The 114,795-nt window shown below is 43.8% G+C and overlaps 2 protein-coding genes across 2 annotated transcripts; one reads left to right on the top strand and one right to left on the bottom strand.

Moving 5' to 3' along the window:
• Positions 1 to 19,669: 19,669 nt before the first annotated feature.
• Positions 19,670 to 40,354, top strand: LOC106560414 (calcium-activated chloride channel regulator 1). The gene is made up of 6 exons (XM_082956604.1): positions 19,670 to 19,819; positions 24,740 to 25,007; positions 25,522 to 25,695; positions 25,856 to 26,089; positions 32,353 to 32,531; positions 40,343 to 40,354. Exons 1-6 carry the CDS (start codon positions 19,670 to 19,672, stop codon positions 40,352 to 40,354), a joined length of 1,017 nt encoding a protein of 338 aa, XP_082812730.1.
• Positions 40,355 to 56,561: 16,207 nt separating this feature from the next.
• On the bottom strand, positions 56,562 to 104,351 carry LOC106560455 (uncharacterized). The gene is made up of 2 exons (XM_014123378.3): positions 103,248 to 104,351; positions 56,562 to 59,044 (listed from the first exon to the last, which is right to left on the bottom strand). The coding sequence occupies exons 1-2, from the start codon at positions 103,461 to 103,463 to the stop codon at positions 58,187 to 58,189; spliced, it is 1,074 nt and encodes a 357-aa protein (XP_013978853.1). The 5' UTR covers positions 103,464 to 104,351; the 3' UTR covers positions 56,562 to 58,186.
• Positions 104,352 to 114,795: the final 10,444 nt, after the last annotated feature.

The following is a 114,795-nucleotide window of genomic DNA, read 5'->3' on the forward strand; positions in this document are numbered from 1 at the left end:
TTTTTCTTTTGGGTATTGTTTGGGGTTATTTTTTTTTTGTTAAGGTGCTTCCGGGGTAGCACCTTTAAGGGGGGGGGTACTGTCACGTCCTGGCCAGTATATAAAGTTAATTGTTTTGTAGTTTGGTCAGGGCGTGGCAGAGGGTATTTGTTTTATGTGGTTCGGGGTGGTGTGTTTGTTAAAAGGGTGTTTGGTTTAGTATTTCCGGGTTTTGGTTTATGTCTAGGTAGTTCTATGTGGAGTCTAGTGAGTGTATGTCTATGTTTGGTTAATTGGGGTTGGGACTCTCAGTTGAAGGCAGGTGTTGTCTATCTGCCTTTGATTGAGAGTCCCATATATTAGGGTGTGTTTGTGTTTGTGATTTGTGGGTGATTGTTCTGTGTGTAAGCCGTATGCTTTACCAGACTGTTTGTAGTTGTTCTTTCGTTTTGTTATTTGTATGTTCATTTTTGTAGTTAATAAAAATCAAGATGAGCATACACGTACCTGCTGCGTATTGGTCCTCCTTCACCGACAACAACCGTGACAGTCACGGCTGTCAGAATGATCGGACCAACGCGCAGCGTGTTTGTAGTTCCACATCTTTATTTATTCGTGAAACGTAATGTAATACATTAAATACTTTAACTAACAAAAAACAACAAACCGTCACGCAGAGCAAAAACACACTACTCAAAATATAATCACCCACAAACACAGGTGGGACAAACATCAAAATAAATATGAGGTAACGAGGATCAGCTGCCTCCAATTGGAGATCAACCCAAACAACACCAACATAGAAATACAAAACTAGAAACTGAACATAGAAATACAAAAACAGACAAACACCCCTTGTCACGCCATGATCTACTCTACCATAGAAAATAACAACTTACTATGGTCAGGACGTGACACCGTGACACACTTCTAAACAAAAATCCTTTTTGAGGGGATTCTAACAAGGCTACAATGTTGTTTGGTTTATTGTTTGAACAATTGCTGAGATTATATTTGGTTATCAATGTAAAATAGGCTACACTGATGGCTGACCTATATAGCTAGGAACCAAGTGAGTTGGTTGTAAAATATAGATTTATTGCTTACACAACACCCCCCTCCCCATTTTGGAGCATTCCCATTTTCAAATTACACAGGAGTAGGTTGAATGTCAGAGCGTAGTACAAGAAGCCGCCATTTTTGTGAAGAAAAACAACATTGCAACAGTGCTCTACGCTCCAAATCTTGCGTCTCTGTAGGGTCAAACCCATTCACTTACGAAGACATTCCCTTACGAACGCTTTCCAGGTTATATTAGCAGATTCACCTTAATGGCTTCTAAAGCAGTGACTGTGTTGCAGCTGGTATTCTTGTCAGGAGCTACCTTTGGGATAAAGCTGGAAAGAAATGGATACACAGACAATTGAGACATGGATTGTGAATGGACAAGACAAAAGATGTTGCGATAAAATCATACTTTATCTCAGCAGGTTTTTTATTTGATAAAAACGGTGGTGTAGTTGACCCTGGTCAGTCATTCGACTGCTCTTCCCTCTGCCAGCCTCTTGCTGACTCGACAATTAAACGGTCAACTTCTAGTGAATCTTTGTTTTCATTTCAACAATTTACTATCTGCGATGTGCTAGATGCCTTGCTTGATGTAAAAATAAATCCACTGGAGCTGATATGCTTGATCCATTTTTGCTGCAGCTCTCTGCCCCCCTGATTGCAGAATCTTTAATGCACATTTTTTACCTGACAATTATATCTGGTACTGTCTCCAAGAATTGGAAGACGGCCCATGTATTCCCCCTTCACAAAGGTGGTGACCCCCTAAATAATTATCTAACTATTTCTAAACTTTTCTGCCTAGCTAAAATGTTACAATTCCTGATTAATTCTCAGCTAAGATCTATCATATCTTTGAAATGTATTCTAAATGTACAGTACCAGTCAAAATTTTGGACACACCTACTCATTCAAGGGATTTTCTTTATTTTCACAATTTTCTACATTGTAGATTAATAGTGAAGAAATCAAAACTATGAAATAACACATATGGAATTATGTAGTAACCAAAAAACTGTTAAACAAATCAAAATATATTTTATATTTGAGGTTCTTCAAAGTAGCCACCCTTTGCCTTGATGACAGCATTGCCCACTCTTGGCATTCTCTCAACCAGCTTCATGAGGTGTAACGGCTGTCTGGAAGAGGGGACCAAGGTGCAGCAAAGGATGTGTTCATCATTAGAATTTTAATTTAAAAAAACAAGAGAACACTACAAAAATGAACAAAAACAACAGCAAACAGTCCTGTTAGGAAAATACTCAAAACAGAAACAATTACCCACAAAACCCAAAGGAAAAACATGCTCCTTATGTGTGACTCCCAATCAGCAACAACGAGCTTCAGCTGTGCCTGATTGGGAGCCACACACACGGCCCAAAACAAAGAAATACCAAAACATAGAAAAAGGAACATAGAACGCCCACCCAATGTAACACCCTGGCCTAACCAAAATAAAGAACAAAAAACCCCTCTCTATGGCCAGGGCGTTACATGAGGAATGCTTTCTAACAGTCTTGAAGGAGTTCCCTCTATCTGAACTACAGTCTGCCTTCATTGTATTACAGAAAAACTTGATTGACCTGAAATTAGTAATGAATGCATGTAAAACTTACTATGTATTGTTCTCTACAGTGCATAAAAACAAGTCTGATGATTTAAGCATATGTACTTTGAATGGTGTCCATATTGATCGGGACCGAGCATACAAATATCTGGGCATCTGGATAGATGAAAAGCTGTCTTTTAAAAAGCATATTGATGAGTTAGTTAAGAAGCTGAGAATAAAGATGGGCTTCTTCTATTGAAATAGGTCCTGCCTCTCGCTAAACAGTAGAAAGCTGATTACTACACCCAGTCTCAGGGATGGCTAAGTCTGGAAATTCCTTTGGTCTCTACTGAGATAGGTAAATCAGCTTTTAGTTTTCTTACACCTTATCTGTGGAACAATCTTAACATTTTCTTAGATTTGATGTGCTGGTACCTCTGGGGGAATTCAGAAAGCTGATTGAGGACCGTATTACTGATGAATGTGTTTGTTTTTTATGACCGTGTCTTTCTTTCTGCTTGCATTTTGTATTTATATTTTGATGTGTGTATTTTCTATAATTTATGTAATTCAGGGCTCATCTGTAAAAGAGACATTGGTCTCAGTATGAATCCCTGATAAAAAATAAAGCTTAAAAATAAGTGCCTTTGAAGGGGGTATATACCCCCCTCCCCTAAAATTATTATTATTATTAATAATACACATAACAATAACAAAATAACACAATCTTTAATTGTCAGTGTTTATTATGATTTTAGTGGCAAAGCAGAATAAAAAAATCTAAATATGAGGTAAACCCCCAGCAGAGCCCCAGGTCCAATGGATATATCCTCTGGCGTGTTGATGTTAATGTCTTGATGTTCTCCGTATCCATAGCCAGAATGATTTTACAGTGCAAGGTGTTCAAACAGGTTTCCTGTTATATTCATCAGAGCTGAAGGGAGGGTGAAGTCTGTGAATCCCAAAAATAGTAATTATACAGATGATTAACAAAACATGCACACAACAGTATTTATACCTTGGTTTTTGTGTTAAATGTGAATGAAAAAAAACTGTTTTGATAATGGTTTTCAGACACATACCTTGTCCATAATGTAGAGGCCTATTCATTGAAGAGGTAAGGGAGGAGGATGGTAAATGTGATCTGCATAGCATACCAATACTAATTCACATACCTTTTGTATGCCTCCTCGTCTGTATACCTGCAGACACAGACACAAAAGTGAGCAGTTCAGTCATCTGCACCCAATACAGCTATCCTTCAACATATTCTTATAGCCCAACATATTCTTACCTCTTTGTTGATTGATATCCATTGAATTGTGTCCATTTTCTGTTTCAGAAAGATTTGCACAAATATGAAAAGATAGATGGCATCATCATAAAACAACATCAATTTAGATCATACAAGGGACAAGTTGAGGAGATCTTTCAATATTTCATTTAAGTGCCTGCGCCTGCTGTCCTTTCAAATTCAAATACAAATGTTTCAGTTGGGCTGTTACGTTCCCTTCTATTGATTTTCAGTGCCAAGAAACCTATGGTTCTTTGAAGAACTTTGGTGATCTTAGAAGAACCCTTTCTGAACCCCTACTTTTTAGAGTGCACTTTCATTTTGTCTTTGTTGTTCATTCAGTTTAGTCCTCCACTGAACATCCAATACAACCCCTTCACACATAATCCCCCCTAGACTATCTCTCTCTAACACACACACACACACACACACACACACACACACACACACACACACACACACACACACACACACACACACACACACACACACACACACACACACACACACACACACACACACACACACACACACACACACACACACACACCCCTCTCTTTCCCTCCAATGTACTGTGTTGACCCGATACAGGACCAGTGACATCCCTACAGCCCTATACTGGTAACTTTGGTCAACTCTGAGTTCAACTCGGGATAACCAGTAACACGAAAGTAGCTAATCTTTTAGCCAGGAACATTTCTATGGGAACAAATCCTGCAGAACTAACCTGTCTGATTAATATAATTCACACCCACATCGCCACACACACCCCTCCTCCCAGACCCACACACACCCACACCTGAGCCAGCCAGTGCTTTGTATCATATCGTCAGTAATGGCACTGACCGAATCTTCTACCGGACTGAAAGTTTAAATGTGTTTTAGGCTAAATGTCCATGCCAAATTTTGGTTCCAACGGGTAATTGCTGTAGCCTACAGAACTTCAACCCTGGTCTGCTGTCGAGTCTGTTTTACGAGGCGTTCCTGGAAGTATTAGCCTGTTGGGCCTCTGTGCTTGTACAGAAAACTCTGTGCTTGTGCAGAAAACTCTGTGCTTGTACAGACATGTATGCTGGAACATTTGTAACATTGTAGGAGGCAACCCGTCTGTCTACTCTAGGGACTAGTTTTTTTCCCCTGATTTTTTCTGGTCGGGGCTGGGCCGCTCTGGTCTGCTAATTGAACCCGCAGAGACTGTAGAGAAAGGAGGGGGGATGCCCCAGAGACTGTAGAGAAAGGAGGGGGGCATGCCCCAGAGACTGTAGAGAAAGGAGGGGGGGATGCCCCAGAGACTGTAGAGAAAGGAGGGGGGAATTCCCCAGAGACTGTAGAGAAAGGAGGGGGGATGCCTCAGAGACTGTAGAGAAAGGAGGGGGGATGCCTCAGAGACTGTAGAGAAAGGAGGGGGGATGCCTCAGAGACTGTAGAGAAAGGATGGGGGGGATGCCCCAGAGACTGTGGGGGAAGGAGTGGGGAATGCCCCAGAGACTGTAGAGAAAGGAGGGGGGATGCCTCAGAGACTGTAGAGAACGGAGGGGGGGTGCCCCAGAGACTGTAGAGAAAGGAGGGGGGGGGGGATGCCCCAGAGACTGTAGAGAAAGGAGGGGGGATGCCCCAGAGACTGTAGAGAAAGGAGGGGGGGATGCCCCAGAGACTGTAGAGAAAGGAGGGGGGATGCTTCAGAGACTGTAGAGAAAGGAGGGGGGATGCCCCAGAGACTGTAGAGAAAGGAGGGGGGATGCCTCAGAGACTGTAGAGAAAGGAGGGGGGGATGCCCCAGAGACTGTAGAGAAAGGAGGGGGGATGCCCCAGAGACTGTAGAGAAAGGAGGGGGGATGCCTCAGAGACTGTAGAGAAAGGAGGGGGGGTGCCCCAGAGACTGTAGAGAAAGGAGGGGGGATGCCCCAGAGACTGTAGAGAAAGGAGGGGGGATGCCTCAGAGACTGTAGAGAAAGGAGGGGGGGAATTCCCCAGAGACTGTAGAGAAAGGAGGGGGAATTCCCCAGAGACTGTAGAGAAAGGAGGGGGGATGCCTCAGAGACTGTAGAGAAAGGAGGGGGGGATGCCTCAGAGACTGTAGAGAAAGGATGGGGGATGCCCCAGAGACTGTAGAGAAAGGATGGGGGATGCCCCAGAGACTGTAGAGAAAGGAGGGGGGATGCCCCAGAGACTGTAGAGAAAGGAGGGGGGATGCCTCAGAGACTGTAGAGAAAGGAGGGGGGATGCCCCAGAGACTGTAGAGAAAGGAGGGGGGATGCCCCAGAGACTGTAGAGAAAGGAGGGGGGATGCCTCAGAGACTGTAGAGAACGGAGGGGGATGCCCCAGAGACTGTAGAGAAAGGATGGGGGATGCCCCAGAGACTGTAGAGAAAGGAGGGGGGATGCCCCAGAGACTGTAGAGAAAGGAGGGGGGATGCCTCAGAGACTGTAGAGAAAGGAGGGGGGATGCCTCAGAGACTGTAGAGAAAGGATGGGGGATGCCCCAGAGACTGTAGAGAAAGGATGGGGGATGCCCCAGAGACTGTAGAGAAAGGAGGGGGGATGCCCCAGAGACTGTAGAGAAAGGAGGGGGGATGCCCCAGAGACTGTAGAGAAAGGAGGGGGGGAATGCCCCAGAGACTGTAGAGAAAGGAGGGGGGGAATTCCCCAGAGACTGTAGAGAAAGGAGGGGGGGAATTCCCCAGAGACTGTAGAGAAAGGAGGGGGGATGCCCCAGAGACTGTAGAGAAAGGAGGGGGGGTGCCCCAGAGACTGTAGAGAAAGGAGGGGGGAATGCCCCAGAGACTGTAGAGTAAGGAGGGGGGGAATGCCCCAGAGACTGTAGAGAAAGGAGGGGGGAATGCCTCAGAGCCTGTAGAGAAAGGAGGGGGGATGCCCCAGAGACTGTAGAGAAAGGAGGGGGGGATGCCTCAGAGACTGTAGAGAAAGGAGGGGGAATACCCCAGAGACTGTAGAGAAAGGAGGGGGGATGCCTCAGAGACTGTAGAGAAAGGAGGGGGGATGCCCCAGAGACTGTAGAGAAAGGAGGGGGGGATGCCTCAGAGACTGTAGAGAAAGGAGGGGGGGGTGCTCAGAGACTGTAGAGAAAGGAGGGGGGATGCCCCAGAGACTGTAGAGAAAGGAGGGGGGATGCCCCAGAGACTGTAGAGAAAGGAGGGGGGGATGCCCCAGAGACTGTAGAGAAAGGAGGGGGGATGCCCCAGAGACTGTAGAGAAAGAAGTCATCTCACATGGGGTACTGTACTTTGTGTCCTTCTCCAACACAGCGGTTAGGGGCATATTTGGGGACTCTCCAGAGTTCCCACAAAACAAAAACCTCCATAGTTTTCTGGCTCTTTGTGACACTTACTGTAAGCATAAAAAATAAGAAAATAAATTAATGATTGGCATAATGTGGGCATGCAGGACACGAAAGAACAGTAACGAACAGTAAAATATCTTTAACAGTCAGAATCTACAAAACGTGGTAGCAAAGGCATAATTGCTCCTCTGTCATTTCATATTGAAGTGGGACATTTAATTAATTTGTCATCAATCTGAACTATTTTAAGAAAGAGGATTATCAAAATTAGACAGTATTTGGATAATGAACATTTTTAAATCTTCTCTAAATTGTAAAATATTTTGCCTAATGTTGTATTATTCAAGCAACTTTTTATGAATACACATCCCCATAATCCTGAAGACATTGTCCCTGACAGAGACTCCCCCATTTAAGGTTCTGCTTTTCTTTTCTTAGTCAACCTTGTGGTCTTTTTCTTTATGTTCTTGAACGTAGCCCTGTTTCTTTGTGTTCTTGAACGTAGCCCTGTTTCTTTGTGTTCTTGAACGTAGCCCTGTTTCTTTGTGTTCTTGAACGTAGCCCTGTTTCTTTGTGTTCTTGAACGTAGCCCTGTTTCTTTGTGTTCTTGAACGTAGCCCTGTTTCTTTGTGTTCTTGAACGTAGCCCTGTTTCTTTGTGTTCTTGAACGTAGCCCTGTTTCTTTGTGTTCTTGAACGTAGCCCTGTTTCTTTGTGTTCTGGAACGTAGCCCTGTTTCTTTGTGTTCTTGAACGTAGCCCTGTTTCTTTGTGTTCTTGAACGTAGCCCTGTTTCTTTGTGTTCTTGAACGTAGCCCTGTTTCTTTGTGTTCTGGAAAGTAGCCCTGTTTTTCATTTTTGTTCATTGATTTCTCACCTGGTCTCATCAGCTCCCTATTTAGTTCAGTTCTTTCTGTTTGTATGGTTGTGAGGTATTGTTTGTTTTTGACTGCCTACCTGTGTTTGAACGTTGCCTGCCTGTGACCATTGCCTGCCTGTGACCACGATTCCTGCCTTCTGTGAAGGCTTAATAAACTTCTGCGAAGGCTTAATAAACTTCTGCTGCTCTACACCTTTTTCTACCTGAGTATTCATTACACCCCAATTGAGGACAGGTGGTAATCATAAAAAATAGAAATCTAAATGCAAATATTAAAGTATGGGTTTTGAGGCAATAAAGAGACAACAAAATATTATCTTGTTCAAAAGTTATGTCTGTCATATCATTCCTGCAACAAACAGTGTTAGAAACAGGTGTAATTGGCAAATCTCTTCCTCTTTTCTGCAACTGCACACGAGTTTGAGTGAGCGACAGGGAGAATGTACAAGAGAGAAAGGGGAGAAACATTTCATGACTCACCAAGGGAGGTGTCTGTTGAATCAGAACAAAAGGAGAGTTCAAATGGATTTGATTTGCTTTACAAACATATTATTAGACTGGTGCTATTTCAATTGGATGTGCTTACACTACACTCTTAGAAAAAAGGGTTCTTTGGCTGTCTCTATAGGAGAACAATTTTTGGTTCCAGGTAGAACTCTTTTGGGTTCCATGTAGAAACCTTTCTGTTGAAGGGAACCAAACGGTTCTACCAGGATGCAAAAATGGTTATTCAAAAGGTTATGCTATGGGGACAGCTGATTAACCCTTTAATTTCTAGATACCACCTTTTTTTCAAAGAGTGTAAGATCAGGCAATCATGAGCTTGGAGAATCGTCTCAGTGAGACCTGATGCAGAGAAAAAATTAGAGTAGTTCAAACCTAGCTCTTAGAAAGCTGGTTAGTAAGAATCAATACACATTGGAGATTAGAGTATAAAAAATATAAAAGAAATGTTGCACACACTACCGTCAATGAATATGGATTTAAGGAGGGGGGGGGGGGGGGGGTTCTGCTCTCTCCTTTCCGTGGGATGTGGCAGAATAGGTCACTGGTAACTGAGTGTGTGGCCAAGCACTGCTGTAGAGGTCATGTGTATGTGACCAATACAATTTGATTTGATTTGAGCGGATGGTCGGGTTGCCGGAACAAAATGACAAATAATTTGTAAATTGACTGCAAGAAGCCCAAACAGATGCAATATTTGACAAAAAAAATATTAAAATCACTCGGAGCTGATTTCCTGCCCCATTGTCCAACAATGAAAACGTTAAAAATCAAATAAAAATACATATTTATTTTGCTCAGAGAAGATGGGGGGCCAAATAAAGCCACCCACGGGCAGCTAGTTGGGGAAACCAGACCTTAGGTCTTCACTAATTTACTAAGCCTAGCAAGTACATTGACTATGTTTCCCACCAGAAATCTGGCAGTCAAGCAGACAGACAGAGAGATATACACAGCAAAACATAGGCTATTTACATTTCTTAGTTGGGTCATTGCTGTAGCCTACAGAATACGTAATCTTGGTTGTCCAAAAGTTATAAGATAAAAGATTCACACATGGGTATAAATTACTACTTAAGGACAATAGGACACAAGCGAGTATAAATGAGTCAACAGTTGAGTCATCTACTTTACGCAATTACAGCTTGATGTGCTCTCAAGGTGAATTCAACTTTATTTGCGTTGCTTGCGTGTGTCCCTTTTACAGCGTCCCCTTTGGGGACAAACCGAAGAACCCTGTATGGTTCTACTTAGCACCTTTTTTTCTAAGAGTGTACTCTCACTCTCTCTCTCTCTCTCTCTCTCACACACACACACACACACACACACACACACACACACACACACACACACACACACACACACACACACACACACACACACGCACAGCTAGCATGACAACATTGACATGACAATGTTTTCTATAGTTATTGTGATCAGTGTCTCTCTCTCTCACACACACGCAGAGAACAACACACATACACACACTTACTATCATCAGTGGTGACCCGTATAAGGTAAAAAAAAAAAAAAAAACAGAATAAGAATAATTTGCCTGTTTTGCATGTTATTCTGGCACTAATTCATGTCACATGTCAGTTTGCAAGTAATCATTTTTAAAGGATATTCAGTTAATAAAGTCGCATACAAACATGGTCTCTTTCTTTTGTAAGACGGCACAAAATGCAGGTGTTTCAGGTGGAGGGGCAGCCAGCGAAAGAACAGAGCGTAGGCTTTGGTAATCTTCTCTAGTTGTGCTGTGACTGGCTTAGTGTTCTGTCCCCCAAAGGTTGTGAGTTCAAATGTCATAACAGACAACTTTAGCATTTTAGCTAATTAGCAACTTTTCAACTACTTACTACTTTTTAGCTAACCCTTCCCGTAACCCTAACCTTAACCATTTTAGCTAACCCTTCCCCTAACCATAACAATAACCCATTTAGCTAACCCTTCCACTAACCCTAACCCTTAAACCTTACTCCTAAAATTAACCCTAACCCTAACATTAGCTAAGAATTCGTAACATATCATAGATTTTGCTAATTATTAACATATAGTACCTTTAGCAAATTCTGAATATATTGTATGTTTTGCAAATGTGTAACATATAATAAGAATTGTAATTTATAACATATCATATGAAATGGGTGATGGACACCCACAAATGAATTCATACCATAGGAAACTTAACATATCATAATAAATGGAGTGTCTCGACTTTACGAAATGCTCTGACAACAGGTTGGTTTTAGAGAAATTTCATCGTTGAATATTGTAAGGCCTTTCATTGTCTGCTTATGACCCCGTTATTTATCCAACGGTTCTGACTTGGTGTACAGGGAGAATGCTCTAAGAGCGGCCCATGTTCTGAATTCTGTCGCTGTCCATTTCAAAAGTGACGATCAAATACGCCCCCCCAAAAAGTTCAGTAACATAACCATGTAATTCCAGTTGAAATTGTGAGGGTAGTTTTTATTTGCTCAATGCGTTGTCTGTGCCATGGTATATTTTCTATAAAAGTGGATCCTCGTGATTGTATTTTCCCTCCTTTTTAGACCATATAGGACTAATAAAACACTTCAAATGGTAGGCTAATCACATCTCTCTCATCTCTCTCCCTCTCTGTGGTGACTTAAAGGGGAGTAAAGTTAAGGCCTCAACATCTTGCTGAATTCATCTGAACTGACAATTATTGTAATTTCTGTCACGGTCAATTTTGAAAGTGCTGATCAAATAAGCCTACCTAGCCATGTATATTCCCCCTCAAGCCGATACGACGATGGCCCTCAAGGAACTACACTGGACTTTGTGCAAACTGGAAACCACATATCCTGAGGCCACATTTATTGTAGCTGGGGATTTTAACAAAGCAAATTTGAGGAAAACGCTACCGAAGTTCTATCAACACATTGACTGTAGTACTCGCACTGCTAAAACGCTCAACCACAGCTACTCCCTCTCCCCCGCCCTTCCTTCGGCAAATCAGATCATGACTTCATTTTGCTCCTCCCTTCTTATAGGCAGAAACGCAAACAGGAAGTACCCGTGCTAAGGTCTATTCAATGCTGGTCTGACCAAACGGAATCCATGCTTCAAGATTGTTTTGATTACGTGGACTGGGATATGTCCCGGTAGCCTCTGAGAATAACATTGACATAAACATGGAAACAGTGACTGAGTTCATCAGGAAGTGTATAGGGGATGTTGTTCCCACTGTAGCTATTAAAATCTACCCAAACCAGAAACTGTGGATTGATGGCAGCATTCGCACAAATTAAAAGTGTGAATCACCACATTTAACCATTGTAAGGTGACAGGGAATATGGTCGATTACAAACAGTGTAGTTATTCCTTCCATAAGGTAATATAACAAGCAAAACGTCAGTACAGAGACAAAGTGGAGTCGCAATTTAACTGCTCAGACACGAGACATATGTGGCAGGGTCAACGGACAATCACGGATTAGAAAGGGAAAACCAGCCACATCGCAGACACCGACGTCTTGCTCCTGGACAAGCTAAACACCTTATTCGACCAGTTTGAGGACAACACGGCCCGCTCCCAAGGACTGTGGGCTCTCTTTCTCTGTGGCCAACGTGTGTAAGACATTTAAGCGTGTTAACCATCGCAAGGCTGATGGTCCAGACGGTATCCCTAGCCGCATCCTCAGAGCATGCGCATACCAGCTGGTTGGAGTTTTTATGGACATATTCAATCTCTCCCTATCCCAGTCTGCTGTCCCCACTTGCTTCAAGATGTCCACCATTGTTCCTGTACCCAAGAAACAAAGGTTACTGAACAAAATGACTATCGCCCCGTAGCACTCACTTCTGTCGTCATGAAGTGCTTTGAGAGGCTAGTTTTAAGGACCATATCACCTCTACCTTACCTGACACCCTAGACGCACCTCAATTTGTATACCACCCCAAAAGATCCACATACAATGCAATCGCACACTGCCCTTTCCCATCCCGACAAGAGGAATACCTACAGTTGAAGTCAAAAGTTTACATACACCTTAGCCAAATTCATTTGAACTCAGTTTTCACAATTCCTGACATTTAATCCAAGTAAAAATTCCAGGTCGTAGGTCAGTAAGGATCACCACTTTATTTTAAGAATGTGAAATGTCAGCATAATAGTACAGAGAATGATTTATTTCAGCTTTTATTTCTTTCATCACATTCCCAGTGGGTCAGAAGTTTACATACACTCAATTAGTATTTGGTAGCATTGTCTTTAACTTGGATCAAACATTTCAGGTAGCCTTCCACAAGCTTCCCACAATATGTTTGGTGAATTTTGGACCATTCCTCCTGACAGAGCTGGTGTAACTGAGTCAGGTTTGTAGGCCTCCTTGCTCGCGCGCACACTTTTTCAGTTCTACCCACAAATGTTCTATAGGATTGAGGTCAGGGCACGGTGATGGCCACTCCAATACCTTGACTTTGTTGTCCTTAACTGTGGCCATTTTGCCACACCTTTGGAAGTATGCTTGGGGTCATTGTCCATTTGGAAGACCCATTTGCGACTAAGCTTTAACTTCCTGACTGATGTCTTGGGAGTGAAGCTTCAATATATCCACATAATTTTCTAGCCTCATGATGCCATGTATTTTGTGAAGTGCACCAGTCCCTCCTGCAGCAAAGCACCCCCACAACATGATGCTGCCACCCCTGTGCTTCATGATTAGGATGGTGTTCTTAGGCTTGCAAGCCTCCCCCCTTTTCCTCCAAACATAACGATGGTCATTATGGCCAAACAGTTCTATTTTTGTTTCATCAGACCAGAGGACATTTCTCCAAAAAGTCTGATCTTTGTCCGCATGTGCAGTTGCAAACCGTAGTCTGGCTTTTTTATAGTCAAACCGTAGTCTGGCCTTTCAGGTTAAGTCAATATAGGACTCGTTTTACTGTAGATATAGATACTTTTGTAACTGTTTCCTCCAGCATCTTCACAAGGTCTTTTGCTGTTGTTCTGGGATTGATTTGCACTTTTCGCACCAAAGTACATTCATCTCCAGGAGACAGAACGCGTCTCCTTCCTGAGCGGTATGACGGCTACGTGGTCCCATGGTGTTTATACTTGCGTACTATTGTTTGTACAGATGAACGTGGTACCTTCAGGCATTTGGAAATTGCTCCCAATGATGAACCTGTCTTGTGGAGGTCTTTTTTTCTGAGGTCTTGACTGATTTCTTTTGATTTTCCCATGATGTCAAGCTAAGAGGCACTGAGTTTGAAGGTCAGCCTTGAAATACATCCACAGGTACACCTCCAATTGACTCAAATGATGTCAATTTGCCTATCAGAAGCTTCTAAAGCCATGACATCATTTTCTGGAACTTTCCAAGCTGTTTAAAGGCACTGTCAACTTAGTGTATGTAAACTTCTGACCCACTGGAATTGTGATAGAGTGAATTGTAAGTGAAATAATCTGTCTGCAAACAATTGTTGGAAAAATTACTTGTGTCATGCACAAAGTAATGTCCTAACCGACTGCCAAAACTATAGTTTGTTAACAAGAAATTTGTGGAGTGGTTGAAAAACAAGTTTTAATGACTCCAACCTCCGACTTCAACTGTATATAAGAATGCTGTTTATTGACTATAGCTCAGCTTTCAACTCCATAGTACCCTCCAGGCTCATCATTAAGCATGGGGCACTGGGTCTGAACCCTGCCCTGTGTAACTAGGTCCTGGACTTCCTGACAGGCCGCCTCAAGTTGGTGAAGGTAGGAAACAACACCTCCACTTTGCTGATCCTCAACACAGGGGCTCCACAAGGGTGTGTGCTCAGCCCCCTCCTGTACTCCTTGTTCACCCATGACTGCACGGCCATGCACGTCTCCAACTCAATCATCAAGTTTGCAGACGACACAACAGTAGTAGGCCTGATTACCAACAATGACGAGACAGCCTACAAGGAGGAGGTGAGGGCCCTGACTGAGTGGTGCCAGGAAAATAACCCTCAGTCAATGTCAAGAAAATGAAGGAACTAATCGTGGACTTCAGGAAACAGCAGAGGGGGCATACCCCTATCCACATCAACGAGACCGCGGTGGAGAAAGTGAAAAGCTTCAAGTTCCTCTGCGTACACATGACTGACAATCTGAAATGGTCCACACAGACAGTGTGGTGAAGAAGGTGCAACAGTGCCTCTTCAACCTCAGGAGGCTGAAGAAATTTGGCTTGGACCCTAAGACCCTCACAAACTTTTACATCAGCACAGTTGAGAGCATCCTGTTGTGCTGTATTACCGCCTGGTATGGGCAACTGCACTGTCCACAACCGCAAGGCTCTCCAGAGGCTGGTGCGGTCTGCCCAATGCATCATCGGAGGCACACTGCCTACACTCCAGGACACCTACAGCACCCGATGTCACAGGAAGGCCAAAAAGATCATAAAGGACCTCAACCACCCGAGCCACGGCCTGTTCACCCTGCTACCATCCAGAAGGCAAGGTTAGTACAGGTGCATCAAAGCTGGGACCGAGAGTCTGAAAAACATCTTCTATCTCAAGGCCATCAGACTGTTAAAAATGAAATAGCCATCACCAGCTGGCTACCACCCGGTTACTCACCCTGCACCTTAGACATGGAATCACTGGTCACTCTAATAATTGAACACTTGTCACTTTAATAATGTTTACATACTTCTTTACTTATTTCATATGTATATACTGTATAGTATTCTACTGTATTTTAGTCAATGCCACTCTGACAATGCTTGTCCTAATATTTATTTGTTTCTTAATTCCCTTCCATTCTTTTACTTTTAGATTTGTTTGTATTGTTGTGAATTGTTAGATACAACTGCACTGTTGAAGCTACGGACACAAGCATTTCTCTACACCCACAATAACATCTCCTAAATATGTGTATGTGACCAATAACGTGATTTGATTTGAATTGTTAATGATATAAGAACAAACATGAATTTACTGAACATAAATGTAATAATGTTTGGTATGGTTCAAAAGTCACAACGCATGTCGACATTCGTTATTATTGAAGGAGAATGCAGTTCTTATCAAGTTACACAAATCCACAAGGAGTGAGTAGAAACCATATTTACTTCAGCAAGTCAGATGTATCGTCTATGGTTTTTAAAAAGGCAGTAAATGAGGCTGAATTAACTGTTTTGCTGCCAGATGAGGCGTCGCCAGGTGTAGCGGTAGTAAGGATTCACTCCATGGTGCTGAAAAGAAAGCTCCGCTGTCGGGACAGCTTTATGTTGGCCCCAACAGTTTGTAGGCAGTGTTTGTCACCGTTATAGCGCAATTAATATATTGTTTAGTGTTGTGTTGTATAGTGGCTTTACTGGCATGCATCTAAAAAAATTGTTGCGTTTGCCCCACCAAGATTTACATGCTAAAGTCCCCACTGACTGTCATTAACTAAACAGATATCAGAATGTCATAATATTTGCTAGCTAGCTACAACCATGTCCATGGAGGATTATCCAGAGCCCTAACGTTAGCTAGCTAGCTAAAATTTGCCAGAGCATTAGCTAGCTAGCAAATATTTCCTTGATGTTCTTCTCCTGAAAAAAACACCACTTTACTTTCAAAAGTAAAACAAGAATTCAAGATAACAGAGCATTATCCCTTAGCATTAATTTGTTTCTTTTTTTGTTGTCAAAATTAGAGAACCTGCCGTTGTTTTCCAGCTGTGTTGCTGTGTAGCCTACCGGGCGCTCTGTCCCAACTGATGTATGGAATGTTGACCAATGCACTGCATGTGAAACACATATTCCAATACAAGTTTTTGCAGGAACAGATATGCCTACCTCCTTATTTAGCTACTGAAATCCAAATACAATTACTGCACACATTATGTTAATTGCTTAAACGCTTTAACTAAACATTTAATAGTAATATTTTCAGGGTCAAATTCAGGTGCAATAATTCAACTATTTATTGATGGAAATAAACGCTATAAAAATAAGGTTTAGTAGATCCTGGTGGAATAAAGTTGGGTATTGAAATAAAAGACATAGGCCTACATGTTATTTGTTAAATTCTGAAGACATATTTAGTGTAGTCATAGTACAACATCAAAACAGGATTCAGTGGAACAGAAGAAATGTGCAGGACAATAAAACAGTGTAATTAGCTAATATCGACAAAATATTACCATTAGAAGCCAGCACACACAGCAAGCTACCAAAAATAATTTATTAAACAACCATTATTTCACTGTACTGCAGTTTACTGCATTTTGACGGCAGTGTCATTTTGTAAGGGTATCTTGCACTCTTAGAACAAAAGGTGCTATCTGGAACCTATTGGGTTCCATATAGAACCCTTTCCCCATAGGGTTCTACATGGAACTCAAAAGAGTTCAACCTGGAACCAAAAAGGGTTCTCCTTTGGGGACAGCTGTCACGTCCTGACCATAGTAAGAGATTATTTTCTATGGTGGAGTAGGTCAGGGCGTGACAAGGTGTGTTTTGTGTTTTTCTATGTTTTCTATTTCTAGGTTTGTGTTCTAGGTTTTCTATTTCTATGTTTGGGGGGGGGGGGGGGGTTGATCTCCAATTGGAGGCAGCTGGTCCTCGTTGCCTCTGATTGGAGGTCATATTTAAGTAGGGGTTTTTCTTCCTGGGTTTTTGTGGGTAGTTGTTTTCCATTTTGTGAGTATCACCTGACGGAACTGTTGGCTGTCATTTTGTTGTTTTTGTTTAAATGTTATCATTAAAGTAAATATGAGCACTCTACACGCCGCGCCTTGGTCCCCTTTATACGACCCTCATTACAACAGCTGAAGAACCCTTTTGAAACCTTTTGTTCTAAGAATGTGTATTTATGTGCAGTTTAGCTTTCATGCTGGTAGCCTAGAACAAATGTTATGGAAGTGAATGTGCACTTTTCAGTTGGGTGGACTGCAACTACGAAAAACACTGCCATAGCCTGTAGTAAAGCAAAAGCATTTATATCTTCAGACATTCTCTAATGTGTGCTTTTAATAACCTAGCAAATCCAATGACTTGGAGGTGAAATACAGTCTATCACATTCCATTTTTCTTATTTTTTTATCGGTATTTCATCACCTGCCTAATAAAAACCTCAAATGGCCCTGCTCCTGCAAAAGTTAATTGGGCCGGATAAGCTGAAGTGGACTCGGCCCATGTACCATTAGTCGGAGCTCATAGTAATGTCATGACGTTGCCCTCTTTGGGTTTTCTATGCACCATCCCCCTACCTCTGTCTCCCCCACACAGGCTCTGAGAGAGCGGTCGTAAATTCCTAAGAAAATGTCCCGCCTCATGGCCACAGTATAAAGAGAGAGTGGGTTTCATAGAAAGAACCCAGGAATTCTTCCACCTCACAGGACTGGAGAACCGAACGACATTTATGTTCTGGAGAATGTATAAAAGATCGGTGAAGAATCCAGCTACGAACTGGTCCGTTTGGTACAATTTTGTGAAGCTCATGAGAGACAATACGGCCACATTACCATGGCTCTGTTTATATAATAGCCTCAGTTGTGAGACGTACATCTAATGGTTGTATAAAATGAATGAATAAGGATAAAGCTATTTGGAATATGTTGGGATGCTTGTAAGATGTTAATGTGAGAGAATTGTATTTCTGTTTAAAGTTTCACCAAGTTATCGGCACGCCCCCGTGACCAGACGGGACCTGGCGTCATGAGACAGCCTTTTCTATGTTCCGAATATAACCCCCACCCAGATTTTCTATCACCAGACCGAGCTTACCTCCATTACGAGTGGCTAAAGGTTGGAGACCAGCTTACCTCGATAACGAGAGGGCCAAGGTTTGACCATGCATTCCTCGTTCTGAACTTTAACCATACCACGTGGTTAAACTCTTAGACTATCGATACCGGCAGAATAATAACAAGTCTTTGATATTAATTACCAGTCTGCAGCTAGGAATTCGGTATCATTGAACGCGAAGACCGACGAAACATCTGTCCTATAACGACATTAATAAATGTCACTTTGAAATATCCATTCTAACCAAGAGAGAGAGAGAGAGAGAGAGAGAGAGAGAGAGAGAGAGAGAGAGAGAGAGAGAGAGAGAGAGAGAGAGAGAGAGAGAGCAAAACTCTCCAACTGAAAATAACTTTTCAACAAAGATCCTGACGACACACTGAGCGTAAATATATATATATATTGATTGCAATTGTTCCCGAATGAGTGGGCGTTCATGTGCAAAGGATTAGCATTTCAATTGTTATAATTATGAACTCTTATCAACCTTTTGTCTAACAAACCGCCATGCCGGTTTAGCCCACTAGGGCACATTCCTTTATCATTTCTTTGTAATGATATCTACTGTTTGTATGCATTTCTGTGAATTACTTAGTTAGTAAATAAATGATTTTAAGACAATTGATGTATGGATGACTCATAGTGAAGACTGGGTTTGTGCAGATAACCAACAATTTACGACGTTTGGAATGAGACTGACGAGGTAAACGAATATATCATTCATCCGAAGACTAATAGATCAGATATTATGATATCTGAAAGTTATATTAGGAAAATTATAACTTCGTAATCGGAATATTTTCCTTGGTGCCCCGACTTCCTAATTAATTACCATTACAAAATTAATCAGTTTAATCGCGTAATAACAATTACAGAGAGTTATTTGATAAATAAATCTTCAGTTTAATGATGCCAAAGACACGACAGTAATATGAGCATACATATTGGCAAAAAATAGAACGTCATCATGGAGAAAAAGCACATGACTCGCAGCTGTTTTTACCAAAAATGTTACAAAAAAAAATAGCATGTAATCACTAACTATTACTTCTAAACAAGACACCTTTTAGGGGGATTCTAAGAAGGCTACAATATTGTTTGGTTTATATCTTTAATAGTCGCTGAGATTGTATTTGGTTATCAATGCAAAATAGGCTACTTTGATGCATAACCTATATAGATGAGATCAAGGAACCATGCGAGTTGGTGGTAAAATACAGCTTCATTGTCCCTTGCAAGAATCCGCCCTTTTGTGAAGAAAAACAACATTGTGCTACGCCCCAAGTGTTGTGTCTCAGTAGAGTCAAATCCTTTCACTTATGAACGCTTTCCCGGTTATATCAGCAGATCTATCACCATGGCTTCTGAAGCAGTGGTTGTGTTGCTGCTGGTCTTCTTGTCAGGATCTACCTTTGGGATAAAGCTGGAAGGAAATGGATACACAGATGTTCTTATTGCTATTAACCCAGTGGTGCCTGAGAACCCACTGCTCATCAAGAGAATCAAGGTAAAGATTATAAACCAACAGTTAGAGACAATTTGCTTCCATGTTACGTATTTTAGGTATACATATACAGCAGGGATCCCCAACTGGTGGTTTTATTTGGCCTCACAAATCTTTCTGATCAAAAAATACAATAAAATAATTATAAAATAAATAAATCATTGTTGGACATAAGACTGCGAAAAAAAAAGATGAAAAGGATATCAGCTCCAAATGATTTTAATTGAAGAAATCTGTTCCCAAGTATTCCCACTCATAATATAGAAACAATTGCGATCGTATACAAATGTAAGCAAGGTTTGAAATGATTATGTTTTAGCCAAACATTATATCTGTTTGGGCTTCTTGTGGTCAATTTGCAGTCTACAAATTATTTGTAATTATGTTGCGGCCCCCCCAACCATCCGCTCAAGAAAGAAATTGGCCCCCGGCTGAATCTAGTTAATGATTCCTGGTATACAGCATTCACGTTTACCTCGCAAGTGCTTCAGTATGTTTGGATAAGTGATTTAAAGGGTATAGATAAACCAAGAAGAAACACATTTGTTGTCAAATATTGTTCAATATACGTATATAATTTGTGTTTCAGGAAATGGTGAGCAATGCGTCATCCGTACTCTTTACAGCCACTGAGGACAAATTCTACTTTGAAGAGATAACAATACTAGTGCCACCAAACTGGACTCAAGGAGACTATGGAAGAACAAAGACTGAAACCTATGAAAAAGTATGAATATTATTGTTATAACTGCAACAGATGAAGCTTCCTGGCAATATTTTTCAGACAGCATAGCATTTCATTGCTAAAAGGCTTTGTTCTCTATTTTAGGCCAACATAGTCATTAATGAGGAAAATCGTGCATATGGAGATCAACCTTACACCCTGCAGTATGGTCAATGTGGATCTGAGAGCCGGTACACTCATTTGACCCCTAAATTCATGTTAGATGATGAACTCATTAAACTGTATGGACCCAGAGGTAAGAGGTACCACCATAAACAGAAGTCTAAGTAATTTAAACACATAACAATTATGATTCTTTAAAATCATAAATAAATAAATCCTGAATAAATTAACAAGACTGAGTTTACAGTAGGCTCACAAGCTTATGAAATTAAGGAAATGAATTACTTGTCTCTTAGGTAAAGTTCTTGTGCATGAATGGGCTCACCTGAGATGGGGAGTTTATGATGAATATGATGACGGGCAGCCATTCTACAAGGGTGCACACGGTGATATTCAGGCAACTAGGTAACCTTGTCTCTTAAACTCTTTCCCACTGTCCAGTCCTACACAGTAACAGTATAACTAATATCAGATCATGTACGACATTTGAAGATACTGTACATTTTGCAGTTTTATCTTTACTTTTGTTTGAACCAGTTTCACATTCATTGTGCATTCTCAACATTCTCTTACTAATTTCACAGATGTTCCCTAGAGCTTTATGGTCAAATTGTCAACAGAATTAACCACACAAATTGCACACACATTGACCCGAACACCAAGATATATACACAGGACTGTGTGTTCGTAGCAGACAGCGAATTGTGGAAGAAAACTGCATCTTTAATGTCCTATCCAAGTTTAGATAAGGTAAGTTATGATTATAAAGACACTCTTAGAAAAAAAGGTGCTATCTAAGAACCTAAAAGGGTTTTTCGACTGTCCTACGTGGAACCCTATTGGGTTCCGTGTAGAACCCTTCCCCAGAGGATTCTACATGGAACCCAAAATAGTTATACCTGGTGTCAAAAAGGGTTATACCTGGAACCAAAAAGGGTTCTCCTATGGGGACAGCCGAAGAACCTTTTTGGAACCCTTTTTTCTAAGAGTGTATGCTGTCTTTCTCAACTGCATCATTCTCAGTTTTGACAAACTTTTATTTATGTACACACTCAAGGTTACGAGATTCTGCTCCAAGAAAACACACAACAGGGAGGCCCCTAATGCACAGAACAGGATGTGTGACAACAGAGATGTGATGGACGTTATTTTCACAAGCTCAGTGGATGCCAAAGCCAATGTCCAGCCTCTGAAAGGACCACATCCAGCACCTAGGTTCACTGTGATGCAGAGGGGACAGAGAGTTGTCTGTCTGGTCCTTGATGTTTCAGGAAGCATGCATGTACGTTACTGCAATATCAGTATAATTGTCTAGGGTAGCACAACTTAAAGCATTTATTATGGATTAGTAAATTGTTCATTCATCATTTATGAATCATTAATCAGTTCATAACTTATTTAATATAGGTCCTTATAAACCATTTACTAATCATTAAGTAAGTATTTTTATGTGGCCTCATCTAAAATGTGGGCTATTTATACTTTATAAATATTTTAAATGTTTTGAGTGACCAGCGTCATTTATCACAAAAAGAAGGACATGCCATTGGTAGACATTCCAGCAGTACCTGATGAAATATATACTGTATATTACACACGTCACTCAAAACATTTGTAAAGTATAAATAGCCCACACTTTAGATAAGGTCACGCAAAAAGACATCTAATGATTAGTAAATGGTTTATAAGGACCTATATCAAACATCTTATTAAATCATTATTAAATACTTTGAAGGTTGTTTATAAATGTGTGAATAACTAGGTTACTAACATTTACAAATGTGTGAGTAATGATTACTAAATGATGAATAATCTATGTAATAATCCATTATAAATGCTTTATTATGTGGAGTTGTTATAAATTGTTACCGTGTCTAGTTTTCATTTCAATATTACAAATATTTTTTCTAGTAGTTACTGTTATTAAGGGTATGTACCCAGCCCTTCAGCATTTGTCTGTGTTATCAATACATTAAAGTTTGTCTAACATCAGACTGTTCTAATGTTTACTTTTAAGGGCTCAAGAATATTGCAACAGCAACAAGCAGCATCTCTGTTCCTGACAACTATAGTGGAAGATAATTCATATGTTGGGATTGTAACATTCACAAATGATGCCACAACTTTAAAACCTTTAACTGTAATCCATCGTGAAGAATCAAGAACGCAACTTGTGAACTATTTACCAGTTGAAGCTATTGGAGGCACTGACATTTGTAAAGGACTTAAAAAAGGTTTTGAGGTAAATATACTACCACATATTTTTTTAACCCCCCATGCAGTCTTTGTAATTGTATTTTTAAATCATCACTGTGTGTGTTAATTTAATGAAAATAACTCCAAAATATATTTGTAATTATTGACTTTTCTTTGGCCTCTGATCAAGTGAGTGTTAGAAAACAAATGTGAAGATATTTACATAAACAGCACTGATTGGCTGATAGGGTGGTCCAGACCCCACCTTACCCAGTTAAACATTCATTGGTCTATTATAATCAGATCACATTGTGACGTCCTGATGTGGGGCAAAAGTTCCACCTCGCCTGAACTGGCTGAAATTCCAGCAATTTTTTTTTTCAAACAGCATTTACACAAAAAGGGCATTATTATAATTTTATTTCGACCTCATAGTGTGGAAATGACATTAAAAAAAATACAGGAAATCACCTTTTAAACTGCACTGCCCCTTGAAGATGTAATGCAAGTGTAGCCTACATGGGTCAGTTTTTTATGTTTTTTTACACCTTTTTATGTTTTCCCCAAAAAATCTATGTTGATTTTCAGGAGTTACGCAAAGACAATGGCAATACAATGGGAGATGAAATCATCCTTTTAACTGATGGGGAATCAGAATTAGATTGTGTGTCTGAGGTTAAAGAAAGTGGTGCCATTGTAAATACAATTGCTCTTGGACCAAGTGCAAACAAAGAGTTGAAAAGGATGTCAGAAATATCAGGTAAGATTTAATCAAAGGACCATCATAGGAAGAATATTTAACTCACGGACGTTACATTGTATTAGCCTTTAAAGGTACTATCCACTCAAAAACGATATTTTGGATTTTTCATTATTCCACTGTTAATACTGTACAGTACCAAAATATTTTGCTTGTCAGCGGTCAAGTTTTCAAGATTTTTGACTTTGAAGAAGCAAAGTGTCACAGGCAACATCAACACGAGGAAGCAAAATGCATATTTTGGGACTGTATCAGCAGTGGATTTTCCCTTTAAGGCAGATGAGAAAGTCACATTTTGTATGCATACTCTTTTCAATTTATTGTCAATTATCTTCATTCTACTTGTTCTTATTTATGTTTCAGGTGGGAAATATTTCTATGCATCTGATAATCTGGATCAAACTGAACTTGTGAATGTATTTGCTTCACTTACCACAACCAACGGCGATTTCACACATCAGACAATCTTGGTGAGATAGAAGTCATTGTAAATGCTTATGAATGTTTATAAATGCTTTATAAATTATTGTATTTGTTATAAATTATAATTAATTGTATTGCTTATAAAACGTATAGATGATTATAAATGCTTACAAATAATTAAAAACGTTATTAGCTTATAGATGTTAAGTATTACCAAACATTCTAACAATATATTTTTAAATGACATGTTTTCCTTAACAGCTTGATAGTTCTGGAATGAGAAGAAAAGGAATTCTCAATGGAACTGTGTCTGTTGATCACACAGTTGGGAATAAAACCACCTTTTTGGTGCTCCATGAAAGTCAATCACCAGAGGATATTGAAATAAAAAGCCCTTCTGGACAAATCTACGATTTTATTGATTTTCAACCTTCTTCTATTTCAAAAACACACTCCTTAGTTATTCAAGGGACAGCAGAGGTATTGTTTTCCATGTCCTGTTGGTGAACATGTAAAGTGTTTTTGTTACTTTAATTGTATCATACTATCAATAATGATAAAGCTCCATATGCAGAGCCTGATACAAACATGAGTTGTTTAAACCCTATGCATTAATCTTGTGAATGTGATTAAGAACTACTGAACTACTCAACCCTTTCTGACTCATTTGAACAATTTCCTTATTGTTTATTTCTAGACTGGAGATTGGACATATACCATAAAAAATACACTGTCAGATCAGTCTATAACAATAACAATAACAAGTCGTGCTGTCAGTGAAGCCATACCTCCAGTTACGGTCAAGGCTTACATGAGCCAACAGTCCATTGATGGCAGCAAACCCATGTTGGTGTATGCAGAGGTCAACCAGAAAGGTGTTCCAGTGATTCTGGCAGATGTGATGGCCACACTGGAGTCTGATGCTGGGGACCAATATCAGCTAGAACTGCTGGATAATGGAGCAGGTCAGTTAGAACCATAATGGAGCAGGTCAGCAAGAGCCATGATGGAGCAGGTCAGTTAGATACATAATGGAGCAGGTTAGTTAGAGCCATAATGGAGCAGGTCAGCTAGAGACATAATGGAGCAGGTCATATAGAGCCATAATGGAGCAGGTCAGTTAGAGACATAACAGAGCAGGTCAGTTAGAGCAATAATGGAGCAGCTCAGTTAGAGCAATAACGGAGCAGGTCAGTTAGAACAATAATGGAGCAGGTCAGTTAGAGCAATAATGGAGCAGCTCAGTTAGAGCCATAATGGAGCAGCTCAGTTAGAGCCATAATGGAGCAGCTCAGTTTGAGACATAATGGAGCAGCTCAGTTTGAGACATAATGGAGCAGCTCAGTTAGAGCCATAATGGAGAAGTAGCAGAATGGTAAAATACATGCATAACATTACATTTTGGATTGTTATCCATTCCATCACTGTCTGAGAGAAATATATAGATATTCTGATTATACACATCTGTATTCTTTCCAGGTGCTGATGCTTTTAGAAATGATGGGATCTATTCCAGATTTTTTACCACTTCTAAAAAAGGAAGGTACAACTTGAAAGTGAAAGTGCAAAGAAAAGACAAAGGCAAAAATAATGGGCAAGTTAGATTGAAGAGACACAGTGTTGCCCCATATGTACCAGGATATGTCATCAAAGGTAAGTCTCCCAGTCTGCTGTTGTTCATCGGTGACAAGTTGAATGTTTTCACATTTTGAGTCTGTTGCAACGTGATATCTAATGTTTTCATATTTCAAGTCTGTGGGTGCCGATATAACATGAATGCATGTAACTTATGGCCCCATTCCCTCTCTTCCAGGAAAAGTAGTGATGAACCCCCCAAAGCCCCCAGTCAGTGAGGATGACCTAGAGGCTGATGTGGGCAGCTTCACCAGAACAGCCATAGGAGAGAGCTTCTCAGTCAGTCTCCCACCTGGTGTCCCCCCTCCAAATTTCCCCCCTAACAAAATCACAGACCTGAATGCAGAGATAGAGGAGGACAAAGTGATGCTCACCTGGACTGCACCTGGGGAAGACATGGATCAAGGCACAGGTACAGTACCTAATTTATTTTTAAGTCTATTTACATAACGTCTAGGGATGGGCAGGTTTAATCGAATATCCGGATATCCGAACGGACGTTAGTATTTGATTACTTTAGTGAGTGTTCTTTTTTTTTTTTTTATGTGAAAGCCTGTTTTAACAATGAAAAAGTTTGTCTAAATTAAATAAAATTATCCTTGTGACATTTTTAACTACAAGGATATACCATAACACACGCAGGGGATCAAGCTTTGTGTCACGTCCTGTCCATAGAAAGCTGTTATTTTCTATGGTAGAGTAGGTCAAGGCGTGACGGGGGTTATCTAGTTTAGTTTTTCTATGTTATGTTCTAGTTTTGTATTTCCATGTAGGGTTTTGTTTGGGATGATCTCCAATTAGAGGCAGCTGGTCATTGTTGTCTCTAATTGGAGATCATACTTAAAACCAGTTATGGACAGGAGTTCCGCTAGCGGAACCCCTCACCAACAGCCAATGTAATAGCAGGGCGCGAAATATGAAACAGCAAAAATCTCATAATTCAATTTTCTCAAACATACAACTATTATCCACCATTTTAAAGATAAGATTCTCCTTAATCCAACCACAGTGTCCGATTTCAAAAAGGCTTTACGGCGAAAGCAAAACATTACATTTACATTTACATTTAAGTCATTTAGCAGACGCTCTTATCCAGAGCGACTTACAAATTGGTGCATTCACCTTATGATATCCAGTGGAACAACCACTTTACAATAGTGCATCTAAATCTTTTAAGGGGGGGGGGGGGGGGTTAGAAGGATTACTTTATCCTATCCTAGGTATTCCTTAAAGAGGTGGGGTTTCAGGTGTCTCCGGAAGGTGGTGATTGACTCCGCTGTCCTGGCGTCGTGAGGGAGCTTGTTCCACCATTGGGGTGCCAGAGCAGCGAACAGTTTTGACTGGGCTGAGCGGGAACTGTGCTTCCTCAGAGGTAGGGGGGCCAGCAGGCCAGAGGTGGATGAACGCAGTGCCCTTGTTTGGGTGTAGGGCCTGATCAGAGCCTGAAGGTATGGAGGTGCCGTTCCCTTCACAGCTCCGTAGGCAATCACCATGGTCTTGTAGCGGATGCGAGCTTCAACTGGAAGCCAGTGGAGAGAGCGGAGGAGCGGGGTGACGTGAGAGAACTTGGGAAGGTTGAACACCAGACGGGCTGCGGCGTTCTGGATGAGTTGTAGGGGTTTAATGGCACAGGCAGGGAGCCCAGCCAACAGCGAGTTGCAGTAATCCAGACGGGAGATGACAAGTGCCTGGATTAGGACCTGCGCCGCTTCCTGTGTGAGGCAGGGTCGTACTCTGCGAATGTTGTAGAGCATGAACCTACAGGATCGGGTCACCGCCTTGATGTTAGTGGAGAACGACAGGGTGTTGTCCAGGATCACGCCAAGGTTCTTAGCACTCTGGGAGGAGGACACAAGGGAGTTGTCAACCGTGATGGCGAGATCATGGAACGGGCAGTCCTTCCCCGGGAGGAAGAGCAGCTCCGTCTTGCCGAGGTTCAGCTTGAGCTGGTGATCCGTCATCCACACTGATATGTCTGCCAGACATGCAGAGATGCGATTCGCCGCCTGGTTATCAGAAGGGGGAAAGGAGAAGATTAATTGTGTGTCGTCTGCATAGCAATGATAGGAGAGACCATGTGAGGATATGACAGAGCCAAGTGACTTGGTGTATAGCGAGAATAGGAGAGGGCCTAGAACAGAGCCCTGGGGGACACCAGTGGTGAGAGCGCATGGTGCGGAGACAGATTCTCACCACGCCACCTGGTAGGAGCGACCTGTCAGGTAGGACGCAATCCAAGCGTGGGCCGCGCCGGAGATGCCCAACCCGGAGAGGGTGGAGAGGAGGATCTGATGGTTCACAGTATCAAAGGCAGCAGATAGGTCTAGAAGGATGAGAGCAGAGGAGAGAGAGTTAGCTTTAGCAGTGCGGAGAGCCTCCGTGACACAGAGAAGAGCAGTCTCAGTTGAATGCCCAGTCTTGAAACCTGACTGATTAGGATCAAGAAGGTCATTCTGAGAGAGATAGCAGGAGAGCTGGCCAAGGACGGCACGTTCAAGAGTTTTGGAGAGAAAAGAAAGAAGGGATACTGGTCTGTAGTTGTTGACATCGGAGGGATCGAGTGTAGGTTTTTTCAGAAGGGGTGCAACTCTCGCTCTCTTGAAGACGGAAGGGACGTAGCCAGCGGTCAAGGATGAGTTGATGAGCGAGGTGAGGTAGGGGAGAAGGTCTACGGAAATGGTCTGGAGAAGAGAGGAGGTGATAGGGTCAAGTGGGCAGGTTGTTGGGCGGCCGGCCGTCACAAGACGCGAGATTTCATCTGGAGAGAGAGGGGAGAAAGAGGTCAAAGCACAAGGTAGGGCAGTGTGAGCAGGACCAGCGGTGTCGTTTGACTTAGCAAACGAAGATCGGATATCGTCAACCTTCTTTTCAAAATGGTTGACGAAGTCATCCGCAGAGAGGGAGGAGGGGGGGGGAGGGGAGGAGGATTCAGGAGGTAGCAAAGAGCTTCCTAGGGTTAGAGGCAGATGCTTGGAATTTAGAGTGGTAGGAAGTGGCTTTAGCAGCAGAGACAGAAGAGGAGAATGTAGAGAGGAGGGAGTGAAAGGATGCCAGGTCCGCAGGGAGGCGAGTTTTCCTCCATTTCCGCTCGGCTGCCCGGAGCCCTGTTCTGTGAGCTCGTAGTGAGTCGTCGAGCCACGGAGCAGGAGGGGAGGACCGAGCCGGCCTGGAGGATAGGGGACAGAGAAAATCAAAGGATGCAGAAAGGGAGGAGAGGAGGGTTGAGGAGGAAAATTCAGGAGATAGGTTGCAGAAGGTTTGTGCAGAGGGAAGAGATGATAGGATGGAAGAGGAGAGAGTAGCGGGAGAGAGAGAGCGAAGGTTGGGACGGCGCAATACCATCCGAGTAGGGGCAGAGTGAGAAGTGTTGGATGAGAGCAAGAGGGAAAAGGATACAAGGTAGTGGTCGGAGATTTGGAGGGGAGTTGCAATGAGATTAGTGGAAGAACAGCATCTAGTAAAGATGAGGTCAAGCGTATTGCCTGCCTTGTGAGTAGGGGGGGAAGGTGAGAGGGTGAGGTCAAAAGAGGAGAGGAGTGGAAAGAAGGAGGCAGAGAGGAATGAGTCAAAGGTAGACGTGGGGAGGTTAAAGTCACCCAGAACTGTGAGAGGTGAGCCATCTTCAGGAAAGGAACTTATCAAGGCGTCAAGCTCATTGATGAACTCTCCAAGGGAACCTGGAGGGCGATAAATGATAAGGATGTTAAGCTTGAAAGGGCTGGTAACTGTGACAGCATGGAATTCAAATGAGGAGATAGACAGATGGGTCAGGGGAGAAAGAGAGAATGTCCGTGAGTATAACAGAACTCATATGGCAGGCAAAAACCTGAGAAAAATCCAACCAGGAAGTGGGAAATCTGAGGAGCTTTGCAGCTCCTTCAGGGTTATCTTTGGTCTCTTTGTTGCCTCTCTGATTAATGCCCTCCTTGTCTGGTCCGTGAGTTTTGGTGGGCAACCCTCTCTTGGTAGGTTTGTTATGGTGCCATATTCTTTCAATTTATAAATAATAGATTTAATGGGGCTCCGTAGGATGTTCAAAGTTTTGGATATTTTTTTATTACCCAACCCTGATCTGTACTTCTCCACAACTTTCTCCCTGACTTGTTTGGAGCGCTCCTTGGTCTTCATGGTGCTGCTTGCTTGGTGGTGCCCCTTGCTCAGTGGTGTTAAAGACTCTGGGGCCTTTCAGAACAGGTGTATATATACTGAGATCATGTGACAGATCATGTGACACTTAGATTGCACAGATGTGGACTTTATTTGACTAATTATGTGACTTCTGATGGTAATTGGTTGCACCAGATCTTATTTAGGGACTTCATAGCAAAGGGGGTGAATACATATGCACGCACCACTATTCCATGTTAAAAAAAAATGTATTTCACTTCACCAATTTGGACTATTTTGTGTATGTCCATCACATGAAATCCAAATAAAATAAATTACAGGTTGTAACGCAACAGAATAGTAAAATCGCCAAGGGGGATGAATACTTTTGCAAGGCACAGTGTATACACTACCGTTCAAAAGTTTGGGGTCACTTAGAAATGTCCTTGTTTTTGAAAGAAAAGCACATTTTTTATCCATTAAAATAAGATCAAATTGATCAGAAATACAGTGTAGACATTGTTAATGTTGTAAATGACTACTGTAGCTGGAAACGGCTGGACAGAGACACTGGGCAGAGGAACTCTGCCTAGAAGGCCAGCATCCCGGAGTCACCTCTTCACTGTTGACGTTGAGACTGGTGTTTTGCGGGTACTATTTAATGAAGCTGCCAGTTGAGGACTTATGAGGTGTCTGTTTCTAAAACTAGACACTCTAATTTACTTGTCCTCTTGCTCAGTTGTGCACCGGGGCCTCCCACTCCTCTTTCTATTCTGGTTAGAGCCAGTTTGCACTGTTCTGTGAAGGGAGAAGTACACAGCGTTATGTCGGAGGTGAACGGTAGTGTATATTTTTTTGTGTACATGTATTTAACCCCTTATTTTTGGCACTAAACAGTCTCCATATATACTGTACTTCCATTCATTTTTTTCAACTGATACCGGGGGACCTCTAGATGAATCCTGTGAGGCCTGTGGGCATCCTAGAGCAAAACAACCGACATGTACGTGTTCGTGAGAGTCTCATCTTTAATGTGTAGCCCAAACTGTTTGGACGCTACAGACAAAAGTTGGCAGATCAGCTGTACCTACTTCAGACGAGTCACAAGACGTTTATGGAGGTCGTAGAGCAAAACAGAGATCTCCGTCGTGTTCGTGAGAGTAGGCCAAACCTTTCGGACACTACGGGCGATTTTGTGAGAAGACCAATTTTCGCGATGTCTCATGTTCTGACAAACCCAGCTCTAACTCTGCCACCTTTTACCGCAGATGCAGAAGTACGACATCGTCAGAGTGGTGGATTGAGACACGTCCAATGCAAAAAAGATATATCTAGCTTAAACAGACAGATTTTTATGGGGATGTTTATATTATGCTAATTTGACTGCGGGGGCGCAGACATCGAATCTAGGGGGTTAATAGTTTTTCTGAACCATACTTAACAGGTTAGCTAGACTCATATCCTTGAGAATGTGTGCTAAATTTCATTTCTCCAAGTCAAACAGATCAAGAGATATAAATATGTGCCTGTTGTTGTGCCACCATGTGTTCGATTTGAATGGGCTTGCTTTATGTTAAGTCTTGACAGTGTTTGGAACATGTGACAATATGAATAACCATGTCTGATTTATATGCATTCATGTGCTAAGTCACACCCAGCTGAATATTTATTGGTCACTAGTGGCCATGTTGTTTGAGATAATAGCGTTGAGAGACCTTGTTCCATAGATGCTATATATTTCATCCAGATCAGAACAGTGGTTCCAGAGATGTAGTTATTTAGGTGTTTTTCACAAAATTCAAAATGGCGGAAAATCCATCATGGCGGACCTTATGGGGTAAATTTGTTCCTTGTAATGAACAGGACCTATGTACTGAATTTTATGACTCCAGATCACATGGGGTGAGAGGTGTGACCTTTACATTTTTGCATTTGAAATCAATTGTTGTAGCGCCACCATAAGGCGAATATGGATGGCATTGCATGACAGGGTATGGCCCTTTACCATCATGCAATGTTGCACCCTTCTAAGCCTTATCTTCTCAAGGGAATTAGCATTTTAATTTAGCATTACGGAAGGCTGCCCTGATATCGGTATGCTATTTTCCATACTTTTAAATAGTAATTCCAGGCACTCACCTAACAAAGGTTCCACAATACCTGACAGATCAATGCAAAACACTTTTTGTAACATAATCAGTTCTTTCATGGCAGAAAATCTGACTTCTCTTTCGCTGTTGATGTTAACCAAACTACCTCAGAAAAGCGCCATTCTGATTGGTCGAGAGTGAATAGGATTTTTTTAAATAAAAACATTTTTTAATGTTTTTTAATTTCAACTCTATGGATATCTGAAAAAAATGTCATGATATTAGTCAGATCATTTCAAATGTCTATCCCTAATAATTATCCTCATCATGAACATTACTGATCCTGAAATCATTATTTACCATAACACTTTCTAGATGAGATCAGACATTTGCATTGAATACCCATGTGTGAATCTCATACATATGTGTTATAACCTGAATTGTCCCTTTCCACTTTGTCCTGCTTCATTTCTTTCAGCTGATTCCTATGAGATCAGAGTCAGCATGGACTTGGAAGCCCTGAGAGGAAATTTCAGTGGAGCACATCTAATGAACACCTCTGACATCCAACCACTAGAGGCAGGCTCTACAGAGGAATATTCCTTCCTGTCCAGTTACATCATCAATGCTGAACCAGAGACGGTCATGTTCTTTGCTGTATGTTCTCGTGACAAGGATTCTCTGATGTCTGACATGTCTAATGTTGCTAAAGCCACAAAAATGTTACCATTTGTACCATTTATTCAAACTACAACTACGTCTACGATATCACAATATCTAAGTCCAAACCTAAAGCGGTCCTCTGGATCAAATGTAGTAGCAGTGGTTGTATCAGTCATTGGTACTGCTGCAGTCATTATTGCTGTGCTAGTTGTAAGCAGGATGCGACTCAACAGACCCGGGAACACTCCCCACTTCACAGAGACACAGGTCTCTACAAGCCTGCTGTAACAATTCACAGCACGAATACATCCATGGCCTTACCAACACTAAAGATAACTCTATAATTAATATAACACTCCTTTCTGAAAAACAATGGCAACGCAAGCTATTCTCTGTTTGAATTTGAAATATATTACCCTTTCCAAAGGCAAGACAGAATTGTATTTACTGAGAAGACAGAGAGCAGAGTATGCCATCTATCGAGTAAGACTCAACCATTAGTTCCATCATGGTAATGCTCCCAGTCGTTTACTGGCTAACAAACTACGCAGTAATGACCAATTAGCTGATATAGCAACTTCTGAATCTGAAATCTGTCTGAATCTGTCTCAATGAACTTAAAAGGGCATTGGATAACATGAATAAAGGCAAATCACCTGGATGGATGGTATTCCCCCTGAGGTCTATTTCAAATATTGGAATCAATTAGGTCCACTGTTGCTTGAAATGACTAACACAGCCATTCACAAAGGCTCATTTGGGAGAGATGTGAATAAAGCACAAATTTCGGCTTATAATAAATTTAAAAAGTAAGGATGCCACCCAGTGTTCTCACTATTGCCCCCTATCTTTGATAAACACAGATATTTAACTGTTTTCCAAAATGTTGTCATCCCGTCTCGAGACTTTCTTACCCAAATTGCTCGTCACAGACCAAAGCGGGTTTGTTAAAAAACGTTAATCCACAGACAATCGCCGTCATCTGTTACATATCAACAATGCTTCAACAGAAACAACAGCTTCTTGGGCTGTTTTATCTCTCGATGCAGAAAATCTTTGATAGACTAGAATGTTAATACCTCTGGTCGATCTTGGAACATATGGGAATTGGCTCCAATTTCATTAATATGATTAAAATACTATATGCCAATCTCTCAGCCATAGTTATAACAGGCAATATCTGCTCTGCTCTGTTCAGAATCACTTGAAGCAGCAGACAATGCTGTCTGATTTCTTCATGGAACCCCTGGCCCAGGCAAATCATCAATCGAAGGAAATAACACCAACTTCCCTAAAAGCTACTGATCACTTAATCTCATTATACACGGATGACATTTTACTATACTGCTGTGGAGAAAATTAACAGACCATGGCAAAATGATCAGTTTCTCTGGTTTTACTATTTATAGGTATGTGTTTGGGTAAAATTAACATTTTTGTTTTATTCTATAAACTACTGACAACATTTCTCCCAAATTCCAAATATTGTCATTTAGAGCATTTATTTGCAGAAAATGTCAACTGGTCAAAATAACAAAAAAGATGCAGTGTTGTCAGACCTCGAATAATGCGAAGAAAATAAGTTGATATTCATTTTTAAACAACACAAAACTAATGTTTTAACTTAGAAAGAGTTCAGAAATCAATATTTGGTGGAATAACCTTGATTTTCAGTCACAGCTTTCATGCGCCTTGGCATGCTCTCCACCAGTCTTTCACATTGATGTTGGGTGACTTTATGCCACTCCTGGCGCAGAAATTCAAGCAGCTCTGCTTTGTTTGATGGCTTGTGACCATCCATTTTGCAGCGGTCTCTTAATTTTTTCCAGAGCTGTATATAGACATTGTACCACAATCATTCCTAAATGCGTTGAAGAATATAGAATAATTTAGTTTCATCCCAAATTATTAAATATATCTAACCAAATCATCCCTACTGCCTCTCAAGACCCCGATGGAGGAATCAATCTTTAGTTTTTGAATCCAAATCATTGCCCATTTTAAATATTTGTGAGTAGATATAACCATTGCAAGAAACTTTAACAGAATGCTCAAATCAATTAAAATCCAACCTCAGTAGATGGACTAACATCCCAGTTGCTTTAACTGGCAGAATATCTATTGTCAAAATGAATATATTGCCACGGGTGAATTTCTGTAGTTCAATTCTTCCCGTCTCTCCCTTCTGACTATTGAGATACAATTCATAAGTAAGCGATCCTGGATAAAAAAATAATAAACTTACAAAGAGGGAGTCTTTCCTACGTCTTGTAGGAGGACTATCCATACCAAACTTTCCTGGCACTAGCATTTCGACCTATTCTAAATTGGTGCTACTGGGAATCAAAATCTCATGCCTATAATACAATATTTAACAATAATGCCTTGCGATCTGGAACAGAATATGGAAAAATATGACCTTGGCATCCCGTAATCTGAACCATCAATTTATACATTTAAAGGTTGTTCAAAGACTGCTTTAAACATCAAGGAAACGTTTCACGATGAAATTGGTCCCAACTGTTCACTGTGTTCCCTACAAGCAACAGTGACAAGCAACCATAGTTGCTGGGAGGCTGTATGGGCAGAGGCTTGTTTGATGGGCGGAAGCATACTTATTTTTGTTTCTTTTCCTTTACATACTAAATGTCATAATGATCAATACTTTGTATTTATGTGCCTTTGTTATGTTTGAGTGGCAGCCTACAGGAAAAGACGATATGAACTGAACCGCCCCCCTCTACTTCTCTCTTTTCATTATATTCATACATTTGTTTAAATGTTATATTCTTTCAGGACAAACACATTAACATCTTGCATGCTTTGAATATTTGAGATGTATTTGCTTAGTTTAACCACAGGATGGCAGTCAAGGACCAGCATTAGCTTTTCTTCGCTGTCTTTTGTCTGTCTGGTCTGGTGCTTTAGTATTGTGGTCATGTCGTGATGTGGGCACATTTAAAACTTTTATGAATGAAACTGGCTACACATCTACCATTATTATATTGTTTTACTGTGATTGAAAGGGGTCTATTCAAGGTCTTAATTAAAGGCCTATTTTACACTCACACATTCATTCGTTTATAATCATATATTCTACTATCATGACTTCACACTTAACACTCATTTCACATAATTTTGTGATAAGTCGATTAGATAAATAAAAATCATATAATTTGCTAAAGGAAGTGACTTTGTAATCTTTTGTTGTCTTAACCAATTGATGTCAGGATTTAATTCCTAGAATTTCAAACAGAAGCCATCAAAAGTACGTGTATGTATATGATACAATTCATGATTTTAACACCAACTAATCTAGCATCATCCAACACAATGCAAATATTCTCCTTTCTGTGGTCTTTGACTTTCAAAACAGGTGATTTTCCTGTAAGACCAGGGTTTACTGAGACTGTTCTATTCCTTTGCCTTGTGCATCATCTCAGGTATTTCCCTCAAACATGTCTCTAAAACTAATGATGTCATCTAGCGTTTAGGAGCGTCAGTAAACCACATAAAACCATTAATTACAATAAAGCCATTCCTAGGGACAAGCATGGATACCAACGCAGAAAAAACACCCAATAAAGCAATCATCAAGTTGGAGGTTTGGAGTTTACAGAGAAACCCCCCTATTATCATCCCTTGTTGTTATACTCAGTCTGGAAAACATAGTCACACTTTCCATGATCACTGTTGGAAAGATGGTGGCTCTTGAAAGAGTGGTACAACAATACAATAGAAGTACTGGGTGAACTTAACCAGGTGAAATACTACAGTTGGTCCATTGTGGGCAAGAAAGGAAACCATGGCTGTATTGTTCTTTTCATGGGATTGAATCAACGTTGTTTCCACGTCATTTCAATGAAATTACATTTAACCAACGTGGAATAGATGTTGAATTGACGTCTGTGCCCAGTGAGCAGCATTGTCCCCAGAACTCATAATGCTGAATGTCTATGGCCCAATTTTCAATCTCAGCACAGACATGAGTTCAATATCATAAATCCAGGGTAAAACCCGTTGTGCCAAAGTCAGGAAGCCTTACATCAGAAATTTGGTAAACACATACTGAAAGTTGGTTCATCGTGACAAAAAATGAAGTATCAGTAACAAACCACCATAGAGAGATGAAATGAAACGTGATTCTTGATAATACTAATTGAATTAAACCCCAAGGCAATTTGTATTTCTGTCCTGCTACTACAGTATACAGAATGTAAAATATTTTGTTTATTTTATGTAGTTTACGAAAGTTCAATCAGGAAGGCTCGTCTGAATGCTCATTTAACTTCATCCAGGAAGCATAACATAATTCTCTGTTTCCTATTCTAGGGGCATAGTGGGAATGAATACACACGTATCATCATCAGCATAACATTTTGTTTCTCCTCTTTCCTATTAGCCAGTTGTGGAATGGCATTCACCTATTTTACCTTATAAGCACGGCGCAATAATGGACATACCTCACGCTTGCCGTTTAACCTATGGGCTCACTTTTACAATTATCAACTTCTTCTTGCTCAACCAATGGACTTACATCTTGTGATGTACAATATTTATATTGACAACCGTGGCTTCCCTGTGGCTCAGTTGGTAGAGCATGGTGTTTGCAACGCCAGGGTTGTGGGTTCAATTCCCACAGGGGGCCATTATGAAGAAAAAAAAAAAGTATGCATTCACTACTGTAAGTCGCTCTGGATAAGAGTGTCTGCTAAATGACTAAAATGGTCTGTACTCAATTTAACTCTTTCTGAGGGTGGTGTTAAGTGGTCTCTGTGCATTCTGCTTAGCTAGAATATCAGAGAGTGACTTAATAGACATAATAACCCCCCTGTCCCCGTGCTTCCCCTCTGCTGTCTCCCACCATCTTCACCCCAGTCTCCCCCCAGCCCCTCTCCAGACCACTTTGTGACGTATTACAGAGGGAGAGTCAATATGCAGAGTGATTCATGGGAAACTCAGCCTAAGCTTTGGCAAGGAGCAAAGAGACAGGATCTCCATCTTGGTGAATTGTTTCCCTCTCTCTACAGGTCTGTCACTCAACTAAGTCATTCTCCCTATCTGTCTCTCTCTTCCTCAATGTATTTATTTGTGCCTATCTTTAGCCATGTTGGCTTCATCCTCCACTCTGCAGTTGGCCATCCCTGTTTCACCACCACAGCAGTGCTGATCCATGTACTTCTAAGGCAGGCAAGAGGCCAAACACAGAGGGCTGAAAGAGTGTTCATATTAAACATTTGATTAAACAACCGTATAATAAGGTTGTGTTGGTATGAAGGTAATTGTACATTGTCTATGGTGATTGACATCACTTATTTTCTGAATTTGACACATAGTGCCATGCTTTAAAAAGGCATTCAGATTCTTTAAGATAATCTCTCCTGGACTTGGATGGCTTTCATATGAGTGTATTTCTATGTGTCAAATTACCATCCCCTTAAGAGACAGTATTACATTCATTCGCCACAGCTTGCCAAAGCAAATTAAATATTTTCCATTCTGACAAAATCATAGCCTATTATTATTCCATCATTCATCTTAAGGGCTCAAAAGCACTGACTAAAACAAACTATCAAATTCAATAATAATGTTATTGCACACTGATACCAAATGCAGGCAAGCTTTAGTTAAACCTTGGCTTGCAGTGCAAATGATTGTTTAAACCGAACCATGTTGTGTTTCTAAACACTAGCTGGTGATGAACATCAGCTCACCATTCAGCCTCGCCCGTTCTGTCTCTGTTACTCGGTGGATGGCCTGGCCAGTACTATCAGAGGGAGCTTCCTAAATCTAAATCTCTCTTCCTAAATCTATAAAGCTATTTGGAGACTGTCATTCGTAGCCCCAAAGGTACAGTATGCTGACAAATGCCACCTAATTAGACAGGATTATATTTCAGCCCAGACTTCAAATCTGCCGTTAAATACTTCCTTTTTCATTCTTGATTCATCTGGAACGAGAAAAGAGGGGAATTTCTTTAGCCAATTACAAGTTTAAAAACCTTATCCTGACTTACAGACGTCAATTCAACATGTATTCCATTTCATAAATTTAATTGAAATGATGTGGAAACAATGTTCATTTAAATCAGTGTTTGCCCAGTGGGTTATTTGTCAACTCGAAAATGTAAACAAATTAAGTCGTCTTAGTGAAGTTTGATTATCCTGACCTCGGGACCAGGAAATGCAAGCTCAAGGGTCATGTTTACAAACTGGAGACCCATTCAAACAAATCACTAGTAGGGACGTTTTTGTTGCTGTAGTTTTTTGGGGGGCCCATCCACCACCCCTCTTCGGAGGACAAAAATACAATTTGCTTTCCCAGTTTTTTCTTTATTCGTACGTTCTACATACATTTTACATACATGCCATTTTTTTTTTACGGTAGTTACATAGCAAGAATAAAGTAATTTAATATTTGTATATACATTACATCAAGATAGATAGTACTTGAACATTATAAATCGTGTTTTCAGTCATAACTATCATAGAACATGAGATTTTAAACATACCCTGCAGCTACTATCAGTCCATCCCACCTATCTACTACCACCCCCCAAATCTGGAAAATGGCCCTCATGGATTCTCACTGCAGCCTGTAGAAACATAAGGCCTCTGTCACCAAGGACATCCCAGGAAATAGCTCTTAGGTATCGCAATAATCATACAAATAAATGTTTAGGGTATCCAATGTGATTTATCTATGAGGCGAATGCCTTCCGCGGTCATCTGGAAGTGCAGGGGAGCCACTTATTAAATCTACTGATAGCAAATCAAACATTAAACTTCTACTTGTTCAGTTCTGCTGAGTCAGAGCGCACCAGAAGTTCTGCCACAGAACATTTGCCAGCAGTTAATAGTTTGAGCATCCACATCCAAATAAAGTGTGACCTAACCTTCAAAGAGATATAGAAATACATCAGCCATTCTCTTTTTGATTGTTAATGTTACTGGAAAGTGTTTTGGTGGATCAATACCCCTTCATAAAGTTGAAGACAGCAGTTGTTATAACCCAATACATTTGATAAAATCGTTGCGCTCAATTTGACCTCACTGTGCCACCTGTCAGTCTAGTGTTTTTTTTTATAATTAAAAGTCCCCTTTAGATGCCTGCCCACTGGGCAAAAACTGTTTTCATCCACCTTGTTTCCATGTCATTTCAACAACCAAAAATGTATGTGATGATGTTGAGTCAACGTGGAAAACTGATTGGATTTGCAAAAAGTAATCAACATAAGGGAATTTTGTCTTTTAACCTAAATCTAATGACAATGTGGCATTGTTTGTTGATTTCACTTTGAATTTACATTAGTTGACAACTCAACCAAATGTAAATCCAAACTAGATGTTGAACTGACGTCTGTGCCCAGTGGGTGGTCTCGTGTTATGGGACAGGTAATCACTGACGTGAGAGAGGTCTGTAAGGATATTAAGGTCTTCTGGCATTACCCTGGTATTGAGAATCAGGGGAAAGACAGCCGCTTGACATTGTAAATCCTACATTGATCGCATGGCATTAATTCATGTACCTCCTGGCATCTAGTTGTTTTGGCTTTGTTTTGAGGACCTTATGTCCGAGTCAAAGGTCAGATCATGGGATCATTCACACCACAAACATGTCCACAAAGGAAATTCTCTCTCTCTCTCTCTCTCTCCTCTCTCTCTCTCTCTCTCTCTGTCTCTTTCTCTCTCTTCCCCCGCTCTCTCCTTCCTCCCTCGGTCTGTGCCATGTACAGAGGGCTTCGGCTCCCCTCTCCTTTGAGTCTGTGTAAATGGGGTTAAAAACCTCTCCATTTGGGTTTCCAGGAGCTGATGTAAGGCTGTTGGCTGAATGTATTTAGATTCAGTGGGGAATGTAAAGTCCCTCACTAAGCTGTACCCTTACTCTGCCTGACATCATGGAGCTGCAGGAAGATTGACAACAGCACTCAGATGTTTTCACAACCCAACCCAGCCCAAGCACTCCTGAAAGAGAGGAGCACAGAGAGGGCAGGAGGATGAGAGAGCGAGAGAGAGAGAGTTAGGAAGAGATAATTAAAATGGTGCGATTGAGGGAAAGAGAGACAGAGATAGTAAGAGAGAAAGAGGTCATCAAAAGGATGCGAGAGTTTGTCAGAGCCAGAGCAATGCACAGAAGCTGTGTTCTGACCCGCTGGGGCCTTGTTCCCTCTTCCCGTGGGTTTGGCATTTGAGTGGAGCATTGAGAGAACAGGCATGCTGTCCTCTCACCTCCTGGCTTTCTGTTCAGATTCCTCACATCCTGACCTTATCACTGATCTCTTCCTCTCTTGTTTTCTCTCCCTGTCCAATCGCATCTCTGGATACACACATACTGTGACTTACACACACAGTTAACCCACCACCCCTCTTCTGTTCTGCTCCACTATCTCCACACCTGTTTTCAATTGCACTGTACGGCCAATCCCAACACACAGGACACGCAAGTGCAAACACACACCATGCGTTCACATAAACACAGTAGCAGCAGCAGCGACACGGGTTACAGAGTAAGAGAGAGAAAGAGGGGGCATCACTGAATCACTGAACTCCCATCCATCTCCATTGATGCTACAGCATGGTCCTGGACAACTAGGTCACCAGGACGTGTTGACGACCAATAGCGTCAATGCTGCCAATACACTGCTGTGCTGATAGCCCAACACCATATAAATACACAGAGCCCAACACCACATAAATACACTGAGAGCCCAACACCACATACATACACTGAGAGCCCAACACCACATAAACACGCTGAGAGCCCAACACCACATAAACACACTGAGAGCCCAACACCACATAAATACACTGAGAGCCCAACACCACATAAACACGCTGAGAGCCCAACACCACATAAACACGCTGAGAGCCCAACACCACATAAACACACTGAGAGCCCAACACCACATAAACACACTGAGAGCCCAACACCACATAAACACACTGAGAGCCCAACACCACATAAACACACTGAAAGCCCAATACCACATAAATACACTGAGAGCCAAACACCGCATAAACACACTGAGAGCCCAACACCACATAAACACACTGAGAGCCCCACACCACATAAATACACTGAGAGCCCAACACCACATAAATACACTGAGAGCCCAACACCATATAAATACACAGAGCCCAACACCACATAAATACACTGAGAACCCAACACCACATACATACACTGAGAGCCCAACACCACATAAACACGCTGAGAGCCCAACACCACATACATACACTGAGAGCCCAACACCACATAAACACACTGAGAGCCCAACACCACATAAATACACTGAGAGCCCAACACCACATAAACACGCTGAGAGCCCAACACCACATAAACACACTGAGAGCCCAACACCACATAAATACACTGAGAGCCCAACACCACATAAACACACTGAGAGCCCAATACCACATAAATACACTGAGAGCCCAACACTGCATAAACACACTGAGAGCCCAATACCACATAAACACACTGAGAGCCCAACACCACATAAATACACTGAGAGCCCAACACCGCATAAACACACTGAGACCCCAATACCACATAAACACACTGAGAGCCCAACACCACATAAATACACTGAGAGCCCAACACCACATAAATACACTGAGAGCCCAACACCACATAAATACACTGAGAGCCCAACACCACATAAACACACTGAGAGCCCAACAACACATAAACACACTGAGAGCCCAACACCACATACATACACAGAGCCCAACACCACATACATACACAGAGCCCAACACCACATAAATACACAGAGCCCAACACCACATACATACACAGAGCCCAACACCACATAAGTACGCTGAGAGCCCAACACAACATACATACGCTGAGAGCCCAACACCACATAAACACACAGAGCCCCACACCACATAAATACACAGAGACCCACACCACATAAATACGCTGAGAGCCCAACACCACATAAATACGCTGAGAGCCCAACACCACATAAACACGCTGAGAGCCCAACACCACATAAATACACTGAGAGCTCAACACCACATAAATACACAGAGCTCAACACCACATAAATACACTGAGAGCCCAACACCACATAAATACACAGAGCTCAACACTACATAAACATGCTGAGAGCTCAACCACATAAACACACTGAGAGCTCAACACCACATAAACACGCTGAGAGCTCAACACCACATAAACACACTGAGAGCTCAACACCACATAAACACGCTGAGAGCTCAACACCACATAAACACGCTGAGAGCTCAACACCACATAAACACGCTGAGAGCTCAACACCACATAAACACACTGAGAGCTCAACACCACATAAACACGCTGAGAGCTCAACACCACATAAACACGCTGAGAGCTCAACACCACATAAATACACTGAGAGCCCAATAGCACATAAATACGCTGAGAGCCCAACACCACATAAATACACTGAGAGCCCAATAGCACATAAATACGCTGAGAGCCCAACACCACATAAACACACTGAGAGCCCAACACCACATAAACACAGTGAGAGCCCAACACCACATAAATACACTGAGAGACAATAGCAAATAAATACGCTGAGAGCCCAACACCACATAAACACAGTGAGAGCCCAACACCACATAAATACACTGAGAGACAATAGCAAATAAATACGCCGAGAGCCCAACACCACATAAACACACTGAGAGCCCAACACCACAGAAATACACAGAGCCCAACACCAAATAAATACACTGAGAGCCCAACACCACATAAATACACTGAGAGCCCAATGCTCCCCTCAAGAGAACAACATTAGTCCAGTAGTCCATAGTCCCTGTTTGTAGGTCGCGAACATGAGATGCACATGCAAAGAACAGAGAGCCTTTAAAATGACCAGATGATAAAGAGAGCACATATTTGTGGGAGGGGCAGTGTCAGACTTGTTAGTGTGTGTCACAAAGCGTGCTTGTCTGTGGCTAATTGAATGAAAGAGGTGCGGAAGAGGGTCCATTCAGTCCAGCCACTCAATTAGGCCATTAGGGGACTAGATCACAGATTCACTTTGACATGTTCTCACATTTCTCATTTGCCAGCTTAAACACTCTATGAAAGCATTTCTCTGAATCTCAATGACTGTGTGTGTGTGTGTGTGTGTGTGTGTGTGTGTGTGTGTGTGTGTGTGTGTGTGTGTGTGTGTGTGTGTGTGTGTGTGTGTGTGTGTGTGTGTGTGTGTGTGTGTGTGTGTGTGTGTGTGTGTGTGCGTGTCTCCTCTGTCAATGGCTCACAGGACTGTCTCTTTATGAGGTGTCTCACCTGTTTAATAATTTACTGGCAGGACTTACTCAGCCTAAAATTACTCAAGAGGACTGGAGGCCCACGAACACAGCAGAACAATCCTCACATGTATACTGTATGCATAATATAACCTACAGCCTTATTCTAAAACGGATTGTGTCGAGGCACAGATCTGGGGAAGGGTACCAAAACATTTCTGCAGCATTGAAGGTCCCCAAGAACACAATGGCCTCCCTCATTCTTAAATGGAAGAAGTTTGAAACGACTAAGACTCTTCCTAGAGCTGGCCGCCTGGCCAAACTGAGCAAACTGAGGAGAAGGGCCTTGGTCAGGGATGTGACCAAGAACCTGATGGTCACTCTGAGATCGAGAGTTCGTCTGTGGAGATAGGATTTCCGTCAAGAAGGACAACTATCTCTGCAGCACTCCACCAATCAGGCTTTTATGATAGAGTGGCCAGACAGAAGCCACTCCACAGTAAAAGGCACATGACAGCCCGCTTGGAGTTTGCCAAAGGGCACCTAAAGGATCTGCAGAGAGGAATGGGAGAAACTCCCCAAATACAGGTGTACCAAGCTTGTAGTCTCAAACCGAAGAGACTCCAGGTTGTAATTGCTGCCAAAGGTGCTTTAACAAAGTACTGAGTAAAGGGTCTGAATACTTATGTAAATGTGATGTTTTACATTTTTTATACATTTGCAAAAAAATCGAAAAACCTGTTTCTGCGTTGTCATTATGGGGTATTTTGTGTAGATTGATGAGGGGAAAAAATTATTTAATCAAATTTAGAATAAGGCTGTAACGTAACAAAATGTGGAAAAGTCAAGGGGTGTCACACCCTGGCCATAGAGAGGTTTTTTATTCTCTATTTTGGGTAGGCCAGGGTGTGACTAGGGTGGGCATTCTATGTTCCTTTTTCTATGTTCTTTATTTTCTATGTTTTGGCCGGGTATGGTTCTCAATCAGGAACAGCTGTCTATCGTTGTCTCTGATTGGGAACCATACTTAGGTGGCCCTTTTCCCTCCTTGTGTTGTGGGAAGTTGACTTTGTTTATGGCACATAGCCTTCAGCTTCACGGTTTGTTGGGTAGTGTTTATTGTTTTGTTCGGCGTCTTTTCTAATAAAATCAATATGTACGTTCACCACGCTGCACCTTGGTCCTCTTCTTTCAACCAACGTGACAGAATTTCCCACCAACGGACCAAGCAGCATGGTAAAAATGACTCCTGGACATGGGAGGATATCCTGGACGGCAAGGGATCCTACACATGGTAGGAGATCATGGCTGGAAGGGATCGCCTCCCATGGGAACAGGTGGAGGCAGCCAGGAGAGCGGAGGCAGCAGGAGAGGGGAGCCAACGTTATGCGGGAACACGGCTGGCAAGGAAGCCCGAGAGGCAGCCCCCAAAAAATGTTTTGGGGGGGCACACGGGGAGATTGGCGGAGTCAGGCGATAGACCTGAGCCAACTCCCCGTGCTTACCAGAAGCAGCGTGGTACTGGTCAGGCACTGTGTTATGCGGTGAAGCGCACGGTGTCTCCAGTACGCACTCATAGCCCGGAGCGCTATATGCCAGCCCCCCGCAAGTGCCATGCGAGAGTGGGCATCCAGCCAGGGCGGATTGTGCCAGCTCAGCGCGTCTGGTCTCCAGTGCGACGTTTTGGCCCAGGGTATCCTGCGCCGGCTCTGCGTACTGTGTCTCCGGGGCGTTGGGAGGGCTCAGTTCGTCCTATGCCTGCGCTCCGCCCGTGCCGGGCGAAAGTGGGCATTGAGCCTGGAAGAGTGGTGTCAAGCCTACGCACCAGATCTCCAGTGCTCCCCCACAGCCCGGTCTATCCTGTGCCTCCTCCACGGACCAGGCCTCCAGTAGGTCTCCCCAGCCTGGGGAGTCCTGTGCCTGCTCCCAGAGCCAGGCCTCTTGCATGTCTCCCCAGCCTGGTGAGTCCTGTTCCTGCTCCTCGCACTAGCCCTGTGGTGAATGTTACTAGTCTGGCGCCTCCAAAGCTAGTCCCATGCATCAGGCCTCCAGTGTGCCTGCCCAGTCCAGTACGTCCTGTTCCTGCTCCTCGCACTAGACCTGTGGTGCGTGTTACTAGTCTGGCGCCTCCAAAGCCAGCCCCACGCATCAGGCCTCCAGTGCGCATTCCCCGTCCAGAGCTTCCGGCGACAGTCCCCCGTCCAGCTTCCGGCGACAGTTCCCCGTCCAGAGCTTCCGGCGACAGTTCCCAGTCCGGAGCTGCCAGAGTCGCCCTCCAGTCCGGAGCTGCCAGAGTCGCCCTCCAGTCCGGAACTGCCAGAGTCGCCCTCCAGTCCGGAGCTGCCAGAGTGGGTGCCCAGTCCGGAGCTGCCAGAGTCGGTGCCCAGTCCTGGGTCGGCGGCGAGGGTCCCCGCTCCAGAGGCGCCACCTAAGTGGGCCGTGCCAGAGGTGGAGCGGGGTCTACGTCCCTCACCGGAGCCGCCACCACGGAGAAAAGCCCACCCAAACCCTCCCCTATAGGTTCAAGTTTTGCGGCCGGAGTCCGCACCTTTGGGGGGGGGGGGGGGGTACTGTCACGCCCTGGCCATAGAGAGGTTTTTTATTCTCCATTTTGGGTTGGCCAGGGTGTGACTAGGGTGGGCATTCTATGTTCCTTTTTCTATGTTCTTTATTTTCTATCTTTTGGCCGGGTATGGTTCTCAATCAGGGACAGCTGTCTATCGTTGTCTCTGATTGGGAACCATACTTAGGTAGCCCTTTTCTGTCCTTGTGTTGTGGGAAGTTGACTTTGTTTATGGCACATAGCCTTTAGCTTCACGGTTTGATGGGTAGTGTTTATTGTTTTGTTCGGTGTCTTTTCTAATAAAAATAATATGTACGCTCACCACGCTGCACCTTGGTCCTCTCCTTTCAACCAACATGACAAGGGGTCTGAATACTGTCCGAATGCACTTTTTTCAATGTGTTGTACCTGTATGACACTATAAAGTCAAGATGCTGAAGGTACATTTAAATATTCAATGTTAGTGATCAATGATGTATGAAATTAAAACTGATTCACATTATGAACCAAGAACTTCAATGCAACCTATACAACTGATATGAGACCTTTGAGCCAAATTGAATGCAGAATTTCAGGTCTTACCCTAGCTGAGAGAACTCTTCTCCACGATATATACATCTCAATGGAGTTGAGTGTCGGTGGAGTTTACCTCCAACTACATCGAGTTACTATCAGTCTGTACATAAAAATGTCCATTCTTTAATGTGTGCCTTGTACCTCTATTTGTCCTGTGTAACTGCAAGCCTTTCTTTGGGTGCTGAAATCTGTAGTTTTTTATAAAAGTAGCATTTTACGCCACCTCTGCCAAGGGAGCCGTTGTTTGTTAAAACCTCTTGGGGATAGAATCCCACTGACGGGATTGCTAGCATGGCGGGAAATTCAAAACACCAAAAATCTAATTATTTCAATTTCTCAAACAATCAACTATTTTACACCATTTGAAAGATAAACATCTCCTTAATCGAACCACATTGTCCGATTTCAAAGAGGCTTTACGGCGAAAGCATAAAGTTAGATTATGTTAGGAGAGTACATAGCCAAAAAAGTACACACAGCCATTTTCAATTCAAGGACAGGCGTCACCAAAAGCAGAAAACCAGCTAAAATTATGCACTAACCTTTGACAATCTTCATCAGATGACACTCCTAGGACATTATGTTAGACAATACATGCATTTTTTGTCCTATCAAGTTCATATTTATATCCAAAAACAGCATTTTACATCGGCGCGTGTCGTTGACAAAATGTGTCTCCCCCAAAACTGCCAGTGAATTTACAAAATAATACTCATTATAAAACGTGGTTAAAGTATTAAACTGTTATTCAAAGAATTATAGATGAACATCTCCTGAATGCAACCACATTGACAGATTTCAAAATAAATTTACTTGGAAAGCACACTTTGCAATAATCTGAGTACTCTGCTCAAAAAAATACACTACGCAATACAGATAGCCGCCATGTTGGAATCATCTAAAATCATAAATAACATTAGAAATATTCCCTTACCTTTAATAATCTTCATCAGAAGGCACTTCCAGGAATCCCAGGTCCACAACAAATGTAGTTTTTTTCGATGAAGTTCATAATTTATGTCCAAATAACTCCATGTTGTTCCATGTTGTTAGCGCGTTCAGTAGGCTACTCCAAATGTAGGGCGTGGGAGGGAAAGGTCACGACGAAAAGTCAAAAGAAAAATCTATTTACGTTCGTTCAAACATGTCAAACGTTGTATAGTATCAATCTTTAGGGCCATTTTTAACGTGAAACATCAGTAATATTTCAACCGGAGCTTTCCTGTGTCTTGAAAAACGTTTAAAATACAAGGTCTCATCTCACATGAACGTGCATGAACGCGCAATAATGAAGTGACGACATCCCAGGGACATCAACTTCCCTTCCTTCTCATCCGGTCTCTGTTCATCATAGACGCTTCAAACAACTTTATAAAGACTGTTGACATCTAGTGGAAGCCATAGGAAGTGCAAAATGAATCCTTTGTCACTGTGTGTTTTATTGGCAATGACTTGAAAATAGTACAGCCACAAGATTTTCATTTCCTGCTTGTATTTTTTCTCGGGTTTTTGCCTGCCATATGAGTTCTGTTATACTTAGAGACACCATTCAAACAGTTTTAGAAAATTCAGAGTGTTTTCTATCCAAATCTACTAATAATATGCATATTCTATTTTCTGAGCCAGAGTAGTAACCTGTTTAAATTGGGTACGTTTTTCATCCGGCTGTGAAAATACTGCCCCCTAGCCCCTAGAGGCAGATTTCTTTTGTTTTGTGAGTGGAATTGTACTTTTTTAAACTATGGATTCCAAATCCAACTGACAACTCTATAACAAACAGGACAAGGACAGGTACACACTAAGCATTAAATAATGGCTATTTATGAAAGTATCGAGTGGTAGTGGATGCTTGAAGTCATAACTTCCTTCTCAGTGGATGACAGTGGACAATGGATTTTGGGGGTCAGTTTGACAGACTTCACATGAAATGAAATTCCACGAATACAGAATGATGCTGAGACTCAGATTGTTCACTTTAAAATGTACACTACTGGTCAAAAGTTTTAGAACACATACTGAGTCAAAAGTTTTTCTAAAATGTTTATTATTTTCTACATTGTAGAATAATAGTGAAGACATCAAATATATGAAATAACACATATGGAATCATGTAGTAACCAAAATAGTTTTAAACAAATCAAAATATATTTTATATTTGAGATTCTTCAAATAGCCACCTTTTGCCTTGATGACAGCTTTGCACACATTACTCACCCACATGGGATGAGTCATGTGTATAATTTTGGAGGCCCGTGTTCACTCTCATATGTGATACTATGGGAGAGACGGAATTAATTCCCACAGACACACAGACACACAGACACGTGCACACAGTACACTATAACATAAAACAGATGAGCTTGTTCGGAAACCATATTATGGGGTTGGGTAGCCATTGTAGATTGAACAACAACTCCCCCTTGGGTTTCGCCTCTAACCTCTACCCACGTCTGATTGCATCACTTTGTGGGAACACTGTGGCCTATTTCGGCCCCTTGGTTTACTTCCCCCCCGAATCCCATAGAGAGGCTTCCCCCAGAGTAACACACACACACACATACACACCACACTGCTTACCCAATAATATGATAACTATAGCTGCATTCCAGAATGTGGAGCGAGAGTACTCACTGCAGACAAACCAGGAGAAATATAAATATGAAAATACTACAAGAATGTGGCTCTTAGAGTGACACTGCTTAATTTAAAGGCAGAGCTAAACAACACGTATGCCAGACTCCAGATAGAGCTGAGTTTTTTTATGTCACTGGTTTGAGAGCAGAATATGTGTGTGAGAGACTGGGAGGCAGGCCACACGGGTTTAGGACACACAGTACGTCCAAAACAAAGCTCTGTATGTAACCATCAACCTATTTTCCACTACCCTGGTTTATGGTCCTGTCTCCCCAAGGCAGTGCTGTAAGAGGTGGCTTGTGGTGTTACTGTCCTCAGGTTCAAGGTAATATGAAACAGTTTGGGGCTGGTATTGTCCTGACATGAACAGAGATTCCAGGAGATGTGTGGTCCAGTGTGGATTGTGGTCTGCCCTGTGTGGACCATTATAACCATAAACCAAACCAAACGAGACACACACATCCAAGAGAACCATCTCCTCAGGATGTGATGAAACAAAAACATTGTGGTGTGTCAGTGAATACAGTGCATGTTGTGTCTTACAAAATGCTATTATTAAGCTGTGTGCTTGTCCATTGTACAAACTATGGCAGTAGAGCACCATGGACAAACTGAGGGTTTCGGCTGGTCCATTGTCTTGCTCTCCATATAGTATGACGATAAGCTGTTTTTACAGAGACCAGAAGGCTCATCTGTTGTTGATCTGTGTTAAACAACATTTTATATGATTGTTGGATCTCCACCTACCTCCTGCTGTGCAGCCTCTGTGGTGGAACTCCCACCCTGTCCTGATGTTGTCGAGCCCTGTGCTGTAGTAAGCTGTCCTCCCCACTGTTCCTTTGTTCTTTTACAGCCTCACAAGAATCTGTGTCCACTACCCACCACTGTGGTTAGAGTCTGCTAACACGCAGACGTCAACACAATCCATACATGTTTAGTCTGTGCATTTGTTATACCACACATTATCAGATTCAGACATAACCGATCTGTCTCCAAATAGTAAAAATCAATGGCCCTGAAACTGACACCAGAACCAGCTATCATCAGGCAGCCAAATGGCCAGTCAGTGACATAGGCTTTGTTTTTCTACAATGTGGTTCAATTTCTCTCTTGAACCTCTAAAAGTCTAACAGGGGAGGGATTGTTTTAAGATGGTCATACTATGGATCACAAAAGTATCTAATTGTATGATTATAACTAGAGTAGAGCCAATGGACCTGAAGGCTACGGCACAGAGCAGTTTCAGCAGTCTGAAAAGAGGGTTGATAAATGGTTGTCATATGATGTGAAGTGCTAATGGGTTTGCTGGGAAGTAGCGAGGAGGGAGGACAGGGCTGGTTGGAGGGTATTGATTAGAAAATGTACACCAGGCTCTCTGAAAGAGAAGCCCATTGGAATAGTGGTGATAGAGAAACACAGCTAGGCCTATACAATAACAGTACATCAAGGATAACGGGCAGTTAGCACTAAACCCAATGCCACAATAAATGAAATAAGGACACATCTCAAGGTGGAACGATGGCTCCTTGTGGGTTACAAGAGAATAACACAACTGCTAATGAAGACAGGCTGGGGAGGATCTCTATCTCTCCTGAGTGCATTGTTTTCTTTCTTTGTAGAGAAATATTTGAAATATGGCCAAAGACAGCTCTTTAGGGAACAGGGAGGTGAAACCGCTGATACTTCTGGGTTTCAGTTCTTTTCAGACATAACATTCTGTGACTTTTATTTCAGCTTTGTGTTAGAGATTACAAAGACGTTAGTGTAACATTGAAAATATATTTAATTCATCACTTCCGTAAGCTACACATTTGCATACTGCATATAATTCTCAACATCAATGCACATGTCAATCATTAGATATATATCTCAATAATATACACACAAAATAAATAGCTTCTTCCTGTAAATGTCCGTTTTCACTTTTTGAGTAAATGCAATACACTATAATTTGATCACAGTGGCCTTATTTCACTTCCAATTCTCTGTGTTCAAGATATGAACACAACACACATAGCGGACTGGCAACAAAAGCAAGAGAGAAAGAGAAGAAAAAAAAAACTGTTCTTAACGGATGCTTTCTTTGAGGACCCTGTCATGTGCTTAGAAACCCATGTCAATGCTGAGGGTAATGCATTCTGGGAAGAGAACAGCAGGAAATATTGGAAGCGGAAGCTTCTTTCAGCTCCCTGCCTCCACACCGCCCCCCCCCCCAATTCCGGCCCTCAAATCCATGGAAACATAATAAGCTAACTTTCCTCAAGCCACTACAATAGGGGCCCCAGCATTGGCTAGCAATGAGGTGCCAAAAGCCTCTTTAGTGTGTCTCAGCTTGCTATACAGCGTGTGACTGGCTTTCTAATCCAGAATGGAGAAAATATGCAGCCTGATGCTGCAAGGCTACTGTTTGAAAGATTCCCTTATGACATACATTAGGTCTGGTAATTCAAGAACTAACTGTACATTACTGTTCTACACTTTCCCTAGGTGGGATAGGGACTACTTCTGTAATATATTGTGCATTTGGGAATGACAGCATTGCCTTGTTTAGTAGTACAAAGTCAATATGCACAGTCTTTACAGCCACTGACATTCTAATGTCAATATGTAAAACCTGGTTTGGATCATTGCCATGGCTACTGAGTGGATATCCATTACTCCGTAAAATCATGCTCTGTTTGTCTGCGGTTCAAATCAGATGATGAGTGTTTGGCACCTGTATTCAAAACAAACATCACACTGGACGTCTGATAAGCAAACATCATATAGTGGGTATCTGATAATGAAATACAAACACACTTCAGTTATAGTTTACCATCAGTGACCAAGTTCATTATATGACAGTGACCAAGTTTATATTATGACAGTGACCAAGTTTATATTATGACAGTGACCAAGCTCATATTATGACAGTGACCAAGTTTATATTATGACAGTGACCAAGCTCATATTATGACAGTGACCAAGTTTATATTATGACAGTGACCAAGCTCATATTATGACAGTGACCAAGTTCATATTATGACAGTGACCAAGATGATATGACAGTGACCAAGTTCATATTATGACAGTGACCAAGTTCATATTATGAAATTGACCAAGTTCATATTATGAAATTGACCAAGTTTATATTATGACAGTGACCAAGTTCATATTATGACAGTGACCAAGTTCATATTATGACAGTGACCAAGCTCATATTATGACAGTGACCAAGCTCATATTATGACAGTGACCAAGTTCCTATTATGACAGTGACCAAGTTTATATTATTACAGTGACCAAGCTCATATGACAGTGACCAAGCTCATATGACAGTGACCAAGTTCATATTATGACAGTGACCAAGTTCATATTGTGACAGTGACCAAGTTCATATTATGACAGTGACCAAGTTCATATTATGACAGTTACCAAGTTCATATTATGACAGTGACCAAGCTCATATTATGACAGTGACCAAGTTCATATTATGACAGTGACCAAGCTGATATGACAGTGACCAAGTTCATATTATGACAGTGACCAAGTTCATATTATGACAGTGACCAAGTTCATATTATGAAATTGACCAAGTTCATATTATGAAATTGGCCAAGTTTATATTATGACAGTGACCAAGTTCATATTATGACAGTGACCAAGCTCATATTATGACAGTGACCAAGCTCATATTATGACAGTGACCAAGTTCATATTATGACAGTGACCAAGTTTATATTATTACAGTGACCAAGCTCATATGACAGTGACCAAGCTCATATGACAGTGACCAAGCTCATATGACAGTGACCAAGTTCATATTATGACAGTGACCAAGTTTATATTATGACAAACCAATATTTGTGTGTTCTATTGATACCTCTTGAGAACTCTTTTTCTCATTCCAGATTCTTACAGGCCTACAAATAGATTATTACAGTGGATCTTGTCTTCTCTAAAATACATCACGAAATGTATAGCTCAGTCTGTAATGCGAGTTAAACCATTAGGAAAATATAAAGTATATATGTATGATCTGACATGTTTGATGATCATGGTCTCCTCCAATAAGAATGTCTCCTCTGTTTGGGCTGGCTAATTCGATGAAAACCACAAAGTAGGAGGGAAACACTGGCATGCCATGACTTACTACCAGCCAACCCATCTGTTAAATGAAAGCATTAGGAGTCTTAACAGAAGAGCTTTAGAATACTAAAGGCTACATCACGGAACACCCAACATCTAACTACGGACGGTCTTCTACTTTATCTACTGGCATGCACATTCTATTTTTACCATAGAGAGAGAGAGAGAGAGAGAGAGAGAGAGAGAGAGAGAGAGAGAGAGAGGAGAGAGAGAGAGAGAGAGAGGAGAGAGAGAGAGAGAGAGAGAGAGAGAGAGAGAGAGAGAGAGAGAGAGAGAGGTTGGTCGGTCCTGGGGCTCTGGTCACAAACACAAACAGACCTCACAGAGCCCCATGACAGCAACACAATTAGACCCAACCAAATCATGAGAAAACAAAAAGATAATTTACTTGACTCATTGGAAAGAATTTACAAAAAAACAGAGCAATCTAGAATGCTATTTGGCTCAAAACAGAGAGTACACAGTGGCAGAATCCCTGACCACTATGACTGACCCAAACTTAAGGAAAGCTTTGACTATGTACAGACTCAGTGAGCATAGCCTTGCTATTGAGAAAGGCCGCAGAAGGCAGACCTGGTTCTCAAGAGAAGACAGGCTATGTGCACACTGCCCACAAAATGAGGTGGAAACTGAGCTGCACTTGCTAACCTCCTGCCAAATCTTTGACCATATTAGAGACACATATTTCCCTCAGATTACACAGATGGGTGAAATACCACAGTGTGCCATCACAGCAGCAAGATTTGTAACCTGTTGCCACAAGGGCAACTAGTGAAGAACAAACACCATTGTAAATACAACCCATATTTATGTTTATTTATTTTCCCTTTGTTACTTGAACCATTTGCTTATAATATTATATTTGTAATGTCATTATTCTTTTATTATTTTTTATATATTTTTTTAACTTTTACCCCTTTTTGTCCCCAATTTTGTGGTATCCAATTGGTAGTTACAGTCTTGTCTCATCGCTGCAACTCCCGTATGGACTCGAGAGAGAGAGAGAGAGAGAGAGAGAGAGAGAGAGAGAGAGAGAGAGAGAGAGAGAGAGAGAGAGAGAGAGAGAGAGAGAGAGAGAGACAAAGGTCGAGAGCCGTGCATCCTCCAAAACATAACCCAACCAATGCTTCTTGACACAATGCCCGCTTAACCCGGAAGCCACTCACACCAACGTGTCGGAGGAAACACCGTACACCTGGCGACCGTGTCAGCGTGCATGCGCCCAGCCCGCCACAGGAGTCGCTAGAGCGCGATGGGACAAGGACATCCCTGCCGGCCAAACCCTCCCCTAACCCGGACGACGCTGGGCCAATTGTGAGCCCCCCCATGGGTCTCCCAGTCGCCGGCTGCGACAGAGTCTGGACTCAAACCAGGATCTCTAGTGTCACAGCTAGCAACTGTGATGCAGTGTCTTAGACCACTGCGCCACTCGGGAGGCCATGTCTTTATTATTTTGAAACTTTTGTGAGCGTAATGTTTACTGTACATGTTTATTTCATTTTTGTTGATTATCAACTTCACTTGCTTTGGCAATGTTAACATATGTGTCCCATGCCAATAAAGCCCTTAAATTCAATTGAATAGAGAGAGAGAGAGAGAGAGAGAAGGAGAGAGAGGAGAGAGAGAGAGAGAGAGAGAGAGAGAGAGAGAGAGAGAAAGGGGATAGGGAAATATTTAAGTGATGCAGTGTGGTTGGGACTGTAAGTGGGCAAAGCATAGAGCTGGACACCAGTTCTGGCACAGATCCCCCTCTCCATCCCCAGGAACTGGGTTATGGTCATTGTTTCCCCATTGCCATCCTTATTGTACCATGGCCCGTGAGTAGACGTGCACTAAACGTACACGTTGGCACTGAATGTATGTTTCCAGCAAGTCATTGTGCTGGTGGAAAACAGGATGACAAAAGGAGGTGGAGAAGAAAGAAAAAAGCCACAGTGCAGTTTGAAAGTTGAGGAGGAGTGGGTGTGCGGAGACAGGGAGGGGTGCGTGGAGGGTTGTAATGTAGCTGAGGTCTGGAAGTGAGAACTCATCTGAAACATATTAAAAATGCTGCTCTGATAGGAGTGCTGAGTGGTACAGAACTGAAGACATGCAGGCAAAGACATCACACAGAGACAGACACCCTAAAACAATAGAACTAAGACTGTCAGCTTGTAACAAGGTCGTAAGGCGTTGAGTATACATCATCCAAAACATCACTAAGGGAAATCCTAACGTAATTCAATTGAAAACAGTCCATCATCATCTGATTTGTTACACTAACGTGGTTGAATGCGGCGGCAGGTACCCTAGTGGTTAAGAGCCAACTAGGTGGAAAATCTGTTGATGTTCCCTTAAGCAAGGCACTCAACCCTAATCGCTCCTGTAAGTTGCTCTGGGTAATGTAATGAATGCTATGCATATCACATCTGATAACATTCGCAATACATATGCCTTATATAATGGCATGCAGTGCATTGTTCTCCCAGAGTTAATATGAGTAATGGTGGAGGTTATAGTGAAGAAGAGCCCCTTGGGACTCGTTAGTATCTGATAAAGTACCTGTGCACAGCAAGCCAGTCGCAAACACACGTGCACTCACACACACATGTACTTACATACGTGCACTCTCTCCCTCTCTCTCACCCTCTCTGTCGTCCTGGAAACCCCTGCTTTGGAGTGTCCAGGCATTATTAGTTTTCAGTGGTGACGATTCTGTGTGAGAGTGGGTTGTTTATAACTGAATACAAAGGCTCAGAGGGAATATTGCTTTTAAAAAGCAGTCAGCACATGACATGCAATTTTCACCCACCCAAATAACTAACAAGTTCACACCACTCAACACTGAGTGAAAGATCAGAGACGGTTGGACTCATTAAGACACGTACAGCAGAGGACTGAATCAGTCATTTAAACGATCAGGATTATCAGAACAACAGTGCAGTCATCTTGGGACTGGAGGTACAGGCATAATAGTTTAGGATGACACCAATCACAACAACTGATGTCCAAATGAAACAAAAATAGTGTATAGTTAAAAAAGAGACAATAATAACACTCAGCCATAGAGACATTTTTCTACAACAACCACCCACAGAAGTACCCGATGCACAGATTAATTGTATTGCGATTCACTGATTATACAAATTGCATTGACTGGTTAAGTACTGTAGGTAGTAGGACATCGACAATAGCACAAGTGTGCAAACAGTAGGAACATTCTATATGCTCTTAGCATACTATGATGGTACACACACCTACAGTATGTATGAGAACGATTCCGCTATCTATAGAGTGTGTTACAATCATTTTAACATGGGGTTGTGAGGGCAAACTAGGTTCTATAGATGCGAGTGATTGTAACAAATATATTTTTTTCTGTTGGAAAATTGTTAATTTTCTCTGGTATTGTATGTTACAATGCATAGAGGAAAGGAGGATAAACATGTCAAAAACAAACTTGATTCAGAAAAATATCAACACTGTGCTTCATCTCCAATATAATACTGACATCAATGTTCTAGAAAGTTAGTGCAGTCACATTTAGAGTGAATAGAACATAATGTAATGATGTTGTGTTCTCCTACACACCTGATATCTTGCACCATGGAAATGGTAGACATTTGTATAATATGTGCAATCAACCTCTCTCTTAATATTTGACCGGTAGGGTCATTACATGGGAGGGGGAAAAGTGTTTTTACACAAAAAAAATGCTGGGTTGTTTGGTTGACCCAACTACTAGGTTGCAGGCATTGGGTCACTTAGTTGGATTGTTTTCTTTAAAAAGAGCAAGGTTGAGTTGTTGTTGTTGCTGGGTTATTGATGCTGGGTTATTGAGACCCAGCGGTCAGGTCAGAAGACTGGAATCGCGACTACAGTAGGTAGCGCCGTGGTTTCATATAGTTATTTTTGGCCACCCGTGAGAGTAAACATCATTCCGGTTTATCTGTTCTGATATCAGAAGGTTAAGGTTGTACACTGACACTTTAGTAGATTTAATGAAGCTTACAAAAGTCTAAGAGTTCCTTAAAAGCCTATGCAAAACCCAGTGTTGGTATACTTACCACTATGTAACAATACGTACAAAATGATGTTATTAATAATACAATGGAATATGTAATGTGTATTTTATTTAATGAAAATTGAAATTAGCTGTGTATTTAAGATTATGAACAAGAATTACATTTATTTTCACTGGTGGCGAAAAAATAACTATCTGAAACCCACACACCTAATAAGCCACGTCTCCTGAAAATAACCTATGGATTACATATAAAAAGAGCTGTTCAACCCAGCATGAAAATGAATATAACCTAATTGATGGTTAAATTAACCCATGTTTGGGGAATCACAACAACCCAACATGCTAGGTTATTCACACAACCTAATTGGCTGGGTCAAAATAACCCAGCGTGTGTCCTGTCCAACATTTACCCAACACTTCGTTACCAAATAACCCAAATTAGGTTGATTTTAACCCAGCATTTTTTAGAGGGAAGTGGTGTAATACATCCACCTCATAGAAATGTCACATCGTCCTGCGACTGCACCCATCGCCAGTGGGCATCATACCCCAGGTGCATCTTGCTGTTTATCTTGCAGGCATCTACGTCTATCTTGCCATTCTTATAGGGTTTGAGTTTTGGGCTCTGGCTTTTCCCCAGCTTTTCAGCCAGGCAGACCCGGGCTGAATCAGTAGGTCCTCGTGCTTGCCTGACTGCTTTCTCCAGGGCGCCGTTGCTCTTACTGGGCTGCTGGGTTTGGCTGGGGTCCTTGGTATCCTTGGTGATGGTGGTTCTTTTCACTGCATCTGTGGCCTTAGTCCAAATGGAAGACTCCTTATTGGGGATATCTGGCTTGACTTGGGGAGAGCCAGGATCAACAACTACCTTGCCCCCTGTGCCTTGTCCTACCCCAGCTCCAGCCCCAACCCCTGCCATAGCCACTGACCCTTCTCCAGCTCCAGCACCTCTCCCAGCCCCTGCCCCTGCCCCAGCCCCTGCCCCAGGCACTGCCCCAGCCCCTGTCTCTGCCCCTGTCCGAGTGGGCGTCACAGTCCCAAGTGGAGTAGAACACAGCACAGACTCAGAACTAGAAGGGCCGTACTCGTCCATGTCATCAGCAAGGGTGTCCAGATAACTGCCTATAGAGATGTTATCCAGCTTGTCGTTCAGGGGGTCCTGCAGGCTGCTCCAGCTGCCCCTCCAGGTGTCTCCTCCAGGGCCCTCTCCCAGGCTGTACTGGCTGCTGGTCAGACTGCTGCAACGGCTGGTCAGGGTGCCGCGCTCCTCCAGGAGCCACTTACATGCCTCGATCCCCTCGTGCACCGCCAGCAGCTGCTGCAGGATCTTCACGTCCATCGAGCGCAGGTGGGCCTATGGAGAAGAAGAATACTTTATTGATACAGGAGAGGGGAGAGAAGAGATGGTGGGAGGAAAGCAACTGACTCAGGAGAGAGGAGAGAAGAGATGGTGGGAGGAAAGCAACGGATTCAGGAGAGAGGAGATGGTGGGAGGAAAGCAACGGACTCAGGAGAGGAGATGGTGGGAGGAAAGCAACGGACTCAGGAGAGAGGGGAGAAGAGATGGTGGGAGGAAACAACTGACTCAGGAGAGAGGAGAGAAGAGATGGTGGGAGGAAAACAACGGACTCAGGAGAGAGGAGAGAAGAGATGGTGGGAGGAAAGCAACAGACTCAGGAGAGAGGAGAGATGGTGGGAGGAAAGCAACGGATTCAGGAGAGAGGAGAGATGGTGGGAGGAAAGCAACGGATTCAGGAGAGAGGAGATGGTGGGAGGAAAGCAACGGACTCAGGAGAGTGGAGAGAAGGTGGGAGGAAAGCAACGGACTCAGGAGAGAGAAGATGGTGGGAGGAAAGTAACAGACTCAGGAGAGAGGAGAGAAGAGATGGTGGGAGGAAAGCAACGGACTCAGGAGAGAGGATAGAAGAGATGGTGGGAGGAAAGCAACTGACTCAGGAGAGAGGATAGAAGAGATGGTGGGAGGAAAGCAACTGACTCAGGAGAGAGGATAGAAGAGATGGTGGGAGGAAAGCAACTGACTCAGGAGAGAGGATAGAAGAGATGGTGGGAGGAAAGCAACTGACTCAGGAGAGAGGATAGAAGAGATGGTGGGAGGAAAGCAACTGACTCAGGAGAGAGGATAGAAGAGATGGTGGGAGGAAAGCAACTGACTCAGGAGAGAGGATAGAAGAGATGGTGGGAGGAAAGCAACTGACTCAGGAGAGAGGAGAGAATAGATGGTGGGAGGTAAGCAACTGACTCGGGAGAGAGGTAAGCAACTGACTCAGAAGAGAGGAGAGAAGAGATGGTGGGAGGAAAGCAACTGACTCAGGAGAGAGGATAGAAGAGATGGTGGGAGGAAAGCAACTGACTCAGGAGAGAGGAGAGAATAGATGGTGGGAGGTAAGCAACTGACTCGGGAGAGAGGTAAGCAACTGACTCAGAAGAGAGGAGAGAAGAGATGGTGGGAGGAAAGCAACTGACTCAGGAGAGAAGAGATGGTGGGAGGAAAGCAACAGACACAGGAGAGAGGAGCATTTGTGGGAAGAAAGCAACGGATTCAGAAGAGAAGAGATGGAGGGAGGAAAGCAACTGACTCAGGAGAGAGGAAAGCAACGGACTCCGGAGAGAGGAGAGAAGAGATGGTGGGAGGTAAGCAACTGACTCGGAAGAGAGGAGAGATGGTGGGAGGAAAGCAACTGATTCAGGAGAGAAGAGATGGTGGGAGGTAAGCAACTGATTCGGGAGAGAGGAGAGAATAGATGGTGGGAGGTAAGCAACTGATTCGGGAGAGAAGAGATGGTGGGAGGAAAGCAACGCTCAGGAGAGAGAAGACAGCGGGAGAAAAGCAACGGACTCAGGAGAGAGGAGTTGGTGGGAGGAAAGCAACGGACACAGGAGAGAGAAGACGGTGGGAGGAAAGAAACTGACTCAGGAGAGAGGAGATGGTGGGAGGTAAGCAACTGATTCGGGAGAGAGGAGAGAATAGACGGTGGGAGGAAAGTAACTGACTTGGGAGAGAAGAGATGATGGTAGGAAAGAAACTGACTCAGGAGAGAGGAGGGAGCTGTGAGAGCGGTGGGAAAGAGAAAGAAGATAGGGAGATGGAGGATGGAAGGGTAAGAGGAAGATAGGAGAGGAGCAAGGTGAGAGAAGGAGATGAGAGAATAGAGGAGGAATAAGAAGAAGGAGAAGTAAGGTAATGGTGTCACGACTTCTGCCGAATTCGATGCATCTCTTTATTCGGGCAGTGCTCAGCGGTCGACGTCACTGGTCTTCTAGCCATCATTGATCCATTTTTCATTTTCCATTGGTTTTGTCTTGTCTTCCTACACACCTGGTTCCAATCCCATTCATTACATGTTGTGTATTTAACCCTCTGTTTCCCCTCATGTCCTTGTCAGAGATTGTTTGTTGTTATGCTCGTGATTATAGATTGGTGCGCGACGGGTTCTTGTACCCATAACCTATGGATTACATATAAAAAGAGCTGTTCAACCCAGCTCTACTTTGGTTTTGGAGTTTTTGTTTTACGTTATTAAACTACTCCATTTATACCAAATTTGATTCTCCTTCGCCTGACTTCCCTGCCACCTACACACACGACATGACAAATGGTAAGGGAAGAGATGTTGGAACAGATGATTTTTTTCAAAGGTGAGAGAAGATGGGAGGTGGAACAGATGAAGCCAGGAGAGTAGATATATATGTTTTAAAATAATAATGAATGTGCAACACAATACGTGGGAAACAAGAAGAAAATATAGGCTGGGAGATTAATTTAGTAGCAGGGCGGTGAGAGATGAATGTTGTAGCAGGGTGGTGGGAGGTGAATGTTGTAGCAGGGTGGTGGGAGGTGAATGAAGTAGCAGGGTGGTGGGAGATTAATGTATCAAGGTGGTGGGAGATGAATGAAGTAGCAGGGTGGTGGGAGATGAATGAAGTAGCAGGGTGATGGGAGATGAATGAAGTAGCAGGGTGGTGGGAGATGAAGGTCATAGCAGAGTGTTGGGAGTAAGAAGAGGTGGATTTGAGAGAGAAACTGAAAAAATAATTTGGGTTAAGTAGCATTCCCCACAGTTAAAACAAGTTGCCAACCGCAGTAAATTGTAAAAGTAAGAAGACTTACGGAAAATAAATGAAAGTTGTAATTAATCAAAATAATTTGGCACCACTGCTTTTAATACGTGTAGGAGGGATGCTGAATAAGCCAGGGATAAATAAGAGGAAAAAACAGTGCTACGGTGATGGAAAATCCAACAGAATACATTAGCAGAGATGTGCTCCAGTCCAGTCAGGAGCTAGGGCCAAGAGGTAATATATGGTAATGAGATTTATGGCCTCCCCCCCCCCCCCCCCCCCCAAGGGTTAGCAGAGAGAACTGCCAACTGGATACACCACACTCCTAGAATGCAACTCAATCACTGTGAAATGCCTATCGCACTTCCAATTGCTTAGAGTTCCAGGACAGTGGATAAAGTACAGACACCTAAAATCTTACAGATCTTTGACCTCTGACCTTTTTCAGTCTTTGTGTACCTCTCTCGTTGCCCCCACTGCACCACCCCTCATGACCCTGCAGGTCAAGTCATTAAAAAAGCATCTGAGTGGAACCTATTGATTGATTTCTCTGGCCTACATCCACTTTCCTTAAAATGTGGTTACTGCACAATGTACATGCCTGGACCTTTCTGTCTCTGTATCTCTCAGCCGGAGCAATACATAAATCATATGGATATAGATTACTCATATATCTCTCTCAGGCTGCATCATTATAGCTCATAACTATAATCACAAAAAGCTCATTTGGTAATAAACTGCAGAAGGGGCCCACATGAGACATGTGATGGATAGGTGTAATATAGGAAACATAGACATACTAGAGATGATCTTCCAATAATACAAATCACACTGGATATTGTTTCATCAATCTGAATGCCCTTTCAGTGAACTACTCTCCATCCAGCGAAACAAAGGAAATGGTGATGGGATAACACTGCGTTAGAGTACCCTTCTTTGGCCCTATACTATCCAATCCAAAGTGTTTGTGTCCTTGCCAACTCAGCTCCACTCCTCCCAGCCTGGGGCAGAGACCAGGAGACACAGGCCATCCGGAACAGAACAAGAGATGAGGCAGAAAGTAACAGCTTTCTCAGACAGCAGAGCTTGTGTATAGGAGGGGGAGGAGGAAAAAGAGAAAGCGGAGGAGGAGGGAGACGGCACCGATATCTCTCTCGTTCTTCCGATCTCTCCCTCTCTCAGTAAATGAGCAGAAGGGGCTATAGTTGTTCTGCTGATGCCAAAGCCACACTGACCGACCGGCTGTATGCTCTGCTGTAGTAATGAGTTAGTCTGACGCTGTGAGCACAAATCACCAATCAAAAGACCAAAACACAGGAAGCAAGAGAGGGAATGCAAAGCTAAAGCCAGGCTGCAAGGTGGGAAATAAGAACATACAGTGAGGGAAAAATGTATTTGATCCCCTGCTGATTTTGTACGTTTGCCCACTGACAAAGAAATGATCAGTCTATAATTTTAATGGTAGGTTTATTTGAACAGTGAGAGACACAATAACAAAAAAATCCAGAAAAACACATGTCAAAAATGTTATAAATTGATTTGCATTTTAATGAGGGAAATAAGTATTTGACCCCCTCTCAATCAGAAAGATTTCTGGCTCCCAGGTGTCTTTTATACAGGTAACGAGCTGAGATTAGGAGCACACTCTTAAAGAGAGTGCTCCTAATCTCAGTTTGTTACCTGTATAAAAAGACACCTGTCCACAGAAGCAATCAATCAATCACATTCCAAACTCTCGCTCTCCAAGGATGTCAGGGACAAGATTGTAGACCTACACAAGGCTGGAATGGGCTACAAGACCATCGCCAAGCAGCTTGGTGAGAAGGTGACAACAGTTGGTGCGATTATTCGCAAATGGAAGAAACACTAAAGAACTGTCAATCTCCCTCGGCCTGGGGCTACATGCAAGATCTCACCTCGTGGAGTTGCAATGATCATGAGAACGGTGAGCAATCAGCCCAGAACTACACGGGAGGATCTTGTCAATGATCTCAAGGCAGCTGGGACCATAGTCACCAAGAAAACAATTGGTAACACACTACGCCGTGAAGGACCAAAATCCTGCAGCGCCCGCAAGGTCCCCCTGCTCAAGAAAGCACATATACATGCCCGTCTGAAGTTTGTCAATGAACATCTGAATGATTCAGAGGACAACTGGGTGAAAGTGTTGTGGTCAGATGAGACCAAAATGGAGCTCTTTGGCATCAACTCAACTCGCCGTGTTTGGAGGAGGAGGAATGCTGCCTATGACCCCAAGAACACCATCCCCACCGTCAAACATGGAGGTGGAAACATTATGCTTTGGGGGTGTTTTTCTGCTAAGGGGACAGGACAACTTCACCGCATCAAAGAGACGATGGACTGGGCCATGTACCGTCAAATCTTGGGTGAGAACCTCCTTCCCTCAGCCAGGGCATTGAAAATGGGTCGTGGATGCGTATTCCAGCATGACAATGACCCAAAACACACGGCCAAGGCAACATATGAGTGGCTCAAGAAGAAGCACATTAAGGTCCTGGTGGCCTAGCCAGTCTCCAGACCTTAATCCCATAGAAAATCTGTGGAGGGAGCTGAAGGTTCGAGTTGCCAAATGTCAGCCTCGAAACCTTAATGACTTGGAGAAGATTGGCAAAGAGGAGTGGGACAAAATCCCTCCTGAGATGTGTGCAAACCTGGTGGCCAACTACAAGAAACATCTGACCTCTGTGATTGCCAACAAGGATTTTGCCACCAAGTACTAAGTCATGTTTTGCAGAGGGGTCAAATACTTATTTCCCTCATTAAAATGCAAATCATTTTATAACATTTTTGACATGCGTTTTTCTGGATTTTTTGTTGTTGTTATTCTGTCTCTCACTGTTCAAATAAACCTACCATTAAAATTATAGACTGATCATTTCTTTGTCAGTGGGTAAACTTACAAAATCAGCAGGGGATCAAATACTTTTTCCCTCACTGTATATTTAAAGCAATTTAATGTTCAATCAATTGAGTTCTATTTAGCTAATTGTAGACTACTGTCTGATGTGTAGGACTAACATGTGCGCAATGATGTGCAGCCTCATTATTTGCAGCCATAGGTGATCATTTATTTTTAGGAGCTGATCTGTCATCAGTATCTAATGTTAAGGTAAGATTTGAATGGAGAATGCTGATCTGAGAGCACCGATGCCTTTCTTTCGATCGCACCTATTGAACGTTCTCCCTATGTGGTGTTTTTTGTAAATGCATGTGAGTTCTTTGGCCATTATAGAAACAATGAATAATTTTCTGCCAGAAATATACCACCCTTCATCCCACTGCTGGCTTGCCTCTGAAGCTAAGCCGGGTTTGTCCTGGTCAGTCCCTGAATGTGAAAGCAGATGCTGCTGGAAGTGGTGTTGGAGGGCCAGTTGCAGGGCCAGTAGGAGGCAATCTTTCCTGTGGTCTAAAAAAATCTCCCAATGCCCCAGGGCAGTGATTGGGGACATTACCCTGTGTAGGGTGCCGTCTTTCGGATGGGACGTTAAACGGGAGTCCTGACTCACTGTGGTCACTAAAGATCCCAATGGCACTTATAGTAAGAGTAGGAGTGTTAACCCCGCTATCCTGGTTAAATTCCCAATCTGGCCCTCATACCATCATGGCCTTCTAATCATCCCCAGCTTCCAATTGGCTCTTTCATCTCCTCTCCTCTGTAAATGAGAGTGTGTTCTCAGTCAACTTAGTGGGTAAAATGAAATAAAACACTCGTAAGCTTATGTTCCATCGCTATCAAGAAACTGGGCTCAAGCTATTACTTCATAGACATGGCTATTTGAATTTATGCAAACCATATGGATTCTCCCTTTAAAGAGGGGAGGGGGTGAATATCAACAGCTGCTATACATTAAGCACATACCAGTCCCTGTGACTCTCAAAGTACTGAATAAGTTGGCTGAGTGAGCATTTGAAAAAAGAAAAGAAACCTCCAGTTTTTTACTTCTTGATGGCTACTTCCCACTAAGTCCAGGCCGGCTGTCTTTTTTGTGTCCGGTCCGGACGGCCCCAGCTCCATGAGGGGGCTAAAGTTTCAAATGTTTAGTCCCCTCAGTTTTAGTTTTGTATCCCTATTTAAAATAGAAAAAAAGTTAAAATGATTGAGTGAGAGGTTGGTGGCAAAACAAATTATATCTCCGCTGCGCTGTGTTAGCACAATGGGCAAGGTACTCCATGGTGTGTATAGGGGACTATGGAAAGCCTCTGGGGCTGTTAGGAATGACTCCTTTGGGGTTTCCATAAAAAGGCAGGAAAACGCTTCTCATCTCTGTGGTAGACTGCACAGCTATTTTCAAGTCTCTCTAGAGATGTTCGATCAGGTTTAAGTCCGGGCTCTGGCTGGGCCACTTAAGGACATTCAGAGACTTGTCCTGAAGCCACTCCTGCATTGTCTTGGCTAAGTGCTTAGTCTGAGGTCCTGAGCACTCTGGAGCAGGTTTTCATCAAGGCTCTTTCTGTACTTTGCTCTGTTCATCTTTCCCTTGATCCTGACTAGTCTCCCAGTCCCTGCCGCTGAAAACATCCCCACAGCATGATGCTGCCACCACCATGCTTCACCGTAGGGATGGTGCCAGGTTTCCAACAGACATGACGCTTGGCATTCAGGCCAAAGAGTCCAATCTTGGTTTCATCAGACCAGAGAATCTTGTTTCTCATGATCTAAGAGTCCTTTAGTTGCCTTTTGGCAAACTCCAAGTGGGCTGTCATGTGCCTTCTACTGAGGAGTGGCTTCCTTCTGGCCACTATACCATAAAGGCCTAATTGGTGGAGTGCTGCAGAGATGGTTGTTCTTCTGGAAGTTTCTCCTATCTGCACAGAGGAACTCTGGAGCGCCTTCAGAGTGACCATCGGGTCCTTGGTCACCTGCCTGACCAAGGCTCTTATCCCCGATTGCTGGAGTTTGGCCGGGCAGGCCAGCGCAAGGAAGACTCTTTGTGGTACCAAACTTCTTCCATTTAAAAATGATGGAGCCCACTGTGTTCTTGGGGACTTTCAATGCTGCAGAAATGTTTTGGTGTCCATCCCCAGATCTGTGCCTGGACACAATCCTGCCTCAGACCTCTACGGACAATTCCAAAGACCTGATGGCTTGGTTTTTTCTCTGACATGCACTGTCAACTGTGGGACCTTAGGTGTGTGCCTTTCCAAATCATGTCCAATCAATTGAATTTACCACAGGTGGACTGCAATGAAGTTGTAGAAACATCTCAAAGATGATCAATGGAAACAGGATGCACCTGAGCTCAATTTTGAGTCTCATAGCAAAGGGTCTGAATACATATGTAAATAAGGTATTTCTGTTTTTTATTTGTAATACATTTGCAAACATTTCTAAAAACCTGTTTCCACTTTGTCATTTGGGGGTATTGTGTGTAGATTGATAAAATCAATTTTTAAATAAGTCTGTAACGTAACAATATGTGGAAAAAGTAAATGAGTCTGAATACTTTCCGAATGCACTGTAAGTACATATCGGTATGTTTCATCATAGAAATAGATAGGCTACATTTTAGAATGGTTTTCTTGGTAGCCTATTGGTTTTTGTTGCTGTAAATGGAACTGTAGGTATTGGAAACATGTTGGCATTGCTTAATTGATTACGTGGGTGGAATTTGACACACATAATTATATTGTGCCATATCACAACATGTTGCTTAACTCATGAGCAAGCGGCATGATTTTCCATGTTAGAAGCATGCCTATATAGGCCTATTTATTTGGCAAGACAGCTGTACATGGCTGCATCTCACTGTAGTAGGCTGTAGCTTATGTTTTGGTTATTTGGATCTCCATTCGCCTTTTGTTTGCTGCGTTTGTTTACTGTTAATGTAACTATCCTAAATATAGATTTTGTCATGCCTTAATCGATCTGATATTTTGTTTACTAGGCCTACCTCTTGGTACTGCTGTTTTCTTCTGTTTGCGTTCGTTCGCATTCACAGTTGTGTCAGTATTCTAAGCCAAACTGCTATTCAGTATTTTTTGTTTGCATTATTTGGGTATGACAGCTGTGTGTATGGCTGTATTCACAATGGTTATTTGTAATAGATGAATTGCCCTATCTAGCTTGTAGCCTATATTCATTACCAAAATGGCCTAGCTGTAGTGCGCCCTCCATTGTGCTGATACAGCGCAGCAGAGATAGGCTACAGACTTCAAAAGCAGTCAATGTTTTTGGAGTCTCGACATTTGAACTTGATCTTTATTGTAGTATAGGGTGACTATATACTGTAAGCAGAATTCAATATAATTCCAATGCAAAACCCCAAAAAATGTTACTGCCCCCTTAGTTACTTTATCCTGGCGCCGGGTCTGGGTCCGGACTTGATTTCAACTTTCCACGGATGGCACTCCCTAAAAACACACCACTTTGATACAAGTTACTTTTCGTGGGAGGTTAGGAGAGCATTTTTTCAAACCCTTATCCTTATCCTTTTCCTATCCTTAACCTAATTCTCCTAATCTGTTACAAAAGTCGTAGCTTTATCAATGTGTTTTGATTTAGGGGATCTCGTCCACTGACGTAGATTTTTGGTCCTGTCCCGACATCTATGGTTCACAGGTTTGGACAGCAACGTTTTGTGCAATAGAGGAATGGTTCTCAAACCTCTCCATGGGGACCCCAGGCTGTTCCATGTAATTGATCTATTCCAGAGCTAGCACACCTGATTCAACTTGTCAACTAATCCTCAAGCTCTTGAATAGCTAGTTCAGAGCTACAGCAAAATTGTGAAATGTCTGGGGGTCCCGGGGAGATGTTTGAGAACCACTGCAGTACAGCACAGCAAAGTGCAGTACATTGCAGTAAAAAATGTAGAGAAAGTCTATTCAACATTCATTCAGAACCCGAAAATACGTATTTTCAACGTTAAGAATGGTTTTAATTTCAACGTCCGTAAAATATATATTTAAACCTCCTGAAAACGACCTTTAATTCAGAACCTAAAATTAACCTAACTTCAAAGTGTTACGCCCCCTCCATAGAGAGCCTTTTATTCTCTGTGTTGGTTAGGTCAGGGTGTGACTAGGGTGGGTAATCTAGGTTGTTCTATTTCTATGTTGGCCTGGTATGGTTCCCAATCAGAGGCAGCTGTTTATCGTTGTCTCTGATTGGGGATCATATTTAGGCAGCCATTTCCCCGCTGTGTTTTGTGGGATCTTGATTTGTTTTTGTGTAGTTGCCTGGGAGCACTCCAGAACGTCACGTTTTGTTTGTTCTTTATTGTTTTTTTTGTGCGGTTCACTTCAAATAAAATGTTGAACTGATTTCATGCTGCGCTTTGGTCTGAATGTTCTTACGACGATCGTGACAGAAGATCCCACCACAACAGGACCACGCAGCGTGCCCAGGAGGAGAAGGTATCCTGGGCTTGGGAGGAGATCAAGGAGGAGAAGATACCCTGGACATGGGAGGAAATCATGGAGATAAGGGAGGACAGCGACGACGCTGGGGTTTGCGGCCACAAGGAAAGCCTCCCCCCCAAAATTGGGGGGCACACGGGGTGGTCGGCAGAGCCGAGGAGCGAACCAGAGCCGATCTGGGAGAAGAGGGAGAAATTGGAGGAGTGAACGGAGAGAGTCAGAGACCGTCAGTGAGTTGATGGAGAAATTGGAGGAGAGAGAAATGAGAGAGTTGTTGTGTTGGTGTATGATGTACGACATTCGCCCTAAGGAGCGTGTTATCTGTTTGATGCCACCTGAGTCAGCTCTCCGTACTCATCCTGAGGAGCGTGCTAGCAGTCTGGTAAAAACTGTGCCAGCTCCACGCACCAGGTCTCCAGTACGCCTCCACAGCCCTGTACGTCCTGTGCCAGCTCTCCGCACTCGCCTTGAGGAGCGTATCATTTGTCCGGTACCATGTGTGCCGGCTCTACGTACCAAGTCTCCAGTACGCCTTCACAGCCCAGTACGTCCTGTGCCAGCTCCCCGCACTCGCTGTGCAAAATGTGTCATCGTTCCGGTACAATTTGTGCCGGCTCTACGCACCAGGTCTCCAGTGCGCCTCCACAGCCCAGTACGTCCCCACACTCGCCCTGAAGAGCGTGTCACCAGTCCGGTGCAACCTGTGCCAGCCCCACGCATCAGTCCTCCAGTGCGCCTCCCCAGTCCGGTTCGTCCTGTGCCTGCTCCCCGCACTCGCTCTGAAGTGCGTGTCACTAGTCCGGTGCCACCTGTACCGGCTCCACGCACTAGGCCTCCAGTGCGCATTCACAGTCCGGAGCTTCCGGCGACGGTTCCCAGTCCAGAGCTTCCGGCGACGGTCCCCGGTCCGGAGCTTCCGGCGACGGTCCGCGGTCCGGAACCTCCTGCGACGGTCCGGAACCTCCTGCGACGGTCCGGAACCTCCTGCGACGGTCCGGAACCTCCTGCGATGGTCCGGAACCTCCTGCGACGGTCCGGAACCTCATGCGACGGTCCGCGGTCCGGAACCTCCTGCGACGGTCCGGAACCTCCTGCGACGGTCCGGAACCTCCTGCGACGGTCCGGAACCTCCTGCGACGGTCCGGAACCTCCTGCGACGGTCCGGAACCTCATGCGACGGTCCGCGGTCCGGGAACCTCCTGCGACGGTCCGCGGCCCGGGAACCTCCTGCGACGGTCCGCGGCCCGGAACCTCCTGCGACGGTCCGCAACCTCCTGCAACGGTCCGCGGCCCGGAACCTCCTGCGACGGTCCGCGGTCTGGAACCTCCTGCGACGGTCCGCGGTCCAGAGCCACCTGCGACGGTCCGCGGTCCGGAGCTTCCAGGCAAGGTGACCAGCCCAGATCCAAGGCCGGAGTCGTCCTCTGTGCCGGTGCCCAGTCTGGGCGCGGCGTTCAACCCAGCTCCATGGCCGGAGCCTTCCTCTGCGCCGATGCCCAGTCCAAGCACGGCGTCCAACCCAGCTCCATGGACGGAGCCCTCTTCTGCGCCGGTGCCCAGTCCAGGCACGACGTTCAACCCGGCACCATGGCCGGATCCGGGGTCTGGGCGGGGATTACGACCTGCACCGGAGCCGCCACCAACACTAGATGCCCACCCGGACCCTCCCCTATTGAGTCAGGTTTTGCGGCCGGAGTCCGCACTTTTGGGGGGGGGTACTGTCACGCCCTGACCATAGAGAGCCTTTTATTCTCTATGTTGGTTAGATCGGGTGTGACTAGGGTGGGTAATCTAGGTTGCTTTATTTCTATGTTGGCCTGGTATGGTTCCCAATCAGAGGCAGCTGTTTATCGTTGTCTCTGATTGGGGTTCATATTTAGGCAGCTATTTCCCCACTGTGTTTTGTGGGATCTTGATTTGTTTTTGTGTAGTTGCCTGTGAGCACTCCAGAACGTCACATTTAGTTTGTTCTTTATTGTTTTTTTGTGCGGTTCACTTCAAATAAAATGCCTAACCGATTTCACGCTGTGCTTTGGTCTGAATGTTCTTACGACGATCGTGACACAAAGTCTGGAAAATACATATTTTAAACGTAATTTTGCATACTGGGTTTCTGGGAACAAACTGAAAAGTAATTTGACACAATCAGCGCAAATTTGGATTAAAATTGTATGAAGAAAATCGCATTGACAGAGGAGGGTGTACTGAATTAATTATTCATAAGGTTAGGGCTGGAATTTGTTCTGGATGCTCGAACAATGATGTGTCTGTCTCATATGTTGATCTAGCTAATTGGCTAGCTAGCATGTGTACGCTCACTGCAATGCACAGCCGATGTGCTACTCGCATGTGCATTGAGAAGGGTGCAATTGCAGTCCGCAATTCTGGGCGTTCCTGTATGTGGGTATTCCTGCACCTGCAGGAACGCCTCTTTATAATTTAGGAGAAGCGGGGGCGCTCTATTACAGTAGGTGGCTTTAATGCACAATAATGTTGGATGCCAGCTGACGATGAACTCCACAGATGAAGGGGGGGGGGGGGGGGGGCGACTACAACGGTAGCAAGCTAGCCGTACACTGGTAGACAGTGTCCTTCGCCCCCAGAAATAAGCCTGTGGGAGCGATTCAATTATAAATTCAATAGAAACTGTTGCACCTACAAACTAGATCAGCTTTAATATTGGAGATAGATTGGCTTCTATCAATGCAATTGTCTGCGTCATTTCCAATCCCCTATACATATATTATTTGTAAGTATATACAGTACCAGTCAAACGTTTAGACATACCTACTCATTCAAGGGTTTTTCTTAATTTCTTGTAGAATAATAGTGACAACATCAAAACAATGAAATAACACATATGGAATCATGTAGTAAGCAATAAAGTTTATATTTTATATTCTAGATTCTTCAAAGTAGCCACCCTTTGCCTTGATGACAGGTTTGCACACTTTTTTGCATTCTCTCAACCAGCTTCACCTGTAATGTTTTTCCAACAGTCTTGAAGGAGTTCCCACATATGCTGAGTGCTTGTTGGCTGCTTTTCCTTCACTGCGGTCCAACTCATCCCAAACCATCTCAATTGGGTTGATTGTGAAGGCCAGGTCATCTGATGCAGCACTCCATCACTCTTCTTCTCGGTCAAAAAGCCCTTACACAGCCTGGAGGTGTGTTGGTTCATTGTCCTGTTGGAAAACAAATGATAGTCCCACTAAGTGCAAACCAGATGGGATGGCATATCGCTGCAGAATGCTGTGGTAGCCATGCTGATTAAGTGTGCCTTGAATTCTAAATAAATCACAGACAGTGTCACCAGCAAAGCACCCCCACACCATAACACCTCCTCCTCCATGCTTCACGATGGGAGCCATACATGCGGAAATCATCCGTTCACCTACTCTGCGTCTCACAAAGACACGGCGGTTTGAACCAAGAATCTCAAATTTAGACTTAACAGACAAAAGGACAGATTTCCACCGGTCTAATGTCCATTGCTTGTGTTTCTTGGGCCAAGCAAGTCTATTCTTATTGGTGTCCTTTAGTAGTGGTTTCTATGCAGTCATTCGACCATGAATGCCTGATTCACGCAGTCTCCTCTGAACAGTTGATGTTGAGATGTGTCTTTTACTTGAACTCTGTGAAGCATTTATTTGGGCTGACATTTCTGAGGCTGGTAACTCTAATGAATTTATCCTCTGCAGCAGAGGTAACCACTCCTTACCTGTGGTGGGCCTCATGAGAGCCAGTTTCATCATAGCGCTTGATTGTTTTTGCGACTGCACTTGAAGTAACTTTCAAAGTTCTAGAAATATTCCGTATTGACTGACCTTCATGTCTTAAAGTAATGTTGGACTGTCGTTTCTCTTTGCTTATTTGAGCTGTGCTTGCCATTATATGGACTTGGTCTTTTACCAATTAGTGCTATCTTCTGTATTTATTTATTTTATTTTATTTCACCTTTATTTAACCAGGTAGGCTACTTGAGAACAAGTTCTCATTTGCAACTGCGACCTGGCCAAGATAAGGCAAAGCAGTTCGACACTAACGCCCTGGCCATAGAGAGGGTTTTTTTGTTCTTTATTTTGGTTAGTCTTGGGTGTTACATTGGGTGGGCGTTCTATGTTCCTTTTTCTATGTTTTTGTATTTCTTTGTTTTGGGCCGAGTAGGGTTCCTAATCAGAGGCAGCTGTCTATCGTTGTCTCTGATTAGGAATCATACTTAGGCAGCCTGTTTTCTTTTGGGGTTTTGTGGGTAGTTTTTTCTGTTTAGTGCTTTCTGTTTCGTTGTTAGTACTTGACAGAACTGTCAGCTGTAATTTTGTTTATTTTGTCAAGTGTTCTCTTTTTCAATTAAAATTCATTCAAGATGAACACATCCTCCGCTGCACCTTGGTCTTTCTCTAACGACGGCCGTTACAGAATCACCCACCAAAGACGGACCAAGCAGCAGAGGAAGGAGCAGCACAATGAGGGGATGAAGCAGCGTGCTTGGGAGGTCATGGCATCCTGGTCGCTGGAGGTGTTGGAGTCAAGGATTGACTGGACATGGGATCAATTATTTGACCACTGCAACAACCTGCCGAGGGAGAACGACGGACACGGGAGGCAGCCCCCAAAACATTTTTGGGGGGCACACGGGGAGATTGGCGGAGTCAGGCGGTAGACCTGAGCCAACTCCCCGTGCTTACTGGAGGCAGCGCAGTACTGGTCAGGCACCGTGTTATGTGGTTAAGCGCACGGTGTCTCCAGTGCGCGTTCATAGCCCGGTGCGCTATAGGCCAGCCCCCCACAAGTGCCATGCGAGTGCAGGCATCGAGCCAGGACGGATTGTGCCAGCTCAGCGCGTCTGCTCTCCAGTGCGCCTTTTCGGTCCAGGTTATCCTGCACCGGCTCTGCGCACTGTGTCTCCAGGGCGCTGGGAGGGTCCGGTTCGCCCAATGCCTGCGCTCCGCCCGTGCCGGGCCAAAGTGGGCATTCAGCCTGGAGTGTGGGTAGAGAGCCTACGTACCAGAACTCCAGTGCTCCCCCACAGCCCGGTTTATCCTGTGCCTCCTCCTCGGACCAGGCCTCCAGTGGGTCTCCCCATCCTGGTCAGTCCTGTGCCTTCTCCACGGACCAGGCCTCCAGTGGGTCTCCCCATCCTGGTCAGTCCTGTGCCTCCTCCACGGACCAGGCCTCCAGTGGGTCTCCCCAGCCTGGTGAGTCCAGTGCCTGCGCCCAGAGCCAGGCCTCCTTCATGTCTCCCCAGACTGGTGAGTCCTTGGCAAGAGCCGCCAGAGCCGCCCGCCAGTCCGGAGCCGCCAGAGCCGCCCGCCAGTCCGGAGCCGTCAGAGCCGCCCGCCAGTCCGGAGCCGCCAGAGCCGCCCGCCTGTCCGGAGCCGCCAGAGCCGCCCGCCTGTCCGGAGCCGCCAGAGCCGCCCGCAAGCCCGGTGAGTCCTGTGCCTGCGCCCAGGGCAAGGCCTCCTTCATGTCTCTCCAGCCCGGTGAGTCCTGTACCTGCGCCCAGGGCCAGGCCTCCTTCATGTTTCCCCAGCCTGGGGAATCCTGGGTCAGTGCCACCGGAGCCGCCCGCCAGCCCGGAGCCGCCAGGGTCGCCCGCCAACCGGGCGCAACCAGAATCGCCCACCAGCCGGGCGCATCCAGGGTCGACTGCCAGCCGGGCGCAGCCAGAATTGCCCGCCAACCGGGCGCAGCCAGGGTCGCCCACCAGTCCTCCGGCGCAGCTAGGGGCGCCACCTAAGTGGCCGAAGCCAAGGGTGGAGTGGGGTCTATATACAGTATGTGCAAATGAGGTAGGATAAGGGAGGTAAGGCAATAAATAGGCCATGGTGAAAAAGTAATTACAATATAGCAATTAAACACTGGAATGGTAGATGTGCAGAAGATTAATTTGCAAGTAGAGATACTGGGGTGCAAATGAGCAAGATAAATAAATAAATATAGTATGGGGACGAGGTAGTTGGATGGACTAATTACAGATGGGCTATGTACAGGTGCAGTGATCTGTGAGCTGCTCTGACAGCTGGTGCTTAAAGCTAGTGAGGGAGATATGAGTCTCCAGCTTCAGTGACTTTTGCAGTTCGTTCCAGTCATTGGCAGCAGAGAACTGGAAGGAAAGGCGGCCAAAGTAGGAATTGGCTTTGGGAGTGACCAGTGAGATATACCTGCTGGAGTGCATGCTACGGGTGGGTGCTGCTATGGTGACCAGTGAGCTGAGATAAGGCAGGGCTTTACCTAGCAGAGACTTGTAGATGACCTGGAGCCAGTGGGTTTGGCGACAAGTATGAAGCGAGGGCCAGCCAACGAGAGCGAACAGGTCGCAGTGGTGGGTAGTATATGGGGCTATGGTGACAAAACGGATGGCACTGTGATAGACTGCATCCAATTTGTTGAGTAGAGTGTTGGAGGCTATTTTGTAAATGACATCGCCGAAGTCGAGGATCGGTAGGATGGTCAGTTATACGAGGGTATGTTTGGCAGCATGAGTGAAGAATGCTTTGTTCTGAAATAGGAAGCCAATTCTAGATTTAGTTTTGGATTGGAGATGCTTACCTCACCTAGGTATTTGTAGTTGTCCACATATTCTAAGTCAGAACTGTCCAGAGTAGTGATGCTAGATGGGTGGGCATGTGCGGGCAATGATCGTTCGAAGAGCATGCATTTAGTTTTACTTGCATTTAAGAGCAGTTGGAGGCCACGGAAGGAGAATTGTATGGCATTGAAGCTCATCTGGAGGTTAGTTTTAACATAGTGTCCAAAGAAGGGCCAGAGGTATACAGAATGGTGTCGTCTGCGTAGAGGTGGATCAGAGAATCACCAGCAGCAAGAGCGACATCATTGATGTATACAGAGAAGAGAGTCTGCCAGATAATTGAACCCTGGGGCACCACCATAGAGACTGACAGAGGTCCAGACAACAGGCCCTCCGATTTGACACACTGAACTATCAGAGAAGTAGTTGGTGAACCAGGCGAGGCAATCATTTGAGAAACCAAGGCTGTTGAGTCTGCCGATAAGAATGTGGTGATTGACAGAGTCGAAAGCCTTGGCTAAGGTCGATGAATACGGCTGCACAGTAATGTCTCTTATCGATGGCGGATATGATATCGTTTAGGACCTTGAGAGTGGCTGAGGTGCACCCATGACCAGCTCTGAAACCAGATTGCATACTGGGGACGGTACGGTGGGATTCAAAATGGTCGGTGATCTGTTTGTTCACTTGGCTTTCGAAGACCTTAGAAAGGCAGGGTAGGATAGATATAGGTCTGTAGCAGTTTGGGTCTAGAGTGTCTTCCCCTTTGAAGAGGGGGATGACCCCGGCAGCTTTCCAATCTTTGGGAATCTCAGACGATACAAACGAGAGGTTGAACAAGCTAGTAATAGGGGATGCAACAATTTCGGCAGATAATTTTAGAAAGAGAGGGTCCAGATTGTCTAGCCCAGCTGATTTGTAGGGGTCCAGATTTTGCAACTCTTTCAGAACATCACCTATCTGGAATTGGGTGAAGGAGAAATGGGGAGGCTTGGGCAAGTTGCTGTTGGGGTTGGAGGGCTGTTGATCGGGGTAGGGATAGCCAGGTGGAAAGCATGGCCAGCCGTAGAAAAATGCTTATTGAAATTCTCAATTATAGTGGATTTATCGGTGGTGGCAGTGTTTCCTAGCCTCAGTACAGTGGGCAGCTGGGAGGAGGTGCTTTTATTCTCCATGGACTTTACAGTGTCCCAGAACTTTTTTGAGTTTGTGCAACAGGATGAACATTTCTGCTTGAAAAAGCTAGCCTTAGTTTTCCTAACTGCCTGTGTATATTGGTTCCTAACTTCCCTGAAAAGATGCATATCACGGGGGCTATCCGATGCTAATGCAGAACGCCACAGGATGTTTTTGTGCTGGTCAAGGGCAGTCAGGTCTGGAGAGAATCAAGGGTTATATCTGTTCCTGGTTCTACATTTTTTGAATGGGGCATGCTTATTTAAGATGGTGAGGAAATTACTTTTAAAGAATAACCAGGCATCCTCTACAGACGGGATGAGGTCAATATCCTTCCAGGATACCCAGGCCAGGTCGTTTCGAAAGACCTGCTCACTGAAGTGTTTTAGGGAGCGTTTGATAGTGATGAGGGGTGGTCGTTTGACCGCAGACCCATTACAGATGCAGGCAATGAGGCAGTGATCGCTGAGATCTTGGTTGAAAACAGCAGAGGTGTATTTGGAGGGCAAGTTGGTTAGGATGATATCTATGAGGGTGCCCGTGTTTACGGATTTGGGGTTGTATCTGGTTGGTTCATTGATAATTTGAGTGAGATTGAGGGCATCAAGCTTAGATTGTAGGATGGCCGGGGTGTTAAGCATGTCCCAGTTTAGGTCATCTACCAGCACGAGCTCTGAAGATAGATGGGGGGCAATCAATTCCCATATGGTGTCCAGGGCACAGCTGGGGGCAGAGGGTGGTCTATAGCAAGCATCAACGGTGAGAGACTTGTTTCTGGAAAGGTGGATTTTTAAAAGTAGAAGCTCAAATTGTTTGGGTACAGACCTGGATAGTAAGACAAAACATTGCAGGCTATCTCTGCAGTAGATTGCAACACTGCCCCCTTTGGCAGTTCTATCTTGTTGGAAAATGTTATAATTACAGATGGAAATTTCAGGGTTTTTGGTGGTCTTCCTAAGCCAGGATTCAGACACGGCTAGGACATCCGGGTTGGCAGAGTGTGCTAAAGCAGTGAATAAAACAAACTTAGGGAGGAGGCTTCAAATGTTAGCATGCATGAAACCAAGGCTTTTACGGTTACAGAAGTCAACAAATGAGAGCACCTGGGAGTGGGAGTGGAGCTAGGCACTGCAGGGCCTGGATTAACCTCTACATCACCAGAGGAACAGAGGAGGAGTAGGATAAGGGTATGGCTAAAGCCTATCAGAACTGGTTGTCTAGTATGTTCGGAACATAGAGTGAAAGGAGCAGGTTTCTGGGCGCGATAGGATAGATTCAAGGCATAATGTACAGACAAAGGTATGGTAGGATGTGAGTACATTGGAGGTAAACTTAGGCATTGAGTAATGATGAGAGAGATATTGTCTCTAGAGACGTTTAAACCAGGTGATGGCACCGCATATGTGGGAGGTGGAACTAAATGGTTGGTTAAGGCATATTGAGCAGGGCTAGAGGCTCTACAGTGAAATAAGACAATAATCACTAACCAGGACATTAATGGACAAGGCATATTGATATTAGGGAGAGGCATGCGTAGCCGGGTGATCATAGGGGTCCAGTGAGTGGTTGGACTGGCTGGAGACACGGCAATTCAGACAGCCAGCAGGCCGGAGCTAGCAAGCTAGCAGAAGGGCCTTAGAAGGACGTCTCAACGGAGAAAAGTCTGTTTTAGCCTCCGCGTGCGGTGACATTGACAGAACAGTTGTGATGGATTAGTAGGGTTCCGAGTAGCAGAGGGGTCCAAGTCCAATTGGCAAAATAGGTATTGTGGCCCAAGAAATTGGCCGATGGATCTATACAGCTAACAGTCCAATATGCTCTAGCCAGCTAGCAGCTAGCGGGCCGCGGCTAGCAGATGGGCATTCAGGGGACGTCGCTGTGTAGGGGCCAGTTGAGTACCCCCTCGAGCAGATTACGTCGTAGTCCAGTCGTGAAGGATCGGCTGGGTTACGTGCCCCTTACCGGCAGTAGAAGGGGTCCGGATATTGTAGCCCAGGAGTGCCTCTTCAGCTAGCCGGGAGAATGGGCCTAGCATGGGCTAGCTCCAGGCATATTGGTGCTTGCTTCGGGACAGACGTTAGCCAGGAGTAGTCACTCGGATAGCAGCTAGCTAGCTGCGATGATCCAGGTGAAAAGGTCCAGAGCTTGCGGTAGGAATCCGGGGATATGTAGAGAAAATAGGTCCGGTATGCTCTGGTTTGAGTCACGTTGTACAAACTGGCGAGAGCTTTCCGAGCTAAAGGTTAGCTGATTACTAGCTAGTAGCTAGTGAGCTGACTAGCTTCTGTTGGGGGATTCCGGTTCCGAGGTAAATAAAAATACTTTAGAAAAAACAGATCCACACCACATTGGGTGAGGCGGGTTGCAGGAGAGTATTTTGAAGTTGAGGATAATAGAAAAATCCCAAAAAGATATGCGAAGAAAAATATATAAAAATATATATACATGGGACACGACAAGACGAAGGACAAAGATGTCTGACTGCTACGCCATCTTGTATACCAACCCTACCTTGTCACATCACAACTGATTGGCTCAAATGCATTATGAAGGAAAAAAAATCCTCAAATGTACTTTTAACAAGGCTAACCTGTTAAATGAAATGCATTCCAGGTGACTACCTCATGAAGCTGGTTGATAGAATGCCAAGAGTGTGCAAAGACGTCATTAAGGCAAATGGTGGCTACTTTATAGAATCTAAAAAATTTCAATATGTTTTGATTTGTTTAACATTTTTAGTAACTACATGATTCCATATGTGTTATTTCATAGTTTTGATGTCTTCACTATTATTCTACAATGTAAAAAATAGTACCTGTCAAAGGTTTGGTGTGTGTGTGTGTGTGTGTGTGTGTGTGTGTGTGTGTGTGTATTACCACACCTTGACTAATAATACGCAGAATTATACAAAAACTTCTACGAAGGATTGTGACCCACAACAACGGGCGGTAGTAGGAATTCTACATTTTTGTCAACAGATGCGTACACTCACTCACCCTACCCCTCCCAAACAAACACCTCTGCCCCTCTCTACCCTTCCACACATAGATCAATCTCAGATCGTTGTCTTGGATATAGGGTTAGCAACGTTCCATCATGATAGGACAAAAAAATACCTAGATATTTTAATTTTAAATGTATATCCCACATCTGCGCAAAATTAAAGATTCTCGCTATGTCACTCCTGCTCGCAGACACACATGGGCTCTGGCATTTGCAACCATTTTTCTTACTCACTCACTTTATGGACGCTATAGTCTTGTTTTAATGTGACGTCTAGAATTTGAGCTAGGTAGACTCAATTGCCAAAGACCTTGTTGAAAAATCCAGTATGTGGTTCTTGGTAATGGTCGGACGGCTCATGACAAGAGGCGGGGAGTGTGTTGTGTACCTCCAGTCAAGTTGATTTATGAATTTTCATCGATATTTGATTTAACATTGAGCTTCAACCAATGCATTCTATAAATACACTGTTTGTTACACATACCTGTAGACATGGCATTTTATGAGATGCCCGGTACACCAATAGGCATGTACATACATACTCTACAGAGACATGCAGTATGCAGAGCAGTACACAGACAGCCTGGTAGGTTTAGTACACAGCCAGCCCTGAACCTCATCAGCAGGGTGGTGAACTATGGGAATAATATTTACAGCTACGCTCATTAGTCTCTCACTCAGACTCTGCCAGCTATACCCCCTAATCTCAACAACCCCAAACCAGCCTAAAACTCCAGCACTGATGTCTAATTCATTTACATTTTACATTTAAGTCATTTAGCAGACGCTCTTATCCAGAGCGACTTACAAATTGGTGCATTCACCTTATGATATCCAGTGGAACAACCACTTTACAATAGTGCATCTAAATCTTTTAGGGGGGGGGGGGGGGGGGGGGGTAGAAGGATTACTTTATCCTATCCTAGGTATTCCTTAAAGAAGTGGGGTTTCAGGTGTCTCCGGAAGGTGGTGACTGACTCCGCTGTCCTGGCGTCGTGAGGGAGCTTGTTCCACCATAGGGGTGCCAGAGCAGCGAACAGTTTTGACTGGGCTGAGCGGGAACTGTGCTTCCTCAGAGGTAGGGGGGCCAGCAGGCCAGCGGTGGATGAGCGCAGTGCCCTCGTTTGGGTGAAGGGACTGATCAGAGCCTGAAGGTATGGAAGTGCCGTTCCCCTCACGGTTCTGTAGGCAAGCACCATGGTCTTGTAGCGGATGCGAGCTTCAACTGGAAGCCAGTGGAGAGAGCGGAGGAGCGGGGTGACGTGAGAGAACTTGGGAAGGTTGAACACCAGACGGGCTGCGGCGTTCTGGATGAGTTGTAGGGGTTTAATGGCACAGGCAGGGAGCCCAGCCAACAGCGAGTTGCAGTAGTCCAGACGGGAGATGACAAGTGCCTGGATTAGGACCTGCGCCGCTTCCTGTGTGAGGCAGGGTCGTACTCTGCGAATGTTGTAGAGCATGAACCTACAGGATCGGGTCACCGCCTTGATGTTAGTGGAGAACGACAGGGTGTTGTCCAGGGTCACGCCAAGGTTCTTAGCACTCTGGGAGTAGGACACAATGGAGTTGTCAACCGTGATGGCGAGATCATGGAACGGGCAGTCCTTCCCTGGGAGGAAAAGCAGCTCCGTCTTGCCGAGGTTCAGCTTGAGGTGGTGATCCGTCATCCACACTGATATGTCTGCCAGACATGCAGAGATGCGATTTGCCACCTGGTTATCAGAAGGGGGAAAGGAGAAGATTAATTGTGTGTCGTCTGCATAGCAATGATAGGAGAGACCATGTGAGGATATGACAGAGCCAAGTGACTTGGTGTATAGCGAGAATAGGAGAGGGCCTAGAACAGAGCCCTGGGGGACACCAGTGGTGAGAGCACGTGGTGCGGAGACAGATTCTCGCCACGCCACCTGGTAGGAGCGACCTGTCAGGTAGGACGCAATCCAAGTATGGGCTGCGCCGGAGATGCCCAACTCGGAGAGGGTGGAGAGGAGGATCTGGTGGTTCACAGTATCAAAGGCAGCAGATAGGTCTAGAAGGATGAGAGCAGAGGAGAGAGAGTTAGCTTTAGCAGTGCGGAGAGCCTCCGTGACACAGAGAAGAGCAGTCTCAGTTGAGTGACCAGTCTTGAAACCTGACTGATTTGGATCAAGAAGGTCATTCTGAGAGAGATAGCAAGAGCTGGCCAAGGACAGCACGTTCAAGAGTTTTGGAGAGAAAAGAAAGAAGGGATACTGGTCTGTAGTTGTTGACATCGGAGGGATCGAGTGTAGGTTTTTTCAGAAGGGGTGCAACTCTCGCTCTCTTGAAGACGGAAGGGACGTAGCCAGCGGTCAAGGATGAGTTGATGAGCGAGGTGAGGTAAGGGAGAAGGTGTCCGGAAATGGTCTGGAGAAGAGAGGAGGGGATAGGGTCAAGCGGGCAGGTTGTTGGGCGGCCGGCCGTCCCAAGACGCAAGATTTCATCTGGAGAGAGGGGGGAGAAAGAGGTCAAAGCACAGGGTAGGGCAGTGTGAGCAGGACCAGCGGTGTCGTTTGACTTAACAAACGAGGATCGGATGTCGTCGACCTTCTTTTCAAAATGGTTGACGAAGTCATCCGCAGAGAGGGAGGGGGGGAGGGGTGGGAGGATTCAGGAGGGAGGAGAAGGTGGCAAAGAGCTTCCTAGGGTTAGAGGCAGATGCTTGGAATTTAGAGTGGTAGAAAGTGGCTTTAGCAGCAGAAACAGAAGAGGAAAATGTAGAGAGGAGGGAGTGAAAGGATGCCAGGTCCACAGGGAGGCGAGTTTTCCTCCATTTCCGCTCGGCTGCCCGGAGCCCTGTTCTGTGAGCTCGCAATGAGTCGTCGAGCCACGGAGCAGGAGGGGAGGACCGAGCCGGCCTGGAGGATAGGGGACATAGAGAGGCAAAGGATGCAGAAAGGGAGAAGAGGAGGGTTGAGGAGGCAGAATCAGGAGATAGGTTGGAGAAGGTTTGAGCAGAGGGAAGAGATGATAGGATGGAAGAGGAGAGAGTAGCGGGAGAGAGAGAGCGAAGGTTGCGACGGCGCAATACCATCCGAGTAGGGGCAGAGTGAGAAGTGTTGGAGGAGAGCGAGAGGGAAAAGAATACAAGGTAGTGGTCGGAGACTTGGAGGGGAGTTGCAATGAGATTAGTGGAAGAACAGCATCTAGTAAAGATGAGGTCAAGCGTATTGCCTGCCTTGTGAGTAGGGGGGGAAGGTGAGAGGGTGAGGTCAAAAGAGGAAAGGAGTGGAAAGAAGGAGGCAGAGAGGAATGAGTCAAAGGTAGACGTGGGGAGGTTAAAGTCACCCAGAACTGTGAGAGGTGAGCCATCCTCAGGAAAGGAACTTATCAAGGCGTCAAGCTCATTGATGAACTCTCCAAGGGAATCCTTATCATTTATCGCCCTGATAAATGATAAGGATGTTAAGCTTGAAAGGGCTGGTAACTGTGACAGCTTGGAATTCAAAGGAGGCGATAGACAGATGGGTCAGGGGAGAAAGAGAGAAAGTCCACTTGGGAGAGATGAGGATTCCAGTGCCACCACCCCGCTGGCCAGATGCTCTCGGGGTATGCTAGAACACGTGGGCAGACGAGGAGATAGCAGTCGGAGTAGCAGTGTTATCTGTGGTAATCCATGTTTCCGTCAGCGCCAAGAAGTCGAGGGACTGGAGGGTAGCATAGGCTGAGATGAACTCTGCCTTGTTGGCCGCAGACCGGCAGTTCCAGAGGCTGCCGGAGACCTGGAACTCCACGTGGGTCGTGCGCGCTGGGACCACCAGGTTAGAGTGGCAGCGGCCACGCGGTGTGAAGCGCTTGTATGGCCTGTGCAGAGGGGAGAGAACAGGGATTGACAGACACATAGTTGACAGGCTACAGAAGAGGCTACCCTAATGCAAAGGAGATTGGAATGACAAGTGGACTACACGTCTCGAATGTTCAGAAAGTTAAGCTTACGTTGCAAAAACCTTAGACTAAAATGACTAAAATGATACAGTACTGCTGGCTGGTGAAGTAGGCTAGCTAGCAGTGGCTGCGTTGTTGACTTTGTTTGAAAGTGTAGCTGGCTAGGTAACCTCGATAATTACTCTAAACTACACAATTATCAAACTATGACAAAGACAACTATGTAGGTAGCTAACACTACACTAATCAAATCGTTCCGTTGTAATGTATTAGTTTCTACAGTGCTGCTAGTCGGTAGAAGTTGGCTAGCTAGCAGTGTTGACTAAGTTTTGGAGAACGGCGTCACGGAGGACGAAAATAGCTGGCTAGCTAACCTCGATAATTACTCTAAACTACACAATTATCTTAGATACAAAGACAGCAAAGACAACTATGTAGCTAGCTAACACTACACTAATCAAATCGTTCCGTTGTAATGTATTAGTTTCTACAGTGCTGCTAGTCAGTAGAAGTTGGCTAGCTAGCTGGTGAAGTAGGCTAGCTAGCAGTGGCTGCATTGTTGACTTTGTTTGAAAGTGTAGCTGGCTAGGTAACCTCGATAATTACTCTAAACTACACAATTATCAAACTATGACAAAGACAACTATGTAGCTAGCTAACACTACACTAATCAAATTGTTCCGTTGTAATGTATTATTTTCTACAGTGCTGCTAGTCGGTAGAAGTTGGCTAGCTAGCAGTGTTGACTAAGTTTTGGTGAACGGCGTCACGGGGGACGAAAATAGCTGGCTAGCTAACCTCGATAATTACTCTAAATTACACAATTATCTTAGATATAAAGACAGCTATTTAGCTAGCTAAAGAATTGCTCAGATCAAACAAATCAAACCGTTGTAATGTAATGAAATGTAATATTACCTGCGGAGCGAAGTGCAGCACGCCTACTCGCTCCAAACCCGGAAGTCTTTTATAAAACAGGCTCAGACTGTTTCCACCTCCAAGGACCAGCTCATGGTCATGGCCTCAGTGGACCAGCTCTCATTGGGTCCACTGGATGCTAGACATTTACTTTAGCATAGCATTATACACACAAACAGTGGTTATATTGTAGATCTTTCTCATAGATTTTTCTGCCTCTTCCCAATCTCTGTTGCTGTCTATCCCTCTCCCCTTTGTTATTTTGGTGTGTGCAATATTTGCAATATAATTAATCTTAAACATTCATAGATGCAGATCTTAAAAGAGAGAGAGGCATGTAGTATACCGTGAGGGAAAAAAGTATTTGATCCCCTGCTGATTTTGTACGTTTGCCCACTGACAAAGAAATGATCAGTCTATAATTTTAATGGTAGGTTTATTTGAACAGTGAGAGACAGAATAACAACAAAAAAAATCCAGAAAAACGCATGTCAAAAATGTTATAAAATGATTTGCATTTTAATGAGGGAAATAAGTATTTGACCCCTCTGCAAAACATGACTTAGTACTTGGTGGCATAACCCTTGTTGGCAATCACAGAGGTCAGACGTTTCTTGTAGTTGGCCACCAGGTTTGCACACATCTCAGGAGGGATTTTGTCCCACTCCTCTTTGCAGATCTTCTCCAAGTCATTAAGGTTTCGAGGCTGACATTTGGCAACTCGAACCTTCAGCTCCCTCCACAGATTTTCTATGGGATTAAGGTCTGGAGACTGGCTAGGCCACTCCAGGACCTTAATGTGCTTCTTCTTGAGCCACTCCTTTGTTGCATTGGCCGTGTGTTTTGGGTCGTCGTCATGCTGGAATACCCATCCACGACCCATTTTCAATGCCCTGGCTGAGGGAAGGAGGTTCTCACCCAAGATTTGACGGTACATGGCCCAGTCCATCGTCCCTTTGATGCGGTGAAGTTGTCCTGTCCCCTTAGCAGAAAAACACCCCCAAAGCATAATGTTTCCACCATGTTTGACGGTGGGGATGTTGTTCTTGGGGTCATAGGCAGCATTCCTCCTCCTCTAAACACGGCGAGTTGAGTTGATGCCAAAGAGCTCCATTTTGGTCTCATCTGACCACAACACTTTCACCCAGTTTGCTAATGAACATCTGAATGATTCAGAGGACAACTTCAGACGGGCATGTATATGTGCTTTCTTGAGCAGGGCAACCTTGCGGGCACTGCAGGATTTAAGTCCTTCACGGCGTAGTGTGTTACCAATTGTTTTCTTGGTGACTATGGTCCCAGCTACCTTGAGATCATTGACAAGATCCTCCCGTGTAGTTCTGGGCTGATTCTTCACCGTTCTCATGATCATTGCAACTCCACGAGGTGAGATCTTGCATGGAGCCCCAGGCCGAGGGAGATTGACAGTTCTTTTGTGTTTCTTCCATTTGAGAATAATCGCACCAACTGTTGTCACCTTCTCACCAAGCTGCTTGGCAATGGTCTTGTAGCCCATTCCAGCCTTGTGTAGGTCTACAATCTTGTCCCTGACATCCTTGGAGAGCTCTTTGGTCTTGGCCATGGTGGAGAGTTTGGAATGTGATTGATTGATTGCTTCTGTGGACAGGTGTCTTTTATACAGGTAACAAGCTGAGATTAGGAGCACTCCCTTTAAGAGTGTGCTCCTAATCTCAGCTCGTTACCTGTATAAAAGACACCTGGGAGCCAGAAATCTTTCTGATTGAGAGGGGGTCAAATACTTATTTCCCTCATTAAAATGCAAATCAATTTATAACATTTTTGACATGCGTTTTTCTGGATTTTTTTGTTGTTATTCTGTCTCTCACTGTTCAAATAAACCTACCATTAAAATTATAGACTGATCATTTCTTTGTCAGTGGGCAAACATACAAAATCAGCAGGGGATCAAATACTTTTTTCCCCTCACTGTATAGGCCTTTGTAGCCTACAATATTTATATTTTAATGCTGCCATCTCGGTTTTCATTTGAAGCATCTTTTTACATTTTGATTGTTTATAACAATTGCAAAGACATTGGCAACTTTGTATTAGAGTAAACCTTGTTCTGAAGTTATCGGTGGTCACAGAGAGACCGATAAATATCTTGATTCTATGTTTAGCGGAGATCTTTTGTTTATAAAGTGGAACGGCAAAAAAGCATCTAAAGACCCAGTTAGCGGGTCTATGAAGCAGTCGGTAAATAACAAGTGTTTTCTAGTGCAACTTTAGTAATATTGGTTTTGGGAAACAGCTCTGAGATTTAATGATGCACCTGCAAAGTTTCTATCGATGAACTTAGCCTTTGGGAAACCGGGCCCTGGACAATAAATTATGTGAGACAAAACACTTCTCTATTTTTTTTTAACATAATTTGAAGTGCAAATTACACTTTCACCTTTTGCATGTGGAAATGTTGTATAATTTAGTAAAATCACATTCTGGTGTAAAAACCATGGAAATTAAAAACAAAACAAACCATGTTTTAAGTGAAAAGAAGGCATTGGTCTGAACCAAAAAAGAAAGAAAATTCACGAGAACCACATTGCCTACTCCACCCATGCTGTACCAAGATTTTACGGCACACAGCTTTGACATACTACAGTAGCTAGAGTATGTTGGTCTATTGTACTTCAAACAATGTGTTTGCAGGTTGCGAAGGATTCAAACAACCTAATTTATACTTTTGAGGAATAATGGACTGTACAGTGTCCTGCTATTCAAATGATGTATACTGAACAAAAATATAAACGCAACATATGCAGTTTTGTCACACAACACAATACCACAGATATCTCAAGTTGAGAGAGCGTGCAATTGGCATGCTGACTGCAGGAATGTTGCCATTTTAGAAAATTTGGCAGTACATCCAACCGGCCTTACAACCACAGACCACGTGTAACCATGCCAGCCCAGGACCTCCACATCCGGCTTCTTCACATGAGGAATCATTTGAGACCAGCCACCCGGACAGCTGAAACATCTTTGCACAACCAAAGAATTTCTGCACAACTGTCAAAAATTGTCTCAGGGAAGCTCATCTGCGTGATCGTCGCCCTCACCAGGGTCTTGACCTGACTGCTATTCAGCGTTGTAACCGACTTCAGTTGGCAAATGCTCACCTTCGATGGCCACTGGCATGCTGGAGATGTGGGCTCTTCACAAATGAATCCCGGTTTCAAAAGTACCGGGTAGATGGCAGACAGCATGTATGGCATTGTGTGGGCGAGCAATTTGCTGATGTCAACATTGATTGCCCCATGGTGAAGCCCATTGTCGTGCCATTCACCCACCACCATCATCTCATGTTTCAGCATAATAATGCATGGCCCCATGTCGCAAGGATTTGTACACAACTCCTGGAAGCTGAAAATGTCCCAGTTCTTCCATAGCCTGCATACTCACCAGACATGTCAGCCATTGAGCATGTTTGGGATGCTCTGGATCGACAGCGTGTTCCAGTTCCCGCCAACACCCAGCAACTTTGCACAGCCATTGAAGAGGTGTGGGACAACATTACACAGGCCACAATCAACAGCCTAATCAACTCTATGTGAAGGAGATATGTCACGCTGCATGAGGTAAATGTTGGTCACAACAGATACTGACAAATTTTCTGATTCACACCCCTACTTTTTTAAAGGTATCTGTGACCAACAGATGCATGTCTGTATTCCCAGTCATGTGAAATCCATAGATTAGGTCCTAATTTATTTCAATTGACTGATTTCGTTATATGAGATGTAACTCAGAAAAATCTTTGAAATTGTTGCATGTTATATTTTTGTTCAGTATAGAGAGAGAGAAAACATTTTTTTAGGCTGTATGTATTTTTAGATATAGGCCTATCGTACATTTGTATTATTGTAGCATCACAATCTTTATTGCAAAAAGAAATACACACAACTTCAAGCTACATATTCATTTGACAGAGGTAATGAACTGCCCATTGATCAGTAGAACAATTGATAAAACAGGACCATGTTTGCAAAACAAGTGTTTCTGAGCTTATGTCAATATTACAGAGGTAAGCTAAGGGTTACAGAAATCAGGAATTGAGACAGGATTTATAGACTTCTACAGTTGAAGTCGGAAGTTTACATACACCTTAGCCAAATACATTTAAAATCAGTTTTTCACAATTCACTTTTTTTATTTCACCTTTATTTAACCAGGTAGGCTAGTTGAGAACAAGTTCTCATTTGCAACTGCGACCTGGCCAAGATAAAGCATAGCAATTCGACACATACAACAACACAGAGTTACACATGAAATAAACAAAACATACAGTCAATAATACAGTAGAACAAAAGAAACCAAAAAGTCTACAAACAGTGAGTGCAAATGAGGTGAGTTAAGGCAATAAATAGGCCATGGTGACATTTAAGCCTAGTAAAAAATTCCTGTCTTGGGTCAGTTAGCAACACCACTTTATTTTAAGAATGTGAAATGTCAGAATAATAGTAGAGAGCATGATTTATTTCAGCTTTTTTTTCTTTCATCACATTCCCAGTGGGTCAGAAGTTTACATACTAATTGAGTGTATTTGGTAGCATTGCCTTTCAATTGCTTAACGTGGGTCAAGCGTTTCGGGGAGCCTTCCATAAGCTTCCCACAATAAGTTGGGTGAATTTTGGCCCATTCCTCCTGACAGAGCTGGTGTAACTGAGTCAGATTTGGTTTGTAGGATCCTTGCTTGCAAACGGTTTTTCAGTTCTGCCCAGAAATGTTCTATAGGATTGAGGTCAGAGCTTTGTGATGGCCACTCCAATACCTTGACTTTGTTGTCCTTAACCCATCCATTTGGAAGACGCATTTGCAACCAAGCTTTAACTTCCTGACTGATGTTTTGAGATGTTGCTTCAATATATCCACATAATTTTCCCTCCTCGTGATGCCATCAATTTTGTGAAGTGCACCAGTCTCTCCTGCAGCAAAGCACCCCCACAACATGATGCTGCCACCCCCGTGCTTCACGGTTGGGATGCTGTTCTTCGGCCTGCAACGCTCCCCCTTTTCCTCCAAACATAATGATGGTTATTATGGCCAAACAGTTCTATTTCTGTTTTATCAGACCAGAGGACATTTCTCCAAAAAGTACAATCTTTGTCCCCATGTGCAGTTGCAAACCGTAGTCTGGCTTTTTTATGGCGGTTTTGGAGCAGTGGCTTCTTCCTTGCTGAGCGGCCTTTCAGGATATGTCGATATAGGACTCGTTTTACTGTGGATATAGAAACTTTTATACCTGTTTCCTCCAGCATCTTCACAAGGTCCTTTGCTGTTGTTCTGGGATTGATTTGCACTTTTCGCACCAAATTACGTTCATCTCTAGGAGACAGAACGCGTCTCCTTCCTGAGCGGTATGACGGCTGCGTGGACCTATGGTGTTTATACTTGCATACTTTTTTTGAGGTCTTGGCTGATTTCTTTTGATTTTCCCATGATGTCAAGCAAAGAGGCACTGAGTTTTAAGGTCGGCCTTGAAATACATCCACAGGTACACCTCCAACTGACTCAAATTATGTCAATTAGCCTATCAGAAGCTTCTAAAGCATTGACATAATTTTCTGGAATTTTCCAAGCTGTTTGAAGGCACAGTCAACTTAGTGTATGTAAACTCCTGACCCACTGGAATTGTGATACAGTGAATGATAGATTATTTCACTTGTCTGTAAACAGTTGTTGGAAAAATGACTTGTGTCATGCACAAAGTAGATGTCCTAACCGACATGCCAAAACTATAGTTTGTTAACAAGAAATTTGTGTAGTGGTTGAAAAACGAGTTTTAATGACACCAACCTAAGTGTATGTAAACTTCCGACTTCAACTGTATATATGAGTGACTGTGTCCAACACACCACCACCTGTTGTTATGTTGGGCACTTACTGACCAAAAAGATATTCTGAAATATATGTTCTTCTCAATGACATGTATTGCTAAAATAAAGGTTTAAGGAAATACAGGCAGCACCATATTACTACAAGAAAAAAACAGCTCACTCAATCAAGCATTATGGTCTTGTAAGTATAAAAGCAAAGCATGCTTTCCTACAATTAAAAAAAAAGCTTGAAAAGGTAACGGAATGGGATTAGTGTGTGAAGAATACAATACTTTAACGTGGTACCAAATGCGGTACAAATCACAATATTGTGGGAGCACCTGCTCTAAGAGTATGAATTAGGCTGTTTGAGAAAGCTTGAATCCTAAGCAACCTGCATACACATTGTTGAAGTACAACAGACCAATGTAGCTACATACACTACATTTAAGTCATTTTAGCAAATGCTCTTATCCAGAGCAACTTACAATAGCGAATGCATACATTTCATACATTTTTTTCTCCGTACTGGTCCCTCGTGGGAATTGAACCCACAACCCTGGCGTTGCAAACACCATGCAAACACCATGCTCTACCAACTGAGCCACACGGGACCGTAGTAGGTCAAAGCTGTGTGCTGGAAAATCTTGGTAGAGCATAGGCTTTGTGGTGCCCATTTGAATTTCCTTTCTTTTTTGGCTTCAGACCAATGCCTACTTCTCACTTAAAATAGTTATTTTTTTGTTTTTAATTACATATTGGTACAGACGACAGAAAAGAAGATACACACCCATCTTTCTGCAAATCTCTGGCTAGGCTACATTTTTGCTTGTGTGCCTATCTACATGTTGTCTGCATGCCATTTGTTTTATGTGCCAGTCCCAATGCCAGTCTGCATGTCCTAAAGTGTGTGTGTGTGGTGGGGGGGGGGGGGGGGCCTTGAAGGTGGTAGAGCCATTTTCACAGTCAAAAGGATTCCGGTTTCCCGGTGGAGGCGCCAGGCCAGACAGCTCCCGGCTAATCCACAGGATTCTGGAGAGCTAATTTTCCTTTCTCCGGCTTGCATCGCATACACCATGCCACGCTCAGTTGAGCTCACACAGTATATACAGCACTCTCTCTGTGTGTGTGTGTGTGTGTGTGTGTGTGTGTGTGTGTGTGTGTGTGTGTGTGTGTGTGTAGCATCTTAAGCACTAGTCTCCTCAGCCTTCATCACAAAATGAACAGGCTAGCACTTGATACTACTCAAGGGGAAAATATGATTTTCAGGCTTGATGTGCCATTTCACCATGCAGAAACCTATACGCATGCACAGATCCACGCATACATGTGCACGCATACACGTGCACAGTGTTATGATTAGTGTGAATGTACACATAGCTGTCCTACACACCAGTGAACAAAAGACAGATTCCCACGCTGACAGCAGTCTGACAATATCACACTGGAAACAGGGACGAAACAGACCCCCCCCCCCCCCACACACACACACACACACACGGTTGTCTCTCTTGTCTGTTATCTTTCACCTTCCCCATCTATTGTCTGCCTTCTGCAAACAGAGTTAAGTGAACACATCCCTGAGCATCCTCCATCTCCCCATCTCTCCCTCCTCTCTCTCCCCCTCTCTTTCTCCCCATCTAGTAAGATCCCTTTCAGAGACAGCAGAAGGGTGACCTCTCTCCACAGCCCTCCCACTGTTCCATCTGTTTGCATACTCCCTTCCACTCTTTCTGTCACTTTCTCTCCCTCTCTCTTTGTCCCAAAGATTCATGGAAAAGTACTAGTCAGTCTCCACAGACTTGCACCCACTCAATATACAGTATACTGACTCTCTTACATCTAAACACTCCATACTCTGGCTTCTTCTGTTTGTCTGTCTTCCCGCCATCTCTCTATCTCATTCTTTTCTTTTACACAACCCTCCTGTCCTGTTCTATCTGCCTGCACATGTCTCTCCCCTGTGACTTCCATCTGTGCAGCACAGCAGCAGTCAGGGAGAGGTAGGGGGTGAGTCATGCACTGGGCTCCAACAACACTGTGCGGCATTCACATTCTTAGGACTTTTCCTTTTTATAGGACACACACATAGATACAGGTGGCAGACTGTAGCCTATATGTGGACATAAGAGTCTAAAAAAGTGTTTTTATTTTATTACAGTTGAGCTCCAGACTGATAATAGAAGCCAAACAGGCAGCTATGTAGATGTCTGATAAAACGAGGCTCGTCTGTGTGTCTTAGTCCATGACAGGAAGGTGGCAGCATGTCTTTGAGGACAGAGCATCCTTTTTCTTTCTACCTTTATTTAACTAGGCAAGTCAGTTAAGAACAAATTCTTATTTTCAATGACGGCCTATGAACAGTGGATTAACTGCCTTGCTCAGAACGACAGATTTTTACGTTGGGGATTCGATCTTGCAACCTTTACGTTACTAGTCCATCACTCTAACCACTAGGCTACCTGCCGCCCCACTAATTCAGTAAAGCTGTTGAGACCCGTGAAGAAATGTCTGAGATTTGACAGCAGCTAGGGACTTCTGGAGGGAAAGTAGTCAGACAGTATTCAGCCAGCATGACACTGAGCCGACTAAGACCAGACTGAGTATGATCTGTGTCTCTGCCTGTCTACACCTTGCAGTGTGTCAAAGTCTGTCCCAACAAAACCATTTGTGTCTGGATCAATGATACACAGGCCAGATACATGAAATTTGAAACAGGCCAGATGCATGAAGCTTGAAACAGGCCAGATGCATGAAGCTTGAAACAGGCCAGATGCATGAAGCTTGAAACAGGCCAGATGCATGAAGCTTGAAACAGGCCAGATGCATTAAGCTTGAAACAGGCCAGATGCATGAAGCTTGAAACAGGCCAGATGCATTAAGCTTGAAACAGGCCAGATGCATTAAGCTTGAAACAGGCCAGATGCATGAAGCTTGAAACAGGCCAGATGCATGAAGCTTGAAACAGGCCAGATGCATGAAGCTTGAAACAGGCCAGATGCATGAAGCTTGAAACAGGCCAGATGCATTAAGCTTGAAACAGGCCAGATGCATGAAGCTTGAAACAGGCCAGATGCATTAAGCTTGAAACAGGCCAGATGCATTAAGCTTGAAACAGGCCAGATGCATGAAGCTTGAAACAGGCCAGATGCATGAAGCTTGAAACAGGCCAGATGCATTAAGCTTGAAACAGGCCAGATGCATGAAGCTTGAAACAGGCCAGATGCATGAAGCTTGAAACAGGCCAGATGCATTAAGCTTGAAACAGGCCAGATGCATGAAACTTTAAATAGGCCAGATGGGGAAAAAGCAACAAAGAAGCCCTATGAGTGAGTGAGTGAGTGAGTGAGTGAGTGAGTGAGTGAGTGAGTGAGTGAGTGAGTGAGTGAGTGAGTGAGTGAGTGAGTGAGTGAGTGAGTGAGTAGCGGGCAGGAGCAAAGGTGAGAAGTGGCGACAAAGGACACCTCTGCTAGTTAGAAGGTGCCTCAATGCGGGGGGCCCTAGAGCTCTGGGGGCCATGCGCCTGTCATTGATTTTTACATTGACACCCCCCCTTTGTTTTTACACAGCTGCTACTTGCTGTTTATTATCTATGCATAGTCACTTTACCCCTACCTACATGTACAAATTACCTCCACTAACCTGTACCCCCGCACATTGACACGGTACCGACACACAGAGACTCATACAAAGCTCTCGCTCGCCCTCCATTTGGCAAATCTGACCATAATTCTATCCTCCTAATTCCTGTTTACAAGCAAAAATTAAAGCTGGAAGCACCAGTGACTAGATCTATAAAATACGTGATCAGATGAAGCAGATGCTAAGCTACAGGACTGTTTTGCTAGCACAGACTGGAATATGTTCCGGGATTCCTCCCATGGCATTGAGGAGTACACCACAAATCAGTCATTGGCTTCATCAATGAGTGCATCGATGATGTCATCCCCACAGTAACCATATGTACATACCCCAACTAGAAGCCATGGATTACAGGCAACATCCGCAATTGAGCAAAAGGCTAGAGCTGCACCTTTCAAGGAGCGGGACTCTAACCCAGAAGCTTATAAGAAATCTCGCTATGCCCTCCGAACAATCAAACAGGCAGAGCATCAATACAGGACTAAGATCGAATCGTACTACACCGGCTCTGACGCTCGTCGGATGTGGCAGGGCTTGCAAACCATTACAGACTACAAAGGGAAGCACAGCCGAGAGCTGCCCAGTGATAGGAGCCTACCAGACGAGCTAAACTACTGCTATGCTCGCTTCGATACAAATAACACTGAAACATGCAAGAGAGCACCAGATGTTCTGGAAGACCATGTGATCACACTCTCCGCAGCCGATGTGAGTAAGACCTTCAAATAGGTTAACACTCACAAGGCCGCAGGGCGAGACGGATTACCAGGACGTGTACTGTGAGCATGCGCTGATCAACTGGCAAGTGTCTTCACTGACATTTTCAACCTCTCCCTGTCCGAGTCTGTAATACCAACATGTTTCAAGCAGATCACCATAGTGCCTGTGCCCAAGAACACTAAAGTAACCTGCCTAAACGACTACCGTCTGTAGCCATGAAGTGCTTCGAAAGGCTGGTCATGGCTCACATCAACACCATTATCACAGAAACCCTAGACCCACTCCAATTTGCATACCGCCCCAACAGATCCACAGATGATGCAATCTCTATTGCACTCCAAACTGCCCTTTCCCACCTGGACAAAAGGAACCCCTACGTGAGAATGCTATTAATTGACTACAGCTCAGTGTTCAACACCATAGTGTCCTCAAAGCTCATCGATAAGCTAAGGACCCTGGAACTAAACACCTCCCTCTGCAACTGGATCCTGGACTTCCTGACGGGCCGCCCCCAGGTGTTAATTGTAGGTAACAACACATCCGCCACTCTGATCCTCAACACAGGGGCCCCTCAGGGGTGTGTGCTCAGTCCCCTCCTGTACTCCCTGTTCACTCATGACTGCACGGCCAGGCACAACTCCAACATCATCATTAAGTTTGCAGACGACACAACGGTGGTAGGCCTGATCACCAACAACGACGAGACAGCCTATAGGGAGGAGGTCAGAAACCTGGCCATGTGGTGCCAGGACAAAAACCTCTCCCTCAACGTGATCAAGACAAAGGAGATGATTGTGGACTACAGGAAAAAGAGGACCGAGCACGCCCCCATTCTCATCGATGGGGCTGCAGTGGAGCAGGTTGAAAGCTTCAAGTTCCTTGGTGTCCACATCACCAACAAACTAACATGGTTCAAGCACACCAAGACAGTCGTGAATAGGGCACGACAAACCTATTCTCCGTCAGGAGACTGAAAAGATTTGGCATGTGTCCTCAGATCCTCAAAAAGGTTCTACAGCTGCAACATCGAGAGCATCCTGACTGGTTGCCTCACTGCCTGGTATGGCAACTGCTCGGCCTCCGACCGCAAGGCAATACAGAGGGTAGAGCGAACGGCCCAGTACATCACTGGGGCCAAGTTTCCTGCCATCCAAGATAGAGGTCGACCGATTAATCGGAATGGCCGATTAATTAGGGCCGATTTCAAGTTTTCATAACAATCGGTATTTTTGGCCACCGATTAGCCGATTTATTTATTTTTTATTATTATTATTATTATTTTTACACCTTTATTTAACTAGGCAAGTCAGATTAAGAACACATTCTTATTTACAATGACGGCCTAGAAACGGGGGTTAACTGCCTTGTTCAGGGGGGATTCGTGTTTGCAACCTTCGGTTACCAGTCCAACGCTCTAACCACCTGCCTTACATTGCACTCCACAAGGATTAACAGGCTGACTACCTGTTATGCGAGGGCAGTAAGAAGCAAAGGTAAGTTGCTAGCTAGCATTAGACTTATAAAAAACTATCAATCTTAACATAATCACTTGTTAACTACACATGGTTGATGATATTACTAGTTTATCTAACGTGTCCTGCGTTGCATATAATCGATGCTGTGCCTGTTAATTTTCATTGAATCACAGCCTACTTCGACAAACGGGTGTTGATTTAACAAGCGCATTTGCGAAAAAAGTACTGTCGTTGCACCAATGTACCTAACCATAAACATCAATGCCTAACAGGAATATTTAGACTTAGTCACCCGTTAGATAAAATACGGAACGGTTCCGTATGTCACTGAAAGAAAAAAACGTTTGTTTTCGAGATTATAGTTTCCGGATTCGACCATATTAATGACCTAAGGCTCGTATTTCTGTGTGTTTATTATATTATAAATAAGTCTATGATTTGATAGAGCAGTCTGACTGAGTGGTGGTAGGCAGCAGCAGGCTCATTCATTCAAACAGCCCTTCGCTGTGCTTCAAGCATTGCACTGTTTATGACTTCAACCTGGGTGGGTATAATTTGTGGAACGTTCCAACAGGAATCTATTCCAAAAACTTCGTAAATAACAAGGTTTCCAAAAAACAACGCATACAAAGTTGTATAGCGGCAGAATAAGATACCGGGTAGGGAGTGGTCTATTTCATTGCGTTTTTCACTCATCACGTTTATTCTGAAAAATGTCTGTCCTCACATGTCTGTTTGCCTATGGACAAACGTTAAAAATAAGCTACGTGGTGAGTTCATGCCTATTTGGCGGCTAGTTAGCTAGGTTTGTATGGGTTGCTACTTTGTATGCGTTGTTGGTTGGCAACCTTTTACTTTACGTTTTTTGGAACAGATTCCTGTTGGAACGTTCCACCCCTTCAAGCCTATCAACTCCCAAGATTAGGCTGGTGTAACCAATGTGAAATGGCTAGCTAGTTAGCCGGGTGCACGCTAATAGCGTTTCAAACGCCACTCGCTCTGAGACTTGGAGTAGTTGTTTCCCTTCCTCTGCATGGGTAACGCTGCTTCGAGGGTGGCTGTTGTCGATGTGTTCCTGGTTTGAGCCCAGGTAGGAGCGAGGAGAGGGACGGAAGTTGTACTGTTACACTGGCAATACTAAAGTGGGAGAGAGCTCTCTCTCTCCCGCTACTCTCTCCTCTTCCATCCTATCATCTCTTCCCTCTGCTCAAACCTTCTCCAACCTATCTCCTGATTCTGCCTCCTCAACCCTCCTCTCCTCCCTTTCTGCATCCTTTGACTCTCTATGTCCCCTATCCTCCAGGCCGGCTCGGTCCTCCCCTCCTGCTCCGTGGCTCGACGACTCATTGCGAGCTCACAGAACAGGGCTCCGGGCAGCCGAGCGGAAATGGAGGAAAACTCGCCTCCCTGCGGACCTGGCATCCTTTCACTCACTCCTCTCTACATTTTCCTCTTCTGTTTCTGCTGCTAAAGCCACTTTCTACCACTCTAAATTCCAAGCATCTGCCTCTAACCCTAGGAAGCTCTTTGCCACCTTCTCCTCCCTCATGAATCCTCCTCCCCCCCCCTCCTCCCTCTCTGCGGATGACTTCGTCAACCATTTTGAAAAGAAGGTTGACAACATCCGCTCCTCGTTTGTTAAGTCAAACGACACCGCTGGTCCACTTTCTACCACTGGTCCTGCTCACATTGCCCTGTCCTATGCTTTGACCTCTTTTTCCCCTCTCTCTCCAGATGAAATCTTGCAACTTGTGACGGCCGGCCGCCCAACAACCTGCCCGCTTGACCCTATCCCCTCCTCTCTCCTCCAGACCATTTCCGGAGACCTTCTCCCTTATCTCACCTCGTTCATCAACTCATCCTTGACCACTGGATACGTCCCTTCCGTCCTCAAGAGAGCGAGAGTTGCACCCCTTCTCAAAAAACCTACACTCGATCCCTCCGATGTCAACAACTACAGACCAGTATCCCTTCTTTCTTTTCTCTCCAAAACTCTTGAGAGTGCCGTCCTTGGCCAGCTCTCTTGCTATCTCTCTCAGAATGACCTTCTTGATCCAAATCAGTCAGGTTTCAAGACTGGTCATTCAACTGAGACTGCTCTTCTCTGTGTCACGGAGGCTCTCCGCACTGCTAAAGCTAACTCTCTCTCCTCTGCTCTCATCCTTTTAGACCTATCTGCTGCCTTTGATACTGTGAACCACCAGATCCTCCTCTCCACTCTCTCCGAGTTGGGCATATCCGGCGCGGCCCACACTTGGATTGCGTCCTACCTGACAGGTCGCTCCTACCAGGTGGCGTGGCGAGAATCTGTCTCCGCACCACGTGCTCTCACCACTGGTGTCCCCCAGGGCTCTGTTCTAGGCCCTCTCCTATTCTCGCTATACACCAAGTCACTTGGCTCTGTCATATCCTCACATGGTCTCTCCTATCATTGCTATGCAGACGACACACAATTAATCTTCTCCTTCCCCCCTTCTGATAACCAGGTGGCGAATCGCATCTCTGCATGTCTGGCAGACATATCAGTGTGGATGACGGATCACCACCTCAAGCTGAACCTCGGCAAGACGGAGCTGCTTTTCCTCCTGGGGAAGGACTGCCCGTTCCATGATCTCGCCATCACGGTTGACAACTCCATTGTGTCCTCCTCCCAGAGTGCTAAGAACCTTGGCGTGACCCTGGACAACACCCTGTCGTTCTCCACTAACATCAAGGCGGTGACCCGATCCTGTAGGTTCATGCTCTACAACATTCGCAGAGTACGACCCTGCCTCACACAGGAAGCGGCGCAGGTCCTAATCCAGGCACTTGTCATCTCCCGTCTGGATTACTGCAACTTGCTGTTGGCTGGGCTCCCTGCCTGTGCCATTAAACCCCTACAACTCATCCAGAATGCCGCAGCCCGTCTGGTGTTTAACCTTCCCAAGTTCTCTCACGTCACCCCGCTCCTCCGCTCTCTCCACTGGCTTCCAGTTGAAGCTCGCATCCGCTACAAGACCATGGTGCTTGCCTACGGAGCCGTGAGGGGAACGGCACCTCCGTACCTTCAGGCTCTGATCAGTCCCTACACCCAAACGAGGGCACTGCGCTCATCCACCTCTGGCCTGCTGGCCCCCCTACCTCTGAGGAAGCACAGTTCCCGCTCAGCCCAGTCAAAACTGTTCGCTGCTCTGGCACCCCTATGGTGGAACAAGCTCCCTCACGACACCAGGACAACGGAGTCAATCACCACCTTCTGGAGACACCTGAAACCCCACCTCTTTAAGGAATACCTAGGATAGGATAAAGCAATCCTTCTACCCCCCCCCCCCCCCCCCTAAAAGATTTAGATGCACTATTGTAAAGTGGTTGTTCCACTGGATATCATAAGGTGAATGCACCAATTTGTAAGTCGCTCTGGATAAGAGCGTCTGCTAAATGACTTAAATGTAAATGTAAATGTAAATGAAATACAAATCGTATAGAGAGAAATAGTCCTATAATTCCTATAATAACTACAACCTAAAACTTCTTACCTGGGAATATTGAAGACTCATGTTAAAAGGAACCACTAGCTTTCATATGTTCCCATGTTCTGAGCAAGGCACTTAAACATTAGCTTTCTTACATGGCACATATTGCACTTTTACTTTCTTCTCCAACACTTTGTTTTGCATTATTTAAACCAAATTGAACATGTTTCATTATTTATTTGAGGCTAAATTGATTTTATTGATGTATTATATTAACTTAAAATAAGTGTTAATTCAGTATTGTTGTAATTGTCATTATTACAAAAATAAAAATAATAATCGGCCGATTAATCGGTATCGGCTTTTTTTGGTCCTCCAATAATCGGCATCGGCGTTGAAAAATCATAATCGGTCGACCTCTAATCCAAGACCTCTATACGAGGCGGTGTCAGAGGAAGGCCCTAAAAATTGTCAAAGACTACAGCCACCCTAGTCATAGACTGTTCTCTCCCCTACCGCATGGCAAGCGGTACCGGAGCGCCAAGTCTAGGTCCAAGAGGCTTCTAAACAGCTTCTACCCCCAAGCCATAAGACTCCTGAACACCTAATCAAATGGGTACCCAGACTATTTGCATTGCCCCCCCCTTCTTTTACACAGCTGCTACTCTCTGTTGTTATCATCTATGCATAGTCACTTTAATAACTCTACCTACATGTACATATTACCTCAACTAACCGGTGCCCCCACACATTGACTCTGTACCAGTACCCCCATGTATATAGTCTCGCTATTGTTATTTTACTGCTGCTCTTTAATTACTTGTTACTTTTGTTTATTATTCTTATCTGTATTTTTTTAAACAAAATTGTTGGTGTGGGGCTCGTAAGTAAGCATTTCACTGTGAGATCTACACCTGTTGTATTCCGCGCATGTTACTAATACAATTTTATTTCATCTTTAGTGGACAACAGTTCTTGGAGGGTCTTTCCATGACATAGACTGACCAGTTGAATCCAAGTGAAAGGGATGATCCCTTATTGATGTCCACTCCAATCAGTGTAGATGAATGGGAGGAGACAGGTTAAAGAATGATTTTTAAGCCTTGGGACAATTGAGACATGAATTGTGTATGTGTGTGCCATTCAGAGGGTGAATGGGCAAGACAAACCATTTAAGTGCCTTTGAACGGGGTATAGTGCCAGGCGCATCGGTTTGTGTCAAGATGTACAATGCTGCTGAGTTCACGCTCAAGAATGAAGAATGGTCCATCACCCAAAGGAAACCCACAATTGAGACGCATTGGTCAACATGGGCCAGCATCCCTGTGGATAGCTTTCAACACCTTGTAAAGTCCATGGCCCGACGAATTTAGGCCGTTCTGATGGCAAAGGAGAGGGGGGATATACTCAGTGCAGATTGCGAGGATGGCTCATGTCATGCAGGTTCAGGTAGGCTATACAGGACAGTTGTATAGTCTAAAAACATCTATTGGTAGCTGATTAGTATGTGTTTGCATCTACATTTTTCTTTTACTATCTGCAATGTTTGAATATCCAACTTTAATTACTGAACAAGTAATTACATTATTGCCGCCAGCCAGGCAACACTGTGTATAGGTTAGTGAAATGTTAGGCTTAACATGAGAAATGGATACCCAAATAGGCCTACCAATAAAAATATATCCATTAGCTAAAGCAAAGCTATAGACTACATGCCCTGGCATCATTGATTTGATAGGCAGCAGCATAGACATGTTGCAATTTCAACAACATGGACTGCGACCGGTAGTCTATACTTTGTGAGTGGCTGTCTGGCTGACGCATTAGATGTTTGTTTTTGTTTTTTTAGGGGGGGGGGGGGGAGATTCGACCTTGCGGGGGCCCAGAGAAACTGTGTTACACCAGTGGTGTGTGTACGCGCATGTGTCCTTGTGAGGGTGTGCGTGCATGTGTGTAGCCTATTTTGTGAAAGCAGAATAGTGATGAGAGTGCAAAGTTCAGTATCCCTCTGTTCTCCTGCTACCCAGCACCACTCAGAGAGATGAGATATGGGCCCAACACATAGCAGCACTATGTATGCTGTCTGGCAGTGGGAAGATCACTCTGACTATGAGGTAGCTCTTAATCACTGGAGCCTCTGTATTCGTCCCAAATGGTACCCTACTCCCTACATAGTGCACTACTTTTGACCAGGGCTCTCTCTGCATCCTCTGGCTCAGCAGGGCTGATGAATGGGGATGGCTGCAAGCAAATCATGGGGTCGTTATGTGACACTGGCCGCACAAAGATTTATGACCCTCTTGATGTCCCCTAACCTTAAAACCTTTGCTGTTTAGTTTGTTCAAACCACTCACTAGTGGTACACAATGTCAGCACTGTAGAACATCATCACCCAAATGGCTGGTAGTGGTATTCCCTCTGGGTATAGGCTATCGACTAAATTCTACTGGCAAAGCAAGAAAGTTTGGATTAACATAATATATTGAGTTGTTATGGGCAACATGGACTACATACTGTATCCTACAACACCATATGTAATTTTATGCAGGTTTCTTTGCCAGAGTCTTTGGGGTAGTCTGTGGTTATTGTCTGGCAAGTCAGAGTACAGATGACAGAACGACACCGCAGGGAAGTGCAGCAGTGGTAGGCCTACAAACAAAACCTGTGGGTCGCTATTTTCAAACCAAACAAATGCGCCAAATGAGACTTGTTTCGGTTTCTAGAAGGACACGCACATCCACAATGTGCTGTTTGTGTACAATCATTCCAATACGACATACATTGCGCCGTCACCAACACAGCTGCCGCAAGCGCCTGTCTTTGCCATAGGAATGCAAGACATCTGTGCACAGGGGAAAAACAACACACACCCGGAGCTTCTCTGCTGAAGTCCTGTTTTTGCACCAAGGGGAGAAGTATGATGACGTCTGTTATGATAAGCTCGGAATGTCGCCTATCAATGAAAGATGGCTGGCCTGCAATAAACTTGGTTTAATAGGATAAATGAACAGTTAGATTGTAAATGAAATAGCCTACCAGTTCTTTCGCATTATATAAAACAATAGTAATCCATCCCTAGGCTAATTATTAGTCTCTGAAAACACCAATTATGACCTGTTGACAATAATGAATCTTTAGCAACCTCAGCCACCTGCCGCTGTTATCATGGTGAAGAGCAGCTGAATTATTGATTGGGTGGATGCCTTATATTCAGGAAGAGGATATAGGACTAGGATCAACATTAAATACATATCCTGTTCCCTGTAGGCTTACTGACCACCAACATCATTCTGAGTTATTAGGGAATCTTTATAACATTAAATGTCAAAAGCAGAGCAAATATTGTACGACTGCTCATAATCTTTCTAACAAAATAAAATACAATGTGAATAACTAATGGGAAGGCCAACAAAAGTCACTGCCCCAATTAAGACCTTACCATATCAACTTTTAATTTTCGAATCTTCTCATCCAGACTCTTCCTGCCCGTGATGTCTCGATCTTTGGTCTCCAGTGAATTCAACTTGACATCGCGGTGGGTGGACGCCTCTTCCCGCATGCACTTGAGCAAACCCTCAGGTGTCTTCCATCCGATTTTCACCTCCAAATCTTTTAAATCTGGAATAGACTCGTTGGCAGCTGTGCCCTCATCCATACTCTTCCGTTCTTTGTCAAGCCCAAAGCACACTACGTCCTCTGTGATTCTTGGATATCCTTGTCTGTCAAACTGCAATAACAGCAACCTCTAATTGCAATGTCTGGCATCCTACGCAACTCCTCTCCAATCGGTGCGCCAGAGAGATAATAGGTTAAATAATGCACTAGGTCCTTTTAGTTTTATCAACAGGCAGAACATTGAGAAACACTATTATACTATGGTCCTGTTGAGGTCATGGATGTAGAAAATAGCTAATACCATTGCAAACACCGTCGATGCTGTGAAGTTAATGCACTGTTACAGTCTATTGAGATGATGCGCTCATCAGCTGAAATAAATACACAGTCACTGGTCTGTATTATGTTAAATTCGCACTGAAGGGTTATCGCGATGAAGTCCACTGGCTCTCCGTGGAGGTGCATTCATATAATGTGAATCTTCCTCAGAAAAAAAAAACTGTCGCAGAAGCCTATGAAAGAATAGTCTACATTTCCCTCGAGTCCAAACGAGTGGTTTTGCTTCTCAATACGGAATAGTCCTTTCTAGATTAGGCTAGTGTAGGCCTATGCATGAAATACACAACAGAGAGCTGGACCTAAACCCTACAAGCCACGCGTCGAAACGCAGATTCCACCTGCATGATGACAGCGACAGCTGTAGAGGGGAAACTGAACCGTAGCGCACAACTTGCCTTCCGTAGGTACTGTAATATCCCTATACCCCTACCGTAATAGTGCTGATGTGAAACGCACCACCCCTTTCCAACTGGACACGAATAATAGAACACTTGAACACCGATAGCCCATTTCGAAGCCTTCTGCTTACTTGGCTGATGTTGATTCATGCTTTCTCACAGAGGAGTCATGTTCCGTAACAGCACCATCAGTGAAAAGCTCTCTCCACATTCAGAGTAATGCCAAGCCGGGGGTGGTAGAAAGGGCGATCAGGGGTCTAATCAGAGTAATCTAGTGGGACAGATGTCTATGTCATTTAATACTGGATGAGACAGTTATTCATTTGATTAATATTTTTCTGCACACCATCTGATATACTATACTGCTGTATCAGACCATCAAAGCACACCTACAACATAATAACAAGAATGTACACACACCTGCTGACCAGATTACTTCAAACCACTTGAGCTACATAGCAGCCTACATTACCCTCACCCAACATAGCTCGCCTCACTCTACACATTTTATGGGTGAGCAGTTTGGGCAGTTTAGCTTCCCTGTGGCTCAGTTGGTAGAGCATGGTGTTTGCAACAACCGCACGGTGTGTGCAACACCAGGGTTGTGGGTTCGATTCCCACGGGAGGCCAGTACAAAAAAAAATAAAAAATGCGTGAAATGAAATGTATTCACTACTGTAAGTCGCTCTGGATAAGAGCGTCTGCTAAATGACTAAAATGTCAAATGTAGTGCCTATTCCTCAACAGGGTCGTATGCTTTATGATCTGGACGGGTTCTGAAATTAAATAAAAATAATGTATTACTTACATTAACTCTAGAGTACAATCAATTTCCTTCACTATGTAAAATAACATTACATTTCTTAGATGTACTTGTTACAAAAAAGGGACAATCTCTAAGTACTACAGTTTACAGAAAACGTACAGATAAAAATATAATATTGACAGTTGATAGTTATCGCCCTCTTCCCCTAAAAAGAGGTTTACCAGTCAACTTCATAGACTGCGTCGCATCGGTGACACAGAGGAAGAATATGACAGACAATCAAATTCTCTCCGTGAGCGTTTTCGCTCGAGAGCATACCCCGATACCTGGCTTGATAAAGCTCAAAACCAAGTTAAAAGCTTGAACAGAAGCCAGTTACTTAATAAATCCCAACAAAAACAGAAGAAACCGTTTTCTGTAAACGATATACTTACTTTCAATGATAGCGGTAATGGCATCAAGTGTATTGTCATGAGACTCCTCTTTAAATTCTGATTTCCAGAATCCACCTTTATTCAACAATAAACGATAAAGAGTTCTATGAAAAATATTGGTCAAATCAGATGTGGTCAGAGAGAGAAAAGAGGCCTTCATAAAATGTTTCCCTGTAGATCTTGTACCACTTGTATGCCCTCCGACTTCTAGGACCTATGAGATAAAGCAATGTATAACTTGCACTACTAAATGTATATGTATGTATATGTAACAGTGTTCTTGTAATACTATTTTTATTGAAAGTACGTCTTGGAGAACATAAATCCACTATTAGACGTCAAGAAATCACCTCGCCAGTTGCGAGACACTTTATAGAACAACATTCTATTAATGAATTACGTTGCGTCGGGATCGAAACAGTTCATCCACCACGTAGAGGTGACGACTATGACACCAAATTACTCCAAAGAGAAGCCATGTGGATATATACATTTAATTCTGTATCTCCACACGGTTTAAACGAATAATTAGATTTCACCTCTTTCCTATAAGCCACATATAGACTGTTATACAAGAACACTGTCCATATCAGATTTGCATTTCGTTTATGAGTTGGACCCAGTGGCGACCCGTCATTCAGGGTAGGTGGAGCAAATGTAAAAGAAATTGGGGGCTTGCCTGTTTTGCATGTTATTTTGGCATTAATATGTGTCACGTATCAGTTTGCAAACAATATAAAAAAGACGTATATCATTGAGTTAATAAAGCTACATACAAACATGGTCTCTTTTTTGTTTTCTTGAGTAAAGCAGCTCCAAAATGCAGCTGTTTCAGCCTAGTTCAGTGCTTTCTGTGGTGGTGGGGCAAGCCAGCAGAAAATACAGAAGCGTTGCGCCATTATTGGCTGTGTTCTGTCACTCATGGGGACACTATGTCATCTCCAAGTCTAATAAGGGTAGAGCTAGAAAATTCTAGCCATTGGGTGCTGTCATAGAGTTACATTAGACGTGCCCATCAAAGAAGGCTCAAGGTCATTGGCCACAGATAAAATGAGTCAAATCACGTTATATGTACAGTAGCTTTGATTGGACTGATCAAGTCAACATCATACTTTCAAAATCTTACCTAGCAGTCATCGTCATGAATCAAGTCGACAATCTACTGGCAAATCCTTTTTAATCCTTGTCATATGAAGAGAAATAATGAAGAGAAATTATAGATAAAATGTATTGGTGCTCATCGACCATTGGATAAACATTACACAACAAGTTGGAAATTGCAAATTCAACAATGAGGGGTTTGGAAGTAATCAGTGACAGTGGCTAACTGCAAACATTGCAAAGCAATCACTAGCCTGTTATTCAGTGGAGTGGCTGTGTGGTCCCAAATCTGGGATTAAGGGGCTCTTTTCTAAGTTTAAAATGAAAAACATTCAACATTGGCTTTTCTGTCAATGAAGCATGATTTGTGCCGCGCCCAAAACAACTGTTAACTCGGAACTGTGAAAACTTGACTTCAGTGAGTTCAAGACAACTGGGAAGTTGGAAATAAACGAGCTTTGACTGGGAAAATATGTTTTGAACGGTCATCCAACTCAGAATTGTAAATCCTGCATCTTTCGAGAGCTACAACCTGAAGATCAATGACGTCATCATGATTCAACCTTGTTTTTTTCTGAGTTCCCAGTCGTTTTGAAAGCACCATAAATGCAGAGAATGCCAGACTTTGAGGACAAAATTTGCCCACGAAGGACCGTCACGCCACCTTCTTGTTCAAGTAAGCACAACACAACAAGGTGAGTACAAAATGTATTGTATGCTGCTGAATAAATGATGTAATATGCCAGGGAGATATGTATACTGTAGCTAAGAAAGTAATACTAAGTGTATGTTGTGTAGTAAGATGTGAGTAGCCCATGTGCCTCACTCTAATAATTTGGTCTATTTACCCCTTTTAATTTTGCCTACTGTTCTGACTTGGTGGTGCACATGTAGCCTATAACCTGTTTTAGAGAAATGTAATCATTGAATAGTGTAAGAGCTTTCATTGTCTGCTTATATGCCCCCTTTATTTATCCTACGGTTCTGACTTGGTGTACAGGAAGAACACTGTAAGAACGGCCAATGTTCTGAATTCTGTCGCTGTACATTTCAAAAGTGCTAAACAAATAGTTATATTGACTACGTCCGTCCTAGCTTGCTCATTAATGTCTTAATCTAAATTACAGATTGCCTCTTATCCGCTTGTCGTCCCCTTATACCATAGTTTGTACATCTCAATTGTCATTAGAAACCACATTTGTTTAAGCAAGTCAGCCATATCAGCTGTTTTTTTTAAAAGGCAGTAAATTAGTCTGAATGAACTGTTTCACTGCCAGACAAGGCTCCGCTTGAACCCAATGGTCACTCTGACAGAGCTCTAGAGTTCCTCTGTGGAGATGGGAGAAACTTCCAGAAGGACAACCATCTCTGCAGCACTCCACCAATCAGGCCTTTATAGTAGAGTGGCGAGACGGAAGCCACTCCTCAGTAAAAGGCACATGACAGCCCGCTTGGAGCTGTCAAGGCACCTAAAGACTCTTAGACCATGAGAAACAGGATTCTCTGGTCTGATGAAACCAAGATTGAACTCTTTGACCTGAATGCCAAGCTTACGTCTGGAGGAAACCTGGCACCATCCCTACGGTGAAGCATTGTGGTGGCAGCATCATGCTGTGGGGATGTTTTTTAGCAGCAAGGACTGGGAGACTAGTCAGGATCGAAAACCTGCTCCAGAGTGCTCAGGACCTCAGACTGTGGCGAAGGTTCACCTTCCAACCCTGTTCGGGGCGGTAGTTATTTAGGCAGGTTACCTTCGCTTACCTCCGCCTCAATCTACACACAATACCCCATAGTGACAAAGCAAAAACTATTTGTTAGACATTTTTGCTAATTAATTACAAATAAAAACCTGAAATATGACATTTATATAAGTATTCAAATCAAATCATATATTATTTGTCACATGTTCCGAATACAACAGGTGTAGACCTTACCGTGAAATGCTTACTTACAAGCCCTTAACCAACAATGCAGTTCCAGAAATAGAGTTAAGAAAATATTTACCAAATAAATTAACGTAAAAAATAAAATAAAAAGTATATGAACCGAGTCTGTTAGTAGATTGGACCTTTACATATGGGACCTGAACTGCTGAGGGGAGGACAGCTCATAATAATGGCTGGAACAGAGCAAATGGAACGTCATTAAACACATGGAAACCATGTGTTTGATGTATTTGATACCATTCCATCTATTCAGCTCTAGCCATTGGCACAAGCCCGTCCTCCCCAATTAAGGTGCCACCAACTTCCTTTGTAACAGAAAAACAGCCAGTTGGCACTAGAGAGACCTTTAGAACTCTAATCTACAGTCAGCCAGTGCCTCAGAGAGACTGGAGAGCTGAGTGGATCTTTGGCAATGCACTGACTGTAGGTAGCACTCTTTCAAGATGCTAAGGATGGCCCACTTTGAGGTACCATGATTAAAATAAAAAATATATAGTATCATAAAAGTGATGGAGAGGAAGATGGGTAAATCACTCATGTAATCTGGTGAAATCCAGGTTACTGTTCGGCTTCACCACAGCCAGAGATAGCTTTTCAGTTCACAGTCACTGTCTGATTGAAACAGTGCTCAGATTGCCTCTAAGGATACAAGATCTGTTGGGGAGCAGATAGATGAAAAATGCATTGATCCCACAAAAAAGGTATCATAACATGAACCAAAACCAACATTTGAAATTCATAAAAGCGAATTGAGGGATCAAACGGTTTGGCTACACAAACATGAAAGCAGCTCGTGGTACAGCACCAGGGAACCCTTCTATATCAGGATGACTTTGAAGACAAGTAAATACAATACAAAAGTTAGTATGAGGTGAATGCACAGTATACAGTGCATTTTTAAAGTATTAGGACCGCTTAACTTTTTCCACATTTTGTTACATTACAGCCCTATTCATTTTTTTTTTTTAATCCCTCATCAATCTACACACAATACCCCATAATGACAAAGCAAGTTTTTTGAACATTTTGCACATTTATTAAACATTAAACATAAAAAACGTAACTATTACATTTACATAAGTATTCAGACCCTTGACTCAGTACTTTGTTAAAGCACCTTTAGCAGCGATTACAGCCTGCACACCTGTATTTGGGGAGTTTCTCCCATTCTTCCCTGCGGATCCTCTCAAGCTGTCAGATTGGATGGGGTGCGTCGCTGCACAGCTATTTTCAGAGATGTTCGATCAGCTTCAAGTCCGGGCTCTGGCTGGGCCACTCAAGGACATTGTCCCGAAGCCACTCCTGCGTTCTCTTGGCTGTGTGCTTAGGGTCGTTGTCCTGTTGGAAGGTGAACCTTCGCCCCCAGTCTGAGGTCCTGAGCACTCTGGAGCAGGTTTTCATCAAGGATCTCTCTGTACTTTGCTTTGTTCATCTTTCCCTCTATCCTGACTAGTCTCCCAGTCCCTGCCACGGAAAAACATCCCCACAGCATGATAATGCCACCACCATGCTTCACCATAGGGATGGTGCCAGGTTTCCTCCAGATGTGACGCTTGGCATTCAGGCCAAATAATTAAATATTGGTTTCATCAGACCAGAGAATCTTGTTTCTCATGGTCTAAGTCCTTTAGGTGCCTTTTGGCAAACTCCAAAGGGGCTGTCATGTGCCTTTTACTGAGGAGTGGCTTCCGTCTGACCACTCTATCATAAAGGCCTGATTGGTGGTTTGCTGCAGAGATGGTTGTCCTTCTGGAAGGTTCTCCCACCTCCACAGAGGAACTCTGGAGTGTGACCATTTGGTTTTTGGTCACATCCCTGACCAAGGCCCTTCTCCCCCGATTGCTCAGTTTGCCCGGGCGGACAACTCTAGGAAGAGTCTTGGTGGTTCCAAACTTCTTCCATTTAAGAATGATGAAGGCCAGTGTTCTTTGGGACCTTCAATGCTGCAGAATGTTTTTGGTACCCTTCCCCAGATTTGTGCCTGGACACAATCATGTCTCGGAGCTCTACAGATATTTCCTTTGACCTCATGGCTTGGTTTTTTGCTCTGACATGCACTGTCAACTGTGGGATATTATATAGACAGGTGTGTGCCTTTCCAAATCATATCCAATCAATTGAATTTACCACAGGTGGACTCCAATCAAGTTATAGAAACATCTCAAGGTTGATCAATGGAAACAGGATGCACCTGAGTTCAATTTCGAGGCTCATAGCAAAGGGCCTGAATACTTATGTAAATAAGGTATCTGTTTTTTATTTGTAATAAATATTGCAACATTTTTCGCTTTGTCATTATGGGGTATTGTGTGTAGATTGAAGAGGAAGAAAAAAATAAGAATAAGGCTGTAACGTAACAAATTGTGGAAAAGGGGAAGGGGTTTGAATACTTTCCGAATGCACTGTACATGAATGCTATGTTAGATCACAGTGACTTATGTCGCACATTCGCATGGAGCAGACATGCCATTATAATTATATCTCCTCATCAGGAGGTGTGTGTGTGTGCGTGTGTGTGCGTGTGTGTGTGTGTGTGTGTGTGTCAGGACAGACCTCGTTAAAACGATTAATAACTGGGCTAACTGGGGCTTAGTATGTTGGACACACATCATAATCCTCCAATACTGGAAACGTCTCTTAGAGGATTATTAGGGGTTAACATCTCTCCAATTCTCTGCCATTCTGGGTCTTTAGGAGGCTTCTATGAGGCTGATAAAGTAGAAAATGTAATGTTAAAAAGAAAAATGTACTGGCGACTCAGAAAATATGATGTGCAATTTTCATATTATGTGACTATGCGCTGGCACCTGAGGAAGGGTGAATACCATGGCAACAGTTGTGCGGAGAAATGTGAAAATATTAATAATTCAACACTACCAACGCACAAAATCATGTATACAGTACCAGTCAAAAGTATATCTTCTATATACCATCCCTACCTTGTCACAACACAACTGATTGGCTCAAACACATTAAGAAGGAAAGAAATTCCACAAATGAACTTTTAACAGGGCACAAATGTTAATTGAAATGCATTCCAGGTGACTACCTCATGAAGTTGGTTGAGAGAATGCCAAGCGTGTGCAAAGCTGTCATCAAGGCAAAGGGTGGCTACTTTGAAGAATCTCAAACATATTTTGATTTGTTTAACACTTCTTTGCTTACTACATGATTCCATATGTGTTATTTCATAGTTTTGATGTATTCACTATTATTCCACAATACAGAAAATCGTCAAAATAAAGAAAAACCATGGAATGAGTAGGTTTATCCAAACTTTTGACTGGTACTGTATATCTACCCACTTAACAGCTGGACCCTAAAGGTTTTACAACAACATATTATACTGTACAACAGACTATTCTAACATCTACTGCAGCACACACAGAGAAACCTAAGAAAATGCTCTGTCAGATTACGTAGCAGATTGAGTAAGGAACAGAGATGACTTCATAAACAACAAATATGTTCAACAGACAGACAACATATCAACTACAGAAGATAACTACTGTACCATACACAACTGAAACCCCATGAAACTCTTACTGGAAACAAACGGTATCGTTTCAGTTGAGTGTACTAGAGCTTAGCCTGTCTACTGGAAGGTGATGCTGTTGTTATGCAACCTCTTGCTAGCTTGACTAGCTAAACATTTTACGATTTCGGGTGTGTTTGTCAATTCAATCTGGAGTGCCAGAGTGCGCTCTGGGTGTTTGTAAATCCAGAGCATTGTCAGATTGTCAGTTCATAAATTCAGAGCGTTTGGCTCTCGGAGCGCACACTGGATGCTCTGGCCGAGGAGTAGAATTGAGCGTTCAACGGCAGTCAAGCACCCAAGCTAACTGGCTAATGTTGGCTAGCTACTTTCAGAAAAACAAATGAGAGAACACCTCACTCTGACCATTTTACTTGCCCTAGCAAAGCTGGTTAGGCTGTTTTCATGTTATCCAGAGCGTTGGTGACTATAACTGTGCTGCTGGCAACATTTAAATTATGTATTTTTTTGGCCAACATTTACTGACACTGGCCATATTCAACGGGTGTTGAGCGTTCATAAATTCAGCAGTTATTCTGCGCGAGAGTGCTCTGAAATCAGAGTAGATAGCCATTGAATCGCCCGACTGTCACGGATGCCTCTGGAACTTTCATTGCACACACTTGGCCCCTATTCGCACTGACTGTATTTGTATATATGTGCCCTTTGTTCACCATGGTGCTGCTGATTATTGTTACAATGTCCATTGGTGCGTGAGTACCTGTGCTGTGTGTTTTGGGCTTTCATGCCCTTGTGGATTGCGCAGATGATTATGGGTCTTGTCCCGTGTGATAATCATTGTGTGCAGGTGTTATTTATTCAAGGTACTCCTCGCTCTTTTGTTTGGGTTTCAACCCTGTATTTTGTATACGTGTTTTTTGATCTTCGTCCCCGTGCCTTTACATAGCACGCCGTAATTTGGGGCTTAATAAAAAAAACAATAACGCATTCCTGCATATGTCTCCCGAATCTCTTCATACCAATGTGACAGAATAATCGACCATTGAGGGAGACAGCTGGAATGGCCCGTCCGACGACGCTGCTACTGGTCCGTCGACGCGACGACGACGCAACTTCGGCAGCTGCATCGGGTCCCGCACTGGGTTCCTGTGATCGTGAGGCGGGGGTACTGTCACGGATCCCTCTGGAACGTTCATTGCGTACACCTGGCCCCTATTCGCACTGATTGTAAACTCAGCAACAAAAGAAACGTCCTCTCACAGTCAACTGTTTATTTTCAGCAAACTTAACATGTGTTTGTATTTGTATGAACATAACAAGATTCAACAACTGAGAGGCATAAACTGAACAAGTTCCACAGACATGTGACTAACAGAAATTGAATGTGTCCCTGAACAAAGGGGGGTCAAAATCAAAAGAAACAGTCAATATCTGGTGTGGCTACCAGCTGCATTAGGTACTGCAGTGCATCTCCTCCTCATGGACTGCAACAGTTTTGCCAGTTCTTGCTATGAGATGTTACCCCACTCTTCCACCAAGGCACCTGCAAGTTCCTGGACATTTCTGGGGGGAATGGCCCTAGCCCTCACCCTCCGATCCAACAGGTCCCACACGTGCTCAATGGGATTGAGATCCGGGCTCTTCGCTGGCCATGGCAGAACACTGTCATTCCTGTCTTGCAGGAAATCACGCACAGAACAAGCAGTATGGCTGGTGGCATTGTAATGCTGGAGGGTCATGTCAGGATGAGCCTGCAGGAAGGGTACCACATGAGGGAGGAGGATGTCTTCCCTGTAACGCACAGCGTTGAGATTGCCAGCAATAACAACAAGCTCAGTCCGATGATGCTGTGACACACCGCCCCAGACCATGACGGACACTCCACCTCCAAATTGATCCCGCTCAAGAGTACAGGCCTCGGTGTAACGCTCATTCCTTCGACGATAAACAAGAATCCAACCATCACCCCTGGTGAGACAAAACCACGACTCGTCAGTGAAGAGCACTTTCTGCCAGTCCTGTCTGGTCCAGCGACAGTGGGCTTGTACCCATAGGCGACGTTGTTGCCGGTGATATCTGGTAAGGACCTGCCTTACAACAGGCCTACAAGCCCTCAGTCCAGCCTCTCTCAGCCTATTGCGGACAGTCTGACCACTGATGGAGGGATTGTGCGTTCCTGGTGTAACTCAGGCAGTTGTTGTTGCCATCCTGTACCTGTCCCGCAGGTGTGATGTTCGGATGTACCGATCCTGTCCAGGTGTTGTTACACGTGGTCTGCCACTGCGATGATGATCAGCTGTCCGTCCTGTCTCCCTGTAGCGCTGTCTTAGGCGTCTCACAGTACGGACATTGCAATTTATTGCCCTGGCCACATCTGCAGTCCTCATGCCTCCTTGCAGCATGCCTAAGGCACGTTCATGCAGATGAGCAGGGACCCAGGGCATCTTTCCTTTGGTGTTTTTCAGAGTCAGTAGAAAGGCCTCTTTAGTGTCTTAAGTTTTCATAACTGACCTTAATTGCCTACCGTCTGTAAGCTGTTAGTGTCTTAACGATCGTTCCACAGGTGCCTGTTCATTAATTGTTCATGGTTCATTGAACAAGCATGGGAAACAGTGTTTAAACCCTTTACAATGAAGATCTGTGAAGTTATTTGGATTTTTAGGAATTATCTTTGAAAGACAAGGTCCTGAAAAAGGAACGTTTGTTTTTTTGCTGAGTTTATTTGTATACATGTGCCCTTTGTTCACCATGGTGCTGTCGATTATTGTTACAATGTCCGTTGGTGCGTGTGAGTACCTGTGCTGTGTGTTTTGGCTTTCGTGCCCTTATGGATTGCACAGATGATTACGGGTCTCGTCCCGGGTGTTCTTTTTTCGAGGTACTCCTCGCTCT

This window comes from Salmo salar, chromosome 10, assembly GCF_965601325.2.
Source record: "Salmo salar chromosome 10, fSalSal1, whole genome shotgun sequence".
Classification (NCBI taxonomy): domain Eukaryota; kingdom Metazoa; phylum Chordata; class Actinopteri; order Salmoniformes; family Salmonidae; genus Salmo; species Salmo salar.

What these genes read in the sequence shown, in the direction of transcription:
- LOC106560414 (XM_082956604.1), top strand. Translation starts at nt 19,670, where the DNA reads ATGGCTTCTGAAGCAGTGGTTGTGTTGCTGCTGGTCTTCTTGTCAGGA. An exon ending in TGCTCATCAAGAGAATCAAG is followed by an intron (nt 19,820 to 24,739) that starts GTAAAGATTATA and finishes GTTTATTTCTAG; the next exon opens with ACTGGAGATTGGACATATAC. An exon ending in ACTGCTGGATAATGGAGCAG is followed by an intron (nt 25,008 to 25,521) that starts GTCAGTTAGAAC and finishes TATTCTTTCCAG; the next exon opens with GTGCTGATGCTTTTAGAAAT.
- LOC106560455 (XM_014123378.3), bottom strand. Translation starts at nt 103,463, where the DNA reads ATGGATGAGGGCACAGCTGCCAACGAGTCTATTCCAGATTTAAAAGAT. An exon ending in GAAAATTAAAAGTTGATATG is followed by an intron (nt 59,045 to 103,247) that starts GTAAGGTCTTAA and finishes TCTTCTCCATAG; the next exon opens with GCCCACCTGCGCTCGATGGA.